At 41.0% G+C, this 144,179-nt stretch overlaps 7 protein-coding genes across 14 annotated transcripts; 4 read left to right on the forward strand and 3 right to left on the reverse strand.

Moving 5' to 3' along the window:
• Positions 1-2,546: 2,546 nt before the first annotated feature.
• emp3a (epithelial membrane protein 3a) lies at positions 2,547-16,149 on the forward strand. Its single transcript, XM_060910635.1, has 5 exons — positions 2,547-2,633; positions 3,947-4,045; positions 7,059-7,161; positions 7,273-7,413; positions 13,318-16,149. Exons 2-5 carry the CDS (start codon positions 3,968-3,970, stop codon positions 13,503-13,505), a joined length of 510 nt encoding a protein of 169 aa, XP_060766618.1. The 5' UTR covers positions 2,547-2,633; positions 3,947-3,967; the 3' UTR covers positions 13,506-16,149.
• Positions 16,150-16,658: 509 nt separating this feature from the next.
• On the forward strand, positions 16,659-27,628 carry fam83e (family with sequence similarity 83 member E). Of its 2 annotated transcripts, XM_060910634.1 has the most exons (9): positions 16,659-16,902; positions 17,004-17,827; positions 20,509-20,655; positions 23,129-23,253; positions 24,075-24,497; positions 24,791-24,844; positions 25,221-25,452; positions 26,784-26,957; positions 27,262-27,628. In XM_060910634.1, exons 2-9 carry the CDS (start codon positions 17,366-17,368, stop codon positions 27,454-27,456), a joined length of 1,812 nt encoding a protein of 603 aa, XP_060766617.1. In that variant the 5' UTR covers positions 16,659-16,902; positions 17,004-17,365; the 3' UTR covers positions 27,457-27,628. The 2 variants fall into 2 exon arrangements, with proteins under 2 accessions (XP_060766617.1, XP_060766616.1); XM_060910633.1 differs by having other exon boundaries at positions 16,659-17,827.
• A 2,941-nt stretch (positions 27,629-30,569) lies between these two features.
• On the forward strand, positions 30,570-37,317 carry tnfrsf9b (tumor necrosis factor receptor superfamily, member 9b). Of its 3 annotated transcripts, none has more exons than XM_060910992.1 (7): positions 30,570-30,858; positions 31,500-31,619; positions 31,752-31,889; positions 33,718-33,790; positions 33,874-33,986; positions 34,083-34,220; positions 37,003-37,317. In XM_060910992.1, the coding sequence occupies exons 1-7, from the start codon at positions 30,729-30,731 to the stop codon at positions 37,116-37,118; spliced, it is 828 nt and encodes a 275-aa protein (XP_060766975.1). In that variant the 5' UTR covers positions 30,570-30,728; the 3' UTR covers positions 37,119-37,317. The 3 variants fall into 3 exon arrangements, with proteins under 3 accessions (XP_060766975.1, XP_060766976.1, XP_060766977.1); XM_060910993.1 differs by having other exon boundaries at positions 37,006-37,317; XM_060910994.1 differs by having other exon boundaries at positions 30,571-30,858; positions 33,874-33,974.
• On the reverse strand, positions 33,680-79,293 carry ccdc50b (coiled-coil domain containing 50b). 5 transcript variants are annotated; one of them, XM_060910988.1, is made up of 14 exons: positions 79,232-79,293; positions 77,333-77,451; positions 65,651-65,764; positions 65,197-65,254; positions 64,713-64,819; positions 58,344-58,406; positions 58,068-58,191; positions 53,480-53,570; positions 45,735-46,118; positions 45,558-45,608; positions 45,169-45,273; positions 43,119-43,216; positions 42,888-42,982; positions 38,499-42,813 (listed from the first exon to the last, which is right to left on the reverse strand). In XM_060910988.1, exons 5-14 carry the CDS (start codon positions 64,774-64,776, stop codon positions 42,668-42,670), a joined length of 1,221 nt encoding a protein of 406 aa, XP_060766971.1. In that variant the 5' UTR covers positions 64,777-64,819; positions 65,197-65,254; positions 65,651-65,764; positions 77,333-77,451; positions 79,232-79,293; the 3' UTR covers positions 38,499-42,667. The 5 variants fall into 5 exon arrangements, with proteins under 5 accessions (XP_060766969.1, XP_060766971.1, XP_060766970.1 ...); XM_060910987.1 differs by lacking the exon at positions 79,232-79,293 and having other exon boundaries at positions 77,333-77,485; XM_060910986.1 differs by lacking the exons at positions 65,651-65,764; positions 77,333-77,451; positions 79,232-79,293 and adding an exon at positions 33,680-33,961 and having other exon boundaries at positions 42,660-42,813; positions 65,197-65,400.
• uts2b (urotensin 2, beta) lies at positions 77,174-79,370 on the forward strand. The gene is made up of 4 exons (XM_060910995.1): positions 77,174-77,279; positions 77,358-77,480; positions 79,117-79,160; positions 79,260-79,370. The coding sequence occupies exons 1-4, from the start codon at positions 77,174-77,176 to the stop codon at positions 79,368-79,370; spliced, it is 384 nt and encodes a 127-aa protein (XP_060766978.1).
• Positions 79,371-79,694: 324 nt separating this feature from the next.
• per3 (period circadian clock 3) lies at positions 79,695-114,471 on the reverse strand. Its single transcript, XM_060910381.1, has 23 exons — positions 114,192-114,471; positions 104,079-104,583; positions 103,906-103,986; positions 102,112-102,269; positions 100,988-101,106; positions 100,697-100,898; positions 99,393-99,438; positions 96,598-96,740; positions 96,404-96,482; positions 96,212-96,318; positions 94,814-94,970; positions 94,607-94,715; positions 94,351-94,479; positions 94,043-94,151; positions 93,732-93,867; positions 88,109-88,245; positions 87,828-88,028; positions 87,482-87,742; positions 83,469-84,190; positions 83,078-83,270; positions 82,722-82,902; positions 82,094-82,244; positions 79,695-81,980 (listed from the first exon to the last, which is right to left on the reverse strand). Exons 2-23 carry the CDS (start codon positions 104,438-104,440, stop codon positions 81,846-81,848), a joined length of 3,918 nt encoding a protein of 1,305 aa, XP_060766364.1. The 5' UTR covers positions 104,441-104,583; positions 114,192-114,471; the 3' UTR covers positions 79,695-81,845.
• Positions 114,472-121,255: 6,784 nt separating this feature from the next.
• On the reverse strand, positions 121,256-139,838 carry vamp3 (vesicle-associated membrane protein 3 (cellubrevin)). The gene is made up of 5 exons (XM_060909841.1): positions 139,731-139,838; positions 130,400-130,487; positions 125,630-125,788; positions 125,391-125,442; positions 121,256-123,176 (listed from the first exon to the last, which is right to left on the reverse strand). Coding segments are annotated over exons 1-5 (318 nt in total). The 5' UTR covers positions 139,733-139,838; the 3' UTR covers positions 121,256-123,159.
• Between the last annotated feature and the right edge of the window lie 4,341 nt (positions 139,839-144,179).

The following is a 144,179-nucleotide window of genomic DNA, read 5'->3' on the forward strand; positions in this document are numbered from 1 at the left end:
GTCATCACAGGGCTGACACATAGACACAGACAACCATTCACACTCACATTCACACCTACGCTCAATTTAGAGTCACCAGTTAACCTAACCTGCATGTCTTTGGACTGTGGGGGAAACCGGAGCACCCGGAGGAAACCCACGCGGACACGGGGAGAACATGCAAACTCCGCAGAGAAAGGCCCTCGCCGGCCACGGGGCTCGAACCTGGACCTTCTTGCTGTGACGCAACAGTGCTAACCACTACACCACCGTGCTGCCCCGTATATATATATTTTTATTTTATTTTATTTTTTTAAAGCAAAGAGTCATCTCACACCAAATATTGATTTTGTTTCATTTATCATGACCTACTGATTAAGCAAAAAAAAAATAAAAATACTATAAGCAGTAATGTTGAAACATTTCATTTCATTATTTTTTAAGCCATTTTTTGGTCGACAGCATTTCTTTACATGTGCCTAAGACTTTTACACAGCCCTGTATATGCAGATGCTCTTCAATTCTATAAAACTAATTTCTGAGCTGATTGTATGTCTGAGGTTATTATCTCGTTAAATAAAACAAGACATCTCGGGCTGTGGCTGGACAGCAAGCTGGACTGGACTTGCAACACCAACCACTTGTACAGGAAGGGACAGAGCAGGCTATACTTCCTGAGGAGGCTGCGGTCCTTTAACATTTGCAGGAAACTCCTGTGGATGTTCTATCAGTCCGTGGTCGCCAGTGTCCTGTTTTACACCGTGGTGTGCTGGGGGGGCAGCACATCCAAGAAGGACACATCCAGGCTGGACAAACTGATCAGGCGGGCCGGCTCTGTGGTCGGCATGAAGCTGGACTCTCTGGTGACGGTGGCAGAGAAGAGGACTATGGACAAACTACTGAACATCATGGACGATGCCAGTCATCCTCTGCACACCGTCATCAGCAACCAGAGGAGCCTGTTCAGTGACAGAATGCTCCGTCCCAAGTGCAGGACGAACAGACTCAAAAACTCCTTTGTCCCTCACGCCATCAGACTGTACAACTCCTCTCTGGGGGGGAGGAGGGGGAACAGGAGGACAGAGGACGGGAAGGAGCAGTAGCCTAGCCTGACAATAAGCAATACCGGACAATGTGCAATATAAAGTGCAATATCTCTCTTGCTAGATTTTTTTTTTTTTGTATATGTTAATACTTAATTTATCTAGAAGTTTTCTCTATTTTTTATTCTGTTTATTCTGTAATGATGCTGCTGAAATTTTAATTTTCCTGAGGGAACCCTCCCAAAGGGATCAATAAAGATCTATCTATCTATCTATCTATCTATCTATCTATCTATCTATCTATCTATCTATCTATCTATCTATCTATCTATCGGGCTTTCAAGTGGAGCAATAGAAAAGCTTTCCCTGTTTCATAAAGAGATCGCAAGTTTACATCCTGACGATGTGACAAAAAACCGTCCATGCTCTCTGAGTGGGTGGGATTAATCACAGCAACACAAGCCATTTATGGGCGCAAGTGAGCTCATGTATGTGGAAGAGGGCAGATATCCTGACAAGTTTCACGAAATTCCTCCAAAAATTGTGAGAGGAGCTGATTTCAGAAGGTGAGTACCCTTCCTGGGACGGACAGACATCGCCACGACATAATCCTGCTTCGGGCCTTTCGGCCAGCAGGGGATAAAAAGGAAGCTGGTTATCAGGGAACGACTGATTATAGCTTCTGTAGCATAAGCAAGAAAAGGAAGTAACTCTGCAACATCAAAATGTAACTATAAATGGATAGAAAGTATGATGGGTCATTCATAAACACAAAACCGTAATTGTTGGAAAATTCCATTGCACCACCGTGTTGTTTATTTTCCTATAAAAGCACACCCCGAAGTGTTTGAATCCTTATTTAGTCCATCTTAACTCTTTACAGTGAACACATTTCAGTGCTCCTGTGTTCTGTAGGTGGTCTGCATTTCCTCCAGCAGGAAGAGATGTGACTGATATAACGAGGCTAATTGCAACAATTTCACATCAGGATGAATGAAACTGGACCACCACAACACTCACAAACGGAGCGGGTTATATTTAGATGCATTTTTGCATTTTCAGAATTTTATGGTGCCAAACTTTTCCAAGAAACTTCACAGCATTACATTACAACTAGCTACATTACAAACTTTTCCAACATCACTTCAACAGCACTGTGTTTTATATATATATATACACACACACACACACAATATTATACTTGGGGTTCACTTAATGAGCTGCAGATGTGGAATGTAAAATGTGTCTGGTTCTCATTCTGGTTTTTGGGCGGTCATCTTTTCTTTCAGACCCATTTTTAGATGTGAAATCCCAGAACCCCCCCCCAAAAAAAAAAGATTTTTAGTGAAAGGCAGTCAGTTGGGCTATGGAGGAAATGGGTGGTGAAAACTTCCCTTTACAAACCAGGCCTACATTCCTCTAACATCTCTGGGTTTTTTCCCTCTGAAAAAGAGGAGTGGATAGAGTGAGTAAGAAGGGGTGGAGAGTGAGTGAGGGAGGGAAAGGGAGAGTGAGGGAGGGAGGGAAAGGGAGAGTGAGATGATCAGAAGAGGAGAGGTGAGGAAAGAGGGATACAGTTTGAAGACTTCTTGATTCCTTGAGCTTCATTAGGTAACGTCAGACTGATTCTCATTTTAATTAGGATTTGAGATTTTTTTTTAGTCGTTGGATTGTTTGGAGAATGTTTAGAGAACTTCTAAGCAAGTTTTCACCTTGTTTTGAACTTTAAAAAAAGTTTGTAAGACTTTCCTAAACTCTCTTAAACATCAAGAACATCCATGTTTATAGCTGATGTAATTAGAGCGGATTAAAGTTGACGTTATTTGTGTCAAATCGACCAATTTTTTTTTTAATCATCTTTATGATAGTGTATGTTTTTGGAACAGCAACACTGATTTTGCCCAGTTTAAAAATTTCTCTACATAGGGACTGTTCTGTTTTCCAAACTGCATGACAAAATACACAGAGTTGAAAGGAGGAGTGTAACCCAAACGGGAAAACCGGAGGAGTCTGTGCCAGGTATCCAAACAAGAGCGGATAAATGAGAGCTTGGGGATACTTACTTCCTGCTCCTGGAAAGGAAAAAAAAAAAGGAATAACAAATACCACATATGATTATATATATGTTAAACATAATAATAATAATAATAATAATAATAATAATAATCATCTCATGATAACAAGCTACATGCAACTTCATGGAATTTTTTGGATGGTTGCGTGCGCAGTCGAACACAAAGTATTAAACAGTCATGACTCATTTTTCAGCTTGTTTATTAAATCAGGGCCCAGTGAGGCTCTGAATGGGCTCTCTGTCGTGAAGACGCTTATACAGTCCACAACCTCCAGGCTAAATTTAAACACTTACGATAAAACACAAACAGACCGAGCTGAGCTTCTCGACTCTGTCGTCTTCATCGCGACAGAGTTTTGTATCCAATCACTGTCTCTAAGGAAGTGAGTTTTTATATTTATAGACATGATCACAGTGGAACCAGTGCATGAGCTGTGTATTTACTTTCACACATACATGATAAAATGCTGAGTTGTGCAAAAAAAAAAAAAAAGAGAGAGAGAGAAGAGGATCCGAAACTGGGAAATGGCTTCACAGACACATGAGCAGATCCAAGTTGCCTCACAACCAGACTGTAAAAGTGGATAATTGATATAATGCTATAATGCATGCTGCTGTGTACAGGCTTAGCTGAAGATCAAAGTAGTGAGAACACACACTAGTGTTTACATGGTGCTCCTAAAGGCATGCTCCTTCAGACCGTTAAACTCTCACAGGCCGAGATGCTATTTGGTTAGTGTGGAGATGATTCTGGAGAGATATGGAGATATGTATCCTTTCCCCTTTGGGAGAGGATCAGAGGGAGGAATTAGATGGAAAAATGCTCAGTGAATTATTATTTTGCCTACAGGGTTTCACAGAACTGGTTACGATGGCCTTCTTGTTGATGTTCGTGACGCTGCTGCATTTGATCACGCTGGCCATGGTGTTTATCGCCACTATGGAGAAGGTACGATCGTTTCTCGGCTGAGAAAATATTAGAACATTCTGTGGGTGGTAAAAGAGAGCAACTGGACTTGCTTGAAGATTCTTGAAGACGTTTCACCTCTCATCTGTAAGGCTTCTTCAGTTCTGTCTGACTCAGGCCCTGTCCACATGGCAACGGATTCAGGTGAACCTGATAAAATTGTTTATCGTTTAGGCCTGGCGTCCACACGGCACCGGCGTTTTGGGTGCCCCAAAACGAAATCTTTTGAGAACGGGTTCCAGAGTGGAAAAATCTGGCAACAGCGCTGTTGCGAAGTCGTCTGGATGAGTAGAACAGATTTGTTTACGATGACGTCACAACCACATGACTGTCAGTGCTTCACGCCGGGTAGAAGTGTAACGAACTCGATGCGAGTTGTCAACAAATCCTATAACTTGGTTCATGAAACGCGCTTACAAAATATTTTCACTGTGAATATTTATTGTGTAATGGTGCAAAGTGAGAGAGAGAGAGAGAGAGAGAGAGAGAGAGAGAGAGAGAGAGAGAAAATAGCCCTTAGGGCAGAGTCAATCCCGCCAGCAAAAATAGGGAAAAAAAGGAGCGAGCTCACCTCTTCAGATGTTGGTTTAAGTCCTACAATACATTCCTCAAAAAGGGCGTAGAGGAGCAAATTAATCCATCAATGTGTAGCATTCAATTTATTCCGGACCATTAAAGACGCCGCCTTCCGCGTAGAATCATACGTCATCCTCGCCGCCATATTGGATGGGTCAAAGCGGAGAATAAAGATGCCTTATTCATGTGCTGCGTTTAACTGTACCAACAGGTTTACCGTCCAAACGAGATCACATGGGATTACCTTTCACAGGTGAGACTGGAAAAATACTTTTCATTGTATTTGGTCATTATAACGTAACTTTACGAACAGATTTTCCTGACTTTGTGGCTAATATTAAGTCTCACGCATAATAGTTTATGCGCATGCGTCCTTACTTCTTCTATTGTCCTGGTGTCTCCGATGGGACCGTCTTACAGTGCACCTAGAGGTGTGGCATGTGTATTGCATAGTTTTCAGCAAGCGTTGCGTTGCCATATGTACCTGATATTTTACTGATCCGTTGCCCATGTGGATGCGATATTTTTTTAATAACATCTCGTTGCCGTTGTCGTGTGGATGTAGCCTAAGGTGGGGTTTACATTAGACCGTATCAGCGGATCATCAGATTAACGTTTTTAAAACGATTAGTGTGCACACAGCAACGCCAATACACGATTTGCGTGCACACAGCAACCCCAATACACGGATACACTCGGCTCCGCAGGCATCCTGCGCTCCAAATCACTCCGCCCTGAACAGCGAGTGCCCTCTGGAGGGTGCGCACTCCGGCCCTGCGCAGCTCACAGAGCGCGCGAGTGGAGCGCACGAGCAGTGATTCGGGACTGAGCCGCTGTGTGTGTGATCTCAGTGCATATCACTTACCACTTGCAAGTGGAAGGATGGCAAGCCTAAAGACAATCATAACTACACAATGGGCAGTATTTGCATCAGTATTTGCAGTATTTTCATACTTTTATACTCTTTAATGAAAGGTGATACAAGGCGGAAGTCCGCGCCGTTTTTCAGCAGTCGCGTCACATGACCAACGCCAGCGAATCAGGAAGGTGGATGTCACAGTGACGTTGTCCAATGACGACGCCAGCTAGAGCTCAGCACAGCGTATCCGCGTATTCTCAATGTTTACACAGCACCGGACCACACACGATCTGGATTGAATACGTGGACCCTGGCGGATTCCCATTTCCCGGCGTTTTAATGTAAACAGACAGTGCATCCGCGAAGAAAACGAGACCGATATGGTCTAATGTAAACTTGGCCTAAGACACCATTTATCAGCCACCTACAATGCAGTCCTTGGCACACTTCCCAGACAACTGAATGCACACCAAAACCCAGCTGTTTTCAGTGACTCAGAGGAGGACAGAGAGAATTAGCATTCCACTGATCACCTTAACGGGCAATCCATTGATCATCCTAACGACTCTCGAGGCCGTACACATCCAGCCCCCAGTGACCCACACCAACAGGAGGACTCAACGACACCTTAGATGAGCTTTTCATCCATGAGAGGAGAAATACCTGATACTCCCTATTAGTCAGACAAAACTGAAGAAGCCTTTCGGATGAGAAGTGAAACGTCTTCAAGCAAGTCCAGTTGCTCTCTTTTACCACCTACAGTTTACTATGTAGTGAAAGTTCATTATGTCTACCTATTGAAACTATTCTTTAAATTCGTTTCTTAAGACAAGGATTTTTTAAGATGTTACCTTGCCAGTTTCGGCGATAAACTTCCGCCTTCTTCAAAACAGTTTGGCGGCGAAGATGTTTTGAAGAAGGCGGAAGTTTATCGCCGAAACTGGCAAGGTAACATCTTAAAAAATCCTTGTCTTAAGAAACGAATTTAAAGAATGGTTACAGTTTACTATGACCTGAGAATCTTCACAGACATTAGAACATTCTCATCAGTCACAGTGAATATGGAGGAAAATAGGTAATGCGCCGTTTTACGAGTGTAAATGCTGTAGAATGGAAAAATATTCTCGGTTCAAATTTCACTGAGGTAAGAATGGAGATTTTCTATATGAATAGAACGACATTATGAATAACAGCTTCCCGTGACCCTGTCCATATCTCAGGTGATCCCACACTGGGTCAAATCAATCCTGTCCTATTTATGTAAATAAATATTTAATATTAAATATTAATCAATAATTAATTTAATTATAATATTACAATAATTAATAATGAATAAATATTAAATATAATCAATAATATAAATATTAATATTAAACAATTATATATTTGAACAAAAATGTTTAAATATTTAATGTAATATAATTTCGGTGACGCCACTATTTAATGTGGTCTTGTTTGCCCAGTGATTGTCACCTGATGGCTGAAAACCTGCACATGAGCTCACATGACACATCCAAATGACAAACTTTAATAATGTCCCAATCCTTCACTACGTTACAGTCCTGGTGGACATGGGATCACATGGAACAAGCAGATCTCTGGCACAAGTGCACCTATGACAACAAGACAAACACCTTGATGTGCACCTCGGCGACTGAGAACGGTACATACACTCATGCTCTCTGAAAAGATATGAATAGAAATGAATGATGATTTCTCCTACTGTCTGCTCGTGGGTGGGTGACTGAGGTCTCGCATGTATCCGCCGTTTCAGATTGGCTGCAGTCGGTGCAGGCGCTCATGGTCCTGTCCGTGATCCTCTCCTCCATCTCCTTCGTCACATTCATTTGCCAGCTCTTCATCACTTCGAGGAGAGGACTCTTCTACTTCAGTGGGCTTTCCCAGATAGTTGCAGGTAAAAGATATTTGGTATCCATGTTGAATACTGATTCAGCCTGAAAAAAACAAATATTTAACTAGCCTAATAACATGAATTCTGGATCAAAGTCTCTTTAGGTTCCAGACTGACAGTCTTCTCATTTTTGTTTAGGTCATCAATGTGTCGGTTCGTTCAGCTCACAAATGACTCAGTGACTTTTTTCCCTGAACCAATTTGCCATTTTATTGTTTTTCTTTGCCTAAATCGCCTATGACTATTTAGTACTGTTTTATTACATCTAACGTCTGATTAAGAAAAATATTACTTTGCATTGCATTTTATTAAAAAAAAATCAATTTACATGTTCCAAAGAATTGACTCTTTGCCTTAAAAGTGACAAAACTCTAATTAGTAGTACTGTAGTTTGAGTTACATTGTTATTTAATACTTAAGAAAGGATTGTATGTTTTAAAATAACAGAATATGTAGAATCCGTGAATAAATCTGTCTCAAAGTCTGAGTTTCATAAACTCAAGACTCGATCTGGAGTCGGATTGTTTAGGTCAAGTCAAGTCAAGTTTATTTCCATAGCGCTTTTAACAATAAACGTTGTCGCAAAGCAGCTTCACAGAATTTGAACGACTTAAAACATGAGCTAATTTTATCCCTAATCTGTCCCCAATGATGAAGCCTGTGACGACGGTGGCAAGGAAAAACTCCCTCAGACAACATGAGGAAGAAACCTCGAGAGGAACCAGACTCAAAAGGGAACCCATCCTCATTTGGGCAACAACAGACAACATGACTATAACATTAACAGTTTTAACATGAAGTCAGCTTCGTTGATGTTATAAACTCTTCATTGATAGAAACTTGAGTGCAAAACTGTTCATGACAACTGCAGTCCTAAAGTTAGCAAGTCAACTGTAGTCCTCAGCCATAAAAGCATTACTGTAAGAGTCCAGAGCGTCTTCCAGGTGTGACTTTCAACTGTCCACATGGGGCCGTCCTCCACAGGAGCGATGTGATGAGACTCCAACCAGACACAGGGCACCAGGCTGGATCAGGCAGGTCCGAGGAGCAGAAGAGGTTCAGCATCTTGATCTCAGGATTGACATGTAACTCAGAGGGACAGATTTGGGGGGGGGGGGGGGGTGAAGAGAGGGAAAACACAGGTTGTTGGGTATGCCCAATGTCACCTGAATAAGTAGGAGCAGTATACATATTGCACTGAGTACAAGCAGGGACTCCGGCAACTAACTATGACAGCATAACTAAAAGGGGAGAGCCAGAAGGTAACACAGGCATGAGGGAGCCCCGGGACATAAAGCAGCAGCCACTACACCGTCAACAAACTCGAGTGAGCAAGCGAGTGGGGACTGACAGCATCCATACATCCCAGTTTACCAAAACACTCTGTCTGAGGATCCTCCAGATCTACTCCTTTACCTCAAACACCATTAACACAAGGCTTGACTAAACAGATATGTTTTCAGCCGAGACTTAAACGCTGAGACTGTGTCTGATTCCTGAACACTACTTGGAAGGCTGTTCCATAACTGTAGGGCTTTGTAAGAAAAGGCTCCGCCCACTGATGTAGCCTTCACTATACGAGGTACCAGCAGATAGCCTGCACCTTTTGATCCAAGTAGGCGTGGCGGGTCATAGAGGAGCAGAAGTTTGCTCAGGTACTGTGGCGCGAGACCATTCAGTGCTTTAAAGGTCAATAGTAGTATTTTATAATCAATACGAAATTATTGATTATACTAATTCCAATCTGCTTAACTAATCTGCTTAATTACAATACTGATTATTTGGGTGAATCTTCAGTGTCGACTCACAAAAAAAAAAAAGAGCCGATTCGTTCGTGAACACTACATGTCTAATACTATTGTAGTTTGAATGACGTTATTTTATCCTGAATAAACAAAATTATTTATGTAACCGACTTGCATAACAGAATATGCAGAATTTAAGGTCAAAGTCTGAGTTTCATTAATTCAATTACGAGTCTTGACTGACTCGTATAACTTAATGATGTGATACCTAGCAAAACACATTAGCATATAGCAAGCATCATATACAGTATGTATCCGTATATTCAATACTTTACACAAGTTGACTGAAGTGCCAATAAATTCACAAGACAGCCGACATCCTCCTTCGAAGTTGCAGGACTAATTTGGACAGAGTACTTGTAATTTTCTGTTCACATGACGAACAAGATTCAGGCAATCAATCTGCTTAACTAAGAAATGGTACGGTCCGTTGTAGGGGTGATTAGCTAGCTAGCTAGCAAGCAATCTAAATTAACCAAACTTCATGCAATTCATGCAACACTCTACACATTTAACCTATACTTCATGAATCAACTGGTGTGCAAATTCATTCACAGGACAACTAATCTAGTTATATTTAAAATAATACGATTAAACTACCTTGCTAATTCCCAGATACTAACGGGTTTCTGTTCACAAGGAAATATGTAATGGTATGGTCCGTTGTAGGGGTGTTTGAAAGTGTAATTTGCGTCTTTCAGACACATCTGTTGAATGAATTTTTAACATTAACTTTTCAAATGATTTAAGACATGAAACTATGAAGTACATCATTTTTTTTAAAGAACAAGTCCAAGATTTGTCTCAGATACTGCATTAGAATGCATATTATACCAAGCACACACACAAAAAAGTAAAACGGCTAATTAGCAGGATGAATTAGCATAAATATCGTACTTAGTGAGTGAGGTGACGGAAACTATTACTACATGGTACGGTCCTTTGCAGGGGTGTTTACACACACATGACATGTCTTTTTGATATATTTCTGGAGAAATATGTTTAGAGTTAACTAAAAATATGGAGTATGATTAAGTATATGGGATCCTTTGTGTTTCTTTTTTCTTGACGGAGAGCAAGTCTTATTTTGGAGAGGTGCACACGTCCATCCTTCTCCCTTAAAAAGAAAAAATAAATAAACCCTATGTAGGTCCTGCATTAAAGTGCATATCACGGGTAAATTCAGGAGCAAGATCAATGTAATTCTCCTATTTTATATTAAACTTTGGTCAAATCTGTCACATTCTGCATTCTCTGCAATTTTTTCACCTTGTGCAATACCAGTAGCCTAGCGGCCAAAAATATTTTTTGCCTAGCGAATGGGTCTAGCCTCGCACCATATAAACAAAAACACCCCGGGCATCAAATCGTGCCCGCCAATCACAACGCAAGGTTTTTGTTTGGATTCTTTGGGCGGGCTTTTGCAGGAGTGACGACAAGGCTGCGCGACGCTGGAGACAGCGCAACAGGAAAGATGGCTACGGCTAGTGAACAGCGCGCGTTTGACTCCGCTTTGGAATCAGTTTTAGAAGAATTAGACTTGGAGTTTTCGTTGAAACATGAGCAGGAAGAGGCTCTCCGCTCATTCCTTTTCAAGAAGGGCGTTTTCGCTGTTTTGCCGACCGGCTATGGCAAAAGTCTGATCTACCAGCTGGCTCCGCTCGTAGCCAAAGGGATGGGGCTAGTTTGTGCAGTACGAAGAATTAATAAACAGCTTTGAAACATTACTTTTTGATTGTTTCTTATTTTCCCGTTATTTTAAATTTAAGGGAAATTATTTCACCAAACACCACTAAATAAAAACTCTCAAAAACAGTTTAAGCAAACCCTTGAAAAACACTTGGAAAAAATGTGTATGTGGTACAGACTCCAAACTTGTGGTCATTATCTCCAAACTTCTTAATATCTAGAACCTGTTTATTAATTAATACGCAGTTTGAAAAATTATTTAATTTCAAGGCCTCCCCCACTGCTTTCTGTCGCTCTGACTACGTCACAGTCACTGTTGCGCTGATTGGTCAGAGTGTTGGCCTATACGCACAGAGACAGTTTGAAAGACAGCGGTTTGTTCCTCCTACCCGCTTCGGAAATGTCTATGGATCGAGGCCAGACTAAATATTCACATTTAGTCTGGCTTGCCAGGCTACAATACCAGAAAAATTCAGTTGAAATCAAGTCATTTGAGGTGAATTGGTCTGCCTCTGAAAAAACTTGGCATTTGGATTTCCCAGCAAACATTGATTTTCGTGACGTTACATGCGGGACGCCTCCTTCTGAATCCTACGTCAGCGCTGGTTTGTTTATGAGAAAACGACTGTATTATTTACATCCCCGGTGTTGTCTCCGTCGTCTTCACTACTTGAATCATCATCAAACCCAAACAGATGAAGCCCCAATTCTGACATCTCATTATATTCTTCATCCAAAGGTGAAGTAACATTGCGCTCAGGTGACAATCCCATATTTCAATGCAAAATCGCTCGCTGCTAAACTTGGTCTACACAGACTGTGCACTGAAACCGTGCAAGCTCTCGCAGCCTGCTGGCGCTTCCGCACGTGACATCACGAATCTGGCTCCAGACTCCCTTGGGATTTTTCCAGACGCATTTAATTATTTTATTATTTTTTTCTGCTATAGACAGATGGCCTTGTGCAAAATTACCCTTCTGGATGAGTGTGTAAAGGGACATACTTTCATATAAAAAAAAAAAATGAAATTGGTCCAGGATATGCACTTTAAAGGTGCAGTAGAATGGAACCCTGTATTTACCTTAGTGTAAAAAGGAGAGTTCAGTATATGGAACTGACACACCGTGATCCCCAAACACTACTGTATCTTCTTTCGAATGCAAAAGAGGGCAGTAAAACAGGCCAGTTCCAAAATCCTGGAGTGCTTCGGAATAGTTCAGGTTCCTAAATAATCACACCCTAAAATTTGCATACACCATCCTATGTTCAAGGACCTGCACAGCCAAAGCTTCAAGAGTTCTTCAAGTATTTGTGCAGAATGAAACAAGGACAATTGTTATTACACAAATACAACGAGACACTGTGGTTGGGTCACCAGTCGTTGTTGATCTAGATATCCCTGCTCTTACTAGAGTCCTTTGTGCAGTGTAGAGAACCAGTACGCCAAGACACGTCTCTAAAATCAGCACACGGATCTGTCTATGTTGAGCCGCAGCTTTACTTTGTCCATCTTGGTCCATTTGCAAGGAAAAAGCTTGCCAAAGAAGGTCAGTGTGGAGCACTGGTATGCCGCCACACTTTTGTTGGCCTGGCGTGGGGATTCATGGAGCTCCTGGTGTTGGCTAGCTCTTTCGTGATTCTACCAAAGTCACTAAAGTTGTTAAAAACTTGTTCACAATTTCGCCTGATGTTTAGCAGTACCTAATGCCTACACAAACGATTCACACTGGTGACTTAACATATTCCATAATAAAGATAAGTAAACTTTGTCAATATCATCAGTATAGAGAGCGCTTAATTAATACACCACTATTCTGTTTGTTATGCTGTGAACAAAACGTTTGGCAAGAACAGATGTGGTTTTAGCTCATCTGGCTGTAGGCCAGGCCGGATGAGCTTATGGATCACGCGTCGTCCGTCCATCCATCGACTGTTCACAATTTACAAAAATCGCTACTCCTCCTACAGGATTGATCGGATTTCGATCAAACTCACATACAATGTCCCCAGGTTGGTATGGATAAAAGTTGTCGAGATGGTGGCGCCACCTGTCATATTTACGACTTTATGAGCGTCTGAAATTTTTGGGTGACTTGTCACATTAAACACTACTCCTCATAAACTGCTGGGATGTTTTCACTGAAACTCACCCAGAAGACTCTAAAGACACATTCCAACAAGAATTGTTCACCAGATGGCGCCACCTGCCATGGATGCAGCTACACAGGGGTCACATGCAATTTCACAAAAATCGCTACTCCTCCTACAGGACTGATCAGATTTCAAACTCACACACAATAATAGTAGCCGGTATGAGCTATGGCCTCATTGAGGTCATTTCATTTTTATTCAAAAATGGCCAATCAAATCCTATTTTAAGCACCTTTTTCTTCCACATTCTTCTCTCCATCAGGTCTGGTGACATTTGCAGCAGTCCTGATCTACACTTTTCGAAGAAAAGACATCCTACAGGACCCTCAGGAGCTGAGTAAGGGACGTTTCGGCTACTGCTTCATCCTGGCCTGGGTGTGTGTTCCCCTGCTGCTCAGTAGTGGGGTTCTCTACATCCATCTGCGCAAGAAAACACACACTGCAGCCTGAATGAATGACCTGTCACTTGGGAACAAGTTGGTTCTTTGAATCAACTCTTTTAGGTAAATTTTGAGAGCTGACGCACATTGAGTCCCTGAAGTCCCAAAAGGTGATTTTTTTTTTTTTTTTTTAAATCTTGTGCACAAATAAATAAATAAATAAATAAATAAAATCACTTCTTGGGACAATTATGTTGTGCACACAAGATAAAAAACTTGTGTGCACAAGATTTAAAAGAAAAAAAAAGCCTTTCAGGACTTCAGGGCCTCTGTAGTAGGTGTAGGCAGAGTCAGGGTATTTTAATCAAAATGTTTCATGAAAACAAATTTTCAATGTTTGTTTGTTTGTGTGAATGACGAGATGTGGGTTTGACAGCTTTGTTGATTATTTAAATAGATTTAATAAAAATGCAGTATTTTGGTAAGTAAAAGGTGGAGTAACATCAGTTATATCAAGGCAAAGAAGGACAATCACTGGTCAAAATATAGAAACTTAAACCCAGGTTTTAATAAAAATGCCAACGGGCGGTTCGGGAGCTCAAACAGTCCCAAACCAAATGTGAATCAAATGATCAGACTCAGTGAAAAGAACTGAATTCCCATCATTACCTGAAGGGAATTTCATCACCAAGTATTAATTAAGCTTAATCAGAGGTTATATTTTGCTTTGGGCAGAATAAAAAAAAAAATCAACATTTAGTCCAGTCAGAATCAGAGCCATTTGCGTCTCATCCTGGATCTTGTAGCTTCATTCTGCCTAATCTATTGTTAAATTATTCTTTTAAAGAAATTGTGAATTTCTTTTAAGATTATTGCTTAAAACAGCTCATCTCATCTTCCCATAGATGGCACTGTTGTCCAGGCTGAGGTTTCTTATTGGCCCTCTGTAATTTGAAATAATCATTTTAAATAATTTTTAGAATATTATTGTAATTATTATGACCAAAAACTGAGATGGCAGCAGATGTATTATTCTTACAAAATATTTATATCTATTCTATCCACATTCACTGGATATGAGCAATCATGTGCTCTGATTGGCTACTCTACTACTAGGATATCAGCTCATATACCGTGAGTAGAGAAAAACAAAATGGCGGAGCGTGTTGCTGAATCAACCGAGGATGAAATAAAAACTCTCCTCGAAAACAAAACCACAAAGAAATACCAAAAAAGCAACAAAATATGGAATAAAAGTATTTGCTGGTACTGTAAGAACGTATCTTTTTTTTTTTCAAGAATTATCGCATTTTTCACAAATTGCTCCTGTCATTTCGCTGACTTGTTTATATCCTAAGTGGAAATTATTTTGTCAGATGTTCTGTATAAAAGTTTATTTATCAAACTTGCAAAAAATAAAAAATGCTCCGTTTCTAAAAATCCAGTGAATGTGGATAGAATAAAACAGTTATTCCACTCAATCTCATTGTACATGGATTATAGACAATTCGGTGCTAAGCGCCTCGTCAGCCATCAGCTCATGTACGACTTGATTTCATGAAATAACTGTTAATTATAGAGCTTTGTGGCATGTTTTTGACTGTCATTTTTATTACTACATTAACACATACAGTACTAGTCAAAAGTTTGGACACACCTATGTAATTCAGTGTTTATTCTTTATTTTTATTAATTATATTTAAGTCACGTAATGTCAAAGTAATGATGGCTGTCGTTTCTCTTTACTTAGTCGTTCGGTTCTTGATGGATTACTGCAGTTGTAGATGGAATAAGGTGCTTTTATTGCTTATTTGTATTTTTATTATTTACTATTTGATCTCAAATGCATTAAGGCGGCAAGAAATTCATCCACTAATTACTTTTTGATGAGGCACACCTGTTAATTGAAAAGCATTCCAGGTGATGAACTCATGAAGCTGGTTAAGATAACGCCAATAGCGCACAAAGCGTCATCAAGGGAAACAGTGGATACTTTAAAGAATCTAAAATATCAAACATATTTTGTTTTTTATCACATAATTCCATACATGGGCAGCACGGTGGTGTAGTGGTTAGCGCTGTCGCCTCACAGCAAGAAGGTCCGGGTTCGAGCCCCGTGGCCGGCGAGGGCCTTTCTGTGTGGAGTTTGCATGTTCTCCCCGTGTCCACATGGGTTTCCTCCGGGTGCTCCGGTTTCCCCCACAGTCCAAAGACATGCAGGTTAGGTTAACTGGTGACTCTAAATTGAGCGTAGGTGTGAATGTGAGTGTGAATGGTTGTCTGTGTCTATGTGTCAGCCCTGTGATGACCTGGCGACTTGTCCAGAGTGTACCCCGCCTTTCGCCCGTAGTCAGCTGGGATAGGATCCAGCTTGCCTGCAACCCTGTAGAAGGATAAAGCGGCTAGAGATAATGAGACGAGATGAGATAATTCCATACATGTTCCGGATGTTATTTCATAGTTTTGATGTCTTCAGTATTGTTCTACGATGTAGAAAATACAAAATACTCCACAGAAAAACCTATGAATGAGTTCGAGTAGGGGTGTACAAACTTTTGACTGTTACTGTACATGCATTAATTGTTCCAGTATTACTTTTAATAAGAGAAACTTTATTTGTACACTTGCACTTTTATTTTCCTTTCATATTGTCAATTTCCTTTCTTGATATATATATTTTTACAGAGTATACTGTACAATATGCTTTTATTAAAATGATCTAAAAGTTTTTTATTTAGTTATTATTATTATTATTTACATTATGAATGCATTAACAAACTATATGAACATTTCTGTTTCCTGTGATAATGAAGGAATATCTGTTAAACCAAACATACTAAATGGTATAAATGACATTTCTGTGTCTTCTTGATTTAAGGGCAAACAAGCAAAAACATTTTTACACAAGATGAAGTTGCAAAACTGTTTTGGTGGATTTTGTACGTTTTAAGCAAGAAAGACTGAAGACACAACGAGTGTGTGATTCCCGGGTCTCCTGTAAGACTGGTGATTATCGCACACTGCTCATTTTAACACAGTTCGGAGGTGGTGTTCATATTCAGTAGGTTCAACTGGTTTAATACACAGTCATTCAGTCCAACATGTGTATCCTCATATTTCTATACTATATCTGACCTTTTGCTGTGAGTAGTAGGAGGTGCATCTCCGGACTGTAGATTCTCGAATCAGTAGATCTCCAGTTCCATAACTGAGACCTGCTCATCTGGTAGAACCAGTCAGGATTTGTATAGTCTGAGAGCACAGAGAGAAAGAGGCACTTTGTGTTAGCTGGAGCGAGGAACGGGTACAATACAGACAGGAATACAATGTTAGGATACGCCTCACAGAGCAAGGATTAAAAGGGAGAAAGTTCAGCTTTCCTCGGATCAGCCATGACCGATTAACGCCGATTGTCTTCTTACAGTGAAGATGAACATGGATGAAGACTGAAAGAGCAGATTTCTCAAGTAGGTCATGTTTCTTTTAGGTAGAGCTACAATAATTTGCATGAATGAAAAGGAAAGTTTAAGATTTATGCGTGCGCGCGCGCGTGTTTTCTTCCCTGTAGCTGTTATCAACCCAAGTCTAGCTTGAGTATTATTACCAAATTGCACAACTTGTGTACACAAGCACAAGGCATAGATGACATGTTTGAGAAGGGCAGAGAACATTCTTCAGGCTGAGCTTTCTCTCACTCGCTCCAGCACAAGCTCACAAGCTTTTTCACTCACAGACGACAATTACCACTGCATTACACGTCTCCTCTTCAGTTTAAAAATTTGTGCTGCTGCAGCAAGGATTAATGAAGAAGAAACTTTTTGGATGATGTCCACAAGACATCACTTATTCTTCACATAACACCATGAGCGACATCACCAGCATCACAACCATCACCAAATAAAAGGACTTCTGCTGTTAGTTCTGGCCACAATGTCCAACTCTCAGGTGCAGAGCCTAAACGAGGATGTAGTTTTCCTGCCAGCAAATGAGTTCAACCCAGAGTTCCTCCATTCTGAGGTGGAACGCGGTGCCCTGGAGTCTCTGCTCAGAGATGGTCCCAGCGCTTTCTACACCAAACTGAGCGCAAATCGACTCGAACCCTTTCTCTCCGTGGAGGAGGTGAACCAGATCTCCAGCTGGGTGGAGGATCGTCACGTGGACGTTGAGGAAAATGGGGATGTCAGGAGTGAAACCAGTTCAGGCGTGAAGGGATTCTCAGATCAGTATTTCCCCATGCTTTCGGACACGACGGTCCCACATTTGGAGCTTGGGTGGCCGGAGAAGGACAGATGGGACAGTGTGGAGCGAGCCATGGTCTACACCAATCCTCCAGCAGAGCAGACTCCTCATGTCCGTGAGGTGATCAGGAGGCTGCTGCAGGGAGCCACAACGGTAGGCACAATGGTCATAATGATGAAAATCTGAAATCAAAACCGACTTTTTGGACTGTTTTGGATTAGTTTATATCTCTGGTTGTATTAGTGCGCAATTTAACAAATTCGCCCACTGCGATGCCAATTCTGAATCATCTGTAACCATCCGCAATGTCATTATTTCTTCCGATACATCATAAAATGCGATGTTCATTTCACGCTTATAATAATAATAATAATAATAATAACAACAACAACAAGATAGAGACTGTGACTAAAGTCACAGTAATTTGCGCTAGCTGTTACAAACTGGGACATCTGGTCACCGTACCCTATAGAGTGCTTCGAGGTCAGCGCGCACCCGGCGGCGGCCATATTGGAAGTCAAAGGTCGCTGTGTCAGTGCATTGTTGTTGTCCAGCGAAGCAAAAAGGGGTGACAATGCTGAATACGTGTGTCATTGTTGGCTGTAGTAGCCGGGGGGAAAAGGGTGGCAAAAGCTTCCACAGACTCCCTAAAGTCGTGACTAACCAGGGAATTGCAGCACAGGAGAAAAGCGAGCAGAGGAGACGACAGTGGCTGGCTGCCATTAACCGATCAAATTTAGGAAAACTGGACTGTATCCGGATTTGTTCTGATCACTTTGTGACAGGTAGGTTAATATTGTCTTGAATTTCATAGTTACTAAAATAGTTACTAAAATAGTTATTTTAATTTCATAGTTGCCGGTAGCATCCAGTATGCCGGCTGTCGTGTGACCATCGTTCTTTCCCTCAGTCTCGTGGCCGCTTCAACATAAAACAACAGGGAAGCAACATGGGAGCAACATTCCCCAAGTCCAGCAACGCAGTTGCAATGTGCACACAAAATAGCATGTCTCTTGTCAACTATTATCCAGGGGTGTAGACTAGGCTGGGATAGACTCTGCGAGTGTAACACTTTCCCTCTGATCACTTTTGTCTCTCCGTCTTCAGCAGTCAACACCGACACATCGCAGACCCAACCGGACACAAATCTATCGTATGCTTCCATGCTTTTGTAGTTCTGGAAATCCTTTAGTTCACAAAATGGACTTGGGTGAAACACTAGATAGTTCACAAGATCTATGTATGTTAAATGTGGCAACACGCTGGGGTCAGCTTTCCATTCCTTCTCACTAACAGTGTATGGATCAACATTCCCAATGAAACGTACCTTCTCAGCATAACGCTCCCGTGCCTGCTTATCCAAACTTTCACAGTAGTGCTCCATCACTTCAGATGTCTAAATTCTTAAAAAATCCAAGCTTCTAAGCCCTCTAACGCAGAAACGAATCGCTAAATGTGTACTCTATGATGTGTACTCTATGATGTGTACTCTATGTGCGCTCTGGAGCGAGTGACTTCCAAGATGGCTGCACACGCGCAGTATTACTATTTTTAGCATCATCTCGGAGCACTCGAACGCTAAAAGATAGAGAATGACACTTTGTGAGGAAAAGTTGCACCCTGCCACCCTAAACAAAATAAATAATAATAATAATAATTATTGATTGATTGAAAAAATAATCAAAATTGACAGTTATAAGTGATTGAAAAAAAAATCAAATTTTTCATGGATCATTCCGGTTCGGTGATCCAGATCAGCACCCAAAGTCATAGCAACGTAATTCTGCCCAGAGATTTTCTTCATGTGAAGTTTGGCGATGGTTGGTTGAAAACTGAGGGAGAAATAGCATCCTAAAACATTAGGATGATAATAATAATAATAATAATAATAATAATAATAACAATAATAATAATAATAATAATCACTAGATAGAGACTGTGACTAAAGTCGCAGTGATTTGCGCTAGCTGTTACAAACTGGGACGTCTGGTCACCGTACCCTATAGATCCGGAACGGTAAGAGATAGAGAATGACACTTAGTGGGGAAAAAAGCCCATTTTTCATGGATCATTTTGGATCAGTGATCCAGATCAGCACCAAAAGTCATAGCAATGTCATTCAACCCAGAGGTATTCTTCTTCATGTGAAATTTGGTGATGATTGGTTGAAAACTGAGGGAGAAACAGCATCCTAAAATGTTAGGAGAATAATAATAATAAGAAGAAGAAGAAAGTAGAAAGATCCTGAGTGAGAGTAACAATTTATGCCAGCGCTGCTAGCCCAAAATAACAATATATTTCCGACACGAAACATTATGAGGTTGAGCTCAATTTCTAGAATAAATTTTTTTTTTAATTTATATGACCGATAGATTCAGGAGATTATTTTGTTCTGAGAGCAACAAGGCAAAGCATTTTTAGAGAATATAAAAAGAAAATTGTATTTTTAAAAAGATACTTTAGTCATAATTTGTAATTTACATTTTCCGTCAACTGCAGCAGAAAAGTTGTTTGTAAACCTGTGCATTTCCATAAACGTGGCTATTGTGCTGGTCTGACTGACTGACTGACTGACTGGTCTTTAAATACATTTTCCCAACAATCATGAGTTAATCTGATTTAACAGGACAGTCAATCATCACTAAATAATAACATGATAACATCTAGACAAACTGTGCTCATAGGAACAGGTTAAACCAATACTGTTGGTTCATGTCCATAAATGTTATTACACAGTACATACTCTTTTTACTGTAAGAACCAGAGAAAGCATAATTTGCATTATGGCACCTTCTATGCCAAATGTCTTCACTGTGTGTGTTTTTGTCGAGCAGCTGATCGCTATTGTAGCAGACAGAGTCACAGACAGCACTGTGATCAAGGATCTGCACTTGGCTGCATCGCGAGGCGTTATCATCTACATCATCCTCAACCGAAGACCTGCACAAGATAACCTCACACCAAACCAGCTCAAGCACCCGGTTAGTCAAAAAGATCTGAACATCAGCACCTCTACGATGAACAGCCAATTTAAGCAACTCCCCATAGTTTAACACCATGTTTATTAGATGTGAATGAGCACTTCCCAATTTAAATCCTACTTTTAAATAAACAATTCGACACTCCTTACAGCTCTGTCACAGTAACCCATACAACATTCTTTTTCATCTTCACATGTCAAAGAAAGGAATGTCAGTGATGCTCCACAGAAAGCCAAGTGTAACAGGTTACACTGCATTCAATAAGTCAGAATTAATGCTGGCTGGAAAAAAAAAAAACCAAAAGAAAAACAACTGATGCTTTACAAAACTGCAGACTGAGACTCGATTAATGCTAAACGTATCTAGGAATGTTGAGAATGTTAATGCGTCTATTCACTGGAAGTAACACGAGCTGGAACACCAGAGGTTTGTGAAATAAACCAACATTCTTCAGGGTTCTGTTGATGGTTAAGGACACTGGTGTAGAAGTACCAGAGTGTGACTGTGCCACCTTAATCTGCAGCTGAGGTGCTCAACGTGTGCCCGATTAAAAAATAAATAAACTAGAAGGGCACTCATTAGGCCGCATACCTCCACCAAGCCACATACTTTATCATCAACATTAAAATCAAATGACTTGAACCTGGGATAATACTACAGCTGTCCACCAAATTTCATCCAAATCCATTCACTACTTTTTGAGTTACGTTGGGAACAGACAAAAAAATAAAATAAAATAAAATCTGGATTTGCATTAAAATCTAGTCAATTGTTCCTTGGCCCATGGATCACCTTTCCTCCAAATTTCACCAAAATCTGTCCACTACATTTTGAGTTACATTGGGAACAAACAAATGGAGGCGAAAACATAACCTCCTCCAACAAAGTTGTCCGAGGTAGAAAATAAACAAATACTTATGGCTTGGTTTTAAATCCTATAACGGTAATATGAGCTTCATCTCATGAGTGGTTGCTAAATACACCGTCTCAAGATTTCCTAATGTCAACTAACGGTCGGCAAAATCATTCTCGTTGCTCATTTATAGGTCCAAATTGGTCCACGTAGAACCCTTCAATGGAGGTTTTCCTGATCAGAAAGGTTTTTAGGATTCTAAGAACCTTAACTATCCAAATAATTATCCCTTAAATAACTCTTGAAGAACGCACTTCAAAAAAAAATAGTGCTGATTCAGCCATCCTTCTGGTAGAACCCGACAAAATGTTTTCCTCTCAAAAAGGAACCTTTTTAGGAAGTGACGCACTTTAACTATCCAAGGAACCCTTTAAGAGACCTTGAAGAACACTTTTTCCAGGCTTGTACACACAATTTTTAGAAGCATGAAAGGTTCTTCAGTTGTCCATCTTGCGAAACTGTTAAAGAGTCCTCTGTAGGATCCAACAACAGCATTTCCTTATCAAAAAGGTTTCTATTAAGAACTTGGGAAGCAAAACACCTTAACTATCCAAAGAACCCTTTAAAGACCAATTGAAGAACCAATTCTGAATGGTTTCCAAGTGCAGTGTAACCATTTTATTGGATGCTAAGAATCCTTGAAGAGTCCTTTTTTTTTTCCTAAGAGTGTACATATTCACCAGATAAGTGTGTGGTACAAACGACAAATCATTAGTTATTATTTTAAGTCAAGGCTCAAGGCTTTTATTTTTAACACATAGAACCTACCAGGAGTAACATTTCCCTCTTGGTACTTGGTACACTTGTAGAAAGGGTTCTCAGTCACCTCAAACTGTTCTTCAAAAAGGTTCAAGGGCTCTTTCTTCTTCATGATGAGTCATTTGTGAGCAAGTTGACTCGAGTGGAATGTGTTGGCTCTGTTGGGTGAACATTGGATATATGATCCAGAATCTTCTTCCACTTATACGTTAATGAAAGTTAAGTGTAGACACAGCAAACAGAACACAGTAATATTATAACCAGAATGCTTACCGTATTTGTCAATCCTTCATGGTATAAAATACTGGATTTATATTTATTTAATTAGATTTTAAAACAAACACAATGCAAAGTATAATGTTTTCCAGAAACTATACTACAAGATTTAGGCAAAAGCTAGGCAAACTTCTATTAGATTACTTTTTCTTTTTTTAAACTTTGATTTTTGGGAAAATAAATCTGGCAAGTAGTTCTTTAGTATGCATGAAAGTGTGAGCTAAGCTGATTGACACATGGGGAATGAGCTTGAATTCCAAATTAGCCTTCTGTTGGCACACCTACATTTCTCTCTCTGCTATTGTTTAGGGTTTCCAGCCTCTTAAAGAGGTTTTAGTTGAACATACTGCTTATTGTAAGGTTTGACACAGAATCTTCAAGGGTTCCCCAATGCAGATAAACCAAAGAACCCATTAGGATGCTAGATGGAACCTTATTGCAGTCAGTGTATTAGAATTATTCTTCAACTGCCATTCCAAGAAGATAACAGCAATGCCAATATCTTATGATCTGCCCTTTTGACAGAACATAAAAGTTAGGATTTTGGGTGGAAAGATGTTCATGTCTGGAGATGGGAAGATAGTGGAGGGAGAACTGAAGGAGAACTTTATCCTGGTGGATTTGAAGACGGTGGTTTTGGGCAGTTACAGGTAAGAGAGATCTTCTGAGGTGACTTCAAGTGGAAGGAAGTATGTGTCAAACGTCCAATCTAGTGGTTGGAGGTTGGGGCAAAATGTCGTATACATAATAACAGTAATAAATAATGAACTGTGCCAGAGATACTGTGTATTTTTAAAGATATTTACAATAAAGAAAGAACATTTGCTCAAGATTTAGCTGAAGAGATCTTCAGTGGCCCATCTGAACAAACCATTATGGACTAGGAACATTCCAGAGAAACCTTTATCATCCAATGAACCCTTAAAAAACCTTTTTAAGAGAGTGTCCCAAGTACCAAGAGCTAAATTTTAAATGCCTGACAGGTTCTAAATAGTAAAGAAGAAAATAATGACCAATAATTAAGAGGTTGTATACCATCCTTACCTGGTTAATACATACTCTCTTAAAAGTATAACCATTTTTAAAGCTGAATATCCCAAATTATTTAAAAACAAACTCCTAAGGAACCCTTGGGGAACTTTTTTTTTTAACCCAAGAATTTCTTCTTAATAGCTAGAACTTGTTTTGGTAAACCATCTTGATACTTGGTACTCAAACAGTTCTTTAAGGGCTCATTGGATACTTAAATGTCCTAATTGTCCAAAAAGGTTCTCTTTATGATAAGGAAAGACTTTGAAGTAAGGGTTCTACACAGAACCTTAAATGGTTTCCTCAGAAGGACAACTGAAGAACTTTTAAAGGTTTCTATTTTTTTTATCTGTCCATAAATGCAAATATCATGGTTTAACCTGGTGTACTTTTTGCCATTGTATGTTTTGCCCAATATCCTGATCCACTTCCTGCTTTCCAGCCTGACCTGGACTGATGCTCATCTACACCGGCAGCTCGTCACTGTCCTCAGTGGTCCGGTGGTGGAGTTATTTGACCAGGAGTTCCGCATTCTTTATGCCACCTCACTACCTGTTCCTGACTCATGGAAAAATGCCAGGCCCTTGGAGCTTCCCAAGATCGATAAAACCCTTTACCAAGCAGAACCAAATACCCAAAAACAAGTGCTGCTCGACTGCCCTTCCAGCCCTCCACCACCCATCGCTGACTCTCCTATAGACTGGGACGCTCTTGGGGTCTTTCAGAAGAGTGAAGAGGACCAGGTTTTGCCCGAGTTTTCTGAAGAACTGCCAAAGTTTCACAGAACAGGACCTGACTGGCATACTGGGGCTCCTGGGGCAGGTGTAACAGCTCTTCATGTCACTGAACGGCAAGATGAAAGCAAGTGAGTGGATCAAGTTTGGGATTTTTGACTTAGTCTATTCTTTAGGTTATAAGATCCAGTGGTGTGATTCATATGACCCTTCATTAAGGGTGTAATATTGGCATTTGAGTTCAAGATCTTCGCACAGAAGGAGCATTGTACACTTCATGAACTCCAGACTATACAGCTCTAAATTTCACCTTGAACCAAATATCCACAAAGACGAGTAAAGAAATCCCTTGCTCCTCTTTTATCTCTTCCATCTGTGCATAAATACTGTGCATTTCTCATGCTATCCCTTATCTGTGACACAGGTTATATCGTGCTGCAGCTGAGCCGAGGCATGTACCAGATCAAGCGATGCTTTGGTGAGACGGAAACTTTTCTGTGTTTTTTTTTTAATGCTGTTTATGCTTATTCTTGGATTCCTAGCAGAGCACTTCTCGAGTCTGATTGGTCATCTCTGAAAGTTGTGCAGCTTCAAATCACAGGTTTATATTAATGCCCTCGTTCTAATTCGACTCATATGGCAGATCTTCCACGTCATCCAACTCTAATCGTACACTGAATTAAAAAAAAAAAAAAAAAACGTATGCAGTTACTTAACCAAGGAGTTAAAGGCGTCTCCAGTGACAGTGCTTTGTAACAGCTGTGTCAGGTTTATCATTTCTGATTATTTTCTTACAACAGCACAAAACAGTGTTTTATTCCTAACACAAATTTATATCTCTGCTTTTACAAAAGGAACATGCAAAAACCTGAGAGGTTTCAATACGGGTTTCTGACAGAACGTGACGAAGGATTGGCGTTCAGGCACCGAGATTTCAGGATGGAGAGGAACCTGATGGAAGACTTTGTGCCCTTCTCACGCGCTCACAGACAGGATTGTTTACCAAATCTGGACAGAAGTTGGGGGGAAAACACAATCCCAGAGGAGACGACACCCAGGTCAACTGCAGCTCCAGTCCATCATAAGGTGCTACAACATGCATATTGTACATATGTATATTTTCACATCGAGTCAGAGGACTTTCTAGGACATGAAAACCAAACCTCATCTGAGGGCAGTCCTGTGGAATCGACACTCTTAAAAATGAAGAACCCTCAAAAGTCCTTTGTTCTTCCAAGTGGAAGAATGCTTATAGTTTCTACAACAGGTTCTTGGACCTGAAGTGTTTTCGTGTCATTAATTTGTCCTAAGTTGCTTGATAATGATGCATTTAGTTGCTGAAATTCTTTCTGAAATATTTTTTACAGGATACATTCTGAATTAAAGGTTATTCAGTTGTGTCTGTCTCTGAGAAAACTGTTAAAGGTTCTATTCAGAGGGTTTTGGACACCAAGAAACATTAATTATATAATGAACCCTTTGAAGAACCCTTATTCCAAAAAGTATAATAATAACAAAAAAAAAATGTAAAAATCAAATGAAAATAAGGGCGGCACGGTGGCGTAGTGGTTAGCGCTGTCGCTAAGGTCCGGGTTCGAGCCCCGTGGCCGGCGAGGGCCTTTCTGTGCAGAGTTTGCATGTTCTCCCCGTGTCCACGTGGGTTTCCTCCGGGTGCTCCGGTTTCCCCCACAGTCCAAAGACATGCAGGTTAGGTTAACTGGTGACTCTAAATTGAGCGTAGGTGTGAATGTGAGTGTGAATGGTTGTCTGTGTCTATGTGCAGCCCTGTGATGACCTGGCGACTTGTCCAGGGTGTACCCCGCCTTTCGCCCGTAGTCAGCTGGGATAGGCTCCAGCTCGCCTGCGACCCTGTAGAACAGGATAAAGCGGCTAGAGATAATGAGATGAGACAAAAATAAAACATGCAAGAATAAAAACTCTACTCAAAAACAAAACACCCCCCCCAAAAAAAGCAACAATATATGGAATGAAAGTATTTGATGGAAAGAGCGTATTTTTTAAAAAATTTTCAAGAATTATTATGATAGCACTTTTCACAAATTGCTCCTGTCATTCCGTCAGTTTGTTTACATTCTAAGTAGAAATAATTTTGTTGGATATTTTGTATAAAAGTTTTATCACATTTGCAAAAATAATAATAATAATAATAATAATACTCTATCAAAATCCAGTGACTGTGGATAGAATAAAACAGTTATTCCACTCAATCTCATCATACTTGGCTTATACGTAGACAACTCGGTGCTACGCGCCTCATCAGCTATCAGCTCATGTACAACTCGATTTTGTGAATAACGTTTAAACATATTGTTTTTCCATACAGGGAGTACAACAATTCATCTTAAACAAAATTACAGAAGTATAAGAACTCTTTCTGACTCTTGATTTCGTTTCAGAAACCCATTATTATGAGCATTCCTCAGACCGAAAAGTCTTGGAATCTGGGTGACATCCTGAAAAGCACCAAGAACCTGAAGACAAAAATGGCCAAAGATACAATCAGCCAATCCACGCTGGACCTGAGCTCCCCGGGGACCGAGACATTGAAGAAGAGCCAGAGTCAGGCTAATGTGCGTCAGACCCGGATCTCGTTCCTGTCTCCTGAATTGTATCACATGGGTGGCATTATTAGTACCCTCTTAGAAAAGAAGTCTTTTAATGGTAGTCTGAATACTTGAAGCTTTTTTAAGCCGACTAAAAACGAAAGCCAAACCTCGTACCTACACAGAACATTTAAAATTTCCTCCACAGGAACAAAATGAAAGGTTCTAGAGTTAACATTTATTTTTAAGAGTGTAGTATCTTGTGTGTAATACAAACAATTTTCAGTATTTCAGAGTTAAATTAATACTGTGAATGTCTTTCTCTGTTCAGTTACACGAAAGTTTCCCGATAACTCCGGCTCTCGCCCTGATGAAAAAGCGTAACGATGAGGTCAAATCTTCATTCCTGAGGAACCAGAAGACTTTCCAGCCACTACCCAGAACCCGCAGTTTCACTTTAGGCCTCAACATGGACACGTGGAAATCCACGTTCCTCAGAGAACAGAATAATGACGAGGACAAGTGAAGAAATCCTGAGGACAACGTGACGCACAAGATAAATACAGTTCTCAGAACTGGACGTGCTTCAGCACTAATTCACAATGTCATTGTGTGGATTTAATCGATCGAACATTAGGCAAACACTGTTGCGTTCCTAAATGATCGAGGAGACGTGTTAATAAATCATCTGAACTGAAGATGAAGTGTTTGTCTCAGTAGTATTTGGTTTTAAAAAAGTACGACATGACGAAAAAGTAATAAAGTGAAGTGGTGTCATGGTGCCAGAACAACACTGGATTAAAAGGAGGATAGTTTAATTTATTTAAAAAAAAAACACAACATTTTAATATTTAGGCCTACGGTTCACATCTTTTTTTTTTGCATTTCATTGTCCAATGGGTGAGCTGTTACAGGAGAAATAACACTTTGATTATTTTCTTATATCACAGCGATTAAAAATCTTCTTTATATTTATTAAAGAATGCCACGTCATACTTTTTATCAATTTATATTTACATTTAATGTTGTGGAACATCATCCTTCTCTCACCACCCTTTCTTGAAGTTAATAAGACAGAATATGAAAATATATATATATACACACACAGGCCACTTTAATAGGAACACCCCTAAATCCACCCGCTGTTTTCTGCAGTTCTCTAACTGATCCCTTGACAGCAGCACGATGCATTAAATCACGCAGCTACAAATCAAGAGCTTCAGTTAATGTTCAAACATCAGAACGGGAAAAATTGCGATCTCAATTTTTGTGTGACTTTCTTTCCCTGTGGTATGGGTGTTGGTTTGAGCCAGATGGACTGGTTTGATTTGAGTATTTCAGAAACTGCTGATCTCCTGGGGTTTTCACACACAACAGTCTCTAGAGTTTACACAGACAGAATGGTGCGAAAAACAAACATTGAGTGAGTGAGTGAGTGAGTGAGTGAGTGAGTGAGTGAGTGAGTGAGTGAGTGAGTGAGTGACAGTTCTGTGCATGGAAACAAACGCCTTGTTAATAAGAGAGGTCAGAGGAAAATGGACAGATTCGAGGTGGTTCAAGCTTTTTTGCCAGGAAGGATATAGTCAAGTCAAGTTTATTTGTATAGCGCTTTTAACAACAAACAAACATTGTCGCAAAGCAGCTTTACAGAAGTAACTCATATAATCACTCTTTACAAATGTGGTGAGCAGAAAAGCATCTCAACAGAAGAACACACTGGGTTCCACTCCTGCAGCTAAGAACAGGGATCGTAGAATCAACAAGTTCCTATTAAAGTGGCCAGTGAGATTATATTCTGGCAAGACTCCTTCCATAAACGTTAAATAAATAAAGGTTTCCTGACAGAAGTCTTCACCATATCAAAATAATGTTTATTTCGAGTGCCCTGCTTGACAAATCCCAGTGAGCGAGCTGTTACTATAGAAACAATAACGCATCAGAACAAGAGCATTAATATAAACCTGTGATTTGCAGCTGCACTACTGTCAGAGGTGCTGCTATAGAGAACTAATCAGCACCTTCTTCTGACCAATCACAATCCAGTATCACGTCTGAAGGTCTTAAATCTTCCTGACTGATTCACTTTTTTTTTTCAAAAAAATGATTACAAAACACAATTTGTATATAATTCTCACAGCCATGTTACTGTACAATTTATTCCTCTTATAATAAAATATGGTAGCTATGACCTAATGGTTAGAGAAGCAGCTTTGGGACCAAAAGGTTGCTGGTTCAATTCCCTGAACCAGCAGGAATGGCTGAAGTGCCCTTGAGCAAGGCAGCGAACCCTCAACTGTTTCCCAGGCTGTTCTGGGTGTGTTGTACCGTACACAGCTCTGGATGACAGCCCTGGTGAAAAATAAATGTACTTTATTGTATTTAAAGTATATTCATATTTTCAATAGTATATTGAAAATGTACTTACACAAATTGTACTTTTTGTAAATATATAAAAAGTATACTAACATCACGATTTCACGCTAACACTTTTAACACACTTTAAAATAATTATACTATATAACACTTTATAGAAATATATTATACTAAAATATACTTTAAGTGAAAGTTATGTGTAATTTAGCACATAAAAGTACACTAAATACACTTCAAGTTGCACTTTTCTACAATTTAATTACAATTAAAATATATTTAGTAAAAAATTAGCTGTTCCAAAATAGCATGCCTCAAGTTAACTAATCATAAACACACTGAAGTATATTGATTATTAGTGTGGCTTCAAGTACACAAAAGTATGCTAAATTTTAGTATACTTAGCACATTTATTTTTCACCAGGGAGTGTCTGCTAAATGCCATTAATGTAATCCATCCATCCATCCATCCATCCATCCATTATCTGTAGCCGCTTATCCTGTTTTACAGGGTCGCAGGCAAGCTGGAGCCTATCCCAGCTGACTATGGGTGAGAGGCGGGGTACACCCTGGACAAGTCGCCAGGTCATCACAGGGCTGACACATAGACACAGACAACCATTCACACTCACGGTCAATTTAGAGCCACCAATTATCCTAACCTTGGACTGTGGAGGGGAAACCGGAGCACCCGGAGGAAACCCACGCAGACAACATGCAAACTCCACACAGAAAGGCCCTCGCCGGCCCGGATCATTAAAGGCCCTAGTGATCTAAAGGGCTCAGCTTTAAAAGAGAAAAAAACCTCCTACCTGTTCTAGTGTTCTAACCAAAGAGAGAAAGTCTTGAGCCTTTTTGATATATTTCTACAAGTACTGTACATAGAACTCATTTAAATAAAAAACATAAAAGCTATTAAAATGGGTTCTCCAGTGGTACCAAAAGAGCTCGACGTGGGGAAACAAACATCATATAAACACTTCAGGGATCTTCAGTTATCACAGAACCACTTTAAAAAGATTTAACCTTATTTTCAACGGCGTTCTTGAAAATTTCCCTGTGGTGTATTTACTGTTCTCCTTTTTGAAGAATTGCCCAAGCGTCTTTATGGGAAACACACACACGAGGAGATTTTGATATTGACTCAAACTGATTATATACACGCTCAAACATAAGCACACACACACACACACACACCAGTGCACATCTACATGGGTGTGTTTGCTGATGTGCAAGTGTGTGGGCAATAAGAACGTGGGAGTGGCAGTAGTGGGGGCAACACTGACATTTGGGAAGTTACATCTGTGATGTCATGCATGAAGCTTTACACACTGCGGCTGAGAAGCGAGTGATTCACTTATTCAGACCATCTGAAGAGCTCTCAACCACTCTGACTATTACCAGTGTGTGTGTTCTACACCCCGAGTGATGTGGCTCCTTCTGACTCTGGCTCTCTCTCTGTCTCTGTCTCTGGGACACGAGGTGGAACGGGGCTGTGACGACTGGACGTTGGACAGCTCGTCCTCCAGCAGAGTTTGCTGTAAGAAATGTAAACCAGGTAAGTGACGAGGACTAAACAAACACAAAACTTTTACAAAATACAAGCAGTGCCTGTGTGATGAGGTTTAACTATTTAAATAACGTAAAAATATTTCATGCTAACCTGATGCTGAATTAATACGCTATTATTTTTCATGATTCTGTATGAGTGACATTTTAATGAATATAAACTGCAGGGTTTTTTTTTTTAAACTGCAGAGAGACAGAAAAAGAAAGGCAGGCAGAGACAAGAAAGTAAAGAAAGAAAGAATCAGAGAGACAGAGACAAGAAGACAAAGAAAAGAAACTGAAAAAGGGAGAGAGAAAAGGAGAGAGAGACTGATGGAGAGAGAGAGAGAGAGAGAGAGAGAGAGAGAGAGAGAGCAATAGATGAGGAGAGACAGACTGATCGATGGACAGAGAGAGAGAGACTGACTGATAGATGGACAGAGAGAGAGCACAGATGGACAGAAAAACAAACAGAAAGCAAGGAACAGAGCTTCCCGAGAGTAAACAATGCAACATGAAGTACAAATGTGAGAAGTGAAGTGTAGCATGATCGTGACAACCATATTCTCTCTCTCTCTCTCTCTCTCTCTCTCTCACACACACCCCTCAGCAGTGCATGAAGCTTTTTTGTGTTTGTGTGTGTGTGTGCAGGAAACCACTTGGTGTCTTTGTGCGGTTCAAACGTGAAGGAGCTTTGTAAGCCGTGTGAGAACGGAACATACACTATTCTGGACACTGCCATGTTCTGCAAAAGCTGCACCCAGTGCATAAGTACGAACATCACACTTACACCCCTCAGGTGCTCAGTTACACGCGCGTGTGACGCTCCTGAAGCCGTTTACAGCAGCAGTGATGATTGGTGATGAATTAACTGAGAATACTTTAATGTTTGTGCTGTCGCAGGTCCACAGAGAGTGAAGCAGCAGTGCAGCGCCAGCAGTGATACAGTGTGTGAGTGTGTTCAGGGATTTGTGTGTGGAAACGACGCCTGTTCCTTCTGCATCCAACAGTGTGCTAAAGGAGAAGAACCGACAGAAAACAGTGAGTCACCTCCCTCACTCAACCTGTCCATCATCACCTTCTGGGGGAAACACAGACACAAAGAAAAGACAGAAGGACAAATAGCTAGAGAAAGACAGAGAGACACAGAGTTAGACAGAAAGAAAGATGGAAAAAAGTGAGAGAAAGAAAGACAGACAGGGAAAGGAAGAGAGACAGAAGCAGGCAGGGACAAACTAAAGAAAGAAAGAAAGTGAGAGGCAGAGTTAGACAGAGAGACAGAAAAAGAAAGTGAGAGAAAGAAAGAAAGTTGGTGAAACAGACAGACAGAGTTAGACAGAGAAACAGAAAAGAAAGTGAGGCAGACAGACAAAAATGAAGGAGAGAAGAAAAAAATAGAGGCAGAAAAAGAGGCAAGTAGACGAAGAAAAGATACTGACAAGAGAGAAAGAAACAGAAGGAAAGTGAAAGAAAAAGAAAGGCAGGCAGAGACAAAGTAAAGAAAGAAAGATGGCTCACACATGCAAGTCAGCTCTCAACACTCATCTAATAAATTCAAAGAACCGACTCGTTTATGAATAACGAGTTACAATTCTGATCAAACACACATGTTCGTTCTCTCTCTCTCTCTCTCTCTCTCTCTCACACACACACCAAATAGCCCTAAGAGCTCTTTATGGAGTCTTCCTCCTGCCTTTCAACAGTGATGGTTTTTATTGTGGCTTCATTTTCAAGTTTTGATGTTTTTTGTTTACATAATTATCAAGTAATGTCCAATCTGTGTGCTGATCGTCGAATCCCATTACAGGTTTGAATCCCACTTTACCAGCCCTGTGGCTTTGTTTACATTCATTATGATAATGTCATATGTTTTCTTACATGTGAAAGAGAAATGAGGTAGCCGGACAAGGCAATGACACGAACACACTACACTGCTCCCCCCAAACGCTCTCTCATGGACTCGTCCTCCAGCGGTACTCAGGCGGTGCACGTTCATGTGTTTTGGAGAAGTGGCTTTGGAAGGAGGGCTAAAGAGAAGGGGTGGGATTTTTTGGTTGGATACTTTCAAAAATCGAGCTTTTTGGAGCTGGTGTCTCTAAAATAACCTTCCCGTGCTTTAAAGTCCTTGCTTGAAATTCGTTGTGAGATTTCCGATAGTTCAGCGAGTTTGATTATTTGAATCGGTTCACCAATACCCGAAACAACATTAGAGATATCTCATCTCATTATCTCTAGCCGCTTTATCCTGTTCTACAGGGTCGCAGGCAAGCCGGAGCCTATCCCAGCTGACTACGGGCGAAAGGCGGGGTACACCCTGGACAAGTCGCCAGGTCATCACAGGGCTGACACATAGACACAGACAACCATTCACACTCACATTCACACCTACGCTCAATTTAGAGTCACCAGTTAACCTAACCTGCATGTCTTTGGACTGTGGGGGAAACCGGAGCACCCGGAGGAAACCCACGCGGACACGGGGAGAACATGCAAACTCCGCACAGAAAGGCCCTCGCCGGCCACGGGGCTCGAACCCAGGACCTTCTTGCTGTGAGGCGACAGCGCTAACCACTACACCACCGTGCCGCCCCACATTAGAGATATTCTAGGCACTTTTGTGAAAAATTAAATTTCTAATGTAATGGAAGAGGATTTATTAAATTACACTGCAAGAGTAAACGGTATTGTGTAAAAAGGTCAGCGCTGAGCCGACTCGTTCTCGAAGGACACGTCACTACATGATTCTTGTTGAAAGAAGATAGAAAGAGCAAGACAGTGGCACAATTAATAACACGGTGTGTGTTGCTAATAAACACATCACTGTGAAAGGTTATCATGGCAGTAAAGACATACATTTCTCTAATAACAGGAGGTTGCCGGCCTTGCCCTGAAGGAACATTCAACAGTCAGATCAATCATCGCTGTGTTAAGTGGAGTAGCAGGTAAGACGAGCCTCAAGCACAAGCTTCACTGTGTCTGTGACATGTTCGTCTTCGTGTGGCCCATTCTGTGATTTCTTCCTCAGCTGTCCATCACCGGATCAGCAGATCGTGGCTGCAGGGACGGCCGTCAGCGACATCGTCTGTGCTGATGTAAAACCCACCGAGAGTCCACTAAAGACAGACAGTAAAGATTCCTGTACACAAAAATTACACTTCATGATTGCAGTACTATGCTATAGATAATAATATGTGTGTTTGTGACTGATTCGTGTTTCTGTATGAATTCGTGTAGACTCCAGGGTGATGTTGGTCCTCGTTATAATCTGTGCCTGCTTGATCATCAGTTCAGCAATGAGTCTGTGCATGACCTTGTATTTTAAAAAGGAGAAGACGGTGAAGCTGCCACCCGGGCCCGTGGAATCTCCAGCTGGTGAGGACTGTCATATTGTAAAAATCGTAAAAGATGTCAGAGTCTGGGAGAGATAAATCATCCCAAGACAAACTGGAGACGATAAAAATGTTTGGAGTAATAAATAAATTCTGAACAATTCCAAAGAAGCTAAACAAATCTAATGAATATGCGAATGAAATCTCTCCCACCCACTCTATAACATTCCCCTTCCCACCATTTACTGTATGATTTAGATCATAGTGTTTAATTTATCCCATTTTTTTTTGACTGAAACCATTTGATTTATGCATGATTTAGTGCGAGATTCCCATTTAGCGGTTCCAGTGGTGAACCGTTACTATTAGAGCTGGGACTTGAGCTCAGCCAAAACTTAGCCAGACACCAAAAAAGCAACAGGGCAAAGGACTTCATAAGGGATTAGCATCAGGCTGCCAGGTCGCTCCGTTGTGTGTAGCTGTTGATGTTGATTTTAAAAGTAAGTCAGTAAATTACACAGGGAAATGAATACTTAATTCTGAGTGAAAAATACTGCAGTGAGCGTGCAGCGTGGAAGAAGAGTCTGGAGACAGAAATCTTAGTTTCTCAGTCGTTAGTCTGTAGCTCTCGATAGCGCTGGCTTGACCGCTTTATTAGCATTTGCTAACACTACTGATGAACGCTACATCGGCTGGAAGGTGACTTCACTGCCGCACTGACTCGCAGTTAAGCTCGCGTTGGCCTTCGAGAATGCCGAGGGTGATAACTTTTTGGATAACCCTCCCACTATAAATCAAAATCTGATTGGTTAATTCATGTCACTTCCTACATAAACATACACTGCCATGGCCTTCTGTCCCGGCAATGAAGTCCTAACCAGTGAGTGAGCAGCTCTAAACTCTTCTCAGCCTAGACACAACAAACAATGCAATTTCATTGGAGAACTCTATTTTAATGTCTTCAGGACAGTAACCCTTTCATTTCTGACGCACATTTGATAGAAAATCAAGCCAAATTAGAATTAGAAGAGAATAATTATAATGAAATTATAAAAGAATGAAAGAAATTAAATATAACATTTGAAATGCTGATATATTTGGGCTACTCTGAACACCTAGAAGGCCTTGACGGTTCCTCACTGGTGTGTAATCACTATTGTATACTGTAAGATTTCCACGATTTAGGGCATGATTCCCAGTTGTTCAGTGTGAATTTCAGGTGTTTATTGTGTAATTCCCAGTGATTCCCACCATTTGGTGTGAATTTCACTATGAAGTGTGTGATTCCCAGTTCATGTAATTCCCAGTTGTTTAGTGTGTGATTCCCATCTTTAGTGAGAGAGTCTTAGTTATTCGGTGTAATTCCCAAATGTGTTGTGTAATTCCCAGTTGTTTAGTGTAAGATTCCTAGTTATTTAGTGTAATCTCCATTTGATTAGTGTAAGATTCCCAGTTGCTTAGTGTGCAATTCCCATCGTGTGTGATATTTAAATAATATTGGCTGGCGTTGAGTGGTATATCAGATATATTCCATTCAGCTAGCATGATATTAAACGAGTCGAAGATGAGTTATACCATGAAAATATATGCCACAAAAAAAGCCAGCCAATATTAACATTATTATTATTACTACATATTCAATAGAACAATTATGGATTTTACAAAACGTCAAGAACAGGGGGGGTAACTTACCAATATCCTGTGCTGATTCTGATCCAATGTAATTCAATGTTCCGTCAATCCAACGTACTGTACAAAGTCAAAGTTCTAACAATAAAAATTGTCCAAGTCCAAAAAGCCCGAACAACCCAACTTCTATACAGACTACATACAGGTTCACAGTTCAAATTCAAAGTTACTTTTGCTCGTAGTTAACTGTCACATTGCAGTTGTTCAAGACAAAATCTTCTGTATTTAACGAAGCAAACCTGGCGGCCATGTTTGCTTACAAATCGTCCCAGTCACTCGCTAGCGCGAAAGTTTACATCTCCGACGTGTGACGTCATGTTGTCTCGACAACCATGCAATATCGTAAACCATATTCAACGCTCATTCTCCATTGGGTTGAGTGACGTAATACACGCAGGATAATCGACATGCTAACAATATTGCATGCTATCGAACCAAATGAATGGAACCCGCTAGAAGGGAACAGAACGCGTTTTTATTCCATCAAAAAAGTGTCCTGGATGTTTAATAATTTCAGTTATTTAGTGTAATTCCCAGGTGTTTAGTGTGAATTCCAGTCCTTTCCTGCCAGTCCCAACATTTAGTGTAAGATTCCCAGTCATTTACTGTAATTCCCATGATATTCACATCCGTTTCTCTGTGATTTCTATTGTGTGATATGTGATTCCTGGTTGTTTTGTGTGCTACTCCCCCTCATTACTGTGTGATTACTGTCAAGCCGTGTTAGATTCCCATTATTCAGTGTGTGACGACTGAATAACGTGTGTCTTTTTTAGTCAACATTAAAAAAAAAAGTAGTCAGTATATATGAAACCCAAAGTATTCACAGTTTCAAAGTATTTCAGCTTTCTTCTTCTGAAAGAATGCACCTAAAAACATCCGTCCTCTAACAGGATTAATCCCAAAACGTTTAATGACTTTACGTCGTCTGTGGTTGAACTATCTCATGATCAGATTTAGGTTTTAAAACGTGTTCAAGTTGCTGGTTTTATCGAAGGGGTGTGATGGAAAGTGTAAACAACTGACTGAATAAACTGCCAATATTCTGAACTCAATCAATTATAAATGATTAACCACACTATTGCTTGCTCTCTCTCTCTCTCTCTCTCTCTCTCTGTCTGTCTCTGTGTATTCAGCAGGGCGGAGGCTGGCTCCTGAACCTGAACAGTGCAGTTTCTGTTTTCCGCAGGAGGAACGAGGCAGTCATTCGTCTCTGCTCTCGAACGACAAGCCCTTTGAGCTGGTTGTGTGACACAGGATTTCTGACACAGCTACTGTTAGTGTGTGTGTTTGCTTCATAAAATAATATAAAGCAAACTTTAATTGAGCTTTAAATTATTTTTCATAAATAGTGCCTTCTTAAATTAAGAGTTATATTTTCTACACAGCTTTATTGAGTAGATTTGTGAATCTGCCTGGTGCAGGATTATTTATTTAAAAAACAGGTTGTAATGGATAGTTTGCATTTGTAATATTTTGCATTATTATAATTATTTTATTTTATTTTATTTCTTTCTTTGTAAAGCACTTTGAATTGCATTTTAAAATGTATGAAAGGTGTAAATATAAATAAAATTGTGATTATTTTTGCACATTTGCAGTTTGCTCATTCCACATCAAACCAACCAAATTCAGAAAATTCTTCCGCCAAAAACGTTTACTTTTAGTACGACAGTGTAATTTATTAACTGGTCAAATATACACACAAATGATGAAGAAAGCCAAATATTAACACTTTTCCAGCTTGATTTGCTGACCTAGTTTCACTATTTTATTAGGGCAGGTGTCAATTTTGCTTCTCATTTTGGAGCAAAGTTTGGGGATTTGAAAATGACGCTTACTAAGTACCTACATCCCTTATTTTGGTTTTGTGGAAAGACACTTCAGTACACTTCAGGAAACTGCCGCTGTAAACACCTTTCAGAGTCGTAGGGACCAACAGCAAGAGCAAAAACACATTTTTACAAGTCGCGAGGACAAGTTTACACCCTTATTGTTTCATTCTTTTGCTTTAATATTCTGCTTAGGAATGACCTCATCTTGGTCTCCAGGCTTTTATATCTTCCTAGTGATGTTACACTCCCAAAATAAACAGAATACCAATATGGTTTCAGAATTAAATTATCTTTTTTTTTTCCATAGAGAAAATTCAAACGTGGTACACAAGGCAACGAGGCATAAATCTGGTTTTCTGTGTGCTAGAAGAATAGATTATGTAGATTAGATAATACAGTTTGGACATGCCTTCTAATTCAATATTTATTCTTTATTTCATTAATTAAAAGACTCTCCATGTCTGAAAAGTAATGACGGATGCCACTTTGTACTTAGTTGTTCGGTTCTTCATATAACATGCATGGATTAGTACAGTTGGGGTGTTGAATAGGGCTATTAACTTGTAGCATTTTTATTATTTACTATTTGATCTCAAATGGATTAAGAAGGCAATAAATTCTACTAATTAACTTTAGACGAGGCACCTGTTAATTGAAAAGCATTCCAGGTGACAACCTCATGAAGCTGGTCAAGATAACGCCAATAGTGTACAAAGTGTCATTAAGGTAAACGATACCTAGTGTAGAGAATCTAAAATATGAAAGATATTTTGTTTACCACATAATTCTATGTTCCAACTATTTCATAGTTTTAATATCTTCCGTTTTGTTCTACAATGTAGAAAATAGCCACAACATAGAAACATCTATGAATGAGTAGAGTAAGGGTGTACAAACTTTCGACTGGTACTATACAGGAAGCCTTGGTTGAGCTGACATGGACTGACCTAGATAATAAAAAGTTTGTGATCTAAATTATGCCTCATTTCAACCACGACTAAATTTACCATAGGAATAAAAAAAAAAATAAAAATAAAACAAAAATGTGGGTTAAAGTAGCAGAAACTGTGACCACATTCAAGGTGAAGTGTGTGAGTGTGTGTGGGTGGAGTGAATCCATAGCTAAGCAGATCTATAATAATATTCTGACGCAGCTCGACACCTAAACAGTTCAACATGACAAGAATTCCCCTGCACGTGATCAGAAACTCAGTGAACATCTCTCTCATCCATTCATTCATTCAGAGACTCGTATCAGTCACGGGTCGAGCTGCGTTCACATTATTAATCATTCAAAAGAACATTTATTCAGAGCTTTGTTACAACTATTACATGACCTGCAAGTATGGAGTGTACAGTGCAAGTTCATGAAGAGAATTTTAGAAAATAATAAAAAAAAAAAAGTGGACAGGTGTGCCAAAAATACACTAAGGCAAAGCAACGCCCCCCTCCCAAAAAAAAAACAAAACACCAAGGACACACTGTATACGGCAATATCAATAGTGTCTCATTTATCGAACAGATTTTACTGATTGTGCATGAATCTAATATGCTTTTCGATTTATTTCAATGTTTTATATACTATAGGAATAAAAAATCTGACTACAAACATGTCTTTTAATGAAAAAAGATGTACTGAAATATATTTCAACACACATATATAATTTTTTTTCTATCCACATTCACTCCAGTGAGCAATCGTGCGCTCTGATTGGCTACTCTACTACTAGGGTATCAGCTCATATACTGCAAGTAGAGAAAAACAAAATGGCGGCGCGTGTTGCTGAACCAACCGAGGACGAAATAAAAACTCTACTCAAAAACAAAACCCCAAAAAATGCAAAAAAAGAAAGGCAACAAAATATGGAATAAAAAGTATTTGATGGTAAGAACAGATCCATCCATTATCTGTAGCTGCTTATCCTGTCCTACAGGGTCGCAGGTAAGCTGGAGCCTGGTAAGAACAGATCTTTTTTTTTTTCCAAGGATTCTTATCACCACCTTTTTCACAAATTGCTCCTGTCATTTCGCCGGTTTGTTTACATTCTTCATCTTTAAGCATTAAAATTTGTTGAATTGGTTGAAAAGCTCAAAGAAGTTTGAAAATTACAGAACTGAAATGTCCAAGGAAGAATTAAATAAACGTCTAAAGCTGTTCTTTACCTCGGCACGACAGCAAGACGGTACTTTCTACAAAAAAACCCCAACAACACTAAAAAGTCAATTCATGCAGCCATCGATAGGTTTTTAAGAAGTTCGCCTAAGCGGAAATGATTCTGTTGGATGTTTTGTATTAAAGTTTTTATTTATCGAATTTGTGAAAAATAAAAATGCTCTGTTTCTCAAAATCCAGTGAATGTGGATAGAATAAAAGTTATTCCACTCAATCTCGTCGTACACGGATTATAGACAACTCTGTGCTACGCACCTCGTCAGCTCACGTACGACTCGATTTTGTGGAATAACTTAATTTTATATATAAATAACACAAAACCTTACTCAGAATTGTCCTAGTTTAATCAAAATGTTGTCTCACACACACTATTATTATTTAAATGCCCTTCAGATAAATGTGATATTTTCTACGGCAGACGTATTCAAATTCCCCCCCTCCCACGACTCCCCACGTCCCAGATTTTTGAGAACTCTGCCAGGGACAAAACATGATTGCCTTTTATTCACTGGAAAATGAAATGAAACAAAACCAGAGCAGAAGAGATTGGTAAATGTGATGAGCAGTAAAGATGGAACACAGTAACTACCTGCTCGATAAAGATCCTTTTACAAATCACTTGTCTAATCATCTGACATCTCTCCTGAAACCCTGAATGTTTTCTGATCGTCAGATAAAAGAGAAAACAAACAGCATTTAAAATCACAGTTCAGTTACAAATAACATCAACATTATTTATGTCATTGTAGACCTATTTAGTCTGGTTTTTTTTTCTAAACCAGACGTTCAGTTTTGGATTATTTTTGCCTGAAATTTTTCAGTGGGATCTGTAATAAATACTACAGTTAACCGATGTGATATAATTATTTAACGATTGTTAAGTCTGACACACGCTGCTAAACATTATTTCACATGAACTACCTTTAAAAAAACTTCCATTTGCCATGACAGAAAGCGAGAGCGCTGTATCACATCGACACATTTTTGAAGCTCATTCGTACTCGCGTGTTGAGTGTTCACGTGTCGAATGACTCATCTGATGTTTTTATAATGGCGGACGGAAAAAAAAGTAAGGCTGCTCTTTTGGCGCATTTTTGAATTCTGATTGTAAAATGTAAATCTCTGATGAAAATACGTAGAAGTTGGCAGGTACAGAATAGTTATTTTTAGTTCTCCATTGCAGTTCCTTCCCTGCAGTCTGAATATCTCTGCACTGTAGTGTACCACAAGGCTCGGTACTCTGTTCAATTAAAATTTTTTGTCCATACGCTCAATGAGTTACTCGTCATTCTTCATAGCAATGAAACTTGATCACAGCTGGCCATACTGTATCTGTGAACCTGTATATCCGGTACAGCCATACTGAATGCATGAATCACTTTTTAAAAACAAAAAAAAAACAAACATTACATAGAAATTCTTCGTAAATGATAGTGAAGCCAAATGGAAAAAAAGGCATGCTAAACTGTGGAATCCAGGCTCTATGGACAATCTATTACATCTGGATTCTAATAAAGCACATCTTGACTTATTAATAAAATTAGTACTATTACTAAAACTGCCTGTTTTTTGTTACAATTTAAGGAATAATAATCACCTGTTAAAACCTCCTTAATGCAAAAAACAAGAGGATTACTAATTTAAAAACACTTGATACACACCAGGAAAAGAGATCCTATCACATCACTGCACTGGCTGCATGATTTCTTTCGAATTTATTTAAAAAAAAAAAATTCATGTTAAATTATCTGAGTAGTTTAGCACCGTGTTACGTCCATTAATGCTCCATACGATGCTGAACTCTCTCCACATATGAAACTATATTTAGATCTGGAACACTTATTTCGCGTCTTCATTACTTTTATTATTATTTTTACCTACTGTAATTCTTTTAGACTCTCATTTTGAGATGTTTAGGATCTCAAATTGCTGATTCTACTATAATGGATGCTGAGGGATATTTTAGATGTGTAGTAGATTATATTTCTATCGTAAGAATATTATTATACTCCCAAAACAGTTGTAGTTGTTTCTTAATAACTTTATACTGGAATCTATTTGTGGTCATGTGTGCATCATCACCATTAATGTCGAGAGTGAATGATACTTATTGCTTTGATTTGTATTATTGAAGACTGATTCTGTTTGACTAAAGATGGAAAGTCTTCCCAGAAGAGCAGAGGTTTTGGAATGGGATGTTCAATCCGCAGGTGTCCACATACTTTTGGCTTTATGGTGTATAATGACATTGTTCTTGGCAGTGGACGCGAACTTTTGGACGCTAACATATTTGATTTGGTCTCTTTTATAGTGTTTTGTTACAATGCTGTTGAATTTTCGACTCTGATTAATCAGGAGGTGTTACAGGGACTAAAAAGAGACAGAAGGAGTCTCCAGTATCAGTGCTTTGTAACAGTCAGAGGCAAAGCGTTAACATGACAAGCTGCGTTATTTTTGTCTTATTAACTTCAAGACAGAGGAAAAAAAAAAAAAAAAGAGGCTGCTGTAAGAAACTAACACCACAACATTAAATGTAACTATAAGCGGACAAAACGTGCATCGTTATTCAATTAATGCAAATTTGTAGTCATCGTTGGCACATTGCTGTAGTATAAGAGGAGTAAAACACTTCAGGGGTTGCTGTAACAGGAAATTAATCAACTTTGGGCTGGTAACAGGAACTCTGCTTCATCACAGCAGCCTGTTGTGTTTTATTCCTGATTTATCAGACCGTTTCTGATGTTAAACGACAGTACACAACTTTAAAAAAAAAAAAAAAAAACACCTTTGCCTTTACTGCTGCTTACAGCTTTCCCGTTTCTCTTTGGGTTTGTGGCGCCCTGATTTGTCAGCGTGGCGTCTGCTCGGCGGGATGATGGAAGGTTCCGGAAGGTAGTCGTAGAAAACACTGTGAGGTGTACGAGGAGCCAGGCAGATTCCTGCGGACACAGAGTTGACACTTTTACTGGAAAAGTAGTAAATGTTTTTCCAGAATATTTTAAAGAGGAATTACCAGAGGATGAGCCGGTCGAGATCCGGTTTTCCTGTTTCCTGCCGGTGAACGTCGGGTCCAGTTCTTCTGCGATGTTGTGGAAGGGGTGTGTGTGTCTGAAGAAAAGGGAAATGATTTAGAATAATGAATGTGTGCTGGTGGGATAAACACTGCCACACTGTAGGGTGTGTGTGTGTGTGTGTGTGTGTGTGTGTGTGTGTGTGTGTGTGTGTGTGTGTGTGTGAGACTAACAGAGCAGTGCATGTGGGGATTAGTGGGGGCTGATCCAGGGATTGTTCTTCTTCCACAGGTGAGTGCAGGCCCTCGGAGTTCAGTCTCTCTCTGGGCACCTGAATAATTTATAAAATTATAAATGAATTGGTAATAAAACTGGGAGGGGGTTTGAGTAAAAATCCTGAAAATAGAAATCTCAATTTCAGTGAGGTTGCCTGAGAAAGTGAGGTGACATCCGGCTGAAATTTGATAACCAAATGTTTCTAATTTTATTCATTTTTTTCCTCCAGGTACTTTTTTTTTTATTTTATAAATAAGTCAAAACTTTCCACACCACAATAAACTCTCAGTTCTGATTTATGACTCTGTGCAAGCATCTTCAGCACATGCAAAGAAATGCTGTGGAGCAAAGATGCCTTCAAAAATAAATGTTTCTACTTTAAAAAAATGCTATAAAGAGCAGTAAACAGGAATAAATGAAGCAGAGTCAATATTCAGTGTGACGACCCTTTGCTTAAGAAAAATGCTTAGAGATTACACAGCCTGAGAATAATAATCGTAATCCTTTTTTCCCCATCAATTTGAATCATCATAAATTTGTATCATGATTTATCATCACACGATAGATCATTACATACCTAGTTATGACCCTTTGCTTTAAAAAAACAAAACAAAATAGTGTTCTCAGGTCCAGTGAGGTCAGTTTTATGCGGAAATGAGCTGCAGGTTTTCCTGAGCATCTTACAGAACCAGCCGCAGTTCTTCTGGACACTGACTGTCACACTCACTTCTTCATTTTGCACCAAAAATTTTCCAGCAGCCTTCATTATGTTTTCTTTTTTCATCTGAAAAGTGCTCTCTTATGCAATATGCTGCTCAGATACAAACTTTTTTCCTGTAATATTTAATTTTTTGAAGGTTGTGTTGTATAATAACCAAAACTGTCCTTCACTTCACTTTTTTTTTTTGAAGGATGACTTCATCTCATCTCATTATCTCTAGCCACTTTATCCTTCTACAGGGTCGCGGGCGAGCTGGAGCCTATCCCAGCTGACTACGGGCGAAAGGCGGGGTACACCCTGGACAAGTCGCCAGGTCATCACAGGGCTGACACATAGACACAGACAACCATTCACACTCACACCTACGCTCAATTTAGAGTCACCAGTTAACCTAACCTGCATGTCTTTGGACTGTGGGGGAAACCGGAGCACCCGGAGGAAACCCACGTGGACACGGGGAGAACATGCAAACTCCGCACAGAAAGGCCCTCGCCGGCCACGGGGCTCGAACCCGGACCTTCTTGCTGTGAGGCGGCAGCGCTAACCACTACACCACCGTGCCGCCTGAAGGATGACTTATTTAAAAAAAAATTTTTGAAGAAATGTTTGGTAATTTTTTTTTTTACCAAACTTATTTAAGCACAGGACACATTCATTTACAGAAACATATAGATATCACATTGTTTTGTATATAAATAGATTTTTTCCCCTTTTTTTGAAAAAAAAAAAAAATCATCATTCAGGAAAAGGAGTGAAATGGAGGACAGTTACAATAAAATAAGGATTTGCAATAATATAAAATAAAGAATGTGTGTGTATAGGATTTATGGAAATCTCACTGAATAATGTGGGAAAAATAACGTTATTCAGTTTTATTTAAGTTTGAAATTTGTGTGTTTGTATAAAGCTAGGTGACTTCCTTTCCTTTACTGCTTACATTCAGGCCAACTCTCACTTAAAAAAAACAAACAAAAAAAACCAATAACCCTGTAAAATGGTCTTAATTTCAGGCCCAAGGTTTTTTTTTTTAATGAATATTTTTTTTAATGATGACAGACAGATGAAGCATGTCAGCTAAACCACTTAGACTTAGCAAACTTTTGTAAAGAAACTCTTCTTTGAACCGTCTAAAAACATTTCTTTAAATACACTGATTAAACACACACACACACACACACACACACACACACACACACACACACAGAATTTGGTGTATGAAGTGCTTTGGATTTAAAAATGCACCCTGATGAAAATAAACAGAAGGTTGAGCTGCGAGACATCCCGACCTTTCTGCCTGTGCATCTTGGGTCATGCAACCTCTGCAGAGCAAGCAGGTCATGTGACCTCCTGTTGCTCCTGTTCTCCTCTCGCTGCATGTAGCGAGCGAGTTCCTAAAAAAAAAAAAAAGAAAGAAAGAAGAGTGAATGTGATGAGGGTCAGGAGTTCACAAAGCTTTCATCATATTTGAGTCTAACAATATTTCACCCATCCATTAATTAAATCTTTTCATCCATCCATCCATCCATCCATCCACTCACCCATATTACCTTTCATCCATGTATCTATTAATTAATCCACCCACCCTTATAATAATCCATTCACTCATCCTTACATCCTCTTTCATCCCTTTATCCAGTTTAAGTCAATACTCTCATCCATCCATGTATCCTCTCACCTCATCTTGGGCCACCTGTACTGTACGGAAGTCCACGTCAGTTTCAGTGCTCTGGAACCAAAAGCATGAGAGAATGTGTCCTGAATAATAATAATAATAAGAAGAAGAAGAAGAAGAAGAAGAAGAAGAAGAAGGAGACATGCGGTGTGTGTGTGTGTATGTATCTACATGACCTACCCTCCTGTGAGGCTGATTGTCCTCCTCCTCCTGCAGTCTACGAGCCAGTTCAGCATCCCGCATCATCTGCTGCCAGAACCCTAACCCTGAGAGAAAGAACGAGAGAAGAGACAGGAGGAGAGAGAAGTAAGGACAGAGATTGAGAGAAAAGACAGGAGAAAGGAGAAGGTAAGAGGGACGGAGAGTGAAAGTGTGTGAGAGAGAAAGAAAGAGAGAGAGAGAGAGAGAGAATGTAATCATGTCCCTGTGTGTCTGTAGTGAAGTGTGTGATGTGAGATTACCCTGATTGAGCAGCGAATCTCCGCTGTCCTTGTGGTAACCAGCCTCAGCTCTCTCCTGTCTAATCTTCAATTCTTCCTCCTCCTGCAGCTGCTTGGCCATCTCCTACCATCACACACACACACACACACACACACACACACACACACACACACACACACACACAGGTCATTTTTCGTTAACTGTCTCAGTTCACTTCTGTCTGAATGTAACATCGTTTTATTAATATGAGGCTCTTTGACAAACACTGTATTTAATGGTCAGATTTATTCCAGAACTTTCCAAACACTGACCCAAACCAAAGCTGATATTTATTGCTTTATACAACTTTATTGTAAATATTCGGTAAGTAAAGGAGTAAAACACTCTGTCGTTGTTAAATCAAAAATAAATAAATTTTAAAAATCAAGGGTGTGATGCGTTACTGTTACCACCCTCTCATTCCACAGCAACACAGCACTGATCATTTTTAATCCATTTATAAATGTAAAACAAGTTAGCTCTTGTTCTGACTTATAACAAATCTCTCATATTTCTCTCTTTATTGAAGTTAATAAGACGAAAAAATTGCAGCTTGTCATGTTACCAAGAAACTGCAAAAAGTCTAAACTCCTCCGTCCTGAAGATATCGGAAAACTTAAAAAGATACAGCTTTCCCTCTGACGCTTACAAAGTACTAACACTGGATATGAGCAACCGTGCGCTCTGATTGGCTACTCTACTACTAGGATACCAGCTCATATACCACGAGTAGAGAAAAACAAAATGGTGGAGTGTGTTGCTGAACCAACCGAGGACGAAATAAAAACTCTACTTGAAAACAAAACCCCAAAAAATACAAAGGGCAACAAAACATGGAATGAAAATATTTGATGGTAAAAACGTACCTTTTTTCTTTTTCAAGAATTATCATCATCATCATCGCATTTTTCACAAATTGCTCCTGTCATTTCGCCGGTTTGTTTACATTCTAAGCAGAAATTATTTTGTCGGACGTTTTGTATAAAAGTTTTTATTTATCGAATTTACAAAAAATAAAAATGCTCCGTTTCTCAAAATCCAGTGAATGAGGATCAAATAAAACAGTTATTCCAGTCAATCCCATCGTACATGGTTTATAGATAACTCAGTGCTACGCGCCTCGTCAGCTCTCAGCTCATGTACGACTCGATTTTGTGGAATAACTGCCAAATATATGTTTTTCTTTGTTACATCATAACACATTTTTAAGCGGTGTATTATTCGACTTGGATTATTTGGAGCATCTGTTGTACAAATCCCTGAAATGATAATGTGTCAGAACAAGAGTATTAACATAAACCTGTGGTTTGCAGCTGTATTACTGTCAGAGCTGCTGTTAGAGAGAATTAATCAACACCTTCTGATTAATCAGAGTCCAGAATTCGACACCAGTGTGGTAGAAGGTTTAAACTCAACTTTACATTTTAATTGGGACCAGTGTGTGAAATCTTACATGTTGGGAAACTCCATGTATGAAATGACATTTGGCTGTAAATTACAGTGCAATGACATTCGAAGCCGTTTCTGTCCCTTGGTCTCGTTCTCAGCTCAGTGGAGACTGTAGAGGCCGAGAATGTGGGCTGAGAAGTTTCCACACACATCACGAACACACTGAGTAGAGGAAAGTACAGCTCAATATAAACCCCCACACACACCCACTGCATGTGCACATGCCGAGCAACAACATGTTCATCGTTGTTGAGGTTGGTGAGGTTTTGATTCTGAAGGTGATTTCTATTATGATAAGTGCAACTGCCTCGTGCGTGTGTGTGTGTGTGTGTGTGTGTGTGTGTGTGTGTGCGCGCGCGTGCATACGTGTGCGCGCCTGTGCATACGTCTTAGTTTCTGTTGCAGTTCTACAACTGTGACATCATGGGAGCTCTGTATTATTACACTTTGAAACAGAAACACCGCATTTAGAAACACTGAAATACTTAACTATTTTATTCCACTGCACGCACGCAGGCGCGCGCGCGCGCACACACACACACACACACACACACACAGAGTTATACAAGATAAAACACTAAAAGTACAAAAAAAATGCCAAGAGGCACTTCCTCTATGGAAAACAGAATTAAATTCAAATAGATAATGCAATAAAAAAAGAGCATTCATGTGAAAAGAGGGAGAGGATTGATTAGAGCTATAAATAAAATAAATAAACACACTATAATTTCAATATGTGCCAATAATAGTGGCACATCTTGTTAAATATTTCTTGATAATGGATTTGTTTTTCTCTGAATAAATTTATTTCAATTAAAGGTTGGATTTTTCTCATTTTTTTCCAGTGTCAGATGAAGCGAAAGGTGGATTTTTTCCTGGCACTTTTTACTGAATCTTTACAGGGGGGTCAGTAAACATGGAGGGAGCTGTATTTTTTTATGATATTTTGATTATTTATTGGAGCCTGTTTTGGAGAATTTTTGCTTTTGAGTAATTAAGGTTTAGATTTAAACCTGTGATCAGTCAAATAAACTAATAAGTGTAATATAACTGCAAATATATATTTTATATAAAAAATATATTATAATCATAAATACAGTTGTTCTCAAACTCCACTTTGAGAAAATGAGAATGTTTTACTTAAATGCAATAAACACTTTTCACCAGAAGAGGGCAGCACAACAATATTTGCTGAATTATTTCCTTACATCACCTTTACTTTTTTTTTTGTAGCTTCACTCAAGTCAAACGTTATTGTTCCCCCCCCCCCCCCCCCACACACACATATCAAATGTTTTTCACCTCCATCATGATCCTAGAGATTTACTCTATGTATTTTTTTTGTTTTTTAAGAAATCCAACCAATCCACAAAGCTGCAGCTGCTACACAAAATAACAGCTTCGGAATAAACTGGATACTGTAATTGTGCCTGTCTGAGCAAACTGACTGTAAACCCTCATAAGTAAGAGTTTATAAAGCTTAGAAAGAACACGTGAGTAAATTTAAAAAAAACAAGAAAAAGGCCTGAGTGATAAATTAGTGCCAAGTTTAATCACACTGTATACGGATGAATTTATTTGAAAATTGTTTGCAGGAGCATTTACAGAAGAAATAAAAAAAACAAAAACAAAATGTAGTACAGAAAAAAAAAAACCTTGCATCCTACATTTTGCCCCCGAGTTTCCTCTAAAGAGAAGACTCACTAACGTGAACTTTGATTGACTTCAAATCATATAAATGATGAGTTACTGAGATATTATATATGGATTTCACTTAAAAATAAGTCAGCTGTGCTGTGAACGCACCGAAAACAGACATCTGTCGGGAAATTTACTAAAAGATTAATAAACTGAATAACATCACCTCTATAAAAGCATACAATTCAAAGTACTAACGCAAAATCAATAATGTGTTATTATTATTATTATTATTAGCCTGAAGCTTAGCTCAATAAATACGGAGGTTTGGCCTCCACAAAGAACACACAATTTTCAGAAAGCTGTATTTCACTGAAGGTTTCGTGGATTTTTTTTTTTTTTGATGAAACATCACGAGTTTCATTTTTTAACACTTTTAAACACAAAGCAACAAGGTGTTATGTTGGTGTGAGACGAAGCTTAAGAGCAGAAACTTTCTTAAAGAGAGAAAGCTCTGATTAAGATCTCTGAAGTTTTGTGGTTTATTTCCCTCCTGTATTTTTGTCTCACGGTGCCTTTTAAATATTTTCTGATTTGTCTTGCATGCAAGATGTTTGTTGAAAAAACCATTAAATACGTATTAAAAATAAATGACAAGAGCGCAGAGGGGGTACAAACTTTTGCACTCAACCGCACTGTAATGTATAAAGAATTCTGACGCCTTTTAGTGCTCATCAGCACCGCGGTTAGATATTTCACGTCGTCTAACAAAGTGTTCACTCAGATGTGATAAAATTTATCTGTATACAGTTAGTCAGTTAGAGGGGTTGCAGGGCCCCTGACAGCCCACCCAGGGGCCCACACCTAACACACACACTTCATGTACTATAATAATAAGCCAGGTGTCCTGTGGTGTGTCTTCTCACTCTATGTGGTGAATGGAGGCTCTGAAAGGCTTTTTCTTGCTCATACAGGACACACACACACACACACACCCCAAGGCCTCTTTTTATCAACAATCACAGTGACTTACACAGTGCCATCTTGTTTAAATAGTTGACAGGACGCTCTGAACCGCCGTCTGATGAAAGGTTTCATTCCAAAAGCTTCGACTCTTAAAACCTAAACAATGCGATAAAGCGAGGCGGAGCAGAAGCCTGTCATTTATTTCCTTTTTTCTTTAAAGCTTGACTTGTCCTGTTGAGACCACTATAAGGAGGGACAATGACTCCAGCTAGCGTAGCTGATGCACTGTGAATGAGTTCATGTTCTCAGTGAACACATCTTCCCCTCCAGCACACACACGGCGCATGTTCGTTACTGAGCGAGCGTTCATGACCTTCTGGCCAGATTGAATAAGTCAATACCAGGTGTCTCACAATCGCTGAGTGAGTATTAAAGACACACGGTTTACTGAGAGACCAAAATCGGCTTCCTTAAACTTTAAAAAAAAAAAAAAAAAGACACAGACTATTTTTTTTAGCTGCAATTAGTTCCCATTTTGTTTGATATCCAAAAACAAAAGAAAAACTTATAACTATGGTGTCATCTCATTCCGTCAGGTACAAACCTGTCATAACAGGTGTATAGAGACTTTACGAAGAAAAATTAAAGCTAGGAAGGAAGTAGAAAAGATGATTGGTGTTGGTAGAGTTAGCTTGTTTGGCTAGTCTGCTACAGAGAATATGACATGTTAATCAAATATAAATACAATCTAAACAAAAGGTGTCTATAGTGCATTATATCCCTCATCAAAAAAATTCCCACACAGGGATTGGCTCACGTGACATAAAACAGTTCCACCACTGATTAAATAATGTATCTTGTGACGTCAAAAAAAAAAAAAAAACGGTGTGAATCAGTCATGGTATATCCTGGATATACCATGAACTGATGTCACAATTTCAAGCTATATGGCTGACTTGAGACTTTTTTTCTTTACAATAAAAACAGACAAAAGTAGAAGTCATTAATACAATCAAAACAAAAGCTAACATTTCAGCCAGGAGGATTTTCAACTAAACATATTAAAACCACATAAATCAAGTTTTTTTTTTTTTTTACAGCTTTCTGATTTTATGAGTGAGTAATTGGTTTTATGGATTGCTTGGTCTCTTTTTCAAATCCCAAAAACAATGGTTTAATAACCGACTCGAGTCACAGCTGCGGCTCCGCGAGCATTTCTGTATGTAGATCTACGCATCATGATCATGCCTAGGGAGGCAGGCAAAAAATAGAATAAAAGAAACTTTTTTTAAAAAAAGGTTTAAAAAAAAAAAGGGATAGCATGGTACATTGCACATGCGTAGGTCGAAGGTCGCACCGAGGTAAGCAACAAACATGGCTGCCTCCAGTGAGTTGATGCCGAGATTCAATCTCATAGACGAATGTTAACACTTAGTTTGGAATTTTTTGATGAGGGACATAAATCAAACATATCCTGCACTATGAGGTGCCAATAATTATGGATTCTCTGAAGTGACTGGCAAAGGATTATTTTCTTCAGGGCTGCACCCTTTACAAAGTAATACTAATACCAGTCACCTCAGAGAATCCATCATTTCAGCCAGAGCCTCTCAGTGCGTACTATATTTGATTACTAAAAGGCTGTACATTTTGACGACCAGCAGCAAGGCCACGCCTACAAAACAATGTAGTGCCCCGTAAATCACGCCCCTTTGTAAAAACAGCCAATCACCTTGATGGTATAGATGTTATCTGAAAACACTGTTCCTATCAGAGTCTTAGCCTGATGCATGCGCAGATGTAGGACGCTTTGCTCCGTTAGCTGTGGAGAAAACTCACACACAGCTGGAGAAACCAGACAAAAAAAAATATTATTATTATTAAGACTATTTCGTCAAATTTTAGCAGGCATTTCAAATCTGTGAACATCACACTGGTTTATGTCTTTCTCCCCATTCCAACAGATAGCAGCCTGCTCTTTTGTGACCAAAAATAACCACCTGGGAGCACTGCCAAGATGGCCACACACAAAAGTAAACACCCTGTTTTGAGAAACATGAACTATAGTCGTCGTTAAAAGAATTCTGCATAAAAAAAATAAATAAATCCTCCGTTTCCTCAAATGGAGGCAATCAGCCATGACATGTCTGGTGTCCTTTGTACTTCAGCTACAATGCTAACAATTACAGAGCTTTTAGCGACTACATTAGCATCATGTACAACACAAACCTAAGCAGCAGCATTTGTATATTTAATTCAATAAATATTCCCCCAGAAAGGACACAAATGCCACTCACATCGAAAAACAACTCTACTGCACTGCAAAAAATGATTTCTTGTTGAGAGAAAATATCTTTAATATGGGTGAATTTATCTATTATTTCTTATTAGAAGTTTACTAGAACTCAAATATAAGATTATTTAGCTTACTTTGAGACACTTTTACTAATTTCAAGCCTTAAATTTTCTTATTCTATTGGCAGATAATTTTGCTCATTTTAAGCATTCAATTCTAGAAAGAAGCAAAATTATCTGCCAATAGAATAAGAAAATTTAAGGCTTGAAATTAGTAAAAGCGTCTCAAAGTAAGCTAAATAATCTTATATTTGAGTTCTAGTAAACTTCTAATAAGAAATAATAGATAAATTCACCCATATTAAAGATATTTTCTCTCAACAAGAAATCATTTTTTGCAGTGTGTGGTTTACATTTTACATCCTTCTGCTCGTTTTTAGTGCGGAGATTTTTTAAAAAATGTCATCAAATAAACATTTTTTCAATCTTTCACCTTTAATTTTAAAGTAGCTACATTAGCGCTGGAGCTACAGTCTAAAAAATATACATAGAAGCAAAATTCTGACATCAGATCTAAAGTTGTGTAAACATCACTATGAGCCAAAGTATTCCTTTAACTCTGAGACGACCCGGTGCTGAAAATAAAACCTCAGGAGTTGCTATGGAGACGGTTACGAAGCCGGTGGTGCCAGCTTTAGCTCCTCAAGAACAAAGCCATCGTTTTTAAAGTTTGAGTTTTAGAAGAGGACTGTCTGAAGGAGCAACGAAATAATGGCGCACTTGAGGCTATCGTGAAGTGTGAAGTGCTCTGCTGAGCGAGAGACGCTTCTCGTGAAAACAGGGGCTTCGTTCTATCGCTGTGATTTTCCTTTACATCCCCGATCCCTTTGCTATTGGGAACAAGCACCCACTCTGTCCAAGTGCTCAGTAATGAGCTTAAAAGTGACAGACTGCGTGAGACCACACACTCAGAGCCACGACAACACACACACTGCTGTTATTTAACACACTGCATGCAAACTGAACTTATTTGAAGGCTTAAAGAACTGCATCAGTATTTTTTTTTTTTTGCTTTCACACGGCCATGCGAGTCGTACCTCATCCTCTTCCTCCCTCCTCTGATGATCTTCATCGCATCGCCGCAGCTCTTCCTGAATCACCCTCGCATACTCGCAGTCCTGCTCCTCCCTGCAAACGAGCCACAGAGACGGAAATGCCAGGCAGTTCATTCACAGTTCAGCGGAAAACCTCCTAAAAACACTCAGATAACCATCAGTGATAAGGAAGAGAGTATAGTTAAAGGTGCGGTCAGTAATTTTAGCTACCTAACATAGCCACTCCGGTCAGTGTTCCCTCCAAAGCCACACCCCCAAAGAGACATTTCAATGACAATGAACTTTCAGATTGTATTATACGTTCTTGCTTGTTAGCATTCCGGCTTAGAGTTTCAGGGGCGTGGCTTTGGACAAACCACTGAAACGATGGACTGTTTTAGATAGCGTCAGCTAAAATTACTGACTGCACCTTTAACCGGAAGCGTGCCATACATATAGAGAATAGTTCAACTACCATGACTTTCATTCGTGTGTTTGAGTGCTTGGTGATGTTTTGGATTAAAGGTGCAGTCAGTGATTTTAATAAAAAATATTTATCATATTTAGTAATGTTCTCATCATCATGACGACGACTATGATGATGAAATTGATAAGACAGCTACATCAAGGCTAATGAAAGGGAAAAAAAAGATATTTGTTGGCACCCTCAACGTACAGACACTCCAGAAGGTTGAGAAAATCCCCGAAATAATTGCATCTACTGAAGCCACAAATCACGACATTGTCTGCGTACAAGAGCACAGGTTCACTCATGACGACCTAACCACCATGGTACACTCTCATGAAGATTGGAGACTGATCACCTGCTCAGCATGGAAAAATAGAGTCAACGCTACGACTGGAGGAGTGGGGATGCTTTTCAGCCCTGCAGCTTACAAAGCACTCGCCAGCGTCGAAATGATAATCCCAAGGATAATGATAGCTACCTTCAATGGAAACCCTTAAACAACTGTCATCTCCTGCTACAGCCCAACTAATGTGAGTGATGAGCCAGAAGTCGAGCGCTTCTATGAAGAACTTACAGCAGTGACCAGACAAGTCCCGAAACATAACGTCCTTATCATTGGCCGGGATTTCAATGCCCATCTTGGTCAGGACGACGGCTTCAAATTCGCATTCCACCAAAAAACAAATCGAAATGGCCAAATGCTGAAAGACTACCTCAAAGAAAATAACCTCGTTTGCCTGAATACAATCTTTCAGAAAAGATGGGGACAGCAATGGACTCATGCAGCCCCAAATGGACACAAGGCCCAACTAGACTACATAATCATTAATCGAATGTGGAGAAACAGCGCTAAGAACTGTAGAGCCTTTAACTCCTTCGTCAGCGTTGCATCTGACCACCGTATTGTTTCGTCTCGAATCCGCCTGAGTCTTCGTACAAATAAGAAGAAATCAAGCACCGCGGTCCCCTATGACCGGTCAACGCTAAAGACGAATCCTAAGATCCACGAGGCCTTTGTTATCCAGCTGAATAACAGATTCGCTTCCCTCCAAGACTCTACATCAATCCCTTCTGTAAATTCCACCTACGAAAATTTTGAAATAGCTTGCAGGGAAACAGCCAAACACACCATCCCGCTGAAACCCAAGGCAAAGAAACGAAAACCGTGGGAATCAGCAGAGATATGCCAAAAACGACATGATCTGCACAGCTTAAACCCTCTCTTCCTTCTCTTGAAAACGTTAAGCAATTTGAAGATGCTTGGGCGGTGCTCAAAGGCTCATATGAAATTGAGCAAACGGAATAACTGCAGAGAAAGATCAACCACATCAGAACCACTTCTAGCAATAAAAAGGCAGCTGAAGCATGGAAGACTGTCAACGAAATCAGTGGGAGGAAAAACATCACCCAAGGCAAATTGAAAGCCTCAAGCCAGGAAGAGCGACTTCAGCTTTGGCAACATCATTTCCAAGACCTGCTTGGTAAGCCACCTGTAATCTCCAACGAGCAAGTGACACCAGTAGTTGCAAACGAGCTTAATATAAAGAAAGGCCCCTTTACAATGGAAGAACTCAAGTTGGCAAACCGCTGCATTCAAAATGGTAAAGCCTGCGGACTCGACAAGATACCGGCTGAAGTATGGAAGCTAGAGGAATTCCATCACACCCTATTAGATATGGCCAACAGCGTCTATAATCAGGACCCCATTGCGAGATGGTCTGAAGGCTGCTTACTCATCTCATCTCATTATCTCTAGCCGCTTTATCCTTCTACAGGGTCGCAGGCAAGCTGGAGCCTATCCCAGCTGACTACGGGCGAAAGGCGGGGTACACCCTGGACAAGTCGCCAGGTCATCACAGGGCTGCTTACTCCCTTTCCCCAAAAAGGGTAACCTCGGGATCACGAAGAACTATAGAGGCATCACACACACCGCAATTGCGGCGAAAATCTACAACCTGATGCTACTGAACAGAGTACGCCCAGAAGTCAACCCTATACTGAGGAAGAACCAAAATGGTTTCAGAGCAAACAGACCTACCTCCGGACAGATACTGACCATCCGTAGGATATTAGAAGGAGTAAACGCAAAAAATCTTCCTGCAACCCTACTGTTTGTTGACTTCTCTAAAGCCTTTGATTCCATCTACCGTGGCAAAATGGAGGAGATCCTGACCGCATATGGAATACCAAGGGAAACAGTAGACGCCATCATGACACTATACAAAAACACCCGGTCTACGGTACGCTCTCCTGATGGAGACACTGACTTCTTCAAAATCACCACTGGAGTCCTGCAAGGAGACACCCTGGCACCTTTTCTTTTCATCATCTGCCTGGACTACGTCCTAAGAAAAGCCCTCGACGACAACATGGAACTCGGCTTTACTCTCACCGAACGGAGAAGCAGATGGCATCCAGCTCAGAAGACCACAGATGCTGACTATGCTGATGACATTGCAATCCTCGCAGATGAACTAAGAGATGCAACCTCACTCCTTCATAGCATTGAGAAGCTAGCCAAAGAAATCGGGCTCTGCGTTAATGCTGAGAAAACGGAGTTCATGTGCCTGAACCAAGATGCATCGGCAGGTATGAGCAGTCTGAGCGGCAAAAAGATCAAACAGGTGGACGATTTTAAGTACCTTGGTAGCTGCATTGCCTCGACCGAACGAAACGTCGACATTAGACTCGGAAAAGCATGGAGAGCCCTTAACGGAATGGATAAGATCTGAAAATCAACCCTCCCAGACGACCTAAAGAGGAACTTCTTCAGGGCGACAGTGGAGTCAGTCCTTACATATGGCTCAATCTCCTGGACCCTGACTTCTGAACTGGAGAGGAAGTTGGACGGGGCCTACACCCGTATGCTCCGCGCAGCTCTAAACAGGTCCTGGCGTGATCATACCACGAACAAAGAACTCTACGCCAACATCCCACCCCTCAGCCACTCTATCAGACAACAGAGACTGCGTTTCGCCAGGCATTGCTGTCACACCAAGCAGGAACTGGCTGATGAGATAGTTTTATGGACACCCTCCCGTGGAAGGAGATCGCAGGGTCGCCCCAAGAGGACATACCCAGAGCAAATAGCAGACGACATCGGCTGCCAGATTGCAGACCTCCCCGCCCTAATGAGCGACAAAGAAGAATGGAGAAGACATGTGTCGAGGCTTAGCCGAGCTAGCTCGACATAGTAAGTAAGTAATGTTCTCTTCACATTCTGGTCGGAGTCGATTAAAAAAAAAAAAATCAGAATTAAGTAGCATCCCATATTCCTTAAACAAGTTTAAAAAAAATGTAACTTGTAAGCTAAATTTGTTAAAGCTGCAGTCTGTAATTTCAGCTTTTAAATTAAATTTAATTCTAACTGAACATGACTGACATCTTTCGTTGTCCTGATCGGTTATATCATTTGTTTTTTTTTTTCATTTGTTTACAAAACCTGGGATGCTACTGAGCCCCAAGTTTCCCCTCTGAGCAGATTTTTATTGACACCTATAAGAATGTGATGAAAACACGCCCGAATATTACAAAAATATTTTTTTTTATTTTTAAAAAAAAAAAAAAATCACTGACCACATCTTTAATCCAAAACACACAAGTGAAAGTCATGGTAGTTGACCTATTCTACAAGTACACGTGGCATACTTTCTGACTTAAATTATCACTGACTGCAGCTTTAATGTAACAATTGTGATATCAGTTTAGCGTAATGAACAACTCTCATGCTTGGTCGCTTACAGTGTGTGTATTTTGTTTGGTACGTGATGTGTGTGCTAAGTATTTTGTTATCTTGTTGTTTTGATAAGTAGCCATCGTCCGGTGGCTAACTCGCGACAAATCGGAAATTTTTACAAGGTTTGATGTGACGCGTCAGAAATGACGAGATGGTGACTGAATCATAAAACCGAATCTTAGAAATGAATCTTTGATGGCTCTGACGGCAAAATTATTATTTCAGGATTTCCAGGACTCCTGACTTTAAGCAGCTCATTACCCACTTTAATAGGATTTTTGGAATATTGATTCAATAACGATGCTTGTTTTTGATATATTTTTAAGATCCTATACACTACTGCTGACTGGCGAATTATCATCAGTTATGAGGATGTTTAGCCTTACAGCTGCTGGAGCTGGTCTGTGAGATGGACCCTTTCCTCCTCCTCGTCCTGTAGCCTCCGAGCCAAGCGCACGTCATTCTGCACCGCCTGGTTCTTCTGCACGTTGGAGCTATAAAACTGCTCGACTGAGACGTGGGATGGAGGGGTGAGGAGGGAGTGGAAAAAGAACGTGTCAGAACGTCCCGTCGCCACGTTCAAGCTTTACGATCATCGGTTTTGTTCTGCTCTTACACCATTATTTTGAGAAGGATGAGTGTAATGGAGTGTGTTTACTCACTCTCCTGCTCCTGAAGGCTGTGAGCCAGAGCTCCGTCTTCCAGCACCGAGAAACACTGACACACTGCGAGAGAAACAGAGCCAGACATGAAGCAGGCGCAAAGAGTGTGAGGAGGAAAGATGGTTCAGAAGATAGAGTACAAGTCATAAGCTGATCTCTCTCTCTCTCTCTCTCTCTCTTCTCACATACACACTCACTGAGTGAGATGCGAGTGTGTACCAGTGCAGTGTGTGTGTGTGTGGTGTGTGCATCAGTGTGTGTGTCTCATCTTGCAGAGCTGCAACCATGACGGGAAAACTGGCCAAGTGGGTCAGTAAGACAGGAGGACAGTCAGTTTATGCAGTGTGTGTATGTGTGTGTGTAAAACTGACCCAGTCAAATTCCTTACCTAAATAGGCTCCAATTAAACAGAAGCACCAAGCAATGGTGACTGGTGAGGAAAGCACTGTGATAAAGCAGTACGTTTCCATGCACACTAAATATTCCTCCGTTATTCAGAGCATGACAGTATTTGGAATTTGATACGAGTCGCGTAAACATCATATTCTGTTTGGATATTCCGAATTTGGCCTCCTTCTGAATTTAGCCTTTTCCGATTAAGGCATGTGGGATATGAAGAAGAAGAAGCCGCCCTAGTGAAATTTTGTCACATGTACACTAGAGCACAGCGAAATTCCTCCTCCGAAGCAGAGAACACACACAAGTGAGCAATGAGCACACACATACCCAGAGCAGTGGGCAGCGACGTTACAGCGCCTGGGGAATAGTGAGGGGGTAGGTGCCTTGCTCAAAGGTCACTTCAGCCATGGATACAGAGGGATGGGAAAGTGCTGTTCATTCACACCCCCGACATTTTTCCTGCCAGTCCAGGGAATTGAACCAGCGACCCTTTGGGCTAAAGGCTGCTTCTCTAACCTTTAGGCCATGGCTGCCCTCATATGCAGAATATTTAACAGTTATTCCACGAAATCGAGTCGTACATGAGCTGACAGCCGACGAGGCGCGTAGCACCGAGTTGTCTATAATCCATGTATGATGAGACTGAGTGGAATAACTGTTTTATTCTATCCACATTCACTGGATTTTGAGAAATTGAGCATTTTTATTTTTAGCAAATTTGATTTAAAAAAAACAAACAAAAAAAAAAAAAACCCACCTTTATACAAAACGTCCAACAAAATCATTTCCACTCAGGTGGACTTCTTAAAAACCTCTCAATGGCTGCACGAATTGACTTTAGTGTTGTTGTTTTTTTGTTTTGTAGAAAGTGCCGTCTTGCTGTCGTGCCGAGGTATAGAACAGCCTTAGACATTTATTTAATTCTTCCTTGGACATTTCAGTTCTGTAATTTTCAAAACTTCTTTGAGCTTTTGAACCAGTCTAAAAAAAAAAAAAAATCAACAAATTTTAAATGCTTTAAGATGAAGAATGTAAACAAACCAGCAAAATGACAGGAGAAATTTCTGAAAAATGCGATAATAATAATTCTCATCTCATCTCATTATCTCTAGCCGCTTTATCCTGTCCTACAGGGTCGCAGGCAAGCTGGAGCCTATCCCAGCTGACTACGGGCGAAAGGCGGGGTACACCCTGGACAAGTCGCCAGGTCATCACAGGGCTGACACATAGACACAGACAACCATTCACACTCACATTCACACCTACGCTCAATTTAGAGTCACCAGTTAACCTAACCTGCATGTCTTTGGACTGTGGGGGAAACCGGAGCACCTGGAGGAAACCCACGCAGACACGGGGAGAACATGCAAACTCCACACAGAAAGGCCCTCGCCGGCCACGGGGCTCGAACCCGGACCTTCTTGCTGTGAGGCGACAGCGCTAACCACTACACCACCGTGCCGCCCCAATAATAATTCTTGAAAAATAAAACTAAAAAGATCCATTCTTACCATCAAATACTTTCATTCCACATTTTGTTGCTTTTTTGTATTTTTGGGGGTTTTGTTTTCGAGTAGAGTGTTTTTATTTCATCCTCGGTTGGTTCAGCAACATGCGCCACCATTTTGTTTTTGTCTACTCACGGTATATGAGCTGATATCCGCGTAGTAGAGTAGCCAATCAGAGCACACAATTGCTCATATCCAGTGAGTGTGGATAGAATAATATGCAGATATTATTCGGGTTTTAGGAGCATTCTTTGGACATGTATACGGTGCATTCGGAATGTGCGTCTCAATTTGGGTTTTTACAGCAGACTGATTGAGACACACGACTTCTTGCCTGGTCATCTCTGTGCGTTTTACACAAACTGACTAGACGATCAATCAGAGTACGCATGGCTTGCATGTAAATGGGAATATTATTAGTGGAATATTAATTTTCATGAGCCATGTAAATAGCTTGGTCAGAATAACGGCAAGAACCGGAATATTTTCTGCATGTAAACGTCGTGATCGACGCAAAATTAACACACTGAACAGGACAAATGAACTTTGCTTCATTTAAACCCAGGGCTTTGAACCGGTTCAAGGAACGAAATCGAAAACCGGGAACTTTTTCTATTTCACATGGAACAGAAACGAAACCAGAAACTTTATTATTTTTTATGTTCCGGAACAGAAACGCTTATTAAAAATAATGGTAACCGGTTAATACCGGTTTTTATTTCGCTCCTCAAAGTTTCCGTAGCCTACAAATAAAAAAGTCATTCTTCTCCTGCGCAAGTTTCTATGACCCGCTGGGGTTCACTTCTTGTGTGACGTTCGCTGACTGAATGGAGAGAGCGGGAAGGTGGACTACTATCACGTCTCCATGTGATAATAAGTGAGTAAGTGCATTACTGAGTGTCTGAGCAAAGAAGAGCCTGAACGATGCAACCTCCCTATTAGCTGTTTGTAAAAATGTATCAGTTGTTGCCCTTCCCACGGGAATCATCGCGGGCTCGAGAGACGAGACCTGACGAGTTAGTTCGTTGGTAGCAGAACAAAATGTCTGGACACAAATCGGGTTTTCAGAAAAGGAAAGAAAATAAACGGAGGGTTGAAAATACAAAAAAGGAGGCAGAAAATGCAAAACGAGTTTTAAGGTAGGACAAATGGTTAGTTTTTAAGGCAGCCCGCCGTGGCTGCAGGCTTTCAGTTGTGTCATTGAATGGTTACTTTTCTGAGGCAGCCGCCGTGGCTGCCTGCAGGCTTATTTATTATAGCCCATTTAGTTAAAATAGTTGATATAAAATGTTTATAGTTATAGTTATGTGATGGTTGTCCTGATTTAGACTGGTTGCGCGATGTTGCACCCGGGTCCAGATTAGGGCAGAACCGGCCCTGGCTACATTTCAGGTGTAGTTTGTTTTATGAATGTATGTACTTGTATAGATGTGTACTTGGTCTTCCAATATGGCGCCTAACAAAATCTCGCGGCGCGGTGACGTCATGCAGTAGCCCTCTATAGGGCCTGACTAGCCTTTGGTAACACACTAAATGAATTCTCTTTCATTTTTGGCACTTTTTCTGTTTGTGTAGATGGGAAGACATACTGAGAATCCAAATCGCCAACATTTGAAATAATAATTGTTTTGAATTATTTCTTGTCTTATTTAATGAAGGTTGTAATAGAATTAGCCTACATTTGGCTTAAGCTGGATGAGACAGAGACATAATTTTATAGCCATTTGTTAAACAGCTGACAGGGAACGTAATTAACTGTTCCGGGAACGAAATTTTTTTGTTCTAACCGGTTCGGGAACGTCTATTTAATGGTGGAACCCAAAACCGGAAACGTTAAAATTCCATTTCTGTTCGGAACGAACCAATAGGAAAAAAATTCTGGTTCAAAGCCCTGTTTAAAACACAAGAAAACAGCGATTAACACCTAAACCAGACGTCAAATATAAACCGATGGACGTTCTGAAGTTCCAAGCGACCACTCTGTCGATTTACAAGGCACAGGAGCAAGAGCAATGGCGATGGAAAAGAAACAGCCATTCTCTCTCTGTCCTCCAGCCTGTTCTCCATGAGCTCAGACGGAAAAGTTGACATGGCCGTCCTGAAGACAGAGGCTCGTTTCAGATGTGACTGGCACGAGCGTAATTACGCTGGGTTTAAAACCGGGACTCGTAATGGCACTTCCTGTGTTGGAAACATTATAAACGAGGACGGAGATTTCCAACAACACACGTTTTCTCTAACAGCAGCTCTGACAGTAGCGCAGCCGCAAATTACAGGTTCATATAAGAATAATAAACATCATCAATGTCTCCTATCTCATTTAAGACAAAGAAAATGTGTAATGATTGTTGTGGTGAAGTTTTCTATAAGGAGATGTTCATTTAGACATTTATTTATGGAAGGAGTCTCCGGTGTCAGAGGTAAAGCTGTAACTTCAAGGTTTTCGACATCTTCAGCTTCGTGATTTCTTGGTTTTGTTTTTTTTTGTCTTCTTAACGTCACAAAAGAGAAAAAGAGAGGCAGGTGAGGGAACGAACGTTTATAACTGCTATAGCACAAGTGTAAGCAGGAAGTAACCTGTTTTATGAGTGTTCAAGAACAATAATTATAAATGGATAAAAAGTACATTTGTAATTAATTACTAAAAAGTTGTAATCGCTAGCAGATTGGTGTAACGTATGAGGAATGAAACACTTCAGGGCATGCGGTTATAGGAAAATAAGCAACTTTACAGAGGTAACAGAAACTCCGCTTCATCACACCGCCCACTGATGTCACTGATTATTTTCCTGTAACAGCACAACACTGTTTTATTAATTACATCCTGAATTCCTTGACTATTAATTTGATTATTCAGTGATTTTCTCCACTCCAGTTTTTATTTCGTCCTCAGTTGGTTCAGCAACGCGCTCCGCCATTTTGTTTTTGTCTACTCACGCTCCGCCATTTTGTTTTTGTCACTCATACTGTATTCCTTGACTATTAATTTGATTATTCAGTGAGTTTCTCCACCACATTTCCCTGACTATCTCCAGTTTTGTCATTTAATGATTGTGTTTCCCTTTTAACGTTTTAAATTTGATGCTTTTACTGATATTTCATTACCATTTGGATTTGCGACAATTGTCGTCTTTTAAATGTGCTTCATAAATAAAGGTGTCTTGACGAACTTTGAATGTGTGCGAGACCAAAAGATGGACTTTGAAAAACGGACAAGAGAAGAAAAGAGGCACGATGGACGTGGGGAGGTGGTTGGTGTGGGCGGAGGTATTTTGAAGTTTTGCTTTGCAATTTGACCCGATTTCATCTCGGTTTCTTTTACGCGATTTCGCCAGATGACCTATAACCTGAGGCTGCACAGATGGTAGTGCTTAAAGTGAGGCCAGGGAGGAAGAAGTGAATGATGGGGAGAGAGGGAGAGAGAGAGACTAAGGCCTCTGTTTAGAAAACTGTCGTGCATGCACTTTTCCATTAGCACAGTCCTTCTCCTTTCTCCAGTGCTGTCTATATTTGGCACTGGGAGGGAGGGAAAGAGAAAAGAGAGATTATATAAATATCTAACCAAGAGGAGGAGGGAGTGCCCCCCACACACACACATCCTAAAAAGCAGCTTGGTGTGCATGTAGGTCCATTGTTTGGTTCCTCTGTCTATTACTTGTTTACCTGTTCATACTGAAAAATCAGATAAACTTTTTTTGCACTCTATACTATATATAATTGACCCTGAGACTACACTCCCAGATAAAAGGGTACTAAATGCTACCATTCCACATCTCTATACATTTTTTGTACCTTTAATATGCATCTTTTACCTAGAAAGGTGCACTCAAAGCTTTAGTCAAAGAAAAAAAGCATTAAGGTCCATTTACAGATGCATTTTATATCTAGGTTTCCTGGTGAAAGATACATAGGCTCTTAAAAGGTACCACACCATCACATACTTGTTTTAAAAATGCACAAACAAAAACTCTTTCAAACTCTCAACTGACTGTGAGGATGTTCACCAAGCGTTCACTTGTCCACAGTAATTAGAGGGGAAAGTCCAGACATTCTTGAAGCCTTATCTGCCTTCACCCTCCCTCTTCTACACACACACACACACACCCCTCTTTTCCAAAAATGTCATTCATATTCTCACAGTAGCACTTATTAAAGTGAATTTTAATAACCACTGTGAAGTCTCTGTAGGGCAGGGGTCTTCAATCCTATCCACAAAGGGCCAGTGTGGCTGCAGGCTTTCATTCCAACCAAGCAGGAGCTACACCTGATTTCACTTGTTTAATCATTTCACCCTCGTCTCCAGTCAAGTGAGCCTCCAATTTGGCTGTAATGAAAGCCTGCAGCTACACCGGCCCTTTGCGGATAGGATTGAAGACCCCTGCTGTAGGGTTTCAAGATAGATAAATGACAACATTTTACACTTTTAGTAATTAACTGATTGATTGTTTGATTGATTGCTCACCGTCGTAGACCTGTGGCAGGTGAGATTTGTCGATCCCAATCTGTGTCATGCCAGCAGCATTCATGATCACTCACACACTTCCATAGTGCTAAAACTGTATTCAAATTCTAAAGAAGACAACAACATGCTCACATCATTAAATTAATTAATAATTAAGACTTAATTGCCTAATTAGGCTCTAATATAACCCAATTAATTACATCTGCATTTTTACAAATGTGTATTAGGATAAAATCTAGATAGTGAATCAAGTCAGTGTACAGTATGTAAATTTTAAGAACAAACAAACAAACAAATTATTAAATTCACTACAAATAATGACAGGCTATTAATCTAAAACTAAACACAAAACTGAGTCGTGTACCAACAATGACAACACAAACTAATCAGTTTTCCTTCCTAAACTATGACATGACAATAGTGTTTTAAATTGTGAGAAAATAAATAAGAAAAATGTTGTTTGTTTGTTTGTTTGTTTGTTTACCTTCTCCAGTCCAGACGCTTCCTGTTGCTCCCAGGATGATGTTTATTTCTCGTTTCTCCTGGAATCAAGTCATGAATTTATTTCTGATTTCTCTGTGCACAAATCCAGTAAAACACACACACACCTGATAAACACGCACCGTTCATACACTCCAGATGAAAATAAATAATAAAATGTTACAGCAGAGAGTTAGGAGCGTTTCAGTTTCTGCTTCTGGATGTCGTCACCAAAAGCAACGGACAGGAGCGTAATAACACACACACACACACACACACTTCTGTGCGTGCCCGCCATCTGCTGGTATTGAGGGAAATTACACTCAGGTGTGTAGGGGAGTCAAACAGCGTGTCGGGGGGGGGGATATTGGCACCCTCAAACAAAACTGATGCCTATACATAAACTCTACACTCACTTTGTACTAAACAGCTAGCAAAATAAATAACAAGTCGCCTACCTGGGGTGAATACTGCTAAAGTGGGACGTTTGATGTCACTTTGTCATTTGCTTATTTATCCATCCATCCGTCCATCCAAAAACTTAAGATCTTCCTCACACTAAAAGCAAAAATCTAGTAAAACACAAAGCAGACATAATTGCACTTATTAAAACCTTTGCTTTTTGCACCCTGTGCTTTTTTAAATTTTGTGTTGGAAAACTCATGTTTGGAATCTAAAATGTTTCTGTACTGACTCCATCTTGTCGAAGTCATCAAATAAAACTCAAACAAAATTCATACTAAAAACCGGGGTGCCAAGACTTTTGCACAGCAGTGTACATACAGAGGATCAAGCTTAAGTGTTCCACTTTGTGATGATTTACCAATATTCACGCTATATTTCATGAACAGCACTAATCCTTAAATTTTTTTTACAGAAATATTGGCACCCCTAAAATATTTTATAAAAGTAAAACGCAAATAAAATAACATGCTTATAAAAACTCTAATAATAAAAACAATTTCATACAAACTAAATCAGAGAAGTTCCCTTTAAAACATTTAGAATAAAATGACTGACACCACAAATAATATTTAAAATAAATGAAAGTAAAATGCCATGTCACTCTTCAAAAATAGTTAGGGGAAAGATTTCAGATTAAATTGCAGTAAAAACTTCACTGCTTCAGATGGGTTAAATGCAGAGGATGAATTTCACTGTGCTTGAAGTGTGCATGTGATGAATAAAGTTTTTTTTTTTTTTTATCTAACTCACCTAAATGGTATTTGAAATAAATACAAATAAATAGCAGTATTTGTTCAAAAATATTTATTAAAATATTATAAATATCATAATTTTTTAAATCTAAATAATGCTGGAAAACCCTCTTGAAAATAGGCCGATTTTATTTCCTCTATTTTTCTCAGGGGAAAAAAATTTTTTTCAAACTAAGTAAATAGCAGTTTTTCCTTTTAAAAAATATTTATATTAAAATTAACAGACCTAAAATATCTAAAATAAATCTTGAAAACTCAGTTTAATAAACATTGACAAATAGACCATTTATTTAAACAAATTAATAAAATACAAATGAAATATTAAACATTAAATAGGAATGTGACAGCAAAAATAATAAATAATTTATAGGATTTATTAACATGATAAATGAACTTCAGCATTATTGAAGCATAAATATCAACAAAATCAGTCTCAAATGAATTATAAGGCAAACAACAAAAGTGTATTTCATTAACATTCAAACAAACATTGTGTTAATTATTAAAATGTTTAATATTAATTATTATTACTATTGCTGTTTGTTAATATTAGTTCCCATTTTTATTTATTTATTTATTTATTTATTTTAATGTTGCACAAATTTCATGTCATCAGTGTTGTTACCGTACCTCCGCCAAGGAGGTTATGTTTTCGGTAGCGTTGGTTTGTTTGTTGGTTTGTCTGTTAGCAACATTACAGAAAAAGTAATGAACGGATTGCTCTGAAATTTTTTTCCAGAGGTGTGCCTGGGCACAAGTAACAATCCATTAAATTTTGGCAGTGATCCGGATCACCTTCTGGATCCCGGATTTTTTTAAAGGATTAATTTTTTCCCCATTGAAAAGAATGGGCGTGCGACGCAAAAAACAGATTTTTCCTTCTGTAGGCCAAACCGTAAGGTGTAAAGTCATGAAACTTAGTACACTGATAGAGGAGTGGACCCTGATCGATTTCATCAAGTTTCATGTCGGTACATCTCACGCTTTAGCGCCACCAACTGATCAAAATCTTACATGCGTTCATGCACATAACTTTTGATCCGCATGTCTGATTTTCATAAGTCTGGTGCCATTGGAATCCTTGGAGCTAGGCGATTCCAACGCACCCTATGACGTCATTCTCCGCCTCATTAGATTTTCCGCCATTTTGAATTTTGTCCAAAGTGAAGGTAGAGTGACCCTGGCCGCATGTTTTGTCTGATCATCACGAAACTTGGCAGACGTGATCTCCAGTCCATGCCTAATGAATGATATTCGTTTCGCTCTCATAAATCGAAGCGTTCGCCCATGACAGCCAATCAAAATCGATGGCGAAGCCACCAAACAGGAAGTGAGCTCATATCATGGAAACGCTTTGACATATCAAGACCATATTTAGTGGCATGACTTTAGACACCATCCAAACTACCCTCATCAAATATGGTGTCATTTGGCCACTAGGGGGCGTAACAATTAGCAAAAACGTATTTTGGCTCATATCTCAGAAACGTTTTGGCGTATCAAGACCATATTTGTTGAGATGACTTTCCGCACCAGTTCATGTACCCTCATCAAATTTGGTGTCATTTGGCCACTAGGGGCGCCACAATGAGCAAAAACGTGTTTTGGGTCATATCTCTTTACGGATTTAGAATTACATCTAAATCTTCATGTTAGTGATGCTCTGGGATGTCCCTGTAAAGAACCTTGCCAGCCTGTCATCTCCGTATGAGAATCCGCCTTGTGTCTTGGCCAAACTTTCACGTGTTGACAAAACTTGTCATGTGGGCATGCGGATGCCTCTCTTGCCGGGTCGCCATGGTGGCGCACCTGAGCAAGCACACTTTCGCATTTTCTCCGGAAATGCATTCTAGTTATTTGTGGCAGTGGGGGCGTGGTCAAGCGTAGGTCTGTGACCGGAGGGCGGAGTCAGGGAAGGTAAGTGGCAGAATCACTACACCTGATGTGAATTAACCTGTGTTTGTGTGTCTTCCCAGCAGCCGCGCCCTATTTAAGGAAGAGAGGGAGAGCAGGGCGGGCTCTCTCTCCTGACCAGAACACGTGTGTGTGGCATGTGTGTGTGTATATAAAGATATATGAATAAACGTGTAGAAGCTGAAAAGCTGATAATAAACGGTTTTGTGAACTCAGTTCTGGCCTGCCGTCCTTCTGTGCTCCACCCACCCACCCAAGTTGCTACAGTGGTGCCGAAACCCAGGATTTGGAGCGCCGAAGCAGAACAGCCCCATGGAGTCCTCCCCATTCGCTGAGCTGGTCCACGCCCTTGCCATGGCCCAGCAAAGCCAGCACCAGGCACTAGTCGCCCTCCGGAAGGATCAGGAACAGCGGTTCGAGGCCCTGGTGCTGGCTCAGCAGGAAGAGCGACAGGCGTTCCGGCACCTCCTCGCATCAGCGGGGTCCACCGCCACGGGGCTGTCCCCCTTCACCCTGACGAAGATTGGCCCACAGGACGACCCAGAGGCCTTCCTCATGTTCTTTGAGCAGGTGGCAGAGACCTTGGGGTGGCCGATGGAACAGCGCGCGGTGCTCCTCCTCCCCCTGCCAACGGGAGAGGCGCAGCTGGCTGCGCTACAGCTCCCCACCGACCGCCGGCTGGCCTACGCGGACCTTCGCCGGGCCGTTCTCCAGCGTGTGGGGTGCACCCCCGAACAATAACAGCAGCGCTTCCACGCTTTGCGCTTGGAGGAAGTTGGCCGGCCGTTCGTGTTCGGCCAGCAACTCCGGGACGCCTGTGGGCGGTGGTTGAGGGCCGACAACCACGACGCCGAGGGGATCATCGACCAGGTGGCACTGGAGCAGTTCATCGCGCGTCTACCAGCTGGAGCTTCAGAGTGGGTCCAGTGCCACCGACCGGCGTCGCTGGATCAGGCAATCGAGCTGGCGGAGTACCATTTGGCGGCTGTCCCGACGGCAGGACAGCAGACAACCTCTTCTCCCCTCTCCTCTCTCTCTCCCATGTCTCCTCCTCGCCCCGTTCCCCCACCGCGGAGGCGGGGGCCGGCCCCACCCCAGCCGGCCCACAGTGCCCTCCCGTTTCTCCCTTCTGTGTCTGTCTCTCCCCCCCTCAGGTGAGTGAGCCCCAGAGCAGAGAGGAAGCCCGGGCCGGTTTGCTGGCGCTGCGGGGAGTCGGGCCACCTCCAACAACAGTGCTCGGTTATGGAAGTGGGCGCGGTGGTTCGGATCCCCGACGCGCCAGGAGCCGCCCTCGATCGGGCCGGAGCGTATCGCATACCGGTGAGTATCCAAGGGGATACATATCAGGCGTTGGTGGATTCTGGTTGTAATCAGACCTCAATCCACCAAAGCCTGGTGCAAGACGAGGCATTGGGGGGAGCACAATTGGTGAAGGTGTTGTGTGTGCACGGGGATGTTCACAGCTACCCTTTAGTGTCAGTCCACATTTTTTTTCAAGGGGAAAAATTTTATAGTGAAGGCGGCGGTTAATCCTCGCCTTACCCACTCAATAATTTTGGGGACTGATTGGCCGGGATTTGGGGAATTAATGAGGCACCTAGTAAAGAGTGGGTCCTGCAGTAGTTTAATAAGGGGAGGTCCCGGTGTCGTGTTGGCGGGAGCAGCTGTCACAGAGCTGTCTACGTCAGCTCCGCGTCAGAGTGAGGAGCCGCCGACTCCTCCTCTCTCTATTGGGGAATCCCTGGCGGATTTCCCGTTAGAGCAGTCGCGAGACGAGACTCTGCGGCATGCGTTTGACCAAGTGAGAGTAATCGATGGTCAAACGCTCCCACCGAACGCCACCCCGTCCTTCCCCTACTTCGCGATTATGAAGGATAGATTATACCGAGTGACGCAGGACACTCAAACTAAAGAGCAAGTCACGCAGCTTTTGATTCTGAAAAGCCGCCAGGAATTGGTATTCCAGGCGGCTCACTTTAATCCCATGGCTGGACACTTAGGACAGGATAAAACACTAGCCCGAATAATGGCCCGATTCTATTGGCCGGGGATTCACGGCGATGTCCGTAGGTGGTATACGGCGTGCCGTGAATGCCAGTTAGTAAATCCAGCGGCCATTCCAAAAGCGCCTTTGCGCCCTCTACCGTTAATTGATACCCCGTTCGAAAGAATTGGGATGGATCTCGTCGGGCCATTAGATCAGTCAGCACGAGGGTACCACTTTATATTAGTTCTGGTGGACTATGCAACGCGATACCCGGAATCAGTGCCTCTTCACAATATCTCAGCACGCAGTATTGCGGAGGCACTCTTCCGCGTCATCTCCCGAGTTGGAATCCCGAAAGAGATTCTGACTGACCAAGGCACCGCGTTTATGTCACGTACACTAAAGGAACTGTATGGGTTATTAGGCATTAAGCCAATCCGCACCAGCGTGTATCACCCACAAATGGACGGTTTAGTTGAACTGTTCAATCGCACCCTCAAAAATATAATTAAAAATTTCCTAAAGTGAGGACGCACGTAATTGGGATAAGCGGCTCGAACCCTTGTTGTTTTCAGTGCGAGAGGTTCCCCAAGCCTCCACAGGGTTCTCCCCATTTGAATTGTTATATGGGCGTAAGCCGAGCGGCATTCTAGATGTGCTGCGGGAAAATTGGGAGGAGGGACCTTCACAAAGTAAAAATGAAATCCAATATGTTATTGACCTGCGCGCAAAACTCCACACACTCACCCACCTAACACAGGAGAATTTGCGGCAGGCCCAAGAACGACAAACCCGCCTGTACGACAAGGGTATGCGCCTCAGGGAGTTCGCACCGGGAGATAAAGTACTCGTACTGTTGCCCACATCGAGCTCCAAATTAGTCGCCAAGTGGCAAGGACCCTTTGAGGTCACACGGCGAGTCGGGGGCGTTGACTATGAGGTGAGGCGAACGGACAGGGGTGGGGCGTTACAAGTTTACCACTTCAACCTGCTCAAACTCTGGAACGAGGAGGTCCCTGTGGCGTTGGTGTCGGTGGTTCCGGAGAAGGCAGAGCTGGGGCCGGAGGTTCAAAAGGGAAAATTGGCATCGTGTACCTCTCCAGTCCCCTGTGGAGACCACCTCTCCCCGACCCAACTTGCGGAGGTTGCCCAGTTGCAGACCGAGTTTTCGGACATATTCTCACCCCTGCCCAGCCACACCAACCTCATAGAGCACCACATTGAGACACCCCCGGGGGTGGTAGTGCGTAGCCGCCCTTACAGGCTACCTGAACACAAGAAAAAAGTGGTTCGGGAAGAACTCGAGGCCATGCTCAAAATGGGCATCGTCAAGGAGTCCCACAGTGACTGGAGCAGCCCGGTGGTCTTGATACCCAAGGCCGACGGGTCGGTCCGGTTCTGTGTGGACTATAGAAAAGTCAACGCGGTGTCTAAATTCGATGCGTACCCAATGCCTCGTATTGAGTTGCTCGATCAACTAGGCACGGCTTGCTTTTACTCGACACTGGATTTAACAAAGGGTTATTGGCAGATCCCCTTGACTCCATTATCCCGAGAAAAAACGGCCTTTTCCACACCGTTCGGCTTACACCAGTTTGTCACACTTCCTTTTGGGCTGTTTGGGGCACCCGCTACGTTTCAGCGGCTGATGGATAGGGTCCTTCGCCCCCACACCACCTATGCGGCCGCCTATCTTGACGATATCATTGTCTATAGTAATGACTGGCTGAGGCACCTCCAACATCTGAGGGCCGTCCTTAGGTCGCTGAGGCGGGCGGGTCTCACAGCCAACCCGAAGAAGTGTGTGATTGGGCGGGTGGAAGTACGGTATCTGGGCTTCCACTTGGGCAACGGGCAGGTGCGTCCCCAAATTAACAAGACGGCGGCAATTACGGCCTGCCCGAGGCCCAAGACCAAAAAGGGGGTGAGACAGTTCCTGGGGCTGGCTGGCTATTATCGCAGGTTTATACCTAATTATTCGGATGTCACCAGCCCGCTGACTGATCTCACTAAAAAGGGGGCACCAGATCCGGTCCAGTGGACAGAGCAATGCCAGCGGGCTTTTTCTGAGGTAAAGGCTGCACTGTGTGGGGGGCCATTGTTACACTCCCCTGACTTTTCTCTCTCTTTTATATTGCAGACGGATGCGTCGGACAGAGGGCTGGGGGCTGTTTTGTCCCAGGAGGTGGAGGATCACCCAGTGCTGTATATAAGTCGGAAGCTGTCAGTGCGTGAGGGGCGCTACAGCACCATTGAGAAGGAGTGCCTGGCCATCAAGTGGGTGGTCCTCGCCCTCCATTACTACCTGCTGGGACGCCCTTTCACCCTCTGTTCAGACCACACGCCCCTCCAGTGGCTCCACTGCATGAAGGATGCCAACGCGTGGATCACCCGTTGGTATCTGGCACTCCAACCCTTTAACTTCAAGGTAGTCCACAGGCCGGGGCCGCAGATGGTCGTGGCGGACTTCCTCTCCCATCGGGGGGGGGGGGGGGGGAGTCGGCTGTGGGCCGGACGGCTGCCCGGCCTGAGTCGGGCGGTGGGGGTATGTGGCAGTGGGGGCGTGGTCAAGTGTCGGTCTGTGACCGGAGGGCAGAGTCGGGGAAGGTAAGTGGCAGAATCACTACACCTGATGTGAATTAACCTGGGTTTGTGTGTCTTCCCAGCAGCCGCGCCCTATTTAAGGAAGAGAGGGAGAGCAGAGCGGGCTCTCTCCCGACCAGAACACGTGTGTGTGTGTGTGTGTGTGTGTGTGTGTATAAAGATATATGAATAAACGTGTAGAAGCTGAAAAGCTGATAATAAACGGTTTTGTGAACTCCGTTCTGGCCTGCCGTCCTTCTGTGCTCCACCCACCCATCCAAGTTGCTACATTATTATTATTACCTCCGCCAAGAAGGTTATGTTTTCGGTAGCGTTGGTTTGTTGGTTGGTTTGTCTGTTAGCAACATTACGGAAAAAGTAATGAATGGATTGCTCTGAAATTTTTTCCAGAGGTGTGACTGGGCACAAGTAACAATCCATTAAATTTTGGCGGTGATCCAGATCACCTTCTGGAGTCCAGATTTTTTTTTAAAGGATTCTTGGCGGAGGTCTGCGCTCTCCGAGTGCTTTTCTAGTTTATTATTATTATTATTATTATTATTATTATCGTTTACTTTTATTCACAATCCATGAGAGTTCAAACTAAAAATTTCATTGTACAAGAAAGCTCGTGTAGCCTGTATGATCTTGAACTTTAACTTAAAAAAAAAAAAAAAAGTCAGTCATGTTTATATTGTAAACATTAATGCAAATATTTTCTGCAAAACAAATGGTGTTAAACACAAAAACATGGCGCATTATATTTCTTGTATACTTCATATATGATAGATTTTTTAAAAAATCATAAATAGTTGAGATAAATAATAAAGAAGTGTTTTAACTGACCCATGCCGCTGTCACAGCCGTCAGTGCAGCAAATACACACTTTATACATCATGTGGGAAATATTTACGTAACTATTTACTATATAAAAGTACAGCTGCTGTGTGCTCGTCCAAAAATAAAGCGAAATGGTGTCACTTCACTTTCATGCAGATTGTGAGACACAGATTCTGCATGCACAGTAAGACAGAGAGTGTGTGTGTGTGTGTGTGTGTGTGTGTGTGTGTGTGTGTGTGTGTGTGTGTGTGAGTGAGTGAGTGAGAGAGAGAGCTGAAGAGCTGCTATTTATGCCTCCTGTTTGATGCCTTCTACATTGACAGGATATAAATTCCCATTTACAGCGCCCGTCTGCAGATATTAAAGTGACCAAAGGTTGTGAATCATTTAAACCTTTGGTCAGGGTCGCAGATTTAAAAGTGACAAGTGACCGAGCCGAAGTGATCCAGCAGTACCGAGATGAGACGCAGCGTAGAGTACAGAGTTATTCTGGTTATGGATGGACGTTCTGCTTCTTTAAAAAAAAAAAGTCCATAAAACCTCAGATTTTGGAATTAAAGCAAGAAGTTTAAAGGATGGTCAGAGTTGAGACTGAGGACTGGCGGGACATCCAGGGTGTGTGTTCAGTATTCCCAGGATAAAGCAGATCAATTGGAGATGAATGAATGAATGAATGAATGAGTTGGATTTAGCACTATAATTAAAAATATAATTATTTTTAGCATTCTTTAGATAATACGAATGAATTTAAAATAACATTAAAATTATTAATTATTAAAAATTAACAATACTAATTAATTTACAATAATTAATTTTAGCATTATTTAGATGATCTAATCCAGGAAAAAAAAAAAAAGATGGATCAGATATCGGACAAAACAAATCGTATATGGGATCTGTAACAAAAGGTGAAGATTGAAATGAGATCTGGAAAAGAATTGTATTTTTAATAACTGGAAATGTTTACATATAAATATACTTTTCCCCCTTTTCTTTGGATTGATCTAATTATATTTATACTTTATTATATTTACAATGCACTGTAAGTGATTTTCGAAATGATGTGAAAGGAGTTTAACTGTAAAGCGTTGCAGTTAAAAACAAAGCTCAGTAGTGTTTGAAGAAAACCGTCTTAAATGAAGCTCAGTATTTGTTGATGTTCATGGTTTCAAGATCAGTATCAAAAAAGAAAGTTTTCTTTTTTACTTTTTCTCTTCTCATACCTCGATACCCATCTGATATGGGGATACAGCATAAATATCTGATATTTATTCTATCCACATTCACTAAATATGAACAATCGTGCGCTCTGATTGGCTACTCTACGACTAGGATATCAGCTCATATACGGTACTGTGAGTAGAGTAAAACAAAATGGCGGAGCGTGTTGCTGAACCAACCGAGGATGAAATAAAAACTGAACTCGAAACCCCCCCCCCCCCCCAAAAAAAAAGCAAGCACCAAAACATGGAATCAAAGTATTTGATGGTAAGAACGTATCTTTTTTTTCCCCCAAGGATTATTATTATCATCACATTTTTCACAAATTGCTCCTGTCATTTCACCGGTTTGTTTACTTTCTTCATCTTTAAGCATTAAAATTTGTTGATTTTTTTTTTTTAGACTGGTTCAAAAGCTCAAAGAAGATTGAAAATTACAGAACTGAAATGTCCAAGGAAGAATTAAATAAATAAATGTCTAAAGCTATTCTATACCGCGGCATGACAGCAAGACGGCACTTTCTACAAAAAAAACACAAGTCAATTTGTGCAGCCATCGATAGGATTTTAAGAAGTCTGCCTAAGCGGAAATGATTTTGTCGGACGTTTTGTATAAAGTTTTTATTTATTGAATTTGCGAAAAATAAAAATGCTCCGTTTCTCAAAATCCAGTGAATGTAACTAGAATAAAAGAGTTATTCCACTCAATCTCGTCATATATGGTTTATAGCTGACTCAGTGCTACGCGCCTCATCGGCCATCAGCTCATGTACGACTCGATTTCATGGAATAACTGTTATATATCTATAGTAACGCATCAAGTACAAATGGAATAAAAATCAATCCTAACAAAAGAAAAAATAACCTATCCTCTTAATATGTAAACATTTCTAATTCTTTTCCAAAAAGCCAATTTGCCAATTTTAACAGGATCCAATACTCAGGCCAAAGTTCTGTGCTGGTATCAACCCAATACTGATACTGTATCGGATCGGTGTCGCCTGTAAATATTACTGATCGCGAGCCTGTTATGAAGACTTTATACTTCCAAATGTATATAATCAAAAAAGGTACGAACCTGCACCTTAACATGTCACTGGGTTGGTACCTGTACTACCTTACAATAGAATAAAAGGTTGTACAGTTGACCTTTATCTGTAGTTTACCTTTAAATCTTTACCTTAAAAGGACATTTGTATCTTTTTGAAAATCTCTTTTTAAGGGTCCAGCACATTACCAGGTGAAACGCAAACATTAAAAAGGTACAAAAGGTGACAAGTTAGGGTAGAGTTTAGTCATCGGTTTTTTTCTTAGAGCGTATCTAGAACTGTAAAACAAAAGGAAAAATGTTTTAATATACATTTTCATATCAGAAAGTAGAACTTTTTTATGAAGAAGTTAAGAACAGTTAATTAAGAGATGCATAATTAACAGAGGAAGGAAAGCTTTTTTACAGTAAATACAAGCTTGGCTTCGAGAGTAAACAACTCATCTGCATTATGTTACAGCATCAGGGTCTGGCTAGTTATTTTAACCAGACACTAAATATATAACTTTTTAATCCGACATACTGTGAGTGCTCGAGCTCCAGAGCACTCAGGGTGTTGGGAGATTTCACAGGAACACTAAGGGTTCATTTAGGTGTACGTTCGGTGCAAGATCTATGATGAACAGAAAAGGCCACAGAGGTAGCTCTTATGTAGTAGCTCCTTCATTCTCGTTAAGAATATGAAACTTTCTCTCATCGCTGTTCCTGACCTTCTGAGGCGTCAGAGCTCGCCGAATGACACGGTTGATCAAGTGCTGCCACCATTACAACCAATAAACCGATCCTGCCTCTTAAGGAAATTAATTAAGTGGGCAACCTGCCGACCCACAACCTCTCTCATTCCTGATACACAGCGCACGCATTCACACCTGAGCTCAGCGGATTTATGACCCAAGCTGAACGCCCTGACACTCAGCGGCCCGGTTCTGACTCGTACAGCGACGCACACGCCCCACTTTTATTACTCTATTCACTCTGGATTTACAGCGTACACCAGGATCCAGCAGTGACACATGATGAAATTTAAAAAAAAAAAAAGTGACAGAGAGGGAGGGAGAGGTGATGTTAGGGATGGACAGGTGATCTGGCATCTCGTGGAGTGTATATATTTATATAAGGCCTTGCGTTTATTAGTGGAGAAAGACAGAGAGTGTGTATCATCAGCTGAAGTGATGCTGTGTAAAGCGGTCCTGTCCTGCGCTCTGTTCCTCACAGCTCTGGAGCCTCTTCTCGGACACCCCCTCACACACTTGGCTGGCATGTCCTACACAGGGCCTGGTGAGTCCAACACACACACACTCAACTGATACACTGATGGTGTTGCTCTGTACCTAATAAATTGAACGGTTGTCTCAGGATCAGAAGAAGAGCAGGCGGTGAATCCAGACGAGATGTCTTTCTCCGAGCAGGCGTTTCTGTCACAGGGGTCTGCTGGAATCGGCTTCCCTTCCTTCCTCACAGGAGACAACAGCAGAGAAGGTGAGTTGCTATTACCAGTGTTATAACAGCGCTATTACTCCATTATAAGTCGTCATGTTTAAGTTGACTGTTTGCACTTGCTTGGACGTTTACACAAACTCTACATTGTCCTCAATCTGTGTTATTCTACATGTACAGAGCATCAGGAAACTAAAATCGGTTTAGAGCTTTTTAAGATTGCCTGCTATGAACAACACACAAGACCTCAATTGTATGTAAATGCAATCAAATTCAGATCAGTGTATTAACACCCACAGGGTCTGGCTTAAATATTCCTCAAAAGATTCCTGTCCATCTCCATCTCCTTTCCATTCAATCTCTTCATGAATTATTAACTCGCTTTATAGTGTTACTATACCCAAAAGGTGAAAAAAAATGTTTTACACACTTTCATCTACACACACACACACACACACACACACACACACACTTGGAGTTTGCATTTATAGCAATTTCTCAGAACAGAACAAATGTTATAAAGTCTCCTGACTCATCGTTCCAAAATAATAGCAAGAATCAGAAAGATGTTAAACGATTAAAAATCAGTATGAACGTCGACTTCTTCAAAATGACCTATAATACAGCAGACAGGATTCATGGGAAATAAATAATTTTAATAAATAATGTCAGACATCGTCAGTCGATCCTTGTATACAGGGCACCTCCTGATGTCTATGGCCAACTATTTTATTAATTATTAGCTCATCCGGCCGACAAGTGATGAGTTTACCCCATCATGTGTTGTCCTTCGTCCCTATTTCACAAAAATTGCTTCTTCTCTCAATTCTTCACTGATTTTTATTCTTTTTTGAAGGAAGGTGGGTCTGCCTGGGGTGCATATAACTTCTACCCAGATTTGCTTAATTACAATTATTATGAAGTTATGGATTAATTAAGCTTTAATGAGCAGTTCAACAAAAATCGCTTCTTCTCGGTCAACTCCTCGCCGTTTTGGATTCTTTCTGGTAAATAGGTCGGTATTCCTAGGGTGGATATCGCGTCTATATAGAGCTTGTTTATAGTGTATATAGCTTACAACTTTTATTGCGCAAGGTGGCCCACTTTAGATCGTTCCTTCTGGACTAGACGGGGCCGGAGTGAGCTACGCCGTCACTGACTGTCTCATTCGATTTTTTTAAAAATGTTGCATACAAAATGCAGAGTTAAAAAAACAAAAACAACTTCTTAACTTGCATTTATCGTAGTGGCTGGTAAAGAAGATAAGAAAATCAAATATTCTTGACGTTCACAATGAACATGCACCAATATTTCTGTTTCTAGTTACTTGATTGGATGATTAACAATACAATTATTGAGTAATTTATGAAACATTAAACATGTGTAAATGGAATTAATTAAGGAGAAATAAAAGGAAGGAAAGGAAGACGGTTTTTACTGTGAGATTTTTTTTTCTGTTAATTTTGGGTAACTATCTGATCATGTAAATAATACCCAGCATAACAGCGCCACCTATCTGGTGCTTCATGTTACGCTGATGATAAATCAGAAACAATTCAGAATGACATTTACAAATCACTTCTAAATGAAACTGTTTGAGGAAAGATTGTTTGAGGTCTGTTTCACTGATCTGCTGTTTCTGTGCATCACAGTAACATAACGCTCTTTTTTCCTACAGCTCTCAGAACAGCCAGCTTTGTTCCTAGCCAAGTGGTGAAAGAGGTACATAAAATTTTGAAACATGATTTTGACAAGTGATAAATCGGCATTAAATAAATAAAACCTGATCTTACATTTTTCTGATCTCGTCTTGTCGTCCAGGCGCTGATAGAAAAGCCGTGGTTGAACCCACTTGGACATTTCCTGGGTGCCAGGAAACAGTACCAGAAGCGTGGGGGAAACTCTGAGTGCTTCTGGAAATACTGTGTCTGAAAACAAACACACACACACACCACACACACACACACACCACACACACACGCTGCACATGCATACTTATAGCCTGTCACTTGTGCTTTTACAATGACCTAGAAAAGACTGTGTGATGTTTAAGTAGATAGAAGTTGCATCACATGCAACTTTATTTTGTACATTTACCTTTGGCACAGGTGTAAATACAGTAAATAGTGTGTATAACAATATAAATAAATTTATGTTTCAAAAATGGTTGTACTGTATACTCCTTCCTTCTTTCTTTGTAATGTATTAAATATTAATAAATGTCACTGTGGTGAAGTGATTTGCAGGACGACGACATGTTTGAAGTAACTGTAGATTTTAATTTATAATTCATTTCAAATTCAGAGGTCACAAAACTCTTCCCTGAATTCAAGACAAAACTTTTCTTTTTTCTTTCCTTCTTGCAAAAATACATAGCATGTTATGTACATCCATACAGTGTGGCAAAACCTGTACAAAATACCCTGTTTTTCTGTCCACAAGAATGTAAAAAAAAAAAAAAAAAAAAAAAAAAAACACCACCACCATTTTGTGCTTAACAGTGTACATCCTTCAAAGCGCTGAGCTGACCCGCCCTTCCCATCCTGATTTCACACCTTCAACACCACGAGCAACAAATCATGACAACTTCTCACACGTCCTTAACCACGCTGATGGATTTTTATGGATTGGCTGCAATTAATTTAAATTAAATTGAGCAATTAAAGCAATTAAAGTGCTGAATTTAAATCCCACTTGGGTCACACGTCATCTGTACATGACATCTCAATAATTTTCTCACTAATGTGGGAAATACTTAAATTACTTAACGAAAGCCACGAGTTCAGAAAAAAAAAAAACCTGGTGGTGGAAAAATTGATGGTAAAATCTCCCCAGTTATATAAATCATTCTTCTAGAACCTTCCCCCCCCCCCCAACAAGGAGAAACTATATGATTTTGAAATGTTAAGAGAATAAGCATCACTTTGAGCACTCTCCCTACCAGCTCTTTTGGGAATTTAAAAAAAATTAAATTAAAAAAAAAAAAAACCTAAGCTTGGGATTAAATTATAAAGCAAGTGCAATATACATATCTAAACTATAAAAAAAGATTAATGTATTATATATTTATTCTATCCACATTCGATGGATATGAGCAATTGCACACTGATTGGCTACTCTACTACTAGGATATCAGCTCATATACCGTGAGTAGAGAAAAACAAAATGGTGGAGCGTGTTGCTGAACCAACAGAGGACGAATTAAAGTATTTCATGGTAAGCACTTTTTTTTTTCAGTAATAATAATTATCATCACATTTTCCCCAACCTGCTCCTGTTATTTCACCGGTTTGTTTATATTCTAAGTGGAAATGATTTTGTCAGACATTTTGTATAAAGTTTTTATTTATTGGATTTGTAAAAAATAAAAATGCTCCGTTTCTCAAAATCCAGTGAATGTGGACAGAATAAAACAGTTATTCCACTCAATCTTGTCGTACATGGCTTATAGACAACTTGGTGCTACGCGCCTTGTCAACTATCAGCTCATGTACGACTCGATTTAGTGGAATAACTGTTAATTGTATATCATCTAAAAAAATACAAATAAAATCACTATATTCATAAATTAAAAAAAAACAAAACAGTACTGATTCTCAATGTGAGCAAATGCACCTTCAGGAAGAAAGAATTGCTCATTCCTTAATTTGAACTTTTTCCTATAACCAGTAATGTGTTTCCTGTAATGTGATAGAACAAAAGGCATTTGGATTTGGGTTAATAATGACTAAACGCAGAACCAAAAAGCCGCGGCTGTGCAAAAGGATCCGAGCCAAGACAAATTCTCCCAACTACCACAGCAGCAAGAAAGCGTATACAAGTGCATGACTGGCGCATTTTAAGGGCAAAACGCTCAGGACGTCGTGCACATACCGTAGTTTGGAATCAAGACACCAGACAAATTTATAGAAATTTAATCAGGGCTTAAAGCATCGATATACAGTACAACTGGACTTTGGGAGACAAGGTACTCATTTTGTTCAATTCAATGAGAACGGCCATGACGACGAGCAAAATCGTCATGAAAGACATACTGGTCAACGCCGACCGACGCACGTCAGGCTCGCGCGCGTCTTCGTATAAAACACAGTGAAACCCAAACTAGAACTGTAACTTTACAAAAATAAGAATAGAAAAAATTAATACTGATATAAATTACAGTTTTGCTAACAAAGCGTCAAAGATTCACAGTTATATGGTTCCAACAAATGAAGGTCAGTCTCTCCTGATGGTTCGAGTAGGTCCGACATATCGTCTCGTCACGTCACGTCACGTCCAATTATGACACCGTGACCAACTCCACCCTCCTTACCGAGTGTGCAGACATGATTGGGTGATGCGTAATGATGGTCTGGCTCAGTGAAAAGGGGACGGGACTTTTAACCTGAAGTGCTCGGAAAAGCGGCTTCAGGTGTCAGAGGCGGGGCTGACGTCCTCCTGAGGGCAATCCTGAGAGGTTGAGCTGTCTGGAATGGGCAGGCTGGGAGAGTGGGCCACCGTGTCACTTCCTTCCAGAGCAGTGGGGTTACAGCTCATGCATCCCTGAAAAACACACAAGAATACCGAAATGTTTATTTGCTCTATGAAAAGAACCTGTTTAATCAAAACCCCCTGAAGTAATGCATAAACACGTCCATGTTTACGGAGCTGCTTACTTGTGTGTTTATCTCCTTGGGTACACTGTGATGCTGGATCCAGGAATGTACCTCGGCCAGCTCCTCCTTCTGCTCCTGAGTGAACCACGGCTGCATGGGCTGCAGGAGGAGCAGCTTCTCTCGGTCCTCCTTCAGAACCTGTGCCTGGTCCCTGTACACGGATACAGACACATAAAATGACACCCATGGTCACACAAACAGTTACATACGCCTGCTAACACACAGGCACACACGCTTTTTGTCTGCATAAGCCAAATAGTGAGATTCGAGTTCCAATTTAGAGAGTCAGAACAGGAAGGTGCTCAGTGAGCTTCAGCTCTCGGTCAGTCTACTTCTCCATCCACAAACTGTGCTACAGTACGTGTGTTACGTCATCTCAGCCAGCTGATTAGTGGTGATCTCACTGTAAACTGTCACCTGGATTCACCTACCTCAGGGGAAACAGGGTGGACAGTGCAATGAGACAGACAACTACCCTGGAGAGAACTACACCGGCGAGTGTGACTGGCCGCACTAAACTCTTTCCCCTGTGGACAGAGATGACCCAGACAGTAACATTCCTCCCGTGTTCTCACAGGAGTGACAGGGTGCTGCAACTGACGGGGACACACCCTTCGGGCTCAGGTACCTGGGATGGATCTGATAGGTCATCATGACCGGCTCTGGTGTGTGCTGGATCATGGTCCACAGCGAGTCCTCCACACACTTGTTGAAGCTGGAGCGCTCTGGTGCATCCTGGCTCTTCCTGGCCTTACAGGACGTGTCTGACGAGTCATTGCTGGCGAAGTACTTGCTGCTGTTGCTGCTGCCTGTTGGAGCACAAGATGTGGGTTAACAAGCACAACAGCAGCATGAAGCTGGAATAAAATCAACAGCTGTCGTGGCTCCATTTCAGTGTTTTCTCCTAAGCCACACCCCCAAATCACTAAGTGCAGGAGGAGCTTTTCAAATTGACAATCAAGATACAGTGATTTCATTCTGTACCTGTGCGGCTGGTGGAGGTACCATTGGATCCCAGGCCTGAACCCGAACCCAGAGAACCCCCAGATTCTCCAGATCCACTTCCCGAGGCATTGGACCCAGTTCCGGAGCGAGCATCCTCTTGCAGCAGCAGATCCAGCAGGACGCTGGAGGTGGACTGAGCATCCTGATTACCCAAATCGCTGGGAGCATCCTCCTTTAAAAGTAATAACACACAGCAGAGTTACAACCTGTCAAATTCCTGATCATTAACTATGGTTTTCTAGCACAAACATAGTTTTTTGGTTACTAGTTTTACTACCACTAACATAAATAAGTAATACAGAACTTTGGCATCAACCATCACAATCGCACCATCCCTAACAGGTTCCCCCCCCCCAGAGAGTTTAATCACCTTGTCATGCTGCTCGTGCAGGCTTTCAGCTCGGCCTGTGTTTCCCTGCGGGGTGTTCGGTTTGGGCAGCTCCTCCTGCAGCAGGTTGAGCTGTAGTGGACTGCTGGACCTGGAACTGGAAAACAGTACTGTGGGCTGAGCGCCATCCACATCCTCTTCCGGCCATGGAGATGAGATTAGTGAAGATGGCAATGCTCCAGTGGTTGAGGGCATTGAGCTGGGACCAGCCTGAACAGGTGGATTGTCCATCGGGGAAATGTAGGAAGGATGGGGAAATGGAGGAGGTGGAGGCACTAATCCAGGTGTAGGTATGCCTGGTACACCTGGCACTGCCTGGGGATAGATGGTGTAGTTGACAGGGTAGGGCATGATGATGGTCATGACAGGAGACATGAAAGGATTCGTGACCTGCATGATCGGCTGCGTCTGTTCGGGTTGCGCCACCGTAGGAACGGCATGTGGCTGCATGGCACTGAATTGAGGTGGGATGGGGTAGTAAGGGGGCTGAACAGGCAACAGCAAGGGAGAGAAGAAATTGGGTTTGTGTTGGGAAGATTCGGATGAGGAGTTATTGGGAGCAGAGGAGTTTAGTGGGACGAAGTGTCCAGGCCGTGAGCCGTCACTGTCAGACGAGACCTGAGGCTTTGCACGCTTGTGTCTGGGTTTGCCTGAGTGGGATCTGTTCCAATCTCCTGTGCTCAGGGGCCTTGTGGCATAATTACCTACCAGAGAAAGAGACACATCAGTGTGGAGTTAGTGTGAAGTAAATAGTAGTAAGTATATATTACTTGCTACCGTAAGCTAGCTTAGTGGTTAGCGTGTCCACCTCTCGATCAGGAGATACCAAGAGATCAGTTCTACTCGTGGTCGGGTCATACCAAAGACCATCATAAACATGGTACCTACTGCCGTCTGGTAAGGCACACTGCAATACAGACGCGAGCAGGGAGTCAAACTCGTGATTACCAGAGGACATGCTGCCCCCCCCGTAACCCTAGCTGTATAGGCGAGAGGCCAAGGGCTACGGAAACAGAGATCGGCACTGACCAATGCACCTTAAGGGCCTGGCCAGGTTAGTACTGGGACGGGAGACTGCCAGGGAAGACCAAGGCATGGTGCAGGAAGGACTTTAGATATATTGCTTGTCTAGCAAGATAAATGCTAGCTGAGCCATCACAATCTTTGTCCAGTTTAACTGAGCATTACTGAAAAGCTAAACGTTAAATCTAGCTTTTAAAATAAATTATTCTTTGGAATAATTTTGCTGAGTGATTTTTTGATATTTAACATAATACAACCACATTTCCAAAAAAGTTGGGATGCTGTGTAAACTGTAAATAAAAACAGAATGCAATAATTTGCATATGCTGTGTAAAAGAGTCTGGGTGCTAAACTGGCCCGCCTGCAGTCCAGACTTGTTTCCCATTTAAAACATTTGGTGCATTATGAAGCGCAAAATAAGACAAAGGAGACCCCGAACTGTTGAGCAACTGAAATTGTATATCAGGAAAGAAGGGGACAACATTTCTCTTTCAAAACTACAGCAGCTGGTCTCCTCAGTTCCCAAACGTTTACAGAGTGGTGTTAAAAGAGAGGTGATGCAACACAGTGGTAAACTTGCTCCTGTCCCAACTTTTTTGAAATGTGTTGCTGACATCAAATTCAAAATGAGCATATATTTTTCAAAAAACAATACAATTTCTCAGTTTCAACATTTGATATGTTGCCTTTGTACTGTTTTCAATTAAATATATGGTTTTCATGATTTGCAAATCTTTATATTCTGTTTTTATTCATGTTTCATACAGCATCCAAACTTTTTTGGAATTGGGGTTGTACATGTTGCATCTCTAGTCATAGTTACTTAATTAGGAAACTAACTGCCTTCAATTTTTGACTTACAGATTCAGTAACATTCTATAACAGTGATTCTCAAACTGTGGTACGCGTACTACTAGTGGTACGCGGGCTCCATTCTAGTGGTACGCCAAAGAATCACTTAATTAAATATAAATAAATTTTAAGAAATAAAATAAAATAAAATAAAACGTGAAATACTATCCATAATATCCGAATGGATGAAAATATCAACAGATGACAAGGAAATGAAAGGAGATACAAATTAAGTTAATAATTTTAAAAAGTTTGCAAGTGCTTCTGGGCAGCCATACGTAGTGTACGTACGCATTCCCGCCGGTTCCGCTGACAGACGCTTATCCGCCATTGGTAGACTAGGCTGTGATGGGAAAAGGTGGAGGTGGCTTTGCTAATTATGACGAGTATGACAAAATTACTGTCGTGGCTTAAATCCGCGAATGGGAGCGTGGATCAGGAGAGAGGGAGAACTGAAGAGGACGTGTGTGAGCCGAGCGCAGATGCTAACGACAGTGGCAAAACCAGCCCCAGAACTGCTAGCAAACGGCAGAAACCAGTGAGGAGGAAGTATGACGAAAAATACATAAAACTGGGATTCATTTGGAGCGGGACAGAGGAGCTGCCCAGGCCGCAGTGTGTTGTATGCGGGGACGTTCTGAGCAATGAGTCCATGAAACCGTCGCATCTCAAACGGCATCTTACAACCAAACACACAGCACTAAAGGACAAACCAATGGATTTTTTTTTTTTTACGAAAACGTGATGAACTGAAGCAGTCCAAGTCCACCATTCTGTCCTACGGTACACCCGTAGCCAAAGCACAGGAAGCTTCATATCGTGCCAGCCTCCTGATCGCCAGAGCCGGTAAGCCGCACACAATCGGGGAACTGCTGTGTTTGCCATTAGCCAGAGAGATGACACGTATCATGTGTGGAGAGAAAGCTGCCAGAGTGTTAAACTTGGTGCCGCTTTCAAATGACACCGTGTCAAGGAGAATAAACGACATGGCTGACGATGTTAAAAAGACGCTGATTGAGCGCATTAAGAACAGTAGATATTTTACCATACAGCTTGATGAGACTACAGATGTTGCAGATTTGGCCAATTTGTTTGATTCATTATTTAAGGACAGCGTTTTATTTTCCTATATTTAAACACAGTGTTACTGTTCAAAGTACTGCGTGTAATGTTACAGTGGCCAACAATATTAAATATACTTGTTAAATAAAACCTCCGCCTTGTTTTTAATGAATACTTAGGCCTACTACGCTACTGTATTTTAATGTTAGTCATTATGGTGGTACTTGGACAGCCCAGTATTTTCTGAGGTGGTACTTGGTGAAAAAAGTTTGAGAACCACTGTTCTATAACATTTATTAAAGCATTTTATTACATTACATTAATAGCATTTAGCAGACGCTCTTATCCAGAGTGACGCATAAGATACTTTTTCTGTCACATCCATAACGCATCTTTTATTGGCGTTTTCTGGCATGCCCTAGATGTACTATGGGAATTGTTCTTGTTCTATCACTTCTCCAGTATGGTACAGCCTTAAAATATGCAACACCTGTTTAAATACTGGGAGACAATAAAACATGCACTGGGTCATTTGTTGCCATTTTGAGTTCAAGTGTCACGTCCATAACGCTGGAATTGCTCATAACATACCCAGAGCAACCTGGGGAGCAGTTGGGGGTTAGGTGCCTTGCTCAAGGGCACTTCAGCCATTCCTGCTAGTCCAGGGAATCAAACAAGCGACCTTCTGGTCCCCAAGCTGCTTCTCTAACCTTGAGGCCATGGCTTCCCACTTATTACCTTTCCAGAAGAATTTTATTACATTAATACTATATTCTATCAAATAATTTTCTGCCAGATTAACCTAAAATGTTTATGAACATGAGGAGAAAAACATTTCTCCTAGCTTTGATCTGCATAGCAACAGTAACCAAGCATGGGTGGGGCTTGGGATTGGTCAATGTAAGTAAGTAAAGCCATTTTCTCGCATGGCTTTGCACCATATCGCCCTAAAATATAATGAACAATATGAGAGATGTTTTTTCAAGTAATCCAATAAATCAACGGCTGTCTACATTCATGAAAAAAAAAAAAAAAATCAAATCTGAACATTCACACACCTCTGTGGTTGGAGTGTGCCATGCTGCTGTTGTCCTGTTGGAGGTAGGAGCTATACGGGCTCTCCAGGATGCGATGTCTGAAGCGGTCCACATACTCCTGCTCCTCTTTCTGTGTGTGTGCGGACAGCACCTCCTTGGTCAGCCCCACCACTTGGACCTCCTCCGGAGCCGTGGTGGAGGAGCTGGGGACTGGCCGCAATGGCACAGGAGCTGGATCGGCCGGTTCGCTTCCCATTAGCGCATCCTCTAGAGCAGTTACTTCTGAAAGAAACAGACAGAGAAAACAATGAAAAACTCCATCTGTGTTTACCAACTTGGATCAAAGTGCTTTCACTTTGATACGAACCAGATTCAGGCTGGGGAACGTGCACGATGGTGCTGCTGTAGCTGCACTGGCTGGTCACAGACACCTCGCTCATAGCTTTAGTGGACAGAGTGAGGTCAGTTAGAGGAGCCCCAACCACGGCTGCCGTCGTGTGCGCTACGGTCACCGTGGATCCGGCTGAAACCTGGCTCTCCAGACCAGCACTTGCTTCCATGGTTACCTCTATAGGGAAGAGGTTTATTTAATAATATGGTGGAAATGAGATGACATCAGTTCCTGCTGTTAAATGTATAGCTGTTTACCATCAGCATTACTTCTGTCCTCCAGTGGAGCTGCAGGGGTCTTGTCTTCCTCGGATGTGGTAGAAGAGGAGGAGGTAGTGATGGATAAGGATTCACTTTTCCGCTTCAAGGCAGGACCACTACAGCTTTCCAAGTATCTACAGGAAGTGAAGGAGACATTGTTAGTTAAAAAACAAACTCCAAGCAAAGTCTAGAAGAGATCTGAAACTCTGATCTACGAGAAGTGTATGAAAGAGGTCATTTTTAAAAAATGTACTTTGACATGTATAGTACTGTACATACATAAAAAACAACACAACCAATGAAAAGTATTGTCATTTTTTAAGTAATAAAAATGGTAATAAAGAGGAGTAAAACACTAAGTGTTGAAAGGAATTAGAAAAACAAAACTTTAACTTGAAAAACTGTTTCAACACCAAGGTTGATTACTTCCCTGAAACAGCACATCCCAGAGTATTTTATTCCTCTTATACCACAGCAATTTGCAAACAACTATTTTTTTTTATTACTTAAATAATGACATCATAATTTTATTCATTTATAGTTACAACCCCGATTCCAAAAAAGTTGGGACAAAGTACAAATTGTAAATAAAAACGGAATGCAATGATGTGGAAGTTTCAAAATACCATATTTTATTCAGAATAGAACATAGATGACATATCAAATGTTTAAACTGAGAAAATGTATCATTTAAAGAGAAAAATTAGGTGATTTTAAATTTCATGACAACAACACATCTCAAAAAAGTTGGGACAAGGCCATGTTTCCCACTGTGAGACATCCCCTTTTCTCTTTACAACAGTCTGTAAACGTCTGGGGACTGAGGAGACAAGTTGCTCAAGTTTAGGGATCGGAATGTTAACCCATTCTTGTCTAATGTAGGATTCTAGTCGCTCAACTGTCTTAGGTCTTTTTTGTCGTATCTTCCGTTTTATGATGCGCCAAATGTTTTCTATGGGTGAAAGATCTGGACTGCAGGCTGGCCAGTTCAGTACCCGGACCCTTCTTCTACGCAGCCATGATGCTGTAATTGATGCAGTATGTGGTTTGGCATTGTCATGTTGGAAAATGCAAGGTCTTCCCTGAAAGAGACGTCGTCTGGATGGGAGCATATGTTGCTCTAGAACCTGGATATACCTTTCAGCATTGATGGTGTCTTTCCAGATGTGTAAGCTGCCCATGCCACACGCACTAATGCAACCCCATACCATCAGAGATGCAGGCTTCTGAACTGAGCACTGATAACAACTTGGGTCGTCCTTCTCCTCTTTAGTCCGAATGACACGGCGTCCCTGATTTCCATAAAGAACTTCAAATTTTGATTCGTCTGACCACAGAACAGTTTTCCACTTTGCCACAGTCCATTTTAAATGAGCCTTGGCCCAGAGAAGACGTCTGCGCTTCTGGATCATGTTTAGATACGGCTTCTTCTTTGAACTATAGAGTTTTAGCTGGCGACGGCGGATGGCACGGTGAATTGTGTTCACAGATAATGTTCTCTGGAAATATTCCTGAGCCCATTTTGTGATTTCCAATACAGAAGCATGCCTATATGTGGTGCAGTGCCGTCTAAGGGCCTGAAGATCACGGGCACCCAGTATGGTTTTCCGGCCTTGACCCTTACGCACAGAGATTCTTCCAGATTCTCTGAATCTTTTGATGATATTATGCACTGTAGATGATGATATGTTCAAACTCTTTGCAATTTTACACTGTTGAACCCCTTTCTGATATTGCTCCACTATTTGTCGGCGCAGAATTAGGGGGATTGGTGATCCTCTTCCCATCTTTACTTCTGAGAGCCGCTGCCACTCCAAGATGCTCTTTTTATACCCAGTCATGTTAATGACCTATTGCCAATTGACCTAATGAGTTGCAATTTGGTCCTCCAGCTGTTCCTTTTTTGTACCTTTAACTTTTCCAGCCTCTTATTGCCCCTGTCCCAACTTTTTTGAGATGTGTTGCTGTCATGAAATTTCAAATGAGCCAATATTTGGCATGAAATTTCAAAATGTCTCACTTTCGACATTTGATATGTTGTCTATGTTCTATTGTGAATACAATATCAGTTTTTGACATTTGTAAATTATTGCATTCCGTTTTTATTTACAATTTGTACTTTGTCCCAACTTTTTTGGAATCGTGGATGTACATTAAACGTTGTAGAACATCCACACCAGGGCCTGTCTGATATTATCAGCCAATATGAGCTAATCTTTAAAAATTCGTACTGGCGTTTATAACAGCCGAGCAAAGACTATTAAAAAAGAAACCGTGAGACGGAAGACGAACCCCTCAACCATGTTATGAGTGTTGTCATTGCATAGTTTGTCCTCCAGAGGGCACACTGCATCTCCACCTTTTGCAACACGTTTATAAAAGGCCTCACTTCACAACAATCAGCTGACCCAAGCAGAGTCCAGCAGCGTATCCATGGTGTCAAACAGATGACATTCAGCATTCAGATGTTTACAAAAAAGTCAGTTTCAGTTGTTCACATAAATTAATCGTGTATACGTATAAACAGTATTTTGTTTTAGTTTTAACTGAAATTATTTATTGTATTAGTTCCTATATAAGTAAATGAATAAAGTAAAACATCCTAAAGTATTTCACAGTTAACATTGCATACATGCTATATTTGAGTGATGAAAATGGATTAAACCTTTTATAAATTAAGTCGGCTTTACCTTGAAAACACATAAGTAATAAATGTGCATGATTCCAGATGAATAGTTGTGTATATAGTTACGTATATAGACCTAATTAAAAGTAACTCTATTGTGCACATAGTTTTAAATGTCCCCCCCCATGTACAAGTAGGCCTGCTTGATTATTTTTGTACGATTAACAATATTTTAATACATTTATCTTTAAATGAAGACATGTTTGTTTGTTTAGCAGGTGGGTATTGGTCAATAATATTAGTGATCACAGATCTTTATCATTTTTGGTGTTAAAACCCTTTATCGGACGAGCCTCTATCCACACAAGTTAGTTCCAGTCAGTTATGTTAAGAGTGGTGCAGTGGTTATGACTGTCGCCTCACAGCCAGAAGGTTCTAGGTTTCCTCCAACCAGGGCTTTGAACCGGTTCAAGGAACGAAAACGAAAACCGGGAACTTTTTCTCTTTCACATGGAACAGAAACGAAACCAGAAACTTTATTATTTTTTATGTTCCGGAACAGAAACGCTTATTAAAAATAATGGTAACCGGTTAATACCGATTTTGATTTTGTTCCTCAAAGTTTCCGTAGCTTACAAATAAAAAAGTCATTCTTCTCCTGCGCAAGTTTCTATGACCCGCTAGGGTTCACTTCCTGTGTGACGTTCGCTGACTGAATGGAGAGAGCGGGAGGGTGGACTACTATCACGTCTCCACATCTTAAATAAGAGGTAAATATTGCAGTCTATCGTTATTCAAAAACGTCAATTTCAAACATGATATCAATATATTTGTCCACGTTAATGAGAGGCTCGCGAACATTAAATGACGTTAACCTCTGTTAGCCTATCAATGCATAGGGCCTGACTAGCCTTTGGTAACACAGTAAACAAATTATCTTTCATTTTTGGCACTTTTTCTGTTTGTGTAGATGGGAAGACATACTGAGAATCCAAATCGCCAACATCTCATCTCATCTCATCGTCTCTAGCCGCTTTATCCTTCTACAGGGTCGCAGGCGAGCTGGAGCCTATCCCAGCTGACTACGGGCGAAAGGCGGGGTTCACCCTGGACAAGTCGCCAGGTCATCACAGGGCTGACACACAGACACAGACAACCATTCACACTCACATTCACACCTACGGTCAATTTAGAGTCACCAGTTAACCTAACCTGCATGTCTTTGGACTGTGGGGGAAACCGGAGCACCCGGAGGAAACCCACGCGGACACGGGGAGAACATGCAAACTCCGCACAGAAAGGCCCTCGCCGGCCCCGGGGCTCGAACCCAGGACCTTCTTGCTGTGAGGCGACAGCACTAACCACTACACCACCGTGCCGCCCCAAATCGCCAACATTTGAAATAATAATTGTTTTGAATTATTTCTTGTCTTATTTAATGAAGGTTGTAATAGAATTAGCCTACATTTGGCTTAAGCTGGATGAGACAGAGACATAATTTTATAGCCATTTGTTAAACAGCTGACAGGGAACGTAATTAACCGTTCCGGGAACGAAATTTTTTTGTTCTAACCGGTTCAGGAACGTCTATTTAATGGTGGAACCCAAAACTGGAAACGTTAAAATTCCGTTTCTGTTCGGAACGAACCAATAGGAAAAAAATTCTGGTTCAAAGCCCTGCCTCCAACAGCCCAAAGGCATGCAGACAAGGTCAGCTGTCTCCTCTAAATTCATCACAGATGTGAATGAGAGTGTGAACGGTTAATCATCTTTGTGTTAGCACTGTGACAGATTGGTGTAGCCCGAAGTCAGCTGGGATTGGGTTAACTTCCTGTGCTACCCTGACAGATAAGTGGTACAGATGATGGATTGATGCTGAATTAATAAGACAGGACTCTTCTGTCCTGAAGATAACTTGAAGTTCCAGCTTTATCTCTGGAGACTGGAGATTTCTTCCATAAATGTCTCTCTACAGAAAACCTTACCATAAAACAATTTTTATTAATAATTATTTTTTTAAATCTGTTTATTATTAGTCTTAGATTACTGTATGCTGGAGCTGTACAAGTCCCTGTAAATGAGCTGTTACTTTAGTCACAATAACGTATTAGAATGAGTGTTTTAATACCAGACCGTCAAGGACGTAGTCACTCATCTGGCCTGCCTTCAGAACAACCCTAACGACCAAAACATCAAACAGATCTGAAATGTGATGATGTAAGAGAGGACCAACCTCTACGCCAAACTGTTTACTACAGGAAAAATCAACAAAGAACTAAATTTTGTTCCCTGAAGGAAGATCGACCCAAAACATCGGTCAGAACTGAATTTGCATAATAAATGAGAGAGGAGATACAATTCTAGTCAGAAGAAAATGTGTTAAGTTGACCTAATTACTAATTTGTTCACAAAAAATTTATAATACAATGACCAAGTTTTGTACAGAAGGTCGAGTTCTTTCAAATAAAACAATCAGAACTGAAATCTATTGAGAATGAAGAAGGAGACATGATTTAACTGGAAATAAACAAAGTTGTAAACGAATTGTTTACAACAGGAAGATCATCAAACAAGCAAACGACCAAGTTTTGTTCCTCACGGGAAGATCGACCCAAAACATCGATCAGAACTGGAATCGGATGAGAAATGAGAGAAGAGATACAATTCTAATGAGAGGCCTGGAAAATTCGTTAATTTGGCTTAACTCGTTAGCCAAAAAATTTGACAAAACAACGACCAAGTTTTGTTGAGTTTCAAACAAAACAATCGGAACGGAAATCTGCGCAGAACTGACGGAGGAGACACGATTTAACTGAATTGTGGACGATGGACAGACGATAGACTCAACGCCATGGCAACAGCTCATCAGCCTTATGGACAGATGAGCTAATAAAGCTGTGATTTGTAGCTGCACTGTCAGAGCTGCTGTTATAGAAAATTAATCAACACTTTCTGACCAATCAACAGAAATCGCTGCTGTTAAAGGTGTCTCACCGAATGATGCTGTCCACACAGTTAATCTGCTGGTAAGACGGAATGTGTGGCTGCTTCCTGCGCGAGTCCTCGAGGGAACTTCGGAGACGCTGAACCTCTAAACGCTGAGCACCGTGAAGGATGGGAGCTGGAGGTTCTGCAGCACACAGGAGGAGGGTTAGGGTGTACACACATACACACACCTGAACAGTTCAATATGTGGAGGACTCCAGGTCATTGCTTATAGATTATTACCTGACTAAAAATATAATGCATTTATGTTATTTTATTCTAAAGCATGAACCTACAGTGTGTATGCGCTTTGCTTTCACCTGTGCTATCTTTCCCCACCGCTGTGTCTTTTCTCCGGGAGTCCAGATATGCCTGCTGACCTCCGCGCTTCACTTTATTAACATTAGCACATATCTGCTGAAGGGTCACCTGTTTAAAAAAAAAAAAAAAAACTTAACATTGTACTGGTAGTAAATAGGGCATACAATCTTGGAGTTTTTCCTCGGCACTGTCGCCTCTGGATCTATCCCTACAACTGGATTTCCATAAAGCTGCTTAGTAACAATGTGTATTGTTCAAAGCACTATAGAAATAAAATGAGATGGCAGTGGGGCGAAGGTGGGCTCACCGGCTCTCGGTGCGAATCTTCCCACAGGTTTCCATTGCTGTCACTAGATGAAGCCACACTGATGTAGTGCTCGTGGGAACCGTTACTGCCCAAGCTGCCGTAACCACTTGAGCCATTAGTGTGGACCGGCTAAAAGTAGAAAAAGACGTGGACTTACATTCTTATCATGTTACAGTGTCTTAAAAGGAAAAATCCAACTTGAGAAACTTGCATATCTTGAATAGTGTCCCTTTTTGTCGTGTGTGTGTGTGCTCACTTGTAGGAAGAGCTTGTAGATCATGGCTTGCAGTTCTTTGACATCTTCATGCATGACAGGAACCTCTGCTTTGTTCCATGCAGCAAAAACATCCTCATTCAGAGGTCCTCTGCACACGCGCACACACACGCACATTTGTTTTTTAAACGGACAAACAATTACTGCTGTAACACTTATGTGAACGTCTCTGAGTGTTTCCTTGCTTACGTGCGGACTTTGTGCCTGCCGATAATGAAGGCCACCTTACGGCTCCAGGGGTTAACAAAGCTGGACCAGCTGGTGTCCAGTGTGACATAGTCTCCGTTTTGACAGCGGACGCGGATCGGGGAATGTTCAAACGGCGGCTGTCCTGCATATTTCAGAACTGCGACAGGAGCAAAAATACCAAAAATCACCCACTATAATGACAAAATGACAAAACACATTATATGAGAGCATGATAGCAAGTTAATCTTAGGCCTGGTTTATACTGTACTTGATGTGCGGTGACACTGCTCACATACTCACTTGAATACCTTCTGTACTTCTGGAAGATTAAAAGAAACTTCCACTAGCTCTAGCTGGCACATCAGATTCAAAACATTCCTGCCCTTCAGGTTTTAATGTTTCCAGTAAAACGTTTAGCAATATCATGTCTAAACAAACACATAGACGAGCTTTGTTTCTTTTTATTAAAATGCAGTCATCTTGATTGTTGTCATGAGCTGCATCGCAAATCGAAAACTACGACCTTACAGTTAAGAATATTTCCTAATCTATTTTTTTTATGAGATCAGGGAAAGTGGCCTAGTGGTAGCGTGTCTGCCTCTCGATCGGGAGATCGTGAGTTCTATTCACGGTCGGGTCATACCAAAGACCATCATAAAAATGGTACCTACTACCATCTGGCAAGGCACGCTGCTATACAGATGCGAGTAGGGGAGTTAAACTCTCGTGGTTACCAGAGGACTGGCCCCCCACTGTAACCCTAGCTATGTAATAGGCGAGAGGCCGAGGGCTGCAGAAACGGAGATCGGCGCCGCCCGATGCGCCATATGGCACGGGAAGGACTTTAGACTTTTTAGACAGGGAAATTGGTTCGTGTTAATACTAAAAAAACGGCCTAGAAAAGTATAAAAGTACACAATTTGACGCACAGCTCTTGTTTCTTCAGTCTGTCATCCTGAATATTTTCACTGCTCCTATTCAAGCTGTGCTAATTTTTCTTCAATGACTGAAACAGGAAGTGGATGAGAGTAAAGCATCCCTGAATTATAAAGCTTAGGACTGATCTAAAAGCTTTAGAAGATGAAAGGCGGTTTTGTGTGTCTATCTGTCTAATGTGGGTCTGTTAGAATGAGCTTTACTTCTGAATGGTGAGTTAATAAGAGTTATGTAATCAAGGGGGGGCAGTTTTGCAAGTGATTAAAATACATGCTCTACTCAAAACATGGTCCTTCTACTTGATTCTAAATGATTCCTGATGTCCAAAAACTAAGAAGAGCAATTTTCGTAAATCAACCGTAAAACTTATGGCACTATGATATTAAAGGCGGATTAATATTGCAGTGTAATTTGGTGTACGTTTCATGCGGTGTAATAGTACGAGGGGAGAAATGCGTATACTTTTTTGATGCATGGCGAGCATGAGGGTGCGGTCCTCAGGGTGGAGGCAGGTCAACACCGACGTGCCTATCAGGTCCTGAGGGAGATATCCAAGCAAAGGTGCAGCACTGGAAACACACACACACACACACAGTGGTAAGCTAATATTCACTGTCACAGTATTCAATGTCTCACATCTAACAAAACACTCACCGGTCATCTACTTCTAAGAACACACACCCTGGAGAGTGTGTTGTAGTGAAGATTCGCTTGTCTGTGGGAATTCGGGGAGCTGCAGAGCAACAGGGACTTGTTTTAAAAACAAACAAACAAAAAAATCCTGACAACATAATTGAATTTAGTCCAACACTGTTTTTGTAAAAGGTGAAAGGTCACAGCTGCCTCACCCTCGTATCCTGAGATGATACGTTCAGCCAGAGCTAAGCAGCATGGATGTTCCTCTTCTCCGCCCACTCCCTGCACTTTCAGCAGGTACGGCGTGATACGGAACGGGTTGTAGCGCATCTCACCATCTCGGTCCTTCCCTCCTCTGCGTGCGTGCACACACACACATTTAACATCAGAAATCAAGCTATTAAACAAAGATTTCACTGCAAGAGAAAATAAAGCTCAAGATTAATTCTAGATAAATGTTCTGTTATTTAAACAGTATAAACACAGAGGTGATTATAGGAAATTGCGTGCTCTGATTGGTTGAGAGATTCGGACTATTTCTCGATAATCGACTCAAGTGACTCGGCAAAATGGTGGCCAATCGGTTCGTCACCGTAAGTGAGGAAGAATTACAAATGATGGGGGGAAAAAAAAGCTGTTCCTAAAAGCACTAAAGATGCTATGAAGTTTGGTCTAAAACTATTCAAAGGTAAGGTGGAATTGTGATTTATTTTATCAATTTCAAAACAAAGTATTTTACCTGACTCGGCGTAGATAACTGACAAGTCTGTGCCGCGCCGTTATTATATTTGCATGCCGCTTTTTAAGACTGAAATAATTTTTTAATAAATCACCTGTGTATTTATACAAAAACAATTATCCACCTCAGGCTCAGTGAATATCGGTGAATAATAACCTCGTCTTCATCTCAGTTATTATTATTAACTGCTTATTAACGGAGTGCGAGGTCTTTATGGGAAAATATCAGACCGAGGTCTTGACAATATGGTGAGGTCCGTAGAAAAAGATCAAGGTCTGATATTTTCCCGTAAAGACCAAGCAAACGAGGTTAATAAGGAGTTTATTATATGTCTTTTTTTTTTATTTCGAAGCTTAAAACATCTGGTCATTAAAATGAGGCGTGGCGCTGCTTTCAGTCACATCATATTTGTAACACAGTTGAGTCACGCATGCAGAATAAATGGCTAACGGTTTCAAAACTGAATTTATTTCTTCGTCGTAGTCTTTGTCATGGTTTTTTTTCCCCTGTGCAGCCTCTTCAGGGTAATAAAATTTGCTGTCTGAATGCTCTTCGTTGCTCATTTTTTAAATAACTCGATGAATCTTGTTTGACTTTCAGCCGTTTCTGATTCCATTTTGATTTCCAATGCATCTTTTTTTGTTGTCATTTAGTTTTTTTGCAACACTGAAACCCAGCGCCTTGGAAATATAATAATAATAATAATAATAATAATAATAATAATAATAATAATAAGTTAAATTTATATAGCGCCTTTCAAGAAACCCAAGGACGCTTTACAATAGTAGACAAGAAAAAAAATATATATAAAAAATAAGGAAAAATAAATAAATAAATAATAAAAAGTGAAAAGTCCACCAAGTAGGGTCAGGATGTAATTCCCGTGGTGTAGCAGCCATAGTCCCACCAAAAGGCGCACGAAAACAAGTCCCACATCTCCAGCACCGCGACGCCGTCAGCAACATCGCTCAGAACATCACGCCATGGATCCACAAAGCAAGCAGAGAAGCTCCGTCACGCAAAGCGCTGGTGTGTCCCAAACCGCCTCCACAGCCGCCGCACCACCACCAAGCAACATCGCTCGGAACATCACGCCAAGCGTTAAAGCACAGAGCGCTGGACAACCATGATGTAAAATGAGCAACAAGCTCACTGCAGTCCACAGCTGGGAGCGCAGGCATCGCCCACGGCGAACCAAGGCCTGGAGGGAACCGACGCCCAAAACTAGGTCCGGAGCTACACCACCACCGGTGGAGAAAATGCTCAAACAAATATCAAACTACACAACATACAGGAAAAAAAAATAGAAAAAAAGAAATTAAAAAAATAAAAAATAAAAAAAGCTCCGGTGAGAAGCGGCAGCCAGAACGCGCACGACGTACTCTCAACCGGAAACGGAAACAAAAAGAAATAAAAGTTCGTAATCGCCCACGGGCATTACAGGAAAATACTGCCCGCCAAGGAACCAATCAGAGCACACGATTTTACCAGAAGTAGCTTGTGCCAGATAATAATCACCGATATCCACCTCAGGCTCAGTGAATAATTAATTGCTAGTTAAAGGAAAATAACAGGCAGAAAGGAAAAACAAACAAACAACTGAATTTTACCACAAAAACACTAACGTATGTCGAGATTAAATAAGAAGCAGGACATTTTACTGACTGGAGGCCACAGCCCCACCTTCATTTTCACAAAGCAGAGGTTTATGAGATTGTAGACATTTATTTATGCTTTCACACAGCATCCCAACTTTTTTGGAACTGTGGTTATAAATAAAAAAAATACCAGTGAGACAAATTGTAGAAATTAAATATTATAAAAACTCATCATATTTCAAGTTAGTTGTGATCATATATAAATACAACACAATACTATTCTCAGTACAACTGGCTACAAGATGAACATTACACATCTCATTTTACCATGTTATGGTATTAAGCTAAATCTACTATAATTTCTCAATTTTTTATTACTCTTATGTTATTTCACTCAAACCATGGGATCAGGTCAGTTGATTATTTTTTTTTTCAGGTTTAAAGTTTTTTTCCTTTGAAAGGAGTGAACTAGGTGAAATGAAAGAAACCTGGCAACATCGAAGATGTCAGTCTGGGTCAGGGTTAGTCATGCGGAAAATCAAATTAAACATGTGTTTGGCAAAAGTTACAAGATGAAAAAAAAAATTCCCTGCACAGCCCTTGGTTATGCATCATGATGATAAACCTGTAAAGGTAAGAGAAGGACATTAAAGACTCTTTGAACTCTGACCTGATTCTGCAGAAGAACGACTTGACTTGGGTACACTGAAACAGACCTGCAGAGAGAGAGAGAGAGAGAGAGAGAGAGAGAGAGAGAGAGAGAAAGAGAAGCATATACAAAATGAGGAATTACATTTAGCAAATTTGAAGTTGCACTAATCCCCGGCCAATAACAAGACACACTGGAAATTCTATATAATTAAATTATTTCTTGCGTGTACCTGATGCAACCAAATGGGGCATTATTTTGAAACTACATAATCTAAAGTTGTTTTAAATTTCTACCTCATGTGTTTGCCAAGGATTTATTATTTTACAACTTGAAAATATATTGTCAACCAAAATAACAAGGGATACATGTGACGTAAGGGATAAATAAAAAACACTATGACTCGTGCTATTACAGGAAACTAATCAATGATGCTGCTTTGTGATTTAGTACAAGATGATTATTTTCCTATGAAAGCATATCCTGAAGTGCTTTATACCTCTTATTGTCTGCAAAACAAGCTAGTCTCTGTTCTCACTTACTTTATAGCAGCGATAAACAGTCATTCCCTCACCAGCCTCTTTTTCCTTTCTTGAAGTTAGTTATAAGAAAAGAACCCTGCAGTTTGTCATTTTGCAAAGAAACCACACAAGTTCTCTGTCCCACCTTTACCTCTGACTGTTACAAAGCGCTCACACTGTAGATTCCGTCCATAAATGTGAAATAATAAACGTCTACTTATTCAGAAAACATCACCATATCAACAATTACACCTGTTTATATCGTGCGTACGCCATACACGTCCCTGTGAATAAGCTGTTACTATAAAAACAATAACGTATTATATTATATCACAGGTGTGATAATATAAACCTGTGATTTGCACCTGAACTAGAACTATTATTCACACCTTCTGGCCAATCAGAATCCAGAATGGTATAAATATAACAATTAGACTTCTGTACAATTTATACTAGACCAATGATTATGTTAAGCTCTTACATCTCTAAACCATTTTGAACATGTTTTTAAATGTTCTTGAGTAAAGGTGTAGATTTCCAACAGGGCTTTTCTTTTTAAGCTGCCATTTATATAGTTTCTATAGGTAAAAACAAAAAAATCATCAGATTCACAACTGGATTTGTGTTGAAAGAAACTATACTACATGTTGTAGGGAAAAGATAGGCTACTAACATCTAACAATAGCAGTTAGGCAAAAGATCTGCACGAAACCTCACACAGAAAATTTCTGACAGAAGAAATACCATAAGTGTGTGGACAAAAAGCAAACAAACAAACAAAACACCACCATGTTGTGTCCTCACCATTATCTGTCCCCAGGTTCCAGGGCGGAAGGTGCGGCTGCGCGGTGTGAGAGTAAAACACGTTGACGTCTTGGTGAAACAGCATCTCTACAAACTTGGCCGAGTCGAGGAACTTGCGCTTGCAGTTGAGGATGCTGGAGGCCTGCTCGGACGCGTACACCACTCGGCCCGAAGCCAGCGAGAACACCACTACGAACATGTCCTGTGGGAGGAGGAGAAAAAGATTCTTCTAAAAAGATTCACCCAAATTCTAAAGAGTTCACTGGCTGCGTCATCTTAAAGCGGCCTTACTGTATTTTTGAGCGTGTGTTCGGAGGTCATGCTCTCCAGCTGCTCCAAGCTGCACACCGCAGCGTCTTTTCTCTCCTCCAGTCCGTTACACATCAGTAACTTGTAGTACTCATTGTTTGCTGCAGGGGGCGCCATAGTAATTATAAAAGAAAGGGGGGGGGAGGAAAAACAAAACAAACCCAAAAAGCTGGTGTGAGCGGCGGCATACAGTGTGTGAGTCAAACTCTGGGTTAATGAGCATATGGCAGGAGTGGCATATGCTCATGGAGTGGCACTGATGTCAGAACAGCAGACACAACCGCATAACAAACAATGAAGGATTCTGGAGCATATGGTTGAGAAGTTTGAGTAGGAATCAGATTTTATCAGAGGCACTTTGATAATCACTCATAAAGTGGACTTTATCATATACTTTATCTCCCAGTCACGAGGAACTGCTGATTCTAGATGCTGACGTTTACTCTGGCTCTGTCTCAGAGCCGACGCCTCTTTGTTATACGGTCCAGTGTTCGCTCACACTGTTACATAATCAGCGTCTGTTCTCCATAAAAGAGTCACGAATCAAATCCCTGACTATCCTGAAGGCGGCAGACACGCTGGTGTGGGAATTTTTGGTTTTTATTTAGCAGTCGCTAACAACAGGATTAAACCTGATTTCAAAAATTGGTCGCCTATAAACCAAATGGAGAGAGTGTAAAACCTGACTATAGGCCATAGGAATAAAGGTTTCTGTTTACTGGATTTTTTATTACTTAAGGAAAATAATGTGATGATAAATATGTGGCGATAATTTGTAAAAAAAAAAAAGTTTGTCACCCTGTTAAATTTTTATACACTACATTAAACATTAATTTATTAATATACAGTCAAATATGCATATCTATCTATCTATCTATCTATCTATCTATCTATCTATCTATCTATCCAAAAATGGAGTAAAGAACAACAGTCAGGTCAGAGAAGAGTTTAAGTTAATTTCTGAGAAAAAGACTTGGGCTGGAGTCGTCTCGGTATTTTGATTGGCTGATGCACTTAACCAATTAAAACTCATTTCTAAGAAAAGGGTTGGGCAAGAATTTAAGCAATGACAGTTATTTAGAGTCCTGTTTGAGTGTGTGTTTTACCTTGCACTTGTTTGACACAGTTTAAGGCGTAGTTCAGAGCCTCCACAGTGCCGGGTTTGCTGCGGCTCCTCTTCTCCGACGGCAACCTCTTCTTCATCTCATGCACCGTATGCATCATCTCCCGGTGGGCGTGGTCTCGGCCCTGCTCCGCTTGCTCGCTGATACACACACAATCATTAAAATCAAACATCACAGCAGTGCAAGCACACCTTTACTGCAGTCTGAACATTATTATTCTGTGTGACGTGTCATAATTAAATGATCATATTAACATTTCTTTGTATTTTTGAAAGTTCCACTGTATGCATTTATATGCAAAAAATACTTTGCAAATGACTTGAAGGCTGCAGAATATAAAATGGATTAAAAACGATCACAAATTCATCTTTTTCAATACGGATATTGCAGATTTGTGCCGTCTGAACTTACCACTCTGGTTCTATAAATAAATCATGGCACTGACATGAAGGAAGGACGTGAATGTGTGATTACCATAAAACAATTTCAACATGTTCTGTAGAAAGAACTAAAATTTCAAAAACCCACTTCAAATGGGGCAGTTAATAAATGATTCTGTAAAATCACAACGATTTTTCAGAACACCTTTAATTCTTCAGTCAAAGTTATTCAAAACTAATAATCCATTCATGTCATACGGTTTGCGCAAGAACGGTCATAAATATTAAAAAATGCTCGCACTCTGAATTTTTATTTTTGAAACAAACAAACAAACAAACAAACAAAAACAAACGTAATGTCTTTCAGATACCATAATAAACTACACCATTCGTTACAGTGTCAATACTATTTCAAGCTCAACAAAAGACATGGACAATGTAGGACGATTGTAAGTATCGCAGTTCTGACATTATTTAAATTTTTAGTATAAATATGGAGGTGATTATAGTAAATCGTGCATGCTGATTGGTCGAGAGATTCGGATTATTTCTTGATAAATCACCTTGGCAAAACGGCGGCCAATTGCTTCGTCACCGCAAGTGAAAAATAATTAAAAATGATGAAAGAAAATGCTGTTCCTAAAATAAAAGCACTAAAGATGCTATGAAGTTTGGTCTAAAACTATTCAAAGGTAAAGTGGAACTGTGGTTTATTTTATCGATTTCAAAACAAAATATTTTATGTGCGTTGGCATAGATAAGTGACAAGTCTGCGCCACGCCTTTATTACATTTGCATGCCGCTTTTGAAGTTTGAATTTTTTTTTTTTAAATATGATTTTGTTTTTTTAAATAAATCGCCTGTGTATTCTTAATTTCCCTGAGGGAACCCGCCCAAAGGGATCAATAAAGTTTTATCTAATCTATCTATTTAAACTAAAACAATTATCCACCTCATGCTCAGTGAATATCGGTGAATAATAACCCCGACTTCATTTTCTCTCTGATATTATTCATCAATATTCACCTCACCTTCGGCGAATAACTGTTAAATAATCATCTCTAAATATGGATAATTCTTCCTTCTCCCTTCGTTTAACTACATATATTGCATCCCAAGTTGTTACCAGTTTGTTTTAATATATTTTAAGGCAGATCTAACACTATTACTGCTAATTGATCCTGTAGTTCAGCCTTATTAATAAAACAGCACCATTACAGTGTGTATCTGATGTAAAAGTATACATTTTTACCTAAGAGCTGCTGCGGTAATCATAAAGACCTCATCCCAGAACTCTTTTCATACTGAGCATCTTAATTTCAACACACTCTGTAGATCTTTGTTAATGTGCTACACAAATAGAATAGAATAAAACTGAATTGAATGCAGAATTCACCTGTAGTGCGTGTGGTGTCTGGTCTGACTGCAGCCCGTGCTGTGGAGGCTGTAGGACGACAAGCTGGTCACAGACATCGAGCTAGAGAGACAAAAAGAAACCGTATACATAAACACTAATGATGATGATGCACAGACACTTTAATGCACTCTATATTATTATTACGTCGTTACCTTTTGGTGCTGTCTGATCCTGTGGTGCTCCCAGGACTCCCATCAGCCAAAGACGTATGCCGCCGTGTTCCCCCGACGCTTTCGTGACCGTCGTTCATCTCCACATCCTCCTGACCTTGCTCTCCGCTGGAAGGTTCTCCGCCGCTCTTCTCAGCCACGCACGGTCTTCTCCCTCGCCGCTTGTCCGCTTCCTCATCCTCTCCTGAACCCAATCTGGATCCAGAATGTTCTGTGCCAAAACCATTCCGAAGCTCAACAGCTGCCTTCCTGTCGGCCTGCTCCACCGGAACACCTCGCGCCGCACAGTTCGGCTCAGGAGAACCGTTCTCTTCTCCATCCTCGTAGCTGTGTCCACTCGACATGCTCTGGTTGGTCACGTGACCAAATGGTCACTTGGTGGCTGTTTGGGTTTGTTTTTGTCGCTGGACTGGTCAACACTGTTATTCTATGGAGAAATCCATCTGTCTCGTTTAGTCCTTAGTGTATGTGAACAGGCTTGAGACACCTGTAAGGAGAAGAAACTGGTTAAATAGCAAAATATTGGATTTAATTTAGTGTCTAATGCAGATGCTTAAGATATTAGTCAATTCTGCTAATACAAGTATAAACAAATTATATTTTATTGTCCAGAAGAGCAAAAGATTATCTAATGCCAAAATGCATTGTAATATATACACATATATATATATATATATATATATATATATATATATATATATCTCATCTCATTATCTCTAGCCGCTTTATCCTTCTGCAGGGTCGCAGGCAAGCTGGAGCCTATCCCAGCTGACTACGGGCGAAAGGCGGGGTACACCCTGGACAAGTCGCCAGGTCATCACAGGGCTGACACATAGACACAGACAACCATTCACATTCACACCTACGCTCAATTTAGAGTCACCAGTTAACCTAACCTGCATGTCTTTGGACTGTGGGGGAAACCGGAGCACCCGGAGGAAACCCACGCGGACACGGGGAGAACATGCAAACTCCACACAGAAAGGCCCTCGCCGGCCCCGGGGCTCGAACCCAGGACCTTCTTGCTGTGAGGCGACAGCGCTAACCACTACACCACCGTGCCGCCCTATATATATATATATATATATATATATATATATATATATATATATATATATATATATATATATATATACACACACACACACACACACACACACACACACACACACACACACACACACCCGTTCAAAAGTTTGGGGTCACCCAGACAATTTTGTGTTTTCCATGAAAAGTCACACTTTTATTTCCCACCATAAGTTGTAAAATGAATAGAAAATATAGTCAAGACATTTTTCTGGCCATTTTGAGCATTTAATCGACCCCACAAATGTGATGCTCCAGAAACACAATCTGCTCAAAGGAAGGTCAGTTTTATAGCTTCTCTAAAGAGCTCAACTGTTTTCAGCTGTGCTAACATGATTGTACAAGGGTTTTCTAATCATCCATTAGCCTTCTGAGGCAATGAGCAAACACATTGTACCATTAGAACACTGGAGTGAGAGTTGCTGGAAATGGGCCTCTATACACCTATGGAGATATTGCACCAAAAACCAGACATTTGCAGCTAGAATAGTCATTTACCACATTAGCAATGTATAGAGTGGATTTCTGATTAGTTTAAAGTGATCTTCATTGAAAAGAACAGTGCTTTTCTTTCAAAAATAAGCACATTTCAAAGTGACCCCAAACTTTTGAACGGTAGTGTGTATATATATATATATATATATATATATATATATATATATATATATATAGAGAGAGAGAGAGAGAGAGAGAGAGAGAGAGAGAGGGGCATAATTTGAAAATTAGTCAATTTTAATTTTATGAACGACTTAAAATATGTACCAGGATGCTTAAAATTAGCAAAGGGTCATACCATTTCTTTCTTTTTCATTATTTTTTTTAATCTAATACCAAGCACAACAAAGATTAATATCCTGTTAGTCTAAATTACAATGCTTTTAAGTACTTTTTCAATTTTTTTTCTCAATTAAAACAAATTTTGAACTTTTTTTTTTTTTTTTTTGGGGGGGGGGGGGGAGTGATGCTTCAATATCACCAATTATACATTTCTTTTCCATTAAATACTCATTTATTTTATTACATAATGCATATTTTATTATACCTGTGTGTGTTTGGGAAGAGTGGAACCTGAGAGCTTTACATGAAAAATACATTTTCAATCAGGGCTCATACACAAAAAAATCTGAGTATCACTTAATTATTTTTTAATAATATAAAATATATATAAAATATAAATAATATTTATAATAATTTAAAATATAAATAATATTTATAATAATTAGCTTCTTGTGGTTGACTCTAACTTACATGGCAAACTTACTCTTGCCTGGAAAAGGAAGATTTCATTGTATTTCGTTTTTCCCCTCTGCTAAACCCTCTTTACAAACCAGAATTAGCAACATGCTAACAGTTACTCACTTTACCTCAGCATTTAGACACTGGAGGGATTTTTCCCTCTTCACTCATTTAGCATTTTTTAAATAAAATAAAAAACTACAGCTTGATAGCATTTGTAGCATTGTAACATGCACATTTATGATTCCACAAGGTTGTGTGGATTTTACATCGCTTTTCAAAACAATAAAACAAACAAAATGAGCCAAGCAGCATAATTATCGTTTGTGGGCTAGTTATGTGTCGTTCGCTGAGGAGTCGGTTCTTTTCGGTGAACTCGCATATTTCTTTCTTTTTTTGTGGGTGCAGGTAATATGCCTACTCTTTAAACAAAAATTCTTAAATGTAAACCTCTTGAGTGAAAATCTATATTTAAAAAAAAGGTCCAGGTTAGAACAAAACGGAAAGAGTCGACTCTTATTAGTGAGTCGAGACAATTGATTCGACTCACTGAAAATTCCCTGTATGCCTGTAAAAGACAAACATCTGGGTAAACACCCTGTAGCTTGGTAAGTACTTATTAACTGATAGATATTTAATATCCTTATAATACATAGGGGGGTGGCACGGTGGTGTAGTGGTTAGCGCGGTCACCTCACAGCAAGAAGGTCCGGGTTCGAGCCCCGTGGCCGGCGAGGGCCTTTCTGTGCGGAGTTTGCATGTTCTCCCCGTGTCCGCGTGGGTTTCCTCCGGGTGCTCCGGTTTCCCCCACAGTCCAAAGACATGCAGGTTAGGTTAACTGGTGACTCTAAATTGAGCGTAGGTGTGAATGTGAGTGTGAATGGTTGTCTGTGTCTATGTGTCAGCCCTGTGATGACCTGGCGACTTGTCCAGGGTGAACCCCGCCTTTCACCTGTAGTCAGCTGGGATAGGATCCAGCTCGCCTGCGACCCTGTAGAACAGGATAAAGCGGCTACAGATAATGAGATAATACATAGGGCCAAATTACTCAATTCTGATTGGTCAATCAAGGAGGGCTTTTTTTCCTTAACATGGGCTGTATTTCTGAAATGCTATTGGCTAGTTCGTTGCTTGGTTACGGTTACAAAAATTAGCAAATTTTGTCAACAAAATGGCCGACTCTGCTGACTCAGCAATGCTGCATTTCGCTATATTTGACGAAGAAATGATAAACCGATTGAAAGCTGCAAGCGAAAATACAAAAAAAAAAAAAGTACGAATTTTTGGCTTTCCGTATTTAAGAAATGGGCCGCAGAAAGACAAATAAGCGACTCTCTAGTGGCATATGAATGCTGTAAGTTAGACAAGGTACTATTACAGTTTTTTTGTGTCATGATGAAAGATGCTTTAGAAACTGATTCAAACGTGCAAGATTGTCTCGCACCCTGATTGGTTCAGAAACCGTGAATGACAAATGTTGTGAACTTGAATGGCTTCCGAAGTATGAATTTGGCCCGATATATTATAAACAAGTAATCGTATGGTTCCTCGTAAAATTAAGGATCAATTTCACTCGTGATTTCAAAGTTTTGAAATTGCCCTCATCGCGAATTTTCAAAACTCCGAAATCACTCGTGAAATGAATCCTTAATTTTACTTGGCCCCATACGATTACCTATATAAATGGATTTTAGCATTTGAAACCATACTGACAGAGGTTGAAAAATTGCTGAGTGCAAATGAAAAAGACACAACAACCCCAGCTTACTCAGCTAAGTCTAATTAAAGTCGAGATACGTGTCTGCATATCACATCTGTATGATTTTCACAAGGTCCGCCGTGAGCTGAGAACCTTGCCTGAGTCATCACTGTGGAGTTACATAACCGGCTTTCATTACTCAGGGAAGTGAGAGAGGCTCTGAGGAAGGCAAGGCTACGCTGCATGTGAAGAATAAATACGCCGCTGATACGGGATCCGCTGTGGATCACAGTGTTTATTAGATTTATGGATGTGGCAGCTGCAAATTTACGCTTCACACTCATGCATGCTTGAAGATCCTCGTCTCAAATGGCAAAGGGTTCCACAGCGTGTGTCCTGATGGTTCCACATGGTGAACCATTTACTGTACTTTGAACAATTGAGCATGCCAATATTTAAAAAAGCGAACAGAAAATGATTCAAAACAGATCAAAACTGATATAATACTAATAATGAATTTTGAATTTAATGATTAAAAATGTAGAGATATATAGAGTTATAATCATTGGAGAGTTGCATTAACAGGAAGGTGGGTTTTTTTTTGCTATAAATATGGATGCCAGACTTACTGTCGTCAGTCTATTTTAATTTAATTTATATGATCCAGCGAAACATATCTGCAAGACCTGCCAAGCACTTAAAATCTAAAAACAGTCTTGACTATATCTCACATCTACTGTTACACAAACCGCAAAGGAGGTCTTGATGAAACCTTACTTGGGCGTTAAAAATACAAACACTGTACTCATTTTTCCATCTCTTCTTCAATTAATGGGTTATCAAGAAGGATTAAAAAAACCCTCTACGTCTAATCTGATTTGAAAAAAAAAAACACACACACACACACACACACACAGTCTCGCTCTGGGATTAAACATCACCAATATGGCAATATTCACATCCCAGCTGCATCATGTAGAGTCAGAGTGTTTTACTGGCAGAGAAAAATATTTCCCTGTGTGCAGCTGTCAAGCCACACATGACCTAATGAATACTACAAGGTTTGCCTCTGAGCCCATTGAGGGATTGAGCAGTATCTAGGAAACGTTCAGTCTCTTAAATTAGGCTCCACAGTGGGATAAAAACTGCACAAATATTCAAGAACATGCTATAATCAGTTCAAAGTTGGACTTTTGTTCTCATTTACACAATCACTTACTGCTTTTACTCAAAGTGACAAGTGAGGCAGAAATCCCAATGCAAAGGCTACGCTCAAGGGCGCAGCTCTACATCCTATGATTTAAACTCCCAACGTTGAGGTCATTAAAGGCCCCAGCACATGTAATATGAGGATGGCGTCTGCAGGGGTTGTATACAGACACACCTACTTTTGCGTGATCACAACCTCATGTTCTCACTGGCTGTCACGCACCAAAGCTCCGGTACTACAGGTGGTGCTGTTAAAATTTCATGCCAATTTTCACAACCACAGGAAGGAGAGCAAACAGTGTTGCCAGTTACACAAATGTATTGCTAGATGTAGTGACGTTTTGACCTTCCTTAGTGACTAATGCCGCTTTTCCACTACAAACGCGGCTGAGTCGAGCTGAGCGGGGCTGTTGGAGTTGCATTTCGACTACAACCGCGCTGAACCGTGCTGGCTGGAAGTGGGTGGACACATTGGGTGGAGTTAGCGAAAGTGGGTGGACGTCAGGTGATGTCGTTAAGCAGCGCAAACAGTGACATCAGTGAGCTTTTAAGCGGTAGTCTCACGACCCGAATAGTAAACAATAAACATGGAGGACATGGAGTCGTTAGTGTTGCTGGTCTTGGTTCTGTGGCTTGTTGTCACCGACAACGCCAACAGATACTGGCAAGAGCGTATAGATGAAGCGAGACGCATAAGGCTTCAGAAATTCTCGTAATTCTTCTCCTTCCGGGTTTGCGGTGTTTACAGATCCCAGCGTGCTCGCGGGGCGTGTGTGGGCATGTGAGGACACTCCTCCTCACCAATCAGTGCACAGGGGAGTGTCTCCTCACGCCCCCAGCCTCACTCGGCTCGCTTTGGCTCGCTTCAGCCCTACTCCAAAACCGTGCGAGTTTTAGGGGCTAAGCAGGGCTGAAGTGAGCTGAGTCGTGCTGTTTTTTGGTAGTCGAAACGCGAGCCGTGTCGGGCTGAAGCGAGCTGAAGTGAGCTGAAAAAGCGTAGTGGAAAAGGGCCATTAATCTCTATCTAGCAACTACTGACAATTCGGTGACTTTTCGCAACTTTAGCAACCTCCATTCTCATTGGCGACCAACAGCAAAGAATCACCTTCCAACTATTTAAGAATGATGCAATCTAATGACTTTTAGCACCATTTCAGCAAGCCTGGTGAGATTTTTGGCATCGCTGTAGTGCTGTATGCAAATTACATGGTTACACATTGTATTATGACATCACGCTTCCTAGCGACTTTTAGTGAGCCAATAGTGACTTTTTTTTCGCAACACTGAGAACAAAGTGTGGACAGCATAAACCACTGCTGTAAGTACACGAAGCAAGGATAGAACACAAGGAATTCAAAGAGCTGCTTATTTTCCAAGCGAAAAGGAAATGAGAAATAAGATGGAATATGAGATCATTATATAAATCGTGAGTTTAAACCTTGGAATGAATCAGCTTAGACACACCTTATTTGTAACAACCAATCACAGACTTGGTGATGTAGCGCGTTTGTATGCAGAGTTCGCCCAGCTACCATACAGCGGGCAAAACCTCCATACAATGTCCATTTGCGCCACATGACATCATATTGTTCATTGAAGCTAGCATGAAGTTAGCATGAAGACCTGAATGGAATACTCCAAATTTTTCAATCGAATCTCTATGTACAAATATCTACAGTATGTTTGATTAACACAAAGCAGCTGGTGAGTCCTTTAGTCAAAACTGTTTCTGTAAATCTGTATAATATTTTTTCTTTCAGAGATTCACAGGGAAGAATTTGTGGCAAACATGGAAGCATCTGAGCGTCCACCTGATGGTGAACGGATATCACAAACCCTTAAACGGTTAGTAACTAGAACTACTTTTTAGTGTATTATTAGAAAGGTGTATCATACTCAAAGAAAAGTTTTGTAATGCTTTTTCTCCTCATGTCTGCCTCATTTTTACACCCTTAATGTTGAATGTAACAGTTGTAGTTTTGAATATGCCCAAATTTTAAACCTTTATTGACCAAATTCATCAAATGCTTTTAGATTGTGTTTTGATGCACACAGATTTCTGTTCTTTTCTCATTATAGGGAAATGATTGTTAGTGATAATCACCCATGCTTTACAGAAGAAGTGAACAGAGATTAGGCTGAAAAAAATAGGGAGTTTAACTGCTGTGTTACTACGGTCTTATGTTGTTAAAATGAAAAACCTTCAACTGACAACTTGCTGAGCAGTAACTGAGACGCAGCCTGAGGCTCGGGACCATGTACGCGCTTGTGTCCTGGTTATTATATTGTTAAAGATCTGCATGTAAACAACATCTTTTTCCATGTGCTGGTAAATAAAGACGCTCACTTCTGCAGTGTGATTCACAACAAACACAGAAGTGAGTTCTCAGATTACAAGGGCTGCTATTGTTATTGGCTCTGTGGTATATACATACACCAATCAGCCATCACATTAAAACCACCTGCCTAATATTGCATAGGTTCCCCTTGTGCCACCGAAACAGTCCTGACCTGTCCAGACCTGGACTCCACAAGACCTCTGAAGGTGTGTTGTGGTATCTGCAAGTTGTGAGGTGGAGCTTCCATGGATTGGACTTGTTTGTCCAGAACATCCCACAGACACTTGATCGGATTGAGATCCGGGGAATTTAGAGGCCAAGTCAACACCTCTTTATCATGTTCCTCAAACCATTCCTGAACAATTTTTGCAGTATGGCCATGGCACAGGGTTTCTTCCAGCAATTTGTGCTACAGCAGGTCTTCTGCGGGATCTGACCAGATAGGCTAGCCTTCACTCCCCGCAATGAACAATGAGCCTTGTGAACATCGCTGCCATTAGAGAATACCGTTGCCATGAAGGGGTGTACTTGGTCTGCAACAATGTTTAAGTAGGTGGTAGGTATACCTCACTTGTTCATGAGGTGGCCTAGTGGTTAGCGTGTCTGTCTCTTGACCAGGAGATTGTGAGTTCTACTCGTGGTCGGGTCATACCAAAGACCATCATAAAAATGGTACCTACTACCATCTGGCAAGGCACGCTGCAATACAGATGCAAGTAGGGAGTCACACTCTCCTGGGTACCAGAGGACCCCCACACTGTAACCTTAGCTATATCATAGGCAAGAGGTCGAGGGGTCGGGATCAGCGCCACCCAATGCACCTGATTAGTACTGGGATGGGAGACTGTCCGGGAAGACCAGGACCTCACGCTGGAGGGTAACATCTACATGAATGCTAGGACCCAAGGTTCCCTCGGAAAACATTGCCCAGAACATCACAGTCTTCCCAGAGTGCATCCTGGTGCCATCTCTTCCCCAGCAAAGCAACACACACGCGCGCACACACACCCAGCTGTCCACATGATGAAAACATGATTCATCAGATCAGGCCACCTTCTTCCATTGCTCCATGGTCCAGTTCTGATGCTTACATGCCCATCGTAGGTGCTTTCAGTGGTGGTCAGGGGTCAGTATGAGCACTCTGACCCGTCTGTGAGTGCGCAACCCCATACACAGCAAGCTGTGATGCACTGTGTTCTGACTCCTTTCTATCATAACAGCATTAACTTTTTCCGCAACTTGTTCTACAATAGCTCTTCTATGGGATTAGACTAGACGAGCTGGTCTTCACTCCCCATGTACCTTGGGTGCCAGCTGTCCTTCCTTGGACTACTTTTGGTAGGTATTAACCACTGCATACCAGAAACAGCCCACAACACTTGCTGTTTTGGGGACACTCTGACCCAGTCATCTAACCATCACAATTTGGTCCTTATTAAATTCAGTCACACTTGCCCATTTTTCCTTCTTCCAACACATCAACTTTGAGAACTGACTGTTCACTTGCTGGCTAATACAGTATATCCCTGCCCCTTGACAATGTGCAACAATTAAGTAAACAATATGCATGGGCTATTTTAATATTTTTACAAACAAACAAAGAGTCTGTTCCGTACGTTGACGTATTTCCTTTTGAAACAGGAAATCAGAGTAATGGTGTATAGCAGTGCCATTAGTGTTCGAGATACACCATGACACACCCCTGCTGACTTTAAACAAGCCTGCAGTAACTTAGTGAACTTAATCTAAAAAATGGGAAACGGCGAAAGGCCTTTTATCAGCTGTGGATGATTTTAACCAAGACGATATCCTAAACGACAAGATGCCATGCATTATTGAAACTGAGATTGAGCATCAGCGGGCTGATGGTGACGGAGAGTCCCAAGGTGGTACTGTCGAGCAGGACACGCCCCTGGAGGTGGGACATACACGTTAGAGGCCCTTTAATTGGATGAACACAAGACTAGTTCAGGCTGAGTGATTAAAACATTTTAAAAAATGCTTTAAGAATTGTCCCATAAATTACAAGCTATGAAATATGTTTTTGGATCTAGTATCTGTTAGGATTAAGAGTTATTTTTGATTATATAAACCTATTTAAGGTCACAGGAGAAAGAGAAGAGAAACCAGTTTCTAAATGATGACACTATTACCTGGTTGAAAGAAAGGTGTGTGTGTGTGAGAGCGCGCGCCTGATTTAATCACATGCAATATTAAAATAAAACGTACATAAAGACTAATTTATATATATATATATACATACACACACACACAGACTGCAGCAGCAGGTTGGTTCTGTTTCGGCGCACATGGACCCAGTGCACAGGACAATACAGCTGTGTTAGGATATAATAACTCCTCTGTATAACACCGGAAGTGACGTCAGAACCCAATTAGTGAGCTGTAAGCTGTTAAAGAAGGACCCAGTTTATAGGAGCAGGATTAGAGTGTTGGGGAACTAATCTGAGGCAGCGTGCTCTGCTTCAGGCCCAGAGAAGTTCAAACAATCAGATCACACCATCTCACCGGAAATAAAGCTTCCACATCAAACAGCTCGGCGGTCCCTCGCGCGCGGTCCGGCGGATCCGGACGGAAACTTGCGGCTCCTGATGAAAGCACGCGCTTACTGTTTCCGGATTTCTGGATATTTTTGTCCCCCGCCGCCGTTAAAACTCCCAAAAGAGGGAAAAAAATAATAATCAATAATCAAACTCCGGGTTCGACTCCAAAGACCCGGGTTCGGTTCGCGCTCCACGCGCGCAACTTCTCCGTTTCCGTGTTATTGTTTCTCGTGCCGAGTTTTCGCTCAGACGCACACGCATTACTGCAACGTGAGCCTGGCCACGCCCACCCGACGCCTATTCGTCAGAATAGGACACGGACGCGTCGTGATTGGCCACGGCGCACCCCTTGTGGGCGTGGCCGGGGCGCTGCGCGTGTAACTGGCTGCTGCTGCGCTCACGTGTAGCGCCGTGTTACACAACGGGGAGGACAAAACAAAACAGAGAGAGAGTGTGTGAAAGAGAGAGAGAGTGTGTGTGTGTGTGAGAGAGAGAGAGAGAGAGAGACGGACTCGGACCGGCAGCGCTGTTTGGGGGGGGCGTGTCGTTCAGTCACACACCCGGTGACGTCATTAAAGGCAGGCTGGAGAGACCGATTCAAAACAACCCTGTGTTTACATTCCTCTCATGCAGGCCTTGAGACACAAGTTTGGAATAAAATATTGATTGATTATAAAAATGATACAATAGCATAATAAATAAACACCACAATAAAGCGCAAGCACTAATTTCCACTGTGGTTAACACAAGTTAAGCGTATACAATAAGTAAATGTTTAAAGCAAAATTAAATATCATAAAAGCAATGTCAGAATTTTGACCTAATATCTCGTTATTATCTTGTTTTTTCGACCTAATAACCTGTTGTTTGATGATATCTCGTGATGTAAATTTAATAGCTCCTTATTATCTCCTTATTTTGATTTAACATTTTTGTTAATTTGACCTCGTGTCTATTCCTAACTTACAAACCTTATTTCAAGATCTCATTATTCTGATTACTGATCGAGATTATTTGATTGGCTCACCTGTTATGTCAAAATGAAGATCTCATTATATCTTTTGATTTAGTACCATTATTTCAGTGTCTCGATGAGATATTTTGTTATTTCGACTTTAAAATATCGTTAAGCGAATTGAAGATGGAGTTTATCTATAGGCAGGAAATACTTTGAGAAAAAGAAAATAACTTCAGTTAATAATAAATGTTATGTGCATTGACTGTATATTTTTTGTTTCTTGTATAACCTGCACATTGTCTGCACTGTTTATATTGTTGATATTTGTAGATAGCACATACCCATTTATATTACATATGGCCCTTTTCCACTACCCTTTTTCAGCTCACTTCAGCTCGCTTCAGCTCACTTCAGCCCGACACGGCTCGCGTTTCGACTACCAAAAACCAGCACGACTCAGCTCGCTTCAGCCCTGCTTAGCCCCTAAAACTCGCACCGTTTTGGAGTGGGGCTGAAGCGAGCCAAAGCGAGCTGAGTGAGGCTGGGGGCGTGAGGAGACACTCCCCTGTGCACTGATTGGTGAGGAGGAGTGTCCTCACATGCCCACACACGCCCCGCGAGCGCGCTGGGATCTGTAAACACCGCAAACCCGGAAGAAGAATTACGAATTACGAGAATTTCTGAAGCCTTATGCGCCTCGCCTCATCTATACGCTCTTGCCAGTCAGTATCTGTTGGCGTTGTCGGTGACAACAAGCCACAGCACCAAGACCAGCAACATTAACGACTCCATGTCCTCCATGTTTATTGTTTACTATTCGGGTCGTGGGCGGCACGGTGGTGTAGTGGTTAGCGCTGTCGCCTCACAGCAAGAAGGTCCTGGGTTCGAGCCCCGTGGCCGGCGAGGGCCTTTCTGTGCGGAGTTTGCATGTTCTCCCCGTGTCCGCGTGGGTTTCCTCCGGGTGCTCCGGTTTCCCCCACAGTCCAAAGACATGCAGGTTAGGTTAACTGGTGACTCTAAATTGAGCGTAGGTGTGAATGTGAGTGTGAATGGTTGTCTGTGTCTATGTGTCAGCCCTGTGATGACCTGGCGACTTGTCCAGGGTGTACCCCGCCTTTCGCCCGTAGTCAGCTGGGATAGGCTCCAGCTTGCCTGCGACCCTGTAGAAGGATAAAGCGGCTAGAGATAATGTGATGTGATGTGTGTGATTCGGGTCGTGAGACTACCGCTTAAAAGCTCACTGAATCAGTGACATACAGAGCATCGTGGACGAGTTCGCGGAGCGCAAGGCTCGTCGTATGCCCTTCAAATAATGCGCGCAGTAGGCTATTGATGTTTTATTATGACCAGTGTTGGGCACGTTACTTTCAAAAAGTAATTAGTTATAGTTACTAGTTACTTTTCCCAAAAAGTGAGTTAGTAACGGAGTTACTTTGTCATAAAAGTAACTAATTACCAGGGAAAGTGATTATTCCGTTACATTTTGTTCCCCCCCCCCAAAAAAAAAATCAAATTCAATTAGTGTAATCATAATAAAAGTGAATGTTAAATGTGTTTAATGACTGAAATGGACACTTAACAGAACCAGTTAGTAACATTATCTACACTATATTAATATTTTTGTGGGACAATGTGAGATAAGACATCTATCAAATGTAATATATTTTTGCAGTTATTAAAATTATGTTACAAATTACTGGCCACTGACGAGGACAAACGCTTTGTTCCTCGACATAATGTGCATTGCACGTAAACACTCTTGCCTTTTATTTCAAGTAATGAAAAGTAATGGCTGTATTTCCAGTGTGAAAGCGCAGTGCTGGGCTGACCGCTCGCCATCGCTGGCTCTTCCGATTGAAAGAGCGCGCAGTAGTGCAGTAGGCGTGGCCTACCTACATATGTTGTCCAAATCTACTCTGATTGGCTTACTGTGCCGTTGTCTCGTGTCTCCCCGCCCCACACTAAAGCAGAGTAAAGAAAGGCTGAGCGAGCAGCGTGCCAGATGAGAACAGCTTTAATAAAGTAACGCATAGTATTTTATTGTAAGTAACGGGAACGGCGTTATAACGATGTAAAAAGTAATTAGTTAGATTACTCGTTACTAAAAAAAGTAACGCCGTTAGTAACGCCGTTTATTCTAACGCCGTTATTCCCATCACTGATTATGACCCATGTACAGTATGTCACCTAATGTTTTTTTGTTTCTGAGTTACATGTTCGTTTGAAGGACTTAATGTACAAAATAACATAGTTGCACCCCGTAGTGTTGAAATTGGTAAACACAGTGCATTCAGTGAGGTTTGCACCGCCCTCCTTTTATTTCTGACTCTTCCTGTCACCGTTGCAACCTCTGAGCGCTCATTCGTATGCCCTTCAAATAATGTGCGCAGTATAGGCTATTGATGTTTTATTATGAGCCATGTACAGTATCCTAATGTTTTTTGTTTCTGAGTTACATGTTCGTTTGAAGGACTTGATGTACTAAATAACATAGTTGCACCCGGTAGTGTTGAAATTGGTAAACACCGCAGTTGCGGACATTTTGTAGCCTAAAATGATGTTATGATAAGCTTTAATAAAGGGCCCGGTCATTTGCCCCGCCCCCGGCCCGGCTCTGACTTGTTCCGCCACTGTCACTGATGTCACTGTTTGCGCTGCTTAACGACATCACCTGACGTCCACCCACTTTCGCTAACTCCACCCAATGTGTCCACCCACTTCCAGCCAGCACGGTTCAGCGCGGTTGTAGTCGAAATGCAACTCCAACAGCCCCGCTCAGCTCGACTCAGCACGGCACGACTCAGCCGCGTTTGTAGTGGAAAAGCGGCAATAGATACGAGTGTTTTACTGGGAAATACGGCACTCGCCACTCGTATTTTTCATCCTGCTCTGTCTGGGACATGGAGAACCAAAACCGTGACAAATCTCTAGACGTCATTCGTGAGGAAATCGATAAATTGTTTTGATAAATTTGGGGACTTTTGGTTCGTGAATGTGTCGATATAATAAAAAGAAAATCACACGTTGGCTTGAAAATATGAAGTTTATCTTCTCATGTTGACAAACTTGAATTTTTCATATGAAATCCATCGCGGATCTGAGTGACATATTTAAATAATATTGGCTGGCTTTTTTTCATGGTCTATCAGATATATTCCATTCAGCGAGCATGATACTGAATGAATCAAAGACGAGTATTTAATGAAGCAAATCTAGCGGCCATGTTTGTTTACAAATTGTCACAGTCTCGCAAGTGGAAGTTTTACATCTCTGACGTGATGTCATGTTGTCTTGACAACCGTGCAATATCGTAAACCATATTCAACACTCATTCTCTATTGGGTAGAGTAACGTAATACACGTAGGATAAGCGATATGCTAACAATATTGCATGCTATCAAACCAAATGAACGAAACCCACTAGAAGGGAATAGAACACATTTTTATTCCATCAAAAAAAGTGTCCTGGATGTGTAATAATCACCGATATTTCACTCTGATGACGTCACTCCCAGTGTTTTCCCGCTGACTAGATGCGTGTTGTCAAAATGGCAAACTGGTTCACAATTACAATTCTTTTGATTAACTTGCTTTTTTGTGTGTATGTTTCCATATAATATAAAGAACATTACATGGTAGTGTGAAGGTACGAAGTTTATCTTCTCATGGTGAAAAATAGTTTTTACCACTCAAAGATAAACTTCATATCTTCACACCACCATATAATATCCTCTATATTATAGATCTAATAGATTGCATATGTATTTATTTTGTGTAATGGCTAAAATTGTCAATATTGTAGATTTTATTTATATATATATATATATATATATATATATATATATATATGCATTTTTTTCTTCTTTTTTCTTTTCTGTATCACTAGAGACACCAACTGCCTGAACCAACTTGCTTGTGTGTGTGTCATCAAACTTGGCCAATAATAATAATATAATCAAAATAATTTCTTCCCAAAGGCTCACCGATGCTCACAAATTAATTCTGCATGTAAATTAATTCATGCATCTATTTTTTTTAAATTACACAACCTTATTTTGTCTTTGGTCCACAATTAAGGATACTTTATTTTTAGTAAATTAAACATATTAACAAACAAAAAAAAAAGTTAACTAAACCCTAGACCTAACCTTTCTTAATCAAGTCTAAAGAATTATAAGACACTCCCTTTCATCAGTCACAAACATCGCATGTGAACAAATCACATGACTCACGTGTGGGTTTTTAGAAACCATTTAGGAATGCATGTCACATCTTACACATTTTTTATATCTAGTGCACTTTATTTTCATATCTTTTACACACTCTTAATTTACTTTCACGTTAATCTTTCACATGTAGAGTGTGGTTTAATTTTTCCACATGCGATTGTCACATTTCCTTACTCTGATCTGAATGTGTGTGTGCAATTTCATATTGTAATGCATCTTAATAACACATACATACAATTAATTTCTTGTTTGGAAGCTGGAGTCAGAGCACAGGCTCAGCCATGATACAGCACCCCTTCCCTGGGGCACAGAAGGTTAAGGGCCTTTTTCAAGGGCCCAACAGTGGCAGCTTGGCAGAGCTGGGGCTTGAACCCTCAACCTTCTAATCCTTCACCATTGAGTGAACACTAACTTATCTTCATGTGTTTTCCATGTGACCACACAAAGTGTATTTTTTTTCCCTTCTATAAGGGCTGTAACCACACACTTGGACTGGTTTTAATAATGTTCAGGGATATACGTTTGGTGGAGTTCTAAGAGGAGCTGTAGGAAAGAAACCATCAGAACAAGTAAAACTGTACTGAGCAAATAGAACGCAATGTAGCCTAGCCCGTCTGAAATAATTGCTCTATGGTTTCTTGCTGGAGGTGCGAGTCATCTTATTTAAAAATTCTAATGGCGCCCAGTTCATGGGCCCAAACGGTTGCCCGTTCGATTCCCAGGACCGACAAGAAAAAAGTGAGGGGCGCTGAGTGAATGAACAGCACTTTCTCTTCCCTCTGCATCATGGCTGAAGCACCCTTGAGCAAGGCACCTAACCCCAACTGCTCCCCGGGTGCTGTAGCATAGCTGCCCACTGCTCTGGGTGTGTATTCACTGCTTCAGATGGATTAAAATTACATTACAGGCATTTAGCAGATGCTCTTATGCAGAGTGACGTACATCATATCCAGAGCAGCCTGGGGAGCAGTTGGGGGGAGTCAGTGCCTTGCTCAAGGGTACTTCAGCTGTTCATGCTGGTCCAGGGAATCAAACCAGCAACGTTTTGGTCCCAAAGCTGCTTCTTTAACCATTAGGCCATGAATTCCAACTGCAGGAGGAATTTTGCTGTGCTTGATTGTACATGGGACAAAGGCGGCTTCTTCTTCTGCAGTTTTTTTTTTTGTATTAAAAACTTGTTCCTTAAAATCACAGCGACGGTCATCAAATTAAAGTGGATACTGAAGATGAACGTAGTTTGTTGGCTCCAACAGGCTCCCAGCCCTGATGCACACATTTACTTCCTGCAGCAGAGTGTAAACCAGGAAACAGATCATGTTCAGTCACTTGTTTTCTCGACTAATTCTCCACCTGGCTGTTGATTTCATGTAGACTGAACATGGAGTGATCATGTAGAAGACCTTGTGTACTACCAAGCACAACCTTTGAATTTATTTGGATGGTTTCCCATTCCCCCCCCCAAACGGTGAAGGCTAACATGCACTTCCTCTGAGAAAAGTGAAACCAGCCAGCTGCATCTCTTCAAACTGCTGCTCATGGTGACTCATTCTCAAAAGAAAGCGCTATCCGCCCTCTTCTGCATACATGAGCTCACAGACTCGCATGGTTGCCTGGTAACTCTGATTGACAGGACAGAAAATGCACTACCAAGAGCACATAGCCAAGTTTTGCGCTCGCTCTGCTTCCAGGCATGGTTGGAATCCAAACTCGTGATCTCCGGACTTCAGGGCAAACACTCGCTGTTATCCAGAAACCTTTCGGCAATCCAGGTTTCTGAACCTTGAACAGGTTCAGTGTGTTCTTTAAGCACACACAAAACACAAACAGAAGCCTTAACCAAAATGAGGTGATGAAATACATGTTTATTAGCAGTAGCAAAATCAAAAAGCACAACAGGTTGGAAGGCAATCGTATAGAATTATTTGAAATATAATGGTTTACATTCAGAAAGCAGTAATGTGCAAAAGTCTGAGACCAAAATATGCGGAAAACTTTGTCTTGCATCATATAAACAGAAGCACTAATATAATAGAACTTGCTTTATTCTGCATTAGTTACATGACAGAGCTTTTATTAGAACCCATACATGAAATAGTGTTATATGTTTGTTTTTTTTAGCTTCACGAAGAATGCATCTTCATGTCCAGGTGTTCTCACACACTTTCAGCCATGTTAACAGCCCAAGCAGGTCTGAATCACGTTTATAGGACATTACTGAGCTTAAAGCTGGGCTTAATAGTCTTCCCAAAGACACACGGGCCATGCTTTACTGAGAACGTCTCTCCAATTCCCCCGGTACACTGGTGTGCTTGTTAAATTGCCACTGCTAGCACACCTGCTTTGGCTAATGAACATTGGAGTTGTAGGAGCTGTGCTGCTGGTGGTATTTTAACAAGTACATACAACTGAACTTGTACATGGTGCCTCGAGAAGAGGTTTGGAACACAAACCAAGAGTTCCTCCAGCTAGCTGATTTTTTTTTTGGGTGGAAAATGCAAAAATCCTGTTATGAAGTGGTTTAAAAACAAACCCTGTCTAGATAAATGGCTTCTCTCACACAGTTCTCAGATGGTCCAAGTCTTTTGCACAGTACTGTACATATAAAATCAATCAATCAGGGACATACTCAAACTTGTGCATGATGTGAACGTCCAGGAAACGCTGCTGCTTAGCGAGTGATGTTAGAAAGAAAAAAAAAAAGTGAAACTGTAGCAAGAACTTTATTCAAATAACTCATCACTTTGCATGAGATCATAAAAAAAAAACCTGCGGTTCAGCAGGTTGAAGAAAAAAAAATCCGTGCAAATTCAAATAAAGTGTAATATTAATTTGTTTTATGATTATATGGCTTATTATACAAATCTATAGCGGATTTGAATCATGCTGGCACTGTTGATTAAATGGCACTCTGATGCATTTGTTCGAAAGCCTTCAAGTTACTGGATGTGTCAAAATCATGCTGTTTAAGTGTTAAGGCACCCAATGATGACTTTTATAATTTAAAAAAAAATTAAAAAAAAAAAAAAGTGAGAAAAGCCCCAAACAAAACAATTCAATCATTTTACATCAGGTTTTAGAGAGACACAGCTCTCTGTTAATCAGCAAGCAAAAAGGTTCAACATTTTGGTCAGAATTGTTCAACATCAAGACTATAAACAGCAACAGATTGCTGTACACAAATCAATCATGTGACCTCAGAGTCAAGAAGGTAGCAGTTTATCATTTATAAATTGCTTCTAGACCGTGCAGTTGTCTTATAAATATCTCAGTGGCAGGTTGACAAAACTAATTTCTTCATTTCAGTTTACAAAACGCTCTCCAGCTCCACCTTTTCCCCTTAAAAACAAAGCTTCAGAGGAACACCAAGCTTTAACAATGACAAACCGCTCCTTTAAGGCACCTGTTTTGCTCGTTAACTACTGACTGCTTAAGGCCGTTGTGAGGAGTACAAACAACAAAAGTATGGAGTGTGTGAAATTTTAACAAGCAAGAAGAGAGGGAAAAAAAAAAAGTCTGGTTTTGCACATTTGAATAGCAAACCATTAAAACCAAAACACACACAAAAGTGTTAAGGATTATTTTTCTTTTTACAAAATTTGACACTCAGCAGGCTAGAACAGCTTTACGTCAGGAAGAACAAGAATGTGCTCTCTCTCCGTCTTCATAGTATCAGCTGATACTTCGTATATATATTTACCCACTTTCCCATCGCAACCGTCAGGCCATTCTGCAATTTTCCTGCTGTTTTAGGATTTACTCCAAACTAAAAGGAAGAGATTGGAGGGAAAATAAAATAAATAAATAATCCACAAGCATTAACAAAACTTGCTGTGACGTTACTTAACGTAAAACCAATAAAACGCTGGATTAACTAAACGCCAGTTAGCAATTATTCCACGAAATCGAGTCGTACATGAGCTGATAGCTGACGAGGTGCGTAGCACCAAGTTGTACGACGAGATTGAGTGGAATAACTTATCCTATCCACATTCACTGGATTTTCAGAAATGGAGCACTTTTTTTTGCAAATTCGAGAAATTAAATCTTCGTAGAAAACGTCTGGCAAAATCACTTCTGCTTAGGATGTAAACAAACCGGTGAAATGACCGGAGCAATTTGTGAAAAACACAAAAATAATGCTTGAAAAATTACTTAAAAGATCCATTCTTACCATCAAATACTTTTATTCCATATTTTGTTGCGGTTTTTTTTTTTTTTTTTTTTGGGGGGGGGGGGGGGGTGTTTTCGAGTAGTTTTTATTTCGTCCTCAGTTGGTTCAGCAACACGCTCCGCCATTTTGTTTCTCTCTACTCACGGTAGATGAGCCGATTGGCTACTCTACTCCTAGGCTATCAGAGCACGCGACTGGTCATATCCAGTGAATGTGGATAGAATAAATAATTATATCGTCTTGCTGTTAAATTCTGGAATCTGATCTGGTGTGGATTAATTTCCTGACAGCAAATCACAGGATTAGATCACTATTTCTATAGCAACAGCTCATTCACAGGGACCTTTTATTAATAAAATAAATGGAAGGAGTCTCCAGTATCAGCAGTAAAGTTGTAACTTCATGATAGAGCAGTTTATGCTTTTTTTTTTAATTAATTTTTTGCAGTTTTTCAGCAACACGATTAGTTTCCCTGAACATTAAAATGTAGCTATAAAAGAATGAAAAGTACAGGGTATTATTTAATCCATAACGAATTGTAATTGTTGGCATTAAGAGGTATAAAACACTTCAAGATGTGCTGCTGTAGGAAAATCATCAACTTCAGGGTGGTAACAGTGACTCTGCGTATTCACATCACCCCAGAAAGCTGATTAATTTCCTATAAACAGCATGTGTGTTTAATTCCCTATGTAATTCAGAATAGGGATGTTAACCGATGACCGTTGGTTGACCGAATCAACGTCAACCAGTTAAATTTTTTTTTTGGTTGTCAGTTAAAAAAAAATAAATAAATAAAATAAAATATCATTTTGAAGCTGCCGATTTTGGAGCGGAGAACCTGGAATTCTGTGTTGTAAACGCTTGGGGCATGCCATGCGGTGTAAGGACGACAGCTGACAAATCAGAAACACCCATTCAGTCATGTCCCGCCCCAGTTAAAGACAGCTGACAAATCAGAAACACCCATTCAGTCATGTCCCGCCCTCCCGCCCCAGTTAAAGACAGCTGACACTCAGTGAAAGAAAAGTGTAGACACAGGCTTTTTAGCTTACAAATTACTATTCTGTTTTTTTTTTTAATCATTATTAGAAGGCACATGGAGTTTAGTCCTGCCTTGGCCAGTGCATTCTGAAAGTATGTTTCGGTCTGTAGCCAACAATGCATGTTATTGCAGATCAGATCTCTCCACACAAACTAAAGGCGCAGATGCCGACTTTTGGAGAGAAGGGGAGAGAATGAAATGACAGCGGTGTGTGGAGGGGGAGTGACAAACGCAGCTTTTATGTCTGTGAGCCAAGTTGGTGACGGCTTCAGAGCAACTTCAATACCATGCAGTAATGGCGTGTTGATATTGGTAACGGTGTTATAACGATTGTAGCTAATTAATTAGATTACCCGGCGTTATAACAGCCTTTATTTTAACGCCGTTATTCCCATCACTGAATGTTATGTACTATTTCTAGCACCTGACTTTATTTTCAACGCCATCATGGCCAACTGAAACTGTCTCTAAGCTGGAGCCATTTGTCCTCCGCTCCGATACAAATCCCTCGACATCAGTGCCGCGTTTGACTAAATGTTTCGCGCTGTAGAAAAGGTAAATGTGAGTGGAGGGCAGCGACTGGGACTGAACGTGCGGATGCTCGCGGTTAGATTTAGAATAGATTCTAATAATTCCAATTCTAGAATTTTAAGCTCATAGGTTAACCGACTTTAACCGGCTAATGAGGCTCGGTGGTCGGTCAAGATTTTTAGTTTTTGCCATCCCTAATTCAGAAACAAATTGGATACAGAGATACTCACTGATGATGATGATGATGACGATGATGAGCACAGCTATCAAAATGGCCCACATCTACAGAAAATCACATACAAGAAAGAGATGGTTATAAAATTTAAAAAAAAAAAAAAACTAAAAAAAAACCCCCAGTCGAGTAGTGAGTGTATGAGGAAACGGTCACACCGTCAGCGTTACTGCTTTTCCATTCCATGTTATAATCTGCGAGTTCCTCTCCACCCAATCAGAGAGGAGGCGTGTTTACCTTGCAGTTCTTCCACCAGTACTTCCTCTTCAGTTTGGCGGCGTTGGTCTCGAACTGCGAGGCTCCAGCCTGAAGAGCATCTGCCCGGTCGTCCAGCTCCGTCAGCTTCTGGTCTCGCTCCAGGACTTTATCTACGTTCACCCGCATGATGTCCACCACCTGAGGAACGAGAGACGACACTTTACACATGCTACGGCCCGAGCGGAAAACAAAACTGTATGCGTTAAAAGGACATTAAAAATGCTCCTGCTGTTGGCAGCTTCAAATCTAGGTTAAAGACCAAGTTGTTTTCAGATGCTTTCTGTTAAATAATTAATATTTTTACATTTTTTATAATCTTTACTTTCTCTGCATGTTTTAAATTTACTTTAACTTTATTCTATTTTATTCTGCTAGTTTTTTTTTCCTCTTTCTTTTTCTCCTTTTTCTTTTTGGCATTAATATTTTATTTCTACTACTGTTTAATTCTTATTATTTTCTTTTAATTCTTTTAATTCTTTTAATTAATTATTTTAGAATAAAGAAAATTATTTTATGTAATTTTATTTCTCTATTGTTTACTGTTTTTGTTTTTACTTCTGTAAAGCACATTGAACTGCCATTGTGTATGAAATGTGCTATATAAATAAACTTGCCTTGCCTTCAAGACATCAAGACGTTTTAGGGACATTTGTGTATCATGACGACCTACATTTTGAAATGAAACATCCTTCCAAAATTATCAGGATTTTTTTTTTTTAAATCCTCAAAATGATGCATTAAATCTGCCATAAAATTACATGCACCTATTTTTTACTGTAGCAAAAAGGGGCAGAGCTATCAGAGGCTGCACATGAGAATGCTGCTACAGCCCAGAAACATGGACTGGATATTTTATTATTAACAACTCTGTACTTTTATCCATTTATAGTTACGTTTCATTTTCATATAACAGAACAACCTTGAAGCAATTTAGCTCCTGTTCTCATTTGTTATAGTAGCTATAAACGTTCTTTTCCTCACCAGCCTCGCTTGCTTTCATCCTCTCTCATGAAGTTTAAGTAAATAAATAAAATACAGCTTGCTATGTTACTGAGAAAACACAAGAGACAAACTCCTGTCCTGAAAACGATGCTGTGGCACAAAGCACCGACACTGGAGACTCCTTCCACAGATATAAAATAAACTGAAATGAAGGTCTTAGTTTTGAATCAATGTCCAGATTTGTTCTGGTTCCTGGTCAATGACCTGAGGAACCTCAGGAGAAGTGTGTATAGCACGTGTATACAGCACTCAGTACACCACTGCGTTTCAGACTGCTGGTTTAGACTTGTTTCCACCCAGCACAGAAACCCCATGAATGGCGTGTTCCACTCTGGGGTCAAGGGTCAAGTCTATTTACAGGCTACATGCTTCAAGCGTGTCATGGTGCAGCTGGTTCTTGGAACAACACGTACAAGTACGAGAGCTGATCTTGTATCGATTAGCATGATGTGCTCTGCTGAAATAAGCAAATCTGTGAAACTGTTCGAATGTTTCAACACGTGTGCAGATCTTGATTTAACTCTGGAAGTCCCCTTTTTCTGAACAGTGACGGAAAGCTTCATAACCTCACCCTTCCATTACACAACCCCCACGGCACTCTAAAACATCCTGACCAACCTGCACCAAACCCACACGCTCCACTGATCTACAAACTGCTGCAGAGAGAGTGAGAAGTGTGTGAATGAGTGCAACAGGGTGCGGTCTCTTTAAAACAGCATAAACTGGAAGGGGGCCCACACTTTGCTTATGTAACCATGGAGACCGCCGATTACATAAGAGGCGGAGGTAAGTCCTGACATGAACCCCGCACACAAAATCAGAACATGGCGAGAGCTACAACAGAACAGAACAGTCAGATGACCGCACAGATTTTTTTTTTTTTCAGATTAGTGAGGCACTGGGTTCTGTACTTTGGCAGCTTTTCAATAAATAAAAGATAGATAAGCTGGCTGTTGGTTAAGGCTACCATTTCCCCCAGCGAGTGGATTCTTGCTTGTGCTTTCATGTGATGTTAAAGATACTGCACACGAAGAACATTTACACTGCAGCATCAACGCAGGGACGTAAATACCAAACACCGAGAAAGACCGACAGAGAGCTGGAACAGCCTCGGAAATATTTCCTGTTGGATGTGTGACAGTCGTTAAAACTGTATGCTACTCGATTAAATAAGGAATAAACGTCACCACAATCTTTAAAATATTTATTTTAATTAGTACTCAATCATATGGAGCAGTGTCCTTTGTACAAGTCCCTGTGTACATCTAACAACTATCAGAACAAGCGCATTAATATTAACGTTTGTGTTGCAGCCTGAAGTACGTGCACCATTATACACAAACACTTTCTGACCAATCAGGTTCGAGCACTCAAATGCACTGTGGTTTCAAGAGATTAACAGTGAGCTTCTGGATTCTGATTGGTCAGAAGGTGTTGACTGATTTTTCTGTAACAGCAGCTCTGATAGTAGTGCAGCTATAAATCACAGCTTTACATCAGTGCTATATTATAATGAAATTCTGAAGAAAGGTGGGCCACGGACCCAAAAAAAAAAAAAAAAAAGATGCAAATCCAGATGTGGCTATGGACTTCACCGAGTGCCCTTCTAGTTCTCATATACGTTATAGTTTCTATAGTAACAGCTGATTCACAGGGACTTGTACAGTGGGCACTCCAATAAAACTTTGTTTTAAATAAATGTATAATTGTTGATATGGTGCCATTTTCAGTAAGTTTGACATGTATGGAAGGAGTCTCCAGTGTCAGAGGTAAAGCTGTAATGTTTAGTAATGAATCTGAAATCGTCAGAACAGGGGAGTTTACACTAGGATTTCAGTAAAATGGCAAACTACATTTTTTTTGTCTGAACTGTTTCAGCTGCAATAACAGAAGCTAGAACAGGAACAGGTTTGTTTTACAGACATGATGGAACACTAAACATAGCATTAAACTGTAATCGTTGAAAATTCCTGTGGTATCATAGGAATAAAAACACTTGGGGGGGGGACCCTCAACACATTGCCTTGATGTTGATCATTTTCCTATAACAGTATGGGTTTTATTCCTTACTTGTTATAGAAATAATTATTCTATCCACATTCACTGGATACGTGCAATCGTGCGCTCTGATTGGCTACTCTTCTACTAGGATATCCGCTCATATACCATGAGTAGAGAAAAACAAAATGGTGGAGCATGTTGCTGAACCAACCGAGGCCTGCCTATAGAGCAGCAATAAAATACAGAAAAAGTATTTGATGGTAAGAACTCCTCTTTTATTTTCCAAGAATCATCACCAACACCACATTTTTCACAAATTGCTCCTGTCATTTCCCCACTTTGTTTACATTCTTCATCTTTACGCATTAAAATTTGTTTAAGACTGCTTCAAAACCTCAAAGAAGACTGAAAAATTATGGAACTGAAACGTCCAAGGAAGAATTAAATAAAACATTTAAGCTATTCTATACCTTGGCACGACAGCAACACGGCACTTTCTATATAAATTAAAAAATAAATAAAGCTAAAATCAATTCGTGCAGCCATCCATAGATTAAGAAGTCTGCCTGAGCAGAAATGATTTTGTATAAAGTTATTTATCGAATTTGTAAAAAATAACTAAAAATGCTCAGTTTCTCAAAAGCCAGTGAATGTGGATAGAATAAAACCGTTATTCCATTCAATCTCGTCGTATATAGCTTACAGCCATCAGCTCATGTACGACTTGATTTTGTGGCCTAATTGTTAAATATCCAGTTATACTGGATATATAGTGTATACACTGAAGTTTACACAGTGCATCACAAATCCGCTACACACATTACCCGTCTTGCAAAACAACATTTTTAACAACTTCCTACTGACATCATGAATCCTTGTCAAATCAATCAACAGCTTATGTATGACCAATAAGTCTGGATCCGGCATGAGGAGTTTCTCAAACTTCATACAGGTGAAAGTGAAACACAGCAGGAAGAATCTCCGTGTTTAATGAGCATGACTGCACCATGAAGCAGCTCGAGCATACAATTATTCACATCTGTTTGCTGTAATTAAATTTCCTATCCAAAAGCTTTTATTTATTTTTTTTAATATAGTCAGATAGACATCGATGGTAGCCCATTCGTTAAATCACAATTCATTTGCGTGTCATGTCAATTGTTTGTGCACGCAAATATTTTTTTACTTTCCTTGCACTATTACAACTTTCCTCAGAGATTTAAACCAGTCCTGTAGGATCAAGAGATTATAAAAAGTGTAAATACATTTCTAAATTGGTGCTATAACTGATAATCGGACATACAGGATGTCTCGTAAGTCAAGGGTAGGAAAAAAAAATCTGGCAACACAAAAGCTTTTATTTACAGAACTCGCACCACCATTTTCCTATTAGTAGAATTATTTCTATTGGAGTTGTGATACATTCTGGAAAAAGGGCCACTAATTCTACAATACCAGACGTAAACATCCTGCAGATAGATCAGTGACACAAGGACCATACGCTGCATCATTAAGAAATGCGTCAGACTACGTCAAGAAGGCGCTTCTGTAAACGCGCAGGTTGTTCTTCAGACCAATTAGTCAGCCATTTTGAAAATATTTTTGTAGACGCCTCGTATTCATGAGCACAAGCACAGTGGTTTGTGTATTTGCTCCCAAGTGCAACACTGCCCCCTAGTGCACATTTGTAAATACGTTTTCCCACATTGGTGCATGCAGGATTTCATTGTAAATTGTTTTTCGTACCTCATCCACCTGAGCCTGGGTCTGCTGCAGTCTTCGGTTGCTTCCTGCCACGCCCGAGGCGCCGGGACCTTCTGCAGCGGGAGCAGACCTGCAGGAAAACAGCAGAAAAGAAAAACAATATTTCAAACTTCTGAAAGTGTGTTAAGATTTCACATCCACCTTCTCAGATTTAATCACGAGACAAACCTGATTCTAAACTGTGCACAAATTTACATTTATGAAAACATGGCAACCTTTAAACGGTGTGTGCATTTAATTACTGAAATTAACTTCCTTCTTGATATCTGATCTGAGGGTGTACTTAGATGAAGGCAAGTCGGAATAATTGGAGCTACACTGCCACCTTGTGGCTGAATCGCTAAACAAGTACTTTTGTGATCCTCTTCTAACCACACCGAGGCGTGTCCCTGTGCATCACTCTGCTCACCTGTCAAACTTATTACTGGAGAGTTAGTGACATCAGCATACTTTTTCCATGAATATTATTTCTGATGGAAAATATAAAAGCTCTCTAGATGAATATGAAAAGAAAGAAGGGAAGCCAATTTCACAGGAATAAACAAAACCACTGTCAGCCAGCTCACTGACGGGCTATCGAGTGAGCACGGCTTCTTCGGGATTTATTTCCGCTCACAAAAATTGAGAACATCTGGACATACTGTGTCTGAAATGTCCATTAGGCAATATTAATTTCTTACCTTTATTTAAAAAAAAAAAAAAAAAAAAAAAAAACCTTTGTATAATTTATGCTGGAACAGGACCAATTTAAAAAATATAATAATAATAATAATAATAATAATAATAATAATAATAATAATGGCCTCACCAGAAGCAACTGACTTGAAACTTTTGGACTTCATATTTAAAATTGTAAATTGATTAATTTTTTTAATTGTCATTACATTTCAACCAGGGCTTTGAACCAGAATTTTTTTCCTATTGGTTCGTTCCGAACAGAAACGGAATTTTAACGTTTCCGGTTTTGGGTTCCACCATTAAATAGACGTTCCCAAACCGGTTAGAACAAAAAAAATTCGTTCCCGGAACGGTTAATTACGTTCCCTGTCAGCTGTTTAACAAATGGCTATAAAATTATGTCTCTGTCTCATCCAGCTTAAGCCAAATGTAGGCTAATTCTATTACAACCTTCATTAAATAAGACAAGAAATAATTCAAAACAATTATTATTTCAAATGTTGGCGATTTGGATTCTCAGTATGTCTTCCCATCTACACAAACAGAAAAAGTGCCAAAAATGAAAGATAATTCGTTTAGTGTGTTACCAAAGGCTAGTCAGGCCCTATAGAGGGCTACCGCATGACGTCACCGCGCCGCGAGATTTTGTTAGGCGCCATATTGGAAGACCAAGTACACATCTATGCAAGTACATACATACATAAAACAAACTACACCTGAAATGTAGCCAGGGCCGGTTCTGCCCTAATCTGGACCCGGGTGCAACATCGCGCAACCCCCCCCCAAAAAAAACCACCAGTCTAAATCAGGACAACCATCACATAACTATAAACATTTTATATCAACTATTTTAACTAAATGGGCTATAATAAATAAGCCTGCAGGCAGCCACGGCGGGCTGCCTCAGAAAACTAACCATTCAATGACAACTGAAAGCCTGCAGCCACGGCGGACTGCCTTAAAAAGTTAGTAACCATTTGTCCTACCTTAAAACCCGTTTTGCATTTTCTGCCTCCTTTTTTGTATTTTCGACCCTCCGTTTATTTTCTTTCCTTTTCTGAAAACCCGATTTGTGTCCAGACATTTTGTTCTGCTACCAACGAACTAACTCGTCAGGTCTCGTCTCTCGAGCCCGCGATGATTCCCGTGGGAAGGGCAACAACTGATACATTTTTACAAACAGCCAATAGGGAGGTTGCATCGTTCAGGCTCTTCTTTGCTCAGACACTCAGTAATGCAATTACTCACTAGTCCACCTTCCCGCTCTCTCCATTCAATCAGCGAACGTCACACAGGAAGTGAACCCCAGCGGGAAACTTGTGCAGGAGAAGAATGACTTTTATTTGTAGGCTACAGAAACTTTGAGGAACGAAATAAAAACCGGTATTAACCGGTTACCATTATTTTTAATAAGCGTTTCTGTTCCGGAACATAAAAAATAATAAAGTTTCTGGTTTTGTTTCTGTTCCATGTGAAATAGAAAAAGTTCCCGGTTTTCGTTCCTTGAACCGGTTCAAAGCCCTGATTTCAACAGAGAATAACGAGATGCAGTGAGCGAGTGACTGTTTACAGCTACAAGTCAGAACAGGAACTAACCTGCTTCATGGATGATCCACAACGTTTAACATTACATGGATTTAAAGAAAAAAAAAAAGTATGACATGACATTCTTTAATAAAAACAGTCATCACTGTCACACTGATGTGGTACAAGAGGAATAAAGCCCTTCAGAATGCGGTGTAACTGTGCTACACTGCCTCATGGTTGATTATTTTCCTGTAGCCACATGACACTGTTTTATTCCATACTTTTAATACAGTGCAGTCAAATGCTCGATTCTGATTGGGCAGAACATATGCATTATTTTCATATCACCACTTCACTTGGCTCAGATAGTAGTTCCAACTGCAACACAAACGACCGACGGGTTTGTATGAATACGCTTGTTCTGATACGTTATTGTTTCTATAGCAACAGATCATACACACCGACTTGTACGGAGGCCAAGTCTTCCCCACATAACCTACGACTAAAAATGAACGGATTTAAAAAGGATGCTGCTGTTTAAGAAAGTAAAATTTATATTGTTGATATAGTGACATTTCTGGTTTAGAGAGGTTTATTCAATATTTATGGAAGGAGTAAAGTGTCAGCACTAACAGAGATCCAATTTCCAGAGAGCGAGCGAGCGAGAGAAAGAGGACTGAGGAGGGAAAGAGTTTATCACAGCCAAGTGATAACAGGAGCAAACTTGTCCCTTGGGCATCTTGTCTTTCGACAACAATGTTTCATACATTAATAAATTAAAACACTGTTCGCTGTGGGATGAGCGATTTAGAACATTTCGTTATTCCTTATAGATTATAGAGAAGAATCCAGTAGACTTCTCCCAATTAATGTTAATGGTTACATTAAAAAACAAAAATAAGACATGGGACCAATCAAGAAACTCAATAATCTCCTTCAGATGGAGTCGAATCAGCGACATCTCTGGAGTTAAACAAAGAAGTCCAATGTGACTGAAGCTCTCGTGCACTCGCATGTCAAACTCGACATTTGCATGAGTCTGCCAGTTTGTTTGTGAGGTAATGAGCAAATGAGCAGCCATTTTGCATCAAGCACATTGGTGGAGTCTGAGTCATAATCACACCATAAGGCCCAAATGCTTTCACTGGATTAAACACGCAGGCAGATCTAGTTGTGTTTACATACAGTACCAGTCAAAAATTTGGACACGCCTAATTCAGTGTTTGTTCTTTATGAATTAAAAGGTCACTTCATGTCTTAAAGTAACGATGGATGTTGTTTCTCTTTACTTATTTGGTTCTTGATATAATACCAGTATGGATTACTACAGTTGTGGATGGAATAAGGCGATTTTATTATTTGTATTCTTATTACTGTTTGATCTCAAATGTATTAAGGTGGCGAGAAACTCGTCCACTAATGACCTTTAGACGAGGCACACCTGCTAATTGAAAAGCATTCCAGGTGATGAACTCGAAGCTGGTTAAGGATAATGCCAATAGTGTACAAAGGGTCACCAAGGTAAACGCAAACATTTGTTTACCATATAAATCTCACCGGCCACTTTAATAGGAACTTCTTGTTGATTCTAAGATTCCTGTTCTTAGCTGCAAGAGTGGAACACAATGTGTTCTTCAGCTACTGCTGTTCTTCTGGGATGCTTTTCTGCTCACCATGGTTGTAACGATTGATTATACGAGTTACTATATCCTTCCTAGCAAAAAAAAAAAAAAAAAAAAAAAAAAAAAAGCTCAACCAAATCTGGCCATTTTCTGATCTCTGGCCTCCCTTATCAACAAGGCGTTTGTTTCCACCCACAGAACTGTCACTCACTCGATGTTTTTCACACCATTCTGTGTAAACTCTAGAGACCAAGTGTGTGAAACCCCAGGAGATCAGCAGTTTCTGAAATACTCAAACCAGTACCCATACCACAGTGAAAGTCACACTTTGAGATCACAATTTTTCCCATTCTGTTTGAACATTGTGAACATTAAGTGAAGCTCCTGATTTGTATCTGCGTGATCTGATGCATCATACTGTTGTCGAGGGATCGGCTGATTAGAGAAGTGCATCAAACAGCACAGCAGGTGGGTGTTCCTAATAACGTGACCAATGAGTGCATGTTCCAGATGTTATTTCATAGTTTTGATGTCTTCAGTGTTCTACAGCGTAGAAAATAGTCACAATACAGAAAAATCGATGAATGAGTAGACTGTCTGAAATAAGGGTACAGGAGGAGTCCATTTCTGTCCCCTACGGTACAATTTACACCAATGTACCCCCTAGGGCTCATTATGCTGAGCTGAGCGGGGCTGTTGGAGTTGCATTTCGACTACAACCGCGCTGAACCGTGCTGGCTGGAAGTGGGTGGACACATTGGGTGGAGTTAGCGAAAGTGGGTGGACGTCACGTGATGTCGTTAGGCGGCGCAAACAGTGACATCAGTGACCTTTTAAGCGGTAGTCTCACGACCCGGACAGTAAACAATAAACATGGAGGACATGGAGTCGTTAGTGTTGCTGGTCTTGGTGCTGTGGCTTGTTGTCACTGACAACGCCAACAGATACTGGCAAGAGCGTATAGATGAGGCGAGGCGCATAAGGCTTCAGAAACTCTCGTAATTCTTCTTCTTCCGGGTTTACGGTGTTTACAGATCCCAGCATGCTCGCGGGGCGTGTGTGGGCATGTGAGGACACTCCTCCTCACCAATCAGTGCACAGGGGAGTGTCTCCTCACACCCCTAGCCCCACTCGGCTCGGTTTGGCTCGCTTCAGCCCCACTCCAAAACAGTGCGAGTTTTGGGTGCTAAGCAGGGCTGAAGCGAGCTGAGTCGTGCTGCTCTGAGATAGTCGAAACACGAGCCGTGTCAGGCTGAAGTGAGCTGAAAAAGGGTAGTGGAAAAGGGCCATATATGAACATTTTTAGGGTCAAAAATGAACAGACATTCCTTATTAGTATTTAAAGAGTACAAATAAGTAGGGCTGCGCGGTATACACGGTATGACGGTAGAAACGATATAAATTTGGCTACGGTAGAGATTTGTGCTCTGCCGTCATACCGTCGATGACGTCATCGCACCCACCTCTGTGTGAAAATGGCTGCAAGCACAGGAGCAGCGGAGAAGGAGGAGCTAGTCAAAAAAAAAAAAAAAGTGCTACATCCGTGATTTGGACGTGGTTCGGGTTTAAAAAGTCGGATGTTGAGCAGAAAAATGTCATCTGCAAAGTGTGTGGAGTAACTGTGACCGCCAACAAAGGTAACACGAGCAATTTATGTCACCATTTGAAATCAAAACATGTGCTCGAGTATCCAGAGAGCCAGAGGCTGCGCTCGGCTCGAACACCGGCTCAGTCTACGGACACGGGAGGAAAGAAAAAAAAGTTTCCCCCGCGACCCAACAACAGACCTCCATTGCGCAAGCCTTTTCCAAGAGTACTCCTTATGACAGAAAGAGCATGCAGTGGAATGACATAAGGGCCATCACAACACACTTGTGCAAAGACATGGTCCCTTTCCAAATGGTGGAGCACAGCGAGTTGAAACATGATTAAAATTATATTTGTGTGTTCTTTAAGATGTGGAAAATTTGTTTGGTAACTTTTGCACTATTTTGGATTAGAAAAGAAAACCTTATTGTTGGCAACCAAAGTTCAGTGACAGTTTTCGCACAGGAGAACAAAAGCCTGTTCTGTGTACTTGAAGTAAATGTTATTAGAATATCTATTTATTTTTTGTGTTCTTTAAGATGTGGAAAATTTAATGTTTGTCTTTTGCACCATTTTGGATTACAGAACCTTTTCACTGTTTTTGCCATTTGCCTGATAGAAAACCTCTCTTACTTGAAGTACTGTTTTTAACATCCCCTTTATTTTTGTACTTCTGAGGCGCCATCCTTACTTCTGTTGTTCTTCTGCACAATAAATGCTCAAAAAATTACATTATATATTTGCTTTTTTGCTGTTTAAATCAATTTAGCTTTGCTAAGGGACTACAAAACCCATTCAGAAACACTTCCATAAGTTCTACACCGCAACATTTATACTGCGATATATACCGTTACCGTGAAGAGATTCAATTTATATCGTGATATGAATTTTGGGTCATACTGCCCAGCCCTACAAATAAGTACCTTAGAAGGAACTGATCCAGTGACAAGCCGTTGTACTGCTAAAGGCACAATAATGTACTTTGTTTTCCGAGCATGTATGGGGTGTACAAACTTTTGACTGGTACTATTCGTGTTTGATTTTAAAATTAATTTACAGGCAAGTCATTTTATATGTAAATCAGAGCTATGCTGGATTTTTGGATAATTTTTGCATTAACCGCACTGTGAAATTGAAATCCATAGCTCATTACGTTATGATTACTACTATGGGCTGTGGCTGGACAGCAAGCTGGACTGGACTTGCAACACCAATCACTGACACAGGAAGGGACTGAGCAGGCTGCGGTCCTTTAACATCTGCAGGAAACTCCTGTGGATGTTCTATCAGTCCGTGGTCGCCAGTGTCCTGTTTTACACCGTGGTGTGCTGGGGGGGGGCAGCACATCCAAGAAGGACACATCCAGGCTGGACAAACTGATCAGGCGGGCCGGCTCTGTGGTCGGCATGAAGCTGGACTCTCTGGTGACGGTGGCAGAGAAGAGGACTACGGACAAAGTACTGAACATCATGGACGATGCCAGTCATCCTCTGCACACCGTCATCAGCAACCAGAGGAGCCTGTTCAGTGACAGAATGCTCCGTCCCAAGTGCAGGACGAACAGACTCAAAAACTCCTTTGTCCCTCACGCCATCAGACTGTACAACTCCTCTCTGGGGGGGGGGAGGGGTAACAGGAGGACAGAGGACGGGAAGGAGCAGCAGCCTAGCCTGACAATAAGCAATATCTCTCCTGCCCCCCCCTTTTTTTCCTTCCCCATATCTTATTCTTTTTATATGTAAAATACTTAATTATTTTAATTTATCTATCTAGAAGTTTTCCTCTGTTTATCTATAATGATGCTGCTGGAATCTTAATTTCCCTGAGGGAACCCTCCCAAAGGGATCAATAAAGTTTTATCTAATCTAATGTACTTAATACTGCATATATTACTCATCTTGATACGGTACATACTGTACAACCATCCAGGAATAAACTCTACTTTGGTTAAAAATCAAACAGTTTGTAGACATTTAGTATAAATCAGTCATTCACAATATTATTACGTTATACTCAAGTATGCTTGTTGTTTGTAATGATCTTGATGCAAACATCAAGTCAAATTCCTTGCCATGATTTTTTATCACGGCCGACGTACGTCCAGCCTGAATACGAATGTCAGGAACAATGACCAGACCTTGAAGTGCGACATACTCGAAGAACAGAGATATTCGACGTCCTGGACACTTCACGTTTCGAAGTCTCACACAAGGCTCGTGAAGATCATGCGGATAAGTGACGCCTGCTGTGGACCAAACGAACTACATTCAACATGGCTAAAAACCAAATAGGCTGATAAGTATAATATTTAATTGCAATTAATTGTTTGTTTTTATTTTATTTTGTTAGGGTGCACTTAATTTGGAGCAAAAAAAAAAAAAATTATCCATAGCATGCATAATGTAAATAAAATTAAAAAATAAGTTGCCAATACAAGTCATGATAAGGTTACTAAAACCGAAAACATAATTGAACACATTAAGAAATAAAGCAAATTTAAAAATAATTTCAGTTCTCCTTTAATTGATTGAATCCATGACTGAAAAAAGTCTTGGCCTTCCTCCCTGATGACACGCAAGAACGTAAACGATGATCATCAGTCAGGATCAAACTTGCAGCGTTGCCCGTCTCCTGACAAGAATTTATGGCACAAATCCGACATCATGGACAAAACCATCGTGAAGTCTGACGTTGGGATGAGGCTCGACTGCAGGAGCTCTCATCGCCAGGGGGTTCACAATTTTTATTTTAATCCAATTTGATCTCCGAACAAATATTTCCAGTTTTTATTGCCAACTATAGATCTGCATCTATAATCTAAGCTTATATTTGTTGTCATCTTGAGCAAGTTGGCACAAAAAAAAAAAAAAGTCCAAAATTAATAAATCTGATTGTCTTTATTTAAAAATAACCCAAACAACTCAACTTAAATCTAAGGTCTTGTGTTGGTGGAAACTTCAAGAATAAACAGTTCCAATATTAAGAATATTATGGGACATAATTAATACTGAGCTTATAAAGTACAGACTTATTTCATGAATATAATCAGGGTCTGTAATGAGTTTTGTTGTTTATTAAGTGTGTAGGAAATGGCAGTTTATTAAACTAAATTATAACCAAGTTTAAACATTAACCTGTAAATATTTTATTATAATCTTTATAAATGGCGCTGTGAAAAGCGGATTATTAGTGAAACAATAGCAGGAAAAAAAGCCCCACAGGCTTGCATTTTCAGCTCCTCAAAATCACAAAAAAACAAACAAAAGAGACGTTTGGTAGTTTTATAACACTTTATAAATGTTATAACCCTTTAAAAAAAGTATTACTTCAGGAGAAATCTCGTTTTTAATCCCACAATGACAAAAAAAAAAACATGTAAATTGTAAAGCTGTGTGTTTAAGGAGCTGCACTCGGAACTAAAATACTAAAAATTTAACGTTTTGAAAAGGTGACAACTGGTTTACACAAAAACATCTAAAAGTAAAATTTAGAGCTACAAATATCCATAAAACGTTATTTATTTAGCATTAGCTAGCTAAACTTGGTTCCCTACACTGAAAGTTTGCTAGCAACTTTATTATCCAGATTGTAAAGTAATATTGGAGTGTTGAAAACATGTAAAAATAATTTCTGACAAGCTGTGATTTAAAAAAAAACAACGTAAAAAGACGCTGCACAATCTTTCAAAATTAATAAGTAATAAAATAATAATAAACCAAGGCTAGTTAGCTATTATGCTAACTTGTTGCGTTAGCGGCTAACGGAGGCCGCAGGAAGTTTGGGCGCAGCTTTTCTTTCCTTCTTTCTTTCTTTATTTTAGTTTTCCTCAACATGAAGAGACGTTTTTAAAAACATTCTACCAAAACTTAAGATTTTCAAAGAGTATAAAAGAAACTTACATGATTCCTCTTGACAAAAACACGGAGCGGAAAAAAGAGAGTGTGAGCGGATACGGAGTCAACTGATCCAGGACCTGCGTTTAAAGGCTGTGAGCTAAACACACACACACACGTGCGCGCGCGCGCCTCTCTCTCTCACTTCTCTGTACAGGTATTTTCAGTTGTCTGATTTTGAGACACATCCTGTTTCACTCACCTACCATTTTGTGAACTTTATAGATGCTGGAGAACCCTCTGTCCTGCACGCTGTGTTGATCCGATCTCCTCTACAGCACGGGTTCCCAACTCTACTCCTGGAGAACCCTGTGTCCTGCACGCTGTGTTGATCCGATCTCCTCTACAGCACGGGTTCCGAATTCTACTCCTGGAGAACCCTCTGTCCTGCACGCTGTGTTGATCCGATCTCCTCTACAGCACGGGTTCCGAACTCTACTCCTGGAGAACCCTCTGTCCTGCACGCTGTGTTGATCCGATCTCCTCTACAGCACGGGTTCCGAATTCTACTCCTGGAGAACCCTCTGTCCTGCACGCTGTGTTGATCCGATCTCCTCTACAGCACGGGTTCCCAACTCTACTCCTGGAGAACCCTGTGTCCTGCACGCTGTGTTGATCCGATCTCCTCTACAGCACGGGTTCCCAACTCTACTCCTGGAGAACCCTCTGTCCTGCACGCTGTGTTGATCAGATCTCCTCTACAGCACGGGTTCCCAACTCTACTCCTGGAGAACCCTCTGTCCTGCACGCTGTGTTGATCAGATCTCCTCTACAGCACGGGTTCCCAACTCTACTCCTGGAGAACCCTCTGTCCTGCACGCTGTGTTGATCCGATCTCCTCTACAGCACGGGTTCCCAACTCTACTCCTGGAGAACCCTGTGTCCTGCACGCTGTGTTGATCTGATCTCCTCTACAGCACGGGTTCCCAACTCTACTCCTGGAGAACCCTCTGTCCTGCACGCTGTGTTGATCCGATCTCCTCTACAGCACGGGTTCCCAACTCTACTCCTGGAGAACCCTGTGTCCTGCACGCTGTGTTGATCTGATCTCCTCTACAGCACGGGTTCCCAACTCTACTCCTGGAGAACCCTCTGTCCTGCACGCTGTGTTGATCCGATCTCCTCTACAGCACGGGTTCCGAATTCTACTCCTGGAGAACCCTCTGTCCTGCACGCTGTGTTGATCCGATCTCCTCTACAGCACGGGTTCCGAACTCTACTCCTGGAGAACCCTCTGTCCTGCACGCTGTGTTGATCCGATCTCCTCTACAGCACGGGTTCCCAACTCTACTCCTGGAGAACCCTGTGTCCTGCACGCTGTGTTGATCCGATCTCCTCTACAGCACGGGTTCCCAACTCTACTCCTGGAGAACCCTGTGTCCTGCACACTGTGTTGATCCAATCTCCTCTACAGCACGGGTTCCCAACTCTACTCCTGGAGAACCCTCTGTCCTGCACGCTGTGTTGATCCGATCTCCTCTACAGCACGGGTTCCCAACTCTACTCCTGGAGAACCCTCTGTCCTGCACGCTGTGTTGATCCGATCTCCTCTACAGCACGGGTTCTCAACTCTACTCCTGGAGAACCCTCTGTCCTGCACGCTGTGTTGATCCGATCTCCTCTACAGCACGGGTTCCCAACTCTACTCCTGGAGAACCCTGTGTCCTGCACGCTGTGTTGATCAGATCTCCTCTACAGCACGGGTTCCCAACTCTACTCCTGGAGAACCCTCTGTCCTGCACGCTGTGTTGATCAGATCTCCTCTACAGCACGGGTTCCCAACTCTACTCCTGGAGAACCCTCTGTCCTGCACGCTGTGTTGATCAGATCTCCTCTACAGCACGGGTTCCCAACTCTACTCCTGGAGAACCCTCTGTCCTGCACGCTGTGTTGATCAGATCTCCTCTACAGCACGGGTTCCCAACTCTACTCCTGGAGAACCCTCTGTCCTGCACGCTGTGTTGATCCGATCTCCTCTACAGCACGGGTTCCCAACTCTACTCCTGGAGAACCCTCTGTCCTGCACGCTGTGTTGATCCGATCTCCTCTACAGCACGGGTTCCCAACTCTACTCCTGGAGAACCCTGTGTCCTGCACGCTGTGTTGATCTGATCTCCTCTACAGCACGGGTTCCCAACTCTACTCCTGGAGAACCCTCTGTCCTGCACGCTGTGTTGATCCGATCTCCTCTACAGCACGGGTTCCCAACTCTACTCCTGGAGAACCCTGTGTCCTGCACGCTGTGTTGATCTGATCTCCTCTACAGCACGGGTTCCCAACTCTACTCCTGGAGAACCCTCTGTCCTGCACGCTGTGTTGATCCGATCTCCTCTACAGCACGGGTTCCGAATTCTACTCCTGGAGAACCCTCTGTCCTGCACGCTGTGTTGATCCGATCTCCTCTACAGCACGGGTTCCGAACTCTACTCCTGGAGAACCCTCTGTCCTGCACGCTGTGTTGATCCGATCTCCTCTACAGCACGGGTTCCCAACTCTACTCCTGGAGAACCCTCTGTCCTGCACGCTGTGTTGATCCGATCTCCTCTACAGCACGGGTTCCCAACTCTACTCCTGGAGAACCCTGTGTCCTGCACGCTGTGTTGATCCAATCTCCTCTACAGCACGGGTTCCCAACTCTACTCCTGGAGAACCCTCTGTCCTGCACGCTGTGTTGATCCGATCTCCTCTACAGCACGGGTTCCCAACTCTACTCCTGGAGAACCCTCTGTCCTGCACGCTGTGTTGATCCGATCTCCTCTACAGCACGGGTTCCGAACTCTACTCCTGGAGAACCCTCTGTCCTGCACGCTGTGTTGATCCGATCTCCTCTACAGCACGGGTTCCCAACTCTACTCCTGGAGAACCCTCTGTCCTGCACGCTGTGTTGATCCGATCTCCTCTACAGCACGGGTTCCCAACTCTACTCCTGGAGAACCCTCTGTCCTGCACGCTGTGTTGATCCGATCTCCTCTACAGCACGGGTTCCCAACTCTACTCCTGGAGAACCCTCTGTCCTGCACGCTGTGTTGATCCGATCTCCTCTATAGCACGGGTTCCGAACTCTACTCCTGGAGAACCCTCTGTCCTGCACGCTGTGTTGATCCGATCTCCTCTACAGCACGGGTTCTCAACTCTACTCCTGGAGAACCCTCTGTCCTGCACGCTGTGTTGATCCGATCTCCTCTACAGCACGGGTTCCCAACTCTACTCCTGGAGAACCCTCTGTCCTGCATGCTGTGTTGATCCGATCTCCTCTATAGCACGGGTTCCCAACTCTACTCCTGGAGAACCCTCTGTCCTGCATGCTGTGTTGATCCGATCTCCTCTACAGCATGGGTTCCCAACTCTACTCCTGGAGAACCCTCTGTCCTGCACACTGTGTTGATCAGGTCTCCTCTACAGCACGGGTTCCCAACTCTACTCCTGGAGAACCCTCTGTCCTGCACGCTGTGTTGATCCGATCTCCTCTACAGCACGGGTTCCCAACTCTACTCCTGGAGAACCCTCTGTCCTGCACGCTGTGTTGATCCGATCTCCTCTACAGCACGGGTTCCCAACTCTACTCCTGGAGAACCCTCTGTCCTGCACGCTGTGTTGATCCGATCTCCTCTACAGCACGGGTTCCCAACTCTACTCCTGGAGAACCCTCTGTCCTGCACGCTGTGTTGATCCGATCTCCTCTACAGCACGGGTTCCCAACTCTACTCCTGGAGAACCCTGTGTCCTGCACGCTGTGTTGATCCGATCTCCTCTACAGCACGGGTTCCCAACTCTACTCCTGGAGAACCCTCTGTCCTGCACGCTGTGTTGATCCGATCTCCTCTACAGCACGGGTTCCGAATTCTACTCCTGGAGAACCCTCTGTCCTGCACGCTGTGTTGATCCGATCTCCTCTACAGCACGGGTTCCGAACTCTACTCCTGGAGAACCCTCTGTCCTGCACGCTGTGTTGATCCGATCTCCTCTACAGCACAGGTTCCCAACTCTACTCCTGGAGAACCCTGTGTCCTGCACGCTGTGTTGATCCGATCTCCTCTACAGCACGGGTTCCCAACTCTACTCCTGGAGAACCCTGTGTCCTGCACACTGTGTTGATCCGATCTCCTCTACAGCACGGGTTCCCAACTCTACTCCTGGAGAACCCTCTGTCCTGCACGCTGTGTTGATCCGATCTCCTCTACAGCACGGGTTCCCAACTCTACTCCTGGAGAACCCTGTGTCCTGCACACTGTGTTGATCCAATCTCCTCTACAGCACGGGTTCCCAACTCTACTCCTGGAGAACCCTCTGTCCTGCTCTCTGTGTTGATCAGGGGTGGGTTTCCCAAAAGCCTCTAAATACTAAGAGCATCTTAACCTGGAAAGAGAGTGTTCATTGTGCTGCTTGCTCTACCATTTAACAATGATCTTTATGTTATGATGCCTTTTGGAAACCCACCCCTGATCTCCTTTACAG

This window comes from Neoarius graeffei, chromosome 26 (assembly GCF_027579695.1).
Source record: "Neoarius graeffei isolate fNeoGra1 chromosome 26, fNeoGra1.pri, whole genome shotgun sequence".
NCBI lineage: Eukaryota > Metazoa > Chordata > Actinopteri > Siluriformes > Ariidae > Neoarius > Neoarius graeffei.

Excerpts from the sequence above, each read along its gene's own strand:
- emp3a (XM_060910635.1), top strand. The coding sequence starts at position 3,968 with ATGGCCTTCTTGTTGATGTTCGTGACGCTGCTGCATTTGATCACGCTG. Across the intron at positions 7,162-7,272 it reads CACCTCGGCGACTGAGAACG|ATTGGCTGCAGTCGGTGCAG; the intron begins GTACATACACTC and ends CCGCCGTTTCAG. Across the intron at positions 7,414-13,317 it reads GCTTTCCCAGATAGTTGCAG|GTCTGGTGACATTTGCAGCA; the intron begins GTAAAAGATATT and ends TCTCTCCATCAG.
- fam83e (XM_060910633.1), top strand. The coding sequence starts at position 17,366 with ATGTCCAACTCTCAGGTGCAGAGCCTAAACGAGGATGTAGTTTTCCTG. Across the intron at positions 23,254-24,074 it reads GTGGTTTTGGGCAGTTACAG|CCTGACCTGGACTGATGCTC; the intron begins GTAAGAGAGATC and ends CCTGCTTTCCAG. Across the intron at positions 26,958-27,261 it reads AGAGCCAGAGTCAGGCTAAT|TTACACGAAAGTTTCCCGAT; the intron begins GTGCGTCAGACC and ends TTCTCTGTTCAG.
- tnfrsf9b (XM_060910992.1), top strand. The coding sequence starts at position 30,729 with ATGTGGCTCCTTCTGACTCTGGCTCTCTCTCTGTCTCTGTCTCTGGGA. Across the intron at positions 30,859-31,499 it reads CTGTAAGAAATGTAAACCAG|GAAACCACTTGGTGTCTTTG; the intron begins GTAAGTGACGAG and ends GTGTGTGTGCAG. Across the intron at positions 34,221-37,002 it reads GCCCGTGGAATCTCCAGCTG|CAGGGCGGAGGCTGGCTCCT; the intron begins GTGAGGACTGTC and ends CTGTGTATTCAG.
- ccdc50b (XM_060910986.1), bottom strand. The coding sequence starts at position 64,776 with ATGAATGCTGCTGGCATGACACAGATTGGGATCGACAAATCTCACCTG. Across the intron at positions 58,407-64,712 it reads CCTGCCACAGGTCTACGACG|TGTGTCAGTGTTTCTCGGTG; the intron begins GTGAGCAATCAA and ends TTTCTCTCGCAG. Across the intron at positions 45,609-45,734 it reads ACAATCAGCCTCACAGGAGG|AGCACTGAAACTGACGTGGA; the intron begins GTAGGTCATGTA and ends TTTTGGTTCCAG.
- uts2b (XM_060910995.1), top strand. The coding sequence starts at position 77,174 with ATGCTGTGTAAAGCGGTCCTGTCCTGCGCTCTGTTCCTCACAGCTCTG. Across the intron at positions 77,280-77,357 it reads CATGTCCTACACAGGGCCTG|GATCAGAAGAAGAGCAGGCG; the intron begins GTGAGTCCAACA and ends CGGTTGTCTCAG. Across the intron at positions 79,161-79,259 it reads CTAGCCAAGTGGTGAAAGAG|GCGCTGATAGAAAAGCCGTG; the intron begins GTACATAAAATT and ends CTTGTCGTCCAG.
- per3 (XM_060910381.1), bottom strand. The coding sequence starts at position 104,440 with ATGTCGAGTGGACACAGCTACGAGGATGGAGAAGAGAACGGTTCTCCT. Across the intron at positions 100,899-100,987 it reads AACACACGCTCAAAAATACA|GACATGTTCGTAGTGGTGTT; the intron begins GTAAGGCCGCTT and ends CTCCTCCCACAG. Across the intron at positions 94,971-96,211 it reads GCTCGCCATGCATCAAAAAA|TTCTGAAATATGCAGGACAG; the intron begins GTATACGCATTT and ends CTCCTGTCGCAG.
- vamp3 (XM_060909841.1), bottom strand. Across the intron at positions 125,789-130,399 it reads CCCAGGCTCAGGTGGATGAG|GTGGTGGACATCATGCGGGT; the intron begins GTACGAAAAACA and ends CTCGTTCCTCAG. Across the intron at positions 125,443-125,629 it reads ACTGGTGGAAGAACTGCAAG|ATGTGGGCCATTTTGATAGC; the intron begins GTAAACACGCCT and ends GATTTTCTGTAG.